This window comes from Oryctolagus cuniculus, chromosome 1, assembly GCF_051225735.1.
Source record: "Oryctolagus cuniculus isolate XC-2025 breed Fujian yellow rabbit chromosome 1, ASM5122573v1, whole genome shotgun sequence".
NCBI lineage: Eukaryota > Metazoa > Chordata > Mammalia > Lagomorpha > Leporidae > Oryctolagus > Oryctolagus cuniculus.
In genome coordinates, this window is record NC_142867.1 from 79,186,279 (window position 1) to 79,330,457 (window position 144,179).

The 144,179-nt window shown below is 39.7% G+C and overlaps 1 protein-coding gene across 1 annotated transcript; it reads right to left on the reverse strand.

The window, feature by feature from the left end:
* Positions 1 to 29,893: 29,893 nt before the first annotated feature.
* Positions 29,894 to 106,842, reverse strand: RAB38 (RAB38, member RAS oncogene family). Its single transcript, XM_002708645.6, has 3 exons — positions 106,376 to 106,842; positions 78,059 to 78,339; positions 29,894 to 31,499 (listed from the first exon to the last, which is right to left on the reverse strand). Exons 1-3 carry the CDS (start codon positions 106,575 to 106,577, stop codon positions 31,347 to 31,349), a joined length of 636 nt encoding a protein of 211 aa, XP_002708691.3. The 5' UTR covers positions 106,578 to 106,842; the 3' UTR covers positions 29,894 to 31,346.
* Positions 106,843 to 144,179: the final 37,337 nt, after the last annotated feature.

Genomic DNA, 144,179 nt, shown 5'->3' on the forward strand with positions numbered 1-144,179 from the left:
ACAATAGAGAGCCTTACAAACAGAATGGGTGAAGCAGAAGAGAGAATATCGGACTTAGAAGACAGAGAACAGGAAAGGATACAGTCAGACCAAAGAAAAGAAGAGGAAATTAGAAATCTGAAACATATTGTCGGGAATCTTCAGGATACTATTAAAAAACCCAACATTCGGGTTCTAGGAGTTCCTGAAGGCATGGAGAGGGAGAAAGGATTAGAAGGCCTTTTTAGTGAGATATTAGCAGAAAATTTCCCAGGTTTGGAGAAGGACAGAGAAATCCTAGTACAGGAAGCCCACAGAACCCCTAATAAACACGACCAAAAGAGATCCTCACCACGACACGTTGTAATTAAACTCTCCACAGTGAAACATAAAGAAAAGATCCTAAAATGTGCAAGAGAGAAACGTCAGATTACTCTCAGAGGATCTCCAATCAGACTCACAGCTGACTTCTCATCAGAAACTCTAAAAGCTAGGAGGGAATGGCGAGATATAGCCCAGGTACTAAGAGAGAACAACTGCCAGCCCAGAATATTATATCCTGCAAAGCTATCATTTGTGAATGAAGGTGAAATAAAGACTTTTCATTGCAAACAGAAATTGAAAGAATTTGTTGCCACTCGTCCAGCCCTGCAAAAGATGCTTAAAGATGTGTTACACACAGAAACACAGAAACACGGTCATCAATATGAAAGAAGGTAAAGGAAGGAAACCAAGGAAGGAAACCTCACAGCAAAAGATCACAGGGAATTCAAAGCATATATTAGAACTTATCTTTGGCAAATGGCAGGGCAAAGTTACCACTTATCATTAGTCACTTTGAACGTGAATGGCCTGAACTGTCCAGTTAAAAGACACCAATTGGCTAATTGGGTTAAGGAACAAAACCCATCTATTTGCTGCTTACAAGAAACACATCTTTCCAACAAAGGTCCATACAGACTGAAAGTGAAAGGCTGGAAAAAGATATACCATGCCAACAGAAATGAAAAAAGAGCGGGCGTAGCCATCTTAATATCGGACAACATAAACTTTACCACAAAAACTGTTAAGAGAGACAAAGAGGGACACTATATCATGATTAAGGGATCAATTCAACAGGAAGATATAACAATTATCAATGTATATGCACCTAACTACAGGGCACCAGTTTATCTAAAAGATTTATTAACGGACTTAAAGGGAGACTTAGACCCCAATACAGTAGTACTGGGGGACTTCAATACTCCACTCTCAGAAATAGACAGATCATCCGGTCAGAAGATCAACAAGGATACAGTAGATTTAAACGACACTATAGCCCAAATGGATCTAACAGATATATACAGAACTTTCAATCCTACAGCTAAAGATTTTACATTCTTCTCAGCAGTACATGGAAGCTTCTCTAGGATTGACCACATACTAGGCCATAAAGCAAGCCTCAGCAAATTCAAAAGAATTAGAATCATACCAAGCAGCTTCTCAGACCATAAAGGAATGAAGTTGGAAATTACCAACTCAGGAATCCCTAGAGCATACGCAAACACATGGAGATTGAACAACATGCTCCTGAATGAACAATGGGTCATAGAAGAAATCAAAAGAGAAATCAAAAACTTTCTGGAAGTAAATGAGGATAACAGCACAATATACCAAAACTTATGGGACACAGCAAAAGCAGTGTTAAGAGGGAAGTTTATATCAATAGGTGCCTACATCAAGAAATTGGAAAGACACCAAATAGATGAGCTTTCAATTCACCTCAAGGATCTAGAAAACCTACAGCAAATCAGACCCAAATCTAGTAGGAGAAGAGAAATAATTAAAATCAGAGAAGAAATCAACAGGATTGAATCAAGAAAAACATTACAAAAAATCAGCCAAACGAAGAGCTGGTTTTTTGAAAAAATAAACAAAATTGACACCCCATTGGCCCAACTAACTAAAAAAAGAAGAGAAAAGACCCAAATCAATAAAATCAGAGATGAAAAAGGAAATGTAACAACAGACACCACAGAAATAAAAAGAATCATCAGAAATTACTACAAGGACTTGTATGCCAGCAAACAGGGAAACCTATCAGAAATGGATAGATTCCTGGACACATGCAACCTACCTAAATTGAACCAGGAAGACATCGAAAACCTAAACAGACCCATAACTGAGACAGAAATTGAAACAGTAATAAAGGCCCTCCCAACAAAGAAAAGCCCAGGACCAGATGGATTCACTGCTGAATTCTACCAGACGTTTAAAGAAGAACTAACTCCAATTCTTCTCAAACTATTCAGAACAATCGAAGAAGAGGGAGTCCTCCCAAATTCTTTCTATGAAGCCAGCATCACCTTAATTCCTAAGCCGGAAAAAGATGCAGCACTGAAAGAGAATTACAGACCAATATCCCTGATGAACATAGATGCAAAAATCCTCAATAAAATTCTCGCCAATAGAATCCAACAACACATCAGAAAGATCATCCACCCAGACCAAGTGGGATTTATCCCTGGTATGCAGGGATGGTTTAATGTGCACAAGACAATCAATGTGATACACCACATTAACAGACTGCAGAAGAAAAACCATATGATTATCTCAATAGATGCCGAGAAAGCATTTGATAAAATACAACACCCGTTCATGATGAAAACTCTAAGGAAACTGGGTTTGGAAGGAACATTCCTCAATACAATCAAAGCAATCTATGAAAAACCCACAGCCAACATCCTATTGAATGGGGAAAAGTTGGAAGCATTTCCACTGAGATCTGGTACCAGATAGGGATGCCCACTCTCACCACTGCTATTCAATATAGTTCTGGAGGTTCTAGCCAGAGCTATTAGGCAAGAAAAAGAAATTAAAGGGATACAAATTGGGAAGGAAGAACTCAAACTATCCCTCTTTGCAGATGACATGATTCTGTATTTAGGGGACCCAAAGAACTCTACTAAGAGACTATTGGAACTCATAGAAGAGTTTGGCAAAGTAGCAGGGTATAAAATCAATGCACAAAAATCAACAGCCTTTGTATACACAGACAATGCCATGGCTGAGGAAGAACTTCTAAGATCAATCCCATTCACAATAGCTACAAAAACAATCAAATACCTTGGAATAAACTTAACCAAAGACGTTAAAGATCTCTACGATGAAAATTACAAAACCTTAAAGAAAGAAATAGAAGAGGATACCAAGAAATGGAAAAATCTTCCATGCTCATGGATTGGAAGAATCAATATCATCAAAATGTCCATTCTCCCAAAAGCAATTTACAGATTCAATGCAATACCAATCAAGATACCGAAGACCTTCTTCTCAGATCTGGAAAAAATGGTGCTGAAATTTATATGGAGGCACAAGAGACCTCGAATAGCTAAAGCAATCTTGTACAACAAAAACAAAGCCGGAGGCATCACAATACCAGATTTCAGGACATACTACAGGGCAGTTGTAATTAAAACAACATGGTACTGGTACAGAAACAGATGGATAGACCAATGGAACAGAATAGAAACACCAGAAATCAACCCAAACATCTACAGCCAACTTATATTTGATCAAGGATCTAAAACTAATTCCTGGAGCAAGGACAGTCTATTCAATAAATGGTGCTGGGAAAATTGGATTTCCACGTGCAGAATCATGAAGCAAGACCCCTACCTTACACCTTACACAAAAATCCACTCAACATGGATTAAAGACCTAAATCTACGACCTGACACCATCAAGTTACTAGAGAACATTGGAGAAACCCTTCAAGATATTGGCACAGGCAAAGAATTTCTGGAAAAGACCCGGGAGGCACAGGCAGTCAAAGCCAAAATCAACTATTGGGATTGCATCAAATTGAGAAGTTTCTGTACTGCAAAAGAAACAGTCAGGAGAGTGAAAAGACAACCGACAGAATGGGAAAAAATATTTGCAAACTATGCAACAGACAAAGGGTTAATAACCAGAATCTACAAAGAGATCAAGAAACTCCACAAAAACAAAACCAACAACCCACTTAAGAGATGGGCCAAGGACCTCAATAGACATTTTTCAAAAGAGGAAATCCAAATGGCCAACAGGCACATGAAAAAATGTTCAAGGTCATTGGCAATCAGGGAAATGCAAATCAAAAGCACAATGAGGTTTCACCTCACCCCGGTTAGAATGGCTCACATTCAGAAATCTACCAACAACAGATGCTGGCGAGGATGTGGGGAAAAAGGGACACTAACCCACTGTTGGTGGGAATGCAAACTGGTCAAGCCACTATGGAAGTCAGTCTGGAGATTCCTCAGAAACCTGAAGATAACCCTACCGTTCGACCCAGCCATCGCACTCCTTGGAATTTACCCAAAGGAATTTAAATTGGCAAACAAAAAAGAGGTCTGCACCCTAATGTTTATTGCAGCTCAATTCACAATAGCTAAGACCTGGAACCAACCTAAATGCCCATCAACGATAGACTGGATAAAGAAATTATGGGATATGTACTCTTTAGAATACTATACCGCAGTAAGAAACAACGAAATCCAGTCATTTGCAACAAAATGGAGGAATCTGGAACACATCATGCTGAGTGAAATAAGCCAGTCCCAAAGGGACAAATACCATATGTTCTCCCTGATCGGTGACGACAGACTGAACACCAAGAGGGAAACCTGTTGGAGTGAGGTGGACACTATGGGAAATGGTGGCTTGATCAGCATAGCCCTGACTGTTAATGAACAACTAAATACATTATCCCTCTTAGTAGTTTTTTTATCTGTTCTACTTAATATGACTGGTTTAGATCTGTAATTGATGCACAGTTATTCTTAAGTGTTGAAAATTAACTGAAATGTGATCCCTGTTGAACATGGTGGTGGGAATGGGAGAGGGAAGAGATGTATAATTTGGGACATGCTCAGGCTGACTTGCCCCAAGTGGTGGAGTTGGAAGCATACCAGGGGATTCCAATTCAATCCCATCGAGGTGGCATGTACCAATGCCATCTCACTGTTCCAGGTGATCAGTTTCAGTACACAGTTGGTCATGGTGAAGGGACTGGGAGTCAAAGGGAGCACATAGACAAGTCTAGTACCTGCTAACGCTAACTGATGGAGTAAATAAAGGGGAGAGTGATCCAACATGGGAAGTGAGATACTCAGCAGACTCATAGAATGGCAGATGTCCTAAATAGCACTCTGGCCTCAGAATCAGCCCTAAAGGCATTCGGAGCTGGCTGAAAAGCTCATGAGAGTATTTCAGGCATGGAAAGCCAAGACACTCTGGCAAAAGATCTCTGCGAGTGAGATCCCAGTGGAAAGAACAGGCCATCAAAGAAGGAGGTACCTTTCTCTGAAGCGAGGAGAGAACCTCCACTTTGACTATGAGCTTGTCTAAACAAGATAAGAGTTGGAGAACTCAGAGGGCTTCCATAGCCTTGGAAACTCATGACTGGAGCATAGGGAGATTACTGATGCCATAGACAGGAGTGTCAATTGGTAAAGTCAACAACAGGAGTCACTGTGCACTTACTCCTCATGTAGGATCTCTGTCCTTAATGTGCTGTACATTGAGATTTAATGCTATAACGAGTACTCAAACAATATATTTCACTTTGTGTTTCTATGGGGGTGCAAACTGTTGAAATCCTTACTTAATGCATACTAAACTGATCCTCTGTAAAAAAAAAAAAAAAAAAAAAGAAAGAAATTATCAATTCCCAACTTGACTCTCACTGGGATTAAACATGACAATAGGTCTGCTCTGATTTCATCATCACTTAAAAAAATCATCTATTATTTTTCACTTTATGTTTCTGTGTGGGAGCAAACTGTTGAAATCCATACTTAATGTATACTAAGCTGATCTGTATATTAAGATAATCGAAAATGAATCTTGATGTGAATGGAAGGGGAGAGGGAGTGGGAAAGGGGAGGGTTGTGGGTGGGAGGGACGGTATGGGGGGAAAGCCATTGTAATCCATAAGTCGTACTTTGGAAATTTATATGCATTAAATAAAAGTTTAAAAAATATAAAAAAAAAAGAAAGAAAACACTTATGGAATGACCTCTTATAGGAGCCTAGCATTCTTCTGCCAAGCCAATATATCAAAGAACCTGGGTCTCTCAGATTGAAAAAGAACAGTGAATATTTCTAGAGGAAATGGCATGTCTGTATTCATTTTTCATTAGAATTATAGGTTACACAAAGTTAAGATGCAAACAACTTCAATAGTTGGAGGAAGGACATTTTGTTTCTGTGGAATTAAAACAAAGATGATTCTATTAGCAATTCAAAATGATAATAAACTTTCATAGAATAAATGTTCTATGGCAGTATAAAACACAAATAATTGACTCATTAGTTTTAGTAATATTGTAAGCAAGCAGGATTTGCAGGGGCTTAATAATAACATCGTTCATGGAGACAAAATCATTCTTAAGAAGCTATATTTTGCCGGCACCGTGGCTCAATAGGCTAATCCTCCACCTTGCGGCGCCGGCACACCGGGTTCTAGTCCCGGTTGGGGCGCCGGATTCTGTCCCGGTTGCCCCTCTTCCAGGCCAGCTCTCTGCTATGGCCAGGGAGTGCAGTGGAGGATGGCCCAGGTGCTTGGGCCCTGCACCCCATGGGAGACCAGGAAAAGCACCTGTATCCTGGCTCCTGCCAGGATCAGCGTGGTGCGCCGGCTGCAGCGGCGGCCATTGGAGGGTGAACCAACGGCAAAGGAAGACCTTTCTCTCTCTGTCTCTCTCTCTCACTGTCCACTCTGCCTGTCAAAAAAAAAAAAAAAAAAAAAAAAAGCTATATTTTATTAAGGCTCCTTTTTTTTTTTTAAAGATTTTTATTTATTTATTTAACAGGTAGAGTTACAGATAGTGAGAGAAGGAGACAGAGAAAGGTCTTCCTTCTGTTGGTTCACTCCCCAAAATGGCCGCAACAGCCAGAACTGTGTTGATCCGAAGCCAGGAGCCAGGTGCCTCTTCCCGGTTTCCCATGCGGGTGCAGGGGCCCAAGCACCTGGGCCATCTTCCACTGCTATCCCAAGCCATCGCAGAGAGCTGGACTAGACCAGGAGTAGAACTGGTGCCCACATGGGATGCTGGTGCTGCAGGCGGAGGATTAATCTAGTGCGTCATGGTGCCATCCCCTAGGCTCCTTTTTAAAATTGACTTCAGTCACAATAGAGCAAAGTGACCTTTCTCAAGAGTGCTGAAAAGGGAGGAGGAGGACCAGAAAATCTATATTTAATGTGTTTTTCAGTTGAAAGTCACATTTCTGTAAGCTGATATCATGTTTTTGGTTGTCTACAAAGTTTTCCCTTCTGCTCATAAATTTACTATTCTCTTACAAACATGTTGAAAGGCTTACTGTGGGGATCTGCAATGGTTGAGTACATATAAGAAAAATGATTATAAATCACTATGCTCTTTGAGTGTTTTCAAACATCACTGATAGGAATGGTACAAGTTTTATGAAAGTAATTTTCAGATATCTTTTAAATTTTGCATAACTTTCAATTCGGAAATTTCACTTCTAGGAATTTATTATAAGGAATGAAATAATTAAAGGAAAATTATTGACAATGTAGAAATTAGCATTAGTGGCTTAATTGAATAAACCATGGTTTATATTAAAACAATTCAATTTCTATTCACTCTCAAAATTTGTGTCATATAAAAATATTTGATGAATTAGAAAAATGTTCATTATAAAGAGAAAAAAATAAATCCCAAATGATCTCTGCCACTAAGACAGAGAAAGGAGCTGGCTAATTTGGATAGTGGAATCACTCATGACTTTTCTATTAGTTTTGTTTATTTTGCATAATCTGCATTATTTATACTGTCATGAAGAGAAAGAGATGGTAAAGAGCTTGCTTTTTTTTTTTTAAGCTGCCTTTCCAGGCTGAGTGATCCTTTCTTAAAGATTTATTTATTTAATAATTTGAAAGGCAGAGTGGCAGAGAAAGAGAGAAGGAAAGACACATACACACAGAAGTATCTTCCATCCTTCAATTCATTCCCCAAACGTCCACAACATCCAGGGCTGGGCTAGGAAGAAGTCAGGAGCAAGAAACTCAATATTGGTCTACCACATGGATGGCAGGAAACCCAAATACTTAGACCATTGTCTGCTACTTCCCAGGTACATTAGCAGGAAGCTGGATTGGAAGCAGAGTAGCCAAGACTTGAACAAGCATTCCAATAAGAAACACAAGTGTCCCAAGTAGCAACTTAACCTTCTATGCCACAACACCAACCCCCTGCTGCTCTTTCACACTACAAAAAATATTGATTTGGATTTTCATTACCACAAAGCTTGCTAATAATATTTTCTTTTCTTTTTTAAAGATTATTATTTATTTATTTGAGAGGTAGAGTTACAGTGAGGAGAGACAGAGGTCTTCCATTACGCTGGTTCACTCCACAAATGACAACAACCAGAGTTGAGCTGATCCAAAGCCAGGAGCCAGGAGCTTCTTCCAGTCTCCCACATGGGTGCAGGGTCACAAGCACTTGAGCCATCTTCTACTGCTTTCCTAGGCCATAGCAGAGAGCCGGATTGGAAAAGGAGCAGCCAGCCGGGACTAGAACTGGCGCCCAAATGGGATGCCGGTGCTGCAGGCGGAGGATTAACCTACTGCACCACCGCGCGGGCCCAGCTAATAACATTTTCAACAGCTGTTTATCACATGACTAACAAAGAAATTTAATATACATAATTATGTTATTTAAATTTTATGGTATATTTCCATATTTATAATCGTTATATTTATATACTACCTACACAGTTATATGGATGTCCATATGGAAATGATTAGACACCATGAATATTGATATTCAAATTTCTATGGATTGCAAAGAAAATAGAGTGAAACATGAATTAGAGCAGCTATCCTGCAGATCATGGAGAAAGTAGGAGACTTGTGATAGCAAAGACCAATACTCACTCTGTGCTGGATGTATTTGTCTACAAAGTAAGTACACAGAACTGTGGCTAGCACCTAGTAGGTGCTGTGTAAACATCTGAAATTGCTCTTGTCAACCTTGTTGGTATTGTTGAATCTTTACAAAAACTGGGAAGTAAGGTGCTACAATAAACATCCCAATTTGCAAATTAAAAATCCAGAAGAGAGGCCAAGAGGGTGGCATAGCAGTTAAAGCTGTTTTTTTGATGCCTGCAACCCTTATCAGTGTACTTGTTTGAGTCCTGGTTGTTCTGATTCTGATCCAGCCCTAAAAATGCACCTAGGAAAGCAGTGGAAGATGGCCCAAGGACCTGGGTCCCTGCTAATCACATGTGAGACTTGGATGGAGTTCCAGTCTCTGGCTTCATCCTGGTCCAGTCCAGTCCACTACAGCCACTTGGGGAGTGAACAAGCAGATGAAAGTTCTCTTTCTCTCTGCCTCTCTCTATCTCTCTGTCTCTTTACCTTTCAAATACATAAACAAATCTGTTTTTTTTTAAATCCAGGGGATTAGAGTGATTTATAAAGAATGCTAGGCTGGCTGTATCAGGCATCTTGAATAGCTTCAGCAGAATAGAATGTTTTTTCCCTCCACCCTAAAAATACTCAAATAGGTGGTCCGTGATGGGAAAGACAATTTACCACTATCTTGGGCCCAAAATCTTTCTATCTTTCTATAATTTCATTATCTATATGAGGCTTCCATTTTGTAGTTCTGGATTTCTGCTCCAAATCACCACAGCACATTCCAAAGGGGGAAAGGGAGAACACATTGTTTTATTTGAAGGACTAAACTTGGAAGTTGCACACATAATTTCTGTTGATTTCATTTTGGCCAAAATTTAATCACATGGTCATACCCATCTGCAAGGTAGGCAGAGAACTCTACTATTTAGCCGGGTGTTCAAATACACCACTAAAACTTAGGTTCTCATGTAAAAAAATGAGATTGTCACTAGGTGCAACCAGCAGTCTCTGCTATATAGATGTTAAATAGATTGCTCAAGACCACAGAATATTAAGTAAAAATGTTAGGATTTGAATTGGATAGTGTCACTTCAGAACTAGAACACTCAATTTCCATGTTCTTAAACTTTCTGCTAAGTATGCAAGTTAAGTCTAATGGGCATGATGATACTAGCAGGCACAAGTGCCTCAGGCAAGTGCCTAGCAAGCATTTATGACAATGTTGCTCAATCCTCCTCAAACCATGTGTTCTTAAATAAATATTACATCATTTTCCTCTCTTTCTTTTCCTCTTTTACTCTCAAAAACATTAGCTACCAATTTGTTTTTCTACCTTGTGCCCTTTTGACTGCCTCCTTTGTTTTACTTCCATTTTCAAGACTTCTGAGATTTTTATTACCAAAATATTAGATATTTTAGTTTTTTGAACTTAAAGTTACATCTCAGATTGGAGTGGGCCTTTAGCCTAGTGGTTAATACACCCCTGGCCCAAGTTAGAGTGACTAGTTTCAATTCCTGGGTCGAGGTTCCTGACTACAGCTTTCTGCTAACACAGACAATGGATGACAGCAATGATGACTCAGTCCTTGGGTTATTGCCACCCACATTGGAGACATGAATTATGGTCCCAGCTCCCGCCTTTAGTCTCAGTCCAGCACAGGCTGTTGCAGACATTTGGTAAATGAGTCAGAGGATAGGAATACCCTCTGCCCCTTCTATCTGTCATTTGGTCTCTTTCCCACCCTCCCTTTCTCTCTCTGTGTATAGGTGTGTGTGTATGTGTCTGTATGTATATATAGTATGTGTGTATACATATGTGTAATTGGCTTCTCAATTAAATGAAAACTTTAAAAATTAGAGATTGAATATGTTCCCTAGTATCATCACTTCTTTGAGTTTTGTGTAGGTATCCTATTTCCTCTTGCAGCCTTGATAATTACTGATTTAGGGAATTAAATATTTAATGTCTCAGTATACAGAAGTTCTGTTGTTTAGTGCTTTGTACAAAATTTCTTTAAATTCTATAGCATTGTGTTTAAATTAATATTATTTTTAAACTATTCATGTTAATTAAGACTGACTTTCTTAAATGTACCAGTCAGAGAAAGCACTTGAAATCTAATGTGGCAGGGACAAGGGTACATGTTTACTGTCTATTTCATTTTTTTTCTAGTACATTTCCTAGTTTCTCATAAAACTAGACTTCTCATAAAACTTGCCCACTAAATTCTGGTCTGTTCACTGTGGGCAAGAGTTATAGGACTGGCTTTTAAGTATACCCTTTAATCTTGTGTATATTCAGAGACCAGTGATTCCATGGTGATGGAGCCTCATAAGGAAACAAAAAACCCTAAATGGTTGAATTTCTACTTGTAGGGGAATAACCTGAAAAGAACCAGGACATGATTTAAACACAAAGGAAATCTTCATTTTGTGAAGCCATTTTGGAGTTCTTTGTTTTCACAGTTGTCATGGTTTACCTTAAAACACTCTGCCAGTTAGCAATTCATTGCTTCTCCGCTCTGAATCCTGTCTCTATTTCCTGCATTTTGGTTTTGGAGCTGGACCTTATAAACAAGCTTCCTTTTCCAGCAGACACAATGGAAGGTCCTGTCAATAGAGGGCACTAAAGAGATACTGCAGAAGAAAGGATTCTCCTCCAGGACCCAGTGCTTTCCTTCCTGCTTCTGTTGCCACCAGAACATGGTTTCCTTACCAACAGATAGAATTTTAGTTTTGTTTTGTGTATTTGGTTTCGGTCAGAAGGAATTGGCAGTGAGGGCAAGGGATCTAGGCCACACCCTCCAGTGAATTTCAGTATTGCCCCAACTGGTGACTTCCCAGGGTGCTTTCCTGTTCTAATCTAATGAACTTCACCATCCAGTGGGCCTCAGCCACAACTTGTCCAACAATGTCTAAATATTTGCCTCAGGCAAGGGATGGGACGTGGGGAGGCTCTGCCAAGGAGTTTTCCTTCTTCATATGCTTTTACTCAGCTTTGCTTCCCCCTACATCTGTTCTTCCTGTATTCTTCAGAGTCTCTTGAACTAGCTCTTTGTTATTTGCCTATTTTATTATTATCATTGTTATCTTTGGCGTAAAGGCAGAAAGAGGGAGAGAGGGAATGAGAAACAAACAGGGAGGGAGAGACAGTTCTCACCCAATGATTCTTTCCCCAAATGTCTGCAATGACTGGGGCTCACCTATGCCAAAGCCAGAGGTAGAATCTCAGTCCAGGAACTGAGCCATCACCACGTTAAACAAAACTGGAGGCGTAGGTGCTGTGGTGTAGAGGGTTAAGCCTCCATCTGTAGTGCTGGCATCCCATACAGGAGCCAGTTCTAGTCCTGGCTGCTCCATTTCTGATCCAGCTCTCTGCTGATGCACCTGGGAAAGCACAGAAGATGGCCAGGTGCCTGGGCCCCTACCCCGACGTGGGAGACCCAGACGAAGCTCCTGGCTCCTGGCTTTGCCTGGCTCAGTCTCGCCCAGTTGCAGCCACTTGAGGAGAGAATCAGTGGATAAAAGATCTCTCTCTCTCTCTCTCTCCTTCTTTCTCTGTCTCTGCCTTTCAGATAAATAAATATTAAAAAAAAAAAAAACTGGAATTGAACCCAGATACCACTAGCCCAGACATTAACCCTAATGTCTTTTGACTGGTCAGCAATTCCTTATATTAATGTTCCTTACCCAGTTTATTGTGTACTGTCTGTCTCTTTATTGAGCCTTAACTGATAATATATAAAATAGATAATCTTTAAAACTGTTGCTAACTAAAGTATAGTCATAAAATATGGTCACATGGTCATAGTACAAGTATATTATTTTGAATTATAGTTTAAAAAGAGCTTTTAAGCCAGCCTGTCTTGTGTTTGAGCACTGGCTCAGTCACTTTCTAGCTCTATAATCTTGAAGAGTCTCTATAAATCTCTGTGCTTTAGTCTCTGCATCAATAAACTGGGTTAATAATGATTATGTCGTGGTATTTCTGTGAAGACAAAGTAGCTTACATGCAGTTGTTGGCACAAGGAGGTACTAAATGAATAGGATTTTGAAGACTAATTTGCTATGATGATTTTTCAGTACCTCTGATTGTGTGTTATTGCATTTACTTGTTGTGTTCAAATGACCATTTCCTCCCATGTACTTTTAGTTGTTCATTGTGTATTTAGGTCTAAACAAAGCATTTCTGAACATCCTTTGTCCATTCATTTTTGCTCCCTTTGGCAAACACAATAAATGAATAGCACTTTTCATTATTTTTTTAAATAGAAGCTATATGTTAATAGCATTTTATTTGATTTGTATCTTTTTCATTTTCCACAATAGTTATAGACATTTTCTTAATTACTTGTAATAGGTGTACATTGTATGGGACATAGTGTCAATATGACATTTTTTTTAAAAAATAAGCAGTATTTCAGGGGCCAGCATTGTGGTATAGTGGGTTAAGCCACCATTTCTAGTGCTGGCATCTCATATCAGAGTACCGATTTGAGTCTCATCTGCTCCACTTCTGATTCAGCTTCCTACTAATGCGCCTAGAAAACCAGTGGAAAATGCTCAAATACTTGGGCCCCTGTCACTCATCTAGGAAACCAGGATGGAGTTCCTGGCTCCAGGCTTTGACCTGGCCCAGAGCTGGTTGTTGAAGCCATTTGAGGTGAACCAGCAGATGGAAGACAGCTCTCTGTTTCTTCATTCTCGCCCCACCCTTCTCTCCATATCACTCTGCCTTTCATGCAAATAAATAAATCTTTTTTTAACTGTTATTTAATGAATATAAATTTCCAAAGTACAGCTTATGGATTACAATGGCTTCCCCCCATAATGTCCCTCCCACCCGCAACCCTCCCCTTTCCCACTCCCTCTCCCCTTCCATTCACATCAAGATTCATTTTCGATTCTCTTTATATACAGAAGATCAGTTTAGCATACATTAAGTAAAGATTTCAACAGTTTTCTCCCACACAGAAACACAGAGTGAAAAATACTGTTTGAGTACTAGGTATAGCATTAAATCACAATGTACAGCACATTAAGGACAAAGATCCTACATGAGGAGTAAGTGCACAGTGACTCCTGTTGTTGACTTAACAAATTGACACTCTTGTTTATGGCCTCAGTAATCACCCTAGGCTCTTGTCATGAGCTGCCAAGGCTATGGAAGCCCCCTGGGTTCACCGACTCTGATGGTATTTAGACAAGGCCATGGTCAAAGTGGAAGTTCTCTCCTCCCTTCAGAGAAAGGTACCTCCTTCTTTGATGACCCATTCTTTCCACTGGGATCTCACTCGCGGCAATCTTTCATTTAGGTTTTTTTGTTTTGTTTTGTTTTGTTTTGTTTTTCCCCAGAGTGTCTTGGCTTTCCATGCCTGAAATACTCTCATGGGTTTTTCAGCCGGATCAGCATGCCTTAAGGGCTGATTCTGAGGCCAGAGTGCTGTTTAGGACATGCGCCATTCTGTGGGTCTGCTGTGTATCTCACTTCCCATGTTGGATCGTTCTCTCCCTTTTTTATTCTATTAGCTAGTATTTGCAGACACTATTCTTGTTTATATGATCCCTTTGGTTCTTAGTCCTATCATTATGATCAATTGTGAACAGAAATTGATCACTGGGACTAGTGAGATGGCATTGGTACATGCCACCTTGATGGGATTGAATTGGAATCCCCTGGTATGTTGCTAACTCTACCGTTTGGGGCAAGTCAGCTTGAGCATGTCCCGAATTACACATCTCTTCCCTCTCTTATTCCCACTCTTATATTTAACACTGATCACTTTTCAGTTAAGTTTCAGCACTTAAGAAGAATTGTGTATTGATTACAGTATTCAACCAAAAGTATTAAGTAGAACAAACAAAAAAAATACTAAGAGGGATAACATATTAAGTTGCTCATCAACAGTCAGGGTGAGGGCTGATCAAGTCACCATTTCTCATAGTGTTCATTTCACTTTAACAGGTTTCCTTTTTGGTGCTCAGTTAGTTGTCACCTATCAGGGAGAACAAGTGGTATTTGTCCCTTTGGGATTGGCTTATTTCACTCAGCATAATGTTTTCCAAATTCCTAACAGGGACCACTTTTCAGTTAAAATATAAACACCTAAGAATAATTGTGTGTTAATTGCAGAGTTCAACCAATGGTACTAGAACAAAAAAAATAATAAAATGGATAAAGTATTACATTGTACATCAACTGTCAGGACAAGAGCTGATCAAGTCACTGTTTCTCATAGTGTCCATTTCACTTCAACAAATTTCCCCTTTGGTGCTCAGTTAGTTGTTGCCGATCAGGGAGAACATATGATATTTGTCCCTTTGGGACTGGCTTAATTCACTCAGCACGATGTTTTCCAAATTCCTCCATTTGTTGCAAAGGACCGGGTTTCGTTGTTTTTGACTTCTGTATAGTATTCTATAGAGTACATGTCCCATAATTTCTTTATCCAGTCTACTGTTCATGGGCATTTGGGTTGGTTCCAGGTCTTAGCTATTGTGAATTCAGCTGCAATAAACATTAATGTGCAGACAGCATGTTTGCTTGCCAATTTCATTTCCTTTGGGTAAATTCCAAGGAGTGTGATGGCTGGGTTGAATGGTAGGGTTATATTCAGGTTTCTGAGGAATCTCCAGACTGACTTCCATAGTGGCTTAACCAATTTGCATTCCCACCAACAGTGGGTTAGTGTCCCTTTTTCCCCACATCCTCGCCAGCATCTGTTGTTGGTAGATTTCTGAATGTGAGCCATTCTAACCGGGGTGAGGTGAAACCTCATTGTGGTTTTGATTTGCATTTCCCTGATTGCTAGTGATCTTCAACAGTTTTTCATGTGTCTGTTGGCCATTTGGATTTCTTCTTTTGAAAAATGTCTATTGAGGTCCTTGGCCCATCTCTTAAGTGGGTTGTTTGTTTTGATCTTGTGGAGTTTCTTGATTTCTTTGTAGATTCTGTTTATCAACCCTTTATCAGTTGCATAGTTTGCAAATATATTTTCCCATTCTGTTGGTTGCCTCTTCACTTTCCTGACTGTTTCTTTTGCAGTACAGAAACTTCTCAATTTGATGCAATCCCAAATGTTAATATTGGCTTTGACTGCCTGTGCTTCTGGGGTGTTTTCCAAGAAGTCATTTCCGGTACCTATATCTTGCAGGGTATTTCCAATGCTCTCTAATAATTTGATGGTGTCAGGTTGTAGATAAGTCTTTAATCCATGTTGAGTGAATTTTTGTGTAAGGTGAAAGGTAGGGGTCTTGCTTCATGCTTCTGCACGTGGAAATCCAATTTTCCCAGCACCATTTATTGAATAGACTGTCCTTACTCCAGGGATTGGTTTTGGATCCTTGATCAAATATGAGTTGGCTGTAGATGTTTGGATTGATTTCTGGTGTTTCTATTCTGTTCCATTGGTCTATCCATCTGTTTCTGTACCAGTACCATGCTTTTTGATTACAACTGCCCTGTAGTATGTCCTGAAATCTGGTATTGTGATGCCTCCAGCTTTGTTTTTGTTGTACAAGATTGCTTTAGCTATTCGAGGTCTCCTGTGTCTCCATATTAATTTCAGCATGATTTTTTCCAGATCTGAGAAGAAGGTCTTCGGTATCTTGATTGGTATTGCGTTGAATCTATAAATTGCTTTTGGGAGAATGGACATTTTGATGATATTGATTCTTCCAATCCATGAGCATGGAAGATTTTTCCATTTCTTGGTATCCTCTTCTATTTCTTTCTTTAAGGTTTTGTAATTTTCATCGTAGGGATCCTTAACGTCCTTACATTTAAAGAAGAACTGACTCCAATTCTTCTCAAACTATTCAGAACAATAGAAAAAGAGGGAGTCCTCCCAAATTCTTTCTATGAAGCCAGCATCACCTTAATTCCTAAGCCGGAAAAAGATGCAGCATTGAAAGAGAATTACAGACCAATATCGCTGATGAACATAGATGCAAAAATCCTCAATAAAATTCTCGCCAATAGAATGCAACAACACAACAGAGAAATCATCCACCCAGACCAAGTGGGATTTATCCCTGGTATGCAGGGATGGTTTAATGTTAGCAAAACAATCAATGTGATACACAACATTAACAGACTGCAGAAGAAAAACCATATGATTATCTCAATAGAGGCCGAGAAAGCATTTGATAAAATTCAACACCCTTTCATGATGAAAACTCTAAGCAAACTGGGTATGGAAGGAACATTCCTCAATACAATCAAAGCAATCTATGAAAAACCCATGGCCAACATCCTATTGAATGGGGAAAAGTTGGAAGCATTTCCACTGAGATCTGGTACCAGATAGGGATGCCCACTCTCACCACTGCTATTCAATATAGTTCTGGAAGTTCTAGCCAGAGCTATTAGGCAAGAAAAAGAAATTAAAGGGATACAAATTGGGAAGGAAGAACTCAAACGATCCCTCTTTGCAGATGATATGATTCTTTATTTAGGGGACCCAAATAACTCTACTAAGAGATTATTGGAACTCATAGAAGATTTTGGCAAACTAGCAGGATATAAAATCAATGCACAATAATCAACAGCCTTTGTATACACAGGCAATGCCACGGCTGAGGAAGAACTTCTAAGATCAATCCCATTCACAATAGCTACAAAAACAATCAAATACCTTGGAATAAACTTAACCAAGTATGTTAAATAAGTCTTTTTTAAAAAATAAGCAGTATTTCAGGAACTTATATCATGGTTCTTTTGGAAGACTCTGTTACCCCACATTATTTTGTACTTCCACAAAATTTATGCTTTCCACATTTTGTTAATTCCTCTCTATATGCTCTTTCTCTAAAATAGAAACTCCCAAAATTTGTTTTATGGCCTTTTAAGAATATCTATATTTTGGTTCTTATGGGCAAACACACTCTGATGAAAGCATTTATAAATAGACAGATATATGAATGCTTATTCTCTTTTGTTTTTTGAAAGAGAGGGAGAGAGAGAGATCCTCCATCTGCTGGTTCACTTCCTAAATGCCCATAACAGTCAAGAATAGACCAGGCTGAAGCCAGGAGCAAGGAACTCCATCCATGTCTCCCACATGTGTGGCAGGGGCTCAATCTTTGCTCCATCATTTGCTACCTCCCAGTATATATTATCAGGAAGATGGCTAGGAAGTAAGACTTGATCCTTGGCACTCCTATATGATATGTGCTCTTCCAAGCCACAACTATGACTTAATACCTGCCTCAAGCATTTTTGTATTGACTTTTAATTATTACTTTGTATTCAATAAGTAATATCACATATCTATTACACTATACTATATAGTTATCACTCAATGAAACATTCTCAAAACATACTTGTGTGTTTTGTTTTTATTCTACATGGTACATGTTACTGTTTTCCCATGTATTTGGAGATACTGACTGATGTTTAATTTGTATTAACATAAAAACCTGCTTTGCATACTTCCCTACTACCAAAAGTAAAGTCTTCTCCAATGCCATAAAAATCTCTCACTTAAGTGAAAGCTAATATTGTAAGTAAACACAATGTTCAAGAACATGGGTCTTGTGGACCATGTACACAGATAAACTAAGTACAAGTCTAATTCCACTTTTAATGGCTATGTGGCTCTATTAGTCAGAAGCATTTGAGTTAAAAGTGGCAGAAAATCAACTAACTGCCCTGAACAAAGAAACAGAAGAGGAAAATATTGCCTCCTGTAACAGGAAAGTTGAAGGCTAAATCATGATTCTTAGGCAGCTGGGCCAAGAGTCTCAGATGAGGTCTTCATTCTGTCTTGCCCTCTTCTCTCTTCTCGTCTACTCATCTCCCTGTTTATTGGAGAGTGTTCACTAACTGCCACATGAAGTGAGGAAATGATAGCTATTTTCCATAACCTCCTTTCTTAAATCTTTGGGAAAAGGCATAGGAGAAGACTGCACGGCAAAGCTTAGGTCACAAACACATCCCCTAGACTGCCATGTAGGCCAAAATAAAAGAAGTCATCTGATTAGCCCGTTGTGACCACACGAGCAGATGCACTGATGAAATCTAGCCAGAATCATGTGATACATGTAGGTAGTGTTTCCATTAGGCTATTTTCTTATCCATGAAATCTGCAACAGCCCCTATCCCATAGGGTACTACTCATGATTAAATGACATTAAGTTTGGAAGAGATATTATACAAGATCTGTATTATATATTTTCTGTACAGAGAAATCAATGATAGCTACCACTGCTTATTATACTGAAAAAAGGAACACTATTATGCTGTAGAAACAGTAAATTTTCTCTTCATTTTCAAGTGAATCTTTTGCCTGTCTTGTTAACTCACAGCTTCTCCCTCCAGAGCTGTTCCAAACTTAAAGAGCAGACACTCACGACTTTGTATCACTCATGTTTCCATAACAACTATCACCTAGAAAGGAAAGAAACTAACATATTAAACATTACACCTTTCGTTAGAGACCTTGACTTGTAGCCTATTTAATGCACCAAACACAGTAACTTGTGCAGAACAGCCACTTGATAGTTGTTTAAAGAGTTCAGCGAATACAAATTGATTGATGTTACACACCTGGCACAAGCTAATTTCTTAAAAGTTCAGCTCAAGACACAACAGGAAGCATTGTATTGTATTACAAGTAATAGCAACTCTTTGGTATTTGATATTTTAAAAACACATTCAGAGGTTTCTTTCAGCTCTTCTGAAAGAAAAAATTTTCTCTAATGAAAAGTATAATCTGGGCCATCTGGAGTTTTACATTCCAGAGTAGATGTCTACCATTACAGAGTTTCACTGAGTACATTATATTTAGAAACATACTGTTTCTCCCCAGGCATGAATATTCTGAAAATCAAATTAAAGAAAATAAATTGGTTTATTGAAATGAAGAAATTCATTCTCATCCAGGCAGTTAAAGTTTTGTACACACTTCCAAAGGCATTTTACACTCTTCTTGGAGACTCACTTTGGTTTAGCCTATCAGTACTTCTGACATTTTTTAAAGGGAAATTTCTCGGATTCTTTTCTCTTCGAATGTTGGGAAATTTTTGCAAGCTTGAGGAACCTAAAAAGTCAAGGACATTTAGACATAGAAACAGCTTAGATGCAGCTGAATTTAAATCCACGCTAGTTCCAGCTGAGAACAAGTCATGGGTACAGAGTGAAGACAGTAAAGGTAAAAAGGCACCTCCTAAGATGCCTTCCTGTGGAAAAACACCAGAACAGGACTCCATAGTTAGGCTCAACTAATGCACTGCGAGAGCAGTAATGCCATGCTGCTTTCTCCTGTGGCTCTACTTATTTTGTCACAGCTTCATCATTATTCATTTGCAAATAAAACATTTTACCCAACTAAAATAAAGCATCCCAGGGACTTTAGCATATTCACAAAGTTGGATAACATCATCAAAATCAATTTTAGAACATTTTCATCATCCCAAAAGAAAACCCATGCTCTTAGCTGCCACCACTAATCTTTCCAAGCCAGGGAAACCACTACTTTACTTTCTGTCTCCATAGACTCATCCTGAGACCTTATTTTTTAACACTATTATAAATATCTATAAATATTATCTGATGGCTTTGATTGCACTTCAGTATAATAATCAAATAAGCAGAAAAAAATAGTATCATAATAATAGTGTTTATTGGTTACTTACTATGTTTTAGGCATTTTGTTAAGTATTTTATATATATTAACTCATGACCATTCACAGTGTTTAGCAGTGTCAGGTATTAGATAAGTCGTGGTATCATTTCCTTGGCCTATTATCCTGTTCCAAATTCAGAATATCGTCCCCTCCAGAAGAAATCTAAGAAGAGATTGTGTAGTCTAATATTTGGGAGCATTGACAGTGGAATGACGCTGCCTTGGTTTGAATCCTTCCTTCGCTGTGCCAGATCGCTGTATGGGTAGGATTTCCAAGAGAAAGAATCAGAGAGAACTGAAAACACCAGGAAGTTCTAAAAACGAAACAACCTAGTATGACTAGATCCCAGCATTCTAAGAAGAGAATTGTAGGGACTTGGTTCTATTTTCTTAAGCATGGTTGAATCTGAATTCCCTGCATGTATGAAGAAAATATGTTTTCAGGAGAGGAATCTTGGTTTAGACATTTGATCTCCTTTTTTTAAAACAGGATGAACTGGGGCCCATGTTGTGGCACAATGTGTTAAGCCACTGCTTGTGACGTCCCTGTGTTGCACATCGGCACTGGTTTGAGTCCTGGATGCTCTATTTCCAATCCACTCCCTGCTAATATGCCTGGGAAAGCAGCAGAAGTTGGGGGCATTTGGAGAGTGAACCAGTTAATAGAAGATCATTATATCTGTCTCAACCTCTCTCTGTGTAATTCTGCCTTTCAAATAAATAAGTAAATCTTTAAAAAACAAGATGAACAGCTTATATGTTTGAGTCTCTTACCTAATCTCAATATCTTAAGACTTGGGACCACGACTTCATCATCTGTATCTTTACAAAGTATCTAGCCCAAATGTTGGAAATACAATAAATGTTTAATAAATATTGCTGGTGGGAATGAGGATACCAGTCATTCAATGAATATTTATTTTAAAGTCTTTATATAGAAAATGCTTCTATGATAGGAAAATGTTAGCAGGCTCTTATTCTGCTCTTACGATACAAATCTCAGACACCACAGTTCAGTGGATTTTTATAAAGAAAAGCAGTGAGCTGGAGAATTTGTGGTGTTGAAAATTATTGTCTGGGAGCTCTGATGTTTTAAGAGCTACTTGTTGCTAAAGTTCAATAAAGAATGAAAAAAAAGTCTTAATTGTGATATAATTCTTGGAAGCACTGGTAGGGGAACACAGAAGTGAAATGGGAAATGAAGGAAACTAAAAAGGTTGTGGTAATGACATTGCCAGTGTGTGAAACTTTTGCTTAATTCTACTAGGGATTTCTGCAGGAGTATATACAGCAAGGCTCAGATTATTCCCTCCTGAGGGGTGAGGCAGCCAGAGTCTTTACCAACTAATTAATTCCAATTTTGTATGAAGCTGCTCCAGAATGTTTTAACTCTATAGCACTGTGGCCTGGCCAGTATGTAAGACTAAAATGCGCCATGTATCCAGAGAAAGCTTTCTGGTAAAGTTGTGGGGATTATAACAGGAGGCTGTAATGCTGTGCATTTCCTCTGTTACTGTCTACTACTACCCACTCAGATTCACACCACTATAGGTTAAGTGCTATATGTCCTTTCATTGATTTTTTTCAAGTCACTGGTCATAATTCCAAAGACAGAGAATATTATGATTGGAGGGTTGGTAGGACAAGTTACATTCTTCACTGTTGTGGTCCATCTTGAAGACCATAATTGATACTGTCATTGATAATCATCACCATGTCTAGGTTCATTGCATGATGCAACAACTCAGACATTTAATGCCGAGTGCATAAATTCTTGGTAACTTGTCCTCAGTAAAATGCTGTTGATGCAACTGCTCTTTCCATTTTCACCAGAAATGGAAGCACAAAAAGGCAACTTAATGAATCCTGAGTTCCAGACCCACTCCTCCCTGCTGCATTACTTAGCATCCATCCTCCCTCCCCAAGATGATCAACATGAATCACCCGTGCCTTTACAGTAACTATCTTCTCTGACAGCTGTGCTATGAACATGAGGAGCCAAAAACAATCAAGCAGAAGATGACTATGTGGATTTAATGGGACCCTGACTGTGTTCCCTGATATTAATATCTAAACCTTTAATGCAGTATCTGAAATTGTGTCAAGGGGGAGTTTATTTTCTTAAGTAAATTATTAAAAGTGATAGTGAGAGGTTCCAACCCTACTTCCATCTTTAGACCCTAGCTATCTCAGACACAGGACCAAATATACTAGCATCATTTAATAGTACTATCATATCTTGAACCTTAATGCAAGGGGCCAATCCCATTAAAACACAACATCTATAATCTCAAATGGGCTCTATAGAACACAGCCACCACTGAGCTTCTCACAGATGTGGCGCCACTGTCTTGGAAGACTATTGCTTCAATGAAGGGAGTATATTACAGGCTGTCTTGGGAAACATCATCATCTGGAAGGTTCCCTGGCCTTTCAAAATAAATAAGAGTCTAAATCCCACTTCTGTGAGAAGTTGGATCTCTTTCAAGAGTTTGCAAGGGAGTTCTGATAACTCCATGTGGGGAGCAACTCGGACTAGACTAAGTTACTGGAATTAAGACTTATTCTATGCATCTGCTCTCCCACAATATGGCGCTGGGAGAGGAGTAAACAACTTTTACACAGCTGCCTCCAGTTCGACCAGTAACCTGCAGGAGCTGATCCTGCTCCTGATTGGAGGAGAGCAGCGTACTCAGCGTGTGGGTAGCAGAATTTGGATTGGTGGAAGAGGACTATAAAGGAGGAGAGAGACAACATGCACCAGGAACATCTAAGGGGAACATCTATCTGAAGGAACACCTGAGCAGCCCCCAAGAGAGCCGGCCGGCGGTGTGCCGCTCCCCCGCGGAAGTGGGGAAAGTGGCAGGGGGGCCTGCCCCTCCACGGAGGTGGAGGGACGGCAGCCAACCCGGGAAGAACCAGCAGCAAACCCGGGGAGGGCCGAGCAGACAAAAGAACAGTGCAGGGTCCTGTGTCGTTCCTCCGCGAAGAGGGGGAGCGACAACTCCACATCATTTAATTCAAGCCAACATCATTTGCAAGTTTCAAGGAGCTTTTCAGTAGCATATTAAGATCAACTTTGAGGCCGGCGCCATGGCTCACTAGGCTAATCCTCCGCCTTATGGTGCCAGCACACCGGGTTCTAGTCCCGGTCAGGGCTCTGGAATCTGTCTGGATTGCCCCTCTTCCAGGCCAGCTCTCTGTTGTGGTCAGGGAGTGCAGTGGAGGATGGCCCAAGTCCTTGGGCCCTGCACCCCATGGGAGACCAGGAGAAGTACCTGGCTCCTGCCATTGGATCAGCGCGGTGCGCTGGCTGTAGCGCGCTGGCCGCGGCGGCCATTGGAGGGTAAACCAATGGCAAAGGAAGACCTTTCTCTCTCTCTGTCTCTCTCTCTTTCACTGTCCACTCTGCCTGTCAAAAAAAAAAGATCAACTTTGAGGGGGACTTAGCATAATAGTAAAAAGTAGCTTATGAAGAATGCCCTCATATAAACAGATGATTTACTGTGTGATCTCACGTTCTGTCATGCCTGATCCAATAACTCAATATCTAGGGTCAAATTCTTTGGAATGTTTTCCCTATCACTACTAATACTCTTTAGCCAAATTCTGTAGTTCATTTAATGGGCAATGCATATCATTCTGCAACAGAGACCATCCATTTCCACTCAGGTCCTGTTGAAGATTGGTCTTAGTTGTTTATCTAGAAATAATGATGGAAAATTGGAGCAGAACCTGGGAAGAGGAAATATCATCTTAAAGTATCCTACAGATTGGGCAGGAGGCCGAGCAGTGCGGTGGGTAACTTTGGTCCAAAGGTGTGGCTGGGAAGGTGATCAGGTGACTGGAGGCTTTGGTGCCATCCAGGATTGTCTCGTGGTGGAACTGCCTGCAAGAGCTCATCCTCTTAGCATCCTGGGAGAGGAAGGCAGTGCAGATGGAGCACAGCAGAGCCCAGAGCCCCAGCTCAGGGTCTGGGAGTCCAGACCAGAGGTGCTGCTCAGCCACCAAAGCACACAGTGAGCGGTAGACTGTGTGATTGAAGCTGGCTGCTGGGCTTCCTCTGGTTCTGAGGGGGCTTCATGGCTGGAGCACTGGGAGGGGCTGAGGGCTGGATGCTGGTGAGCAGCGATGGGAACAGGGTCAGTGGAAGGGCAAGGAATAGGGAATGAGGACTCAGGTGATCAGGCAGGGGACCCTGCAGATGAGGCCAGGGCAGGAGAGAAGATGGTGTGAGGGGAAGAACTGAAACCACGAGGTAGGGGGATGGGATGAGGTGGTCTGGCAGTCCCCCCTGGGCCCTTCCCAGGAGCAGGCAGAGGCTCCGCTGTGCTCAGCACTGGGCTGGGGCTCAGCAGCCCAGATCACAAGGATGGCAGCCACACGGCAGGAGAGGCCCAGGAGCAGGGATGAGCCAGAGCTACTGCCTCAGGATTGGGCCTCAATGGGGTGAGGTTAGAGCCAGCAGAGCCCTCCTGGGACGGTAGAGGTCCCTGGGTCCCCAGCTGTGCCATTAATGTAGTGTCAGAGTTTGTGGCTGTCAGAGACAGAGAGGTGCCAGGTGGAAATTGCAATGGTCTTGGGTAGGGCTTGGCAGGAACCTGAGATAAGGTGGGGCTGACAGGGTACACATGCCCCTCTAGGTTCTCAGGTACTGTACTGTAAGGTGGGCATGGAGGGGTCTGTCTATGATCCTTGACCTAACCCCTCCCTCTTTTTGCCTCCCACTCACTTCTCCTTGATCATTTGTTCTCTCGAAGAGTGGACAAGGTTCTTGATCAAGTCAGTACATGGTGGGAAGCTTAGCATCTGCAGATCCCTTCTTTCCATGCCCCCAGCCTCCCAGCCTCCACTGGGTGACTAGAGCCTCTCAGGTCCTCTGTCCAGGCCCATCTTTTCTTGAGTGTTCTGCTGGGCTTAAGGAATCAGATCCCTTCTCCTCCATTTAGTCCTACCTGTCTGGCAGACTGGTTTCTGCCAACTTTGACACAGGTGCACCTCCAACCCTCCAGGTAACATGAATGTCCCGTCTGACACCCCTGCAGGCAAAGTGAGTATTCTGCATGTCACTTGCTCTAGTAAAACACGGCTCTCTCATCTGCCATTCTGCCCGGTAGCATGGGTTCCCTACTTGCTGTCCTCCCCACTAACATGGATACCTGATGATCTTGCATACTCTTTTCACTTAACACGTTCTGGAGACTATGCAATATTTTGTACCTGGAAAACCTCCTTTTTAAAAAATGGCTGCCTGGGGCCAGCGCTATGGTGTAGCAGTTAAAGCTGCTGCCTACAGTGCCGGCATCCCATTTGGGGGCCAGTTTGAGTCTCGACAGCTCCACGTCCGATCCAGCTCTCTAATGTGGCCTGGGAAAGCAGTGCAAGATGGCCCAAGTCCTTGGGCCCTTGCACCCATGTGGGAGACCTGGAGGAAGCTCCTGGCTCCTGGCTTCGGATTGGCACAGCTCTGGCCATTGCAGACAATCAGGGAGTAAACCAGTGGATGGAAGACCTCTCTCTCTCTCTCTCTGCCTCTGCTACTCTCTCTGTGTAACTCTTTCAAGTAAAATAAATATCTCTTAAAAATAAAAATAAATATATAAAAAATGCTGCCTAACATTTCATTATGTGGCAGTTCCATAGGTCATCCAGCTGTGCCCATATTGATGAACTTTATGGGTTTCCAATCTATTACAAACAGTGTTGCAGTCAATACTATCACACAAATATGAACTCCCAGAAGAACTGCTAGGTCAAAAGACCACTGAGTTGGTTATTTGAAAGTTAAAACAAAATTCCACACATTGGAGTTGTGACATTATCCACTTCCACCAACAACATGGCTTGAGCCTGTTCTGCATGGGGGTTTTTCTTTTTTTCTTTTTCTTTTTTTTTTTTTTTTTTTTTTTTTTTTTTTTTTTTTTTTTTGACAGGCAGAGTGGACAGTGAGAGAGAGAGACAGAGAGAGAAAGGTCTTCCTTTGCCGTTGGTTCACCCTCCAATGGCCGCCGCTGCAGCCGGCGCACCGCGCTGATCCTGGCAGGAGCCAGGAGCCAGGTGCTTTTCCTGGTCTCCCATGGGGTGCAGGGCCCAAGCACCTGGGCCATCCTCCACTGCACTCCCTGGCCATAGCAGAGAGCTGGCCTGGAAGAGGGGCAACCGGGACAGAATCCGGCGCCCCAACCGGGACTAGAACCCGGTGTGCCGGCGCCGCAAGGTGGAGGATTAGCCTATTGAGCCACGGCGCCGGCTCTCTTTTTCTTTTTTTTAAGATTTTATTTATTTGAAAGGCAGAGGCAGGGAGAAGTCTTCCATCCACTGGTGTACTCCCAAAGTGGCTGCAATGGCCAGAGCTAGGCTGATATAAAGCCAGGAGCCTGGAACTTCTTACAGGTTTCTCATGTGGGTGCAGGGGTGTGGGCACAAGGACTTGGGCCATCTTCTGCTGCTTTCTTAGGCACATCAGCAGGAAGCTGGATCAGAAGTGGAGCAGCTCAGACTTGAACTGGTGCCCATATGTGATGCTGGCACCACAGGCAGTGGCTTTACCCACTATGCCACAGTGCCGGCCCCTGAGTGGGGTTTTTCTAAACAAGGAGTCACTGTGCCCTTGAGCCAGCTCAGGAAGCCCTGACCAATGCATTAGTACAGTGTGAGAATGCCGGCCTTGAGAGGGCAGAGTCTTCATGATATTTGACCTAAAAGCTTTTTATTTTCCCAAAGGGGAGTTGGGTGTGGATGGAAGAGGACTCCTAGCAGCTGGAGCAGAGAGCACAATCACTATTCTCAATGTCTGCACAAGCCTAAAATAGGATACGGGACCGGTAACAGAGCTGACTGGCTGCTTCCAAACTCAGGGCCATGAGAGCCAGCCTCCAAGTGCCCTCACCGAGAAGAGTGGGGCTGGGTCCTCATCAATCTCAGCATCAGTTCTTTCCTCTGTGACTGGGTGTTGGGTGCTACTTCCCTGTAGACCTGAACAAAAACAGGATCACCTCCATGAACTTATTGCTGACATTTATTTCTACTCCCTCTCCATTCAGCAGGTATTTCAGGTTGTCAAGTCCATCAAGCTGTATAAAGGCTAGAAATGTGCCACCAACAAAACATGATCACACCTGCTCCAATGGCCTGTCTACCTGACATCATCCTAATCAGACTGAGAGCTGCACAGGGGCATGGATCCTTTAGGTGGTGTGTGATCAGTGCTTATCTAATACATAATTTGTATGAGAAGATAAAATGCAAACCAAAAATATTCTCTGCACTGTACTGTTTGATGTGTATCACTGCTGATATTAAATGATTTCTATTTATTAAATATTTCCTTATGACCTGTTTTATATGGATATTTGAATACACATAAAGCCATTTTACAACAAATAAAATTTACTTTTTTAAAACACTTATTTATTTGAAAGGCTGAGAATCAAAGAGAGGAAGGGAAAGAAGAGAGAGGAAGTTCATTCCACAAATAGCTGCAACAGCCAGCATTCAGCCAAGTTGAAGACAGGAGCCAGGAACTGTATCCAGATTTCCCATATGGGTGGTAGGGGTCCAAGTACTTGGACCATCACTTATTGCCTCCAATGTGCCTTAGCAAGACTTTGGATTGGAAGCAGAACAGCCAAGTCATTACACTCATGCTCTGATACGGGATGTCAGCATTGCATTCAGCAGCTTAACCCACTGTGACACACTGCTGGCCCTGAAATTTGTTGAAGAATAATATTGTGCATATGAGTTTAAAAAATCCTACTAAGGTGCAGCTTTTTCATAGCCATTGGCTTTTCCTCACTGTGAAGATGAAAGAACCTCACTGTGAAGATGAAAGAATCTTTTAGGCCAGAGTTTCAAAGCAAGACTCTTGACAGTATCTACTCAAACGTTTCCTCCTATGCTTCAGGATGCATTCCATTCCTAAAATGATCCTGACTTTAACAGAAGAGACTTGCTAGCTCTGAGAGTTCAGCCTCCTTTACAATTCACTCTCTCCTAAAATCAAAACTTGAGCCTGATTTTCAGCATAGTCTGCCCTGTAGAACAAACAAATAAAAATCATTTTGATTGTTACTTGTTGGTCTTCAGCTTTCATACCAGTCCTGAGTCAATTGTTGCCTGACCTGAGTCCATAATATTTTATTCCTTCAGGATTTCTATGGCAGTAGCTAATTCCATAATCTCAAGTCTTTGAAAGACAGAACAGCAGCCTCTTTCAAGTATATTCTGTCTACTTGATGAGAGTCTTTGTGATGTGGAGCTACAGCTTTCCAGAAATCATACACCCTGCATTCCCCACTAGCAAAGTGTGGTGACTATCACCTGCATGGCAAATGATTCTAAACAAGAAGTGGTACTCAGGATCAGCTTCCTAGAACCACCTCTGACTTAACTTAGGTTGGGTTCCCCATTTAAAAAAAAAAAAAAAAAAAAAAAAAAAAAAAAAAACACTTATAGAAAGAGTTGAGTAATTTATTTGAGAAATAAATATTTGAGAAATAAACCCAGGATGACCAGTAGAATGGTGGGGAAAGGAAGAAGGGAGGAAAGGTGGGAGGAATGAAGGAAGGATGGACGGAAGGAAGAAAGGAAGGCAGGCAGGCCAGTAAAGGCTGAATCAGATAATCACATGGGGAGATTATCGCTCTGGAAACCAGGGACTTAATCCCTCTGGGAATCTCTGAAAGACTGTAGAGAGTATGCCTCCAAATTGTACTTCCTGAGGGAAAAGGAAACTGGGCTATCCATCCTGCAATCCCTGCTAAGATTGGTTGAGAGCTGCTACTGAAGTCATTAACTCCCTGGCACTTCTGGCTTGCCTGCCTCATGGGCCAACTCCTCCAGCGTCCAGACAATGTCCTCAGGGTAAGGGTTTTAAATGCTTATAACAGGAAGCCATGTGACTGGTTCTTACGGAAACAATGAATGCCAAGAAAATATAAGTAGGACACTGAAAGACATCTGTGACAAAAAAGAAAGTTCTGATGAGTGTATTTATAAATATTGACAGAAAAGATTGTCATAAAAAAATAGGAGCTGCCGGCAGCACATCAGGACTACAGCCATGGTCCCAAGTAAAGTAGCACCAGGTATATTTCAATTTCATCTTTTTATGTTATTATCTGGGCACCTTTTTGATCAAAATATATATGAGGATATATTCATCAAATTACACACACACACACACACACATATCCTTCTTACTCTCTTGGTCTAAATGTCAATAGAATAGACTCAACCAAGTTTTAATAGTGTCTGATAGTCCCTTTAAGTGCATATTTCTCATTTCCTTCCTAAAACAAGATTTTAGAAACAGATCTTGAGAATAAAAGCTACACAGCAAAAAATAAATCCAAATAATAAGGAACTTGAAGCATTTCAGATATAGGGAAACAGCATCTTTTATTGTTTATTTTTCACTTGTGAAAATATATATAATATATATTACATGTACAGAAGAGTCCCGCAGCTTGAGGCTGAGAAAGCTAATCAAAAGGCACACATAAGGGGCAGGTCTATTCATAACAGTTTTCAGTTAAACTGACATTCAGGGCATGGCAAGTGACAATGAAGGCAATGAAAGAGCAGAAAGCCTGTGTACGTGACTGTGAAGAGCTATATCAGAGGCATCTCTTATGGAGGTCATTTGAGGAGAATATAACTCTTCTACGTAACAGGCATGTCAGACCATCAGAGATGGTATTGAAATCTGCACAAAGACACCAGGGACAACCCAACAGCCAATGATAAAATTGACAGCTTATTTGCTATTTTTTCCCCATCTCTTTTAGGCTTTAGACATACACTGATTTAAATAAGGTAATGACAGGGCTGACTCTGGTCCTGCAGAATTTTGGTTGGATACACAACAGAATTTTGCAACAGAATAAATACTTTTTTAAAAAGATTTATTTATTTATTTGAAAGGCAGAGATACAGAGAGAGCAGAAGAGAGAGAGAGAGAGAGAGAGAGAGAGAGGATATGAATCTGCTGGCTCACTCTCCAGATGTCTGCAACAGCTGGGGCTGGGCCTGGCTAAAGCCAGGAACCAGGAGCTTCTTCTGGGCTTCCCATGTGGGTGCAGGGACCCATGTTCTTGGGCTATCTTCCACTGCTTTTCCAGGTGTATGAGCAGGGAGCTGGATCCAATGCGGAGCAGCCAGGATTCCAACCAGTGCCCATATGGGATGCCAATACTGCAAGTGGAGGCTTAACCTTCTATGCCATAGCACCAGCCCCAAGATTAAATACCTTTTTAAAATTTTTTTTTATTTATTTGACAGGTAGAGTTATAGAGAGAGAGAGAGAGACAGACAGACAGAAAAGTCTTCCTTCCATTGGTTCACCCCACAAATGACTGCTACGGCCGGTGCTGTGCCGAGCAAAAGCCAGGAGCCAGGTGCTTCCTCCTGGTCTCCCATGCATGTGCAGGCGCCCAAGCACTTGGGCCATCCTCCACTGCCCTCCCGGGCCACAGCAGAGAGCTGGACTGGAAGAGGAGCAACTGGGACTAGAACCCGGTGCCCATATGGGATGCCGGCGCCACAGGCGGAAGATTAACCAAGTGAGCCACGGCACCAGTCCCAGAAGATTAAATATTTAAAAAGCTTGTAAACACTGTGCTGATAGTGGGAGAAACATAAAAACAGCACTTGTTGTTTCTTTCTTATAGGAAAGATAGAGGCATAAATCTTTGGCTTGCCACATGTGTTTCCCTATCCTGACATTTACTGAAAATGATAAAAAAAAAAAAAGGCACAATTCATGGGATGATGGGATTATTTCTATCATCTGCCAGCAAAAAAAAAAAAAAAAAAAAAAAAAGCTACTAGGATTTGGCACAGCTGGAGCAGCTGACAACCTTGGGCGATGTGAGATGGGGCTTCACGACGTCCGGCTCGATGGACTCCATGAGGTCACACTCGTTTGCAAGGATGTGCTTCACCAGGCATCTGGAGGCTTCATCAATGTTTATATTTTCCTAGGACAAAAAATAGTTTTCTTTATTTCACATTACTTTTAAAATTTGTATGCATTTGAAAGGCAGAGAGCCAGAGCCAGGGACAGCCAGACATCTTTCAACTGCTGGATCACTTTCCAATTGCCCTCCACAGCCCAGGTAGGCCAAGCCAAAACCAGGCCCAGAACTCAATTCAGGTCTCCCAAAGTGTGGCAGGGGCCCAGTTGCTTGATCCATCAGCAGCTGTGTACTGGGACTTACACTGGCAGGAAACTGGAATCAGAAGCAGAGTCAGGAATCAAACCCACACACTCCAATATGGGATGTGGACATCCCAACTGGTAGCTCAACCACTGTGCCAAGCACTTGCCCTTCTTTATTCAATATTCTAAAACAACACTGGGGTATGTTTGATGATTCACTTATATATCCCTTCCACTGCTTTATCCGTGCATCCCCTTCCAGTTCCCCTCATTCCTATGTATTCCTTGAAAATGTGAGTCCCTCACAGAAGTAAAAATATTTATTCATTGTGTCAAATAAGAGGAATAGGGTCTAGTGGGTTCACTTAGTGGGTTAAATTTAACTTAGAGGGAAATATTATTTTGACATTGTCTTATACAGAAGTGTAATATTTTAGAAGAAATATATCTTCAAAATAACTTAGATTGTAATTATCCTCTGCCATATACTACTTTTTTGTCTTTGATAGAAAATAGGAATAAAAGGACACCTTTTGCAGTGGTTATTAGTGGTTTAACAAATATTCCTGGTTCTCTGCCCGCCAATCAAATGGTAGGAGTATGCTGTTCTGATTTCTTTTAAAACAGGCATGGACATGTGACAATTGCATGTCAATGAAATGTGAAGGAATGTGATGTGCTTCCCTTTTCTAGAGAAGAAATATAAGCCAATGCGCATTTCCCGATGTTCTTTTCTCTCTGTTGTTATCATCATGGAGGCCCACAGATAGGAATTCTCTTGACCTATGTCCAGAGTGAGGATCAAATAGAGGCAACTATCCCAGTCATCCCAGGTGGTATTTACAGCATGTGTAAGAACTATGACTTGGGCCAGCACCATGGCTCACTTGGTTAATCCTCTGCCTGTGGCACCGGCATCCCATATGGGTACCGGGTTCTAGTCCCAGTTGCTCCTCTTCCAGTCCAGCTCTCTGCTGTGGCCTGGGAGGGCAGTGGAGGATGGCCCAGGTGCTTGGGCCCCTGCACCCACATGGGAGACCAGAAGGAAGCACCTGGCTCCTGGCTTTGGATCGGTGTAGCTCCAGCCATAGCGGTCATTTGGGGGGTGAACCAACAGAAAGAAAACCTTTCTCTCTCTCTCTCACTGTCTAACTCTATCTGTCAAATAAAAAAAAAGAACTATGACTTTATTGTTTTAAGCCAATGGTACTTGAGGTTGTTTAATACTGTGGTATTAATCTAGGAAATCCATGCTGGTGTAACTCCTCAAAGGAAAACATAAAATCAAGGATAGGGACCTAGTTTCAAAAATGAAATGTTTCAATTTTATTTTAAAAATGGAGCCATATTTTTGATCTAAAATATTTATCTTTTAACTATTGAATAAATTGATTTTTTTTTCTTCTTGCCTAGCTCTTTGAGAAAGACACAACTCAATTCTTTGCCCTTAATTGCAGCTACCTGTTTATATGATGGAATAAAAAAAAGTGTTTAATAGCACTCTACTCTGTTTAATAGCACATTCAGGAAGGGTAATTTGTGGCCTCACTTAGTCTTCCAGGTCTTGGACACATTTCTTTAAAGAAGATTTACATAGGAGTGGTTTTAAGGTACCTGCTCAGGCATTAACAAGCCAATCCTTTGATTCTCCTTTGGCTATGGCTTTTGTGTTAGGGAAGAAGGCAACAAAACATACCCCAAATATCAAACATGAGATGTCAGAAAGGTTATTTTTTAGAAAGCTTAAGAAACTTCCCCACAATCATGTAGCAAGTTCAGTGTTGGTCAGAGCTTATACCCAGGTCTTTATTTATTTTTTATTTGACAGGTAGAGTTACAGGCCGAGCCAAAGCCAGGAGCCAGGTGCTTCCTCCTGGTCTCCCATGCGGGTGCAGGGCCCAGGCACTTGGGCCATCCTCCACTGCCTTCCTGGGCCACAGCAGAGAGCTGGACTGGAAGAGGAGAAACAGGGACTAGAACCCGGCGCCCATATGGGATGCCAGTGCTGCAGATGGAGGATTAACCGAGTGAGCCACGGTGCCACCCCCACCAGGTCTTCATAAAATCAAAACCTGGCTTTCACAAAACTGCCTTCCTTTCCTAGATTGTTTTGAAGATCAAATGCAGTAATAGATAAATCTCTGTCCTTGGTGGTAGAGCTAGTAGGTGCTAAACAAATCTCAGTTCTTTATCATACATGAAAATACTTATCTGGCCGGCGCCGCAGCTCACTAGGCTAATCCTCCGCCTAGCGGCGCTGGCACACCGGGTTCTTGTCCCAGTTGGGGTGCCGGATTCTGTCCCGGTTGCCCCTCTTCCAGGCCAGCTCTCTGCTGTGGCCAGGGAGTGCAGTGGAGGATGGCCCAGGTGCTTGGGCCCTGCACCCCATGGGAGACCAGGAAAAGCACCTGGCTCCTGGCTCCTGCCATCGGATCAGCGCGGTGCGCCGGCCGCAGCGCGCCGGCCGTGGCGGCCATTGGAGGGTGAACAAACGGCAAAGGAAGACCTTTCTCTCTGTCTCTCTCTCTCACTGTCCACTCTGCCTGTCAAAAAAAAAAAAAAAAAAGAAAAAAGAAAAAAAAAAAGAAAATACTTATCTGCTGGGAAAAATAAGTGAAACATTAAAAATAATGTACCTTCAAATATGATGTTGGATTAGCCAGTAGTATTTTTAAACCTTCTTAAAATCTATTAACATACTAGTTAAATAGAGTTTACTTTCATTAGTTTGCAAATTGGCAAAATGTACTAATGAGAAGAATTAGATGCTAGTATATACTAATCAATGAAAATTCATCATCATTATGAGGAAAACAACAAAAACCTAAGTCTAATTATTGGCAGTCCAGGCCATCATTTTAATGAAAGAAAAGACGATGCTGGTGAACCGATGAAGTCTCCATGTAAAGGTTAGGTGAGCTAGGACAAAAGAGAATGTGCTCTAGAAAAAGGAAAAGACATCTGTGGAGGGGACATGTCTGTGCACTGACTGCATATACTACATGAAGTAGTAGATCATCATCACCAAGCCACATTTAACCTTTCTGCTATTATTTAGATTCCCATTCAGTGCCAAGTCTGCAAAGATAAAGACATTAAAATAAGTCCCATTCCTGACTGAGCTTATCCACCAGCAAGGTTTCTGTGAACAGCAGAGGCACAGAATTGTTGAATAGGGCATCTAGGGGCAAATCACTATAGAGCCCTGAAGACTTATTTGGCCAAGCAGAGTCACTAGGGATATTTTGCAGGTGAAGTGTCAATAAACAAACTACAATGCAAATGCATTCCTCAACAGACCTTGCCCATGTTTAGCACTCTGTGTTAACTAGTAATCTACCAGTAAGTATTTATTGACTACCTATCATGTGCACCAAAGTGCTGGTTGCCACAGCACACCTATCTGAGATGAGAACATTTGAGAGGAAGCCAGGGAGAAGAGTAAACACTGTAATTAAACTCTATATCTACCATATATGTTCTCTAAAAGGCAAGAGGTATAGGATTTACAGCAAAGGCTTAAAGCCAGCTGGTTATCTCAGTTCCCCTGCTCTCCAGTTGTATGACCTTGGGAAAGACACTGAAACCACTCCCTGCCTCAATTTCATCATCTGGAAAAGGAATATTTAAAAAACCTATCTCGAAGGAAGAAGGGTAGGAGGGAGGACGGGATTATCATCATGTTCTTAGATTAGTACCTACAAATTATACTGAATCTGTTAAAATTAATTACAATGAAGGTGAAAAAATAAAATTCCCAAGGTTTTTTAAAAAATATTTTTTAAGATTGGCGCTGCGGCTCACTAGGCTAATCCTCCACCTGCGGCGCCGGCACACCAGGTTCTAGTCCCAGTTGGGACACCGGATTCTGTCCCAGTTGCTCCTCTTCCAGTCCAGCTCTCTGCTGTGGCCCAGGAAGGCAGTGGAGGATGGCCCAAGTGCCTGGGCCCTGCACCCGCATGGGAGACCAGGAGGAAGCACCTGGCTCCTGGCTTCGGATCATAGCGGCCATTTAGGGGGTTAACCAACGGAAGGAAGACCTTTCTGTCTGTCTGTCTCTCTCTCACTGTATAACTCTGCCTGTCAAAAAAAATTTTTAAATAAGAAATCTGTATCTCACAGGTGATTGTAAATTAATCCATGTTAATACTTGGGACCTGTGAAAAACTTAGTGAAGCTTATGGAACACATGTTCAGTAATTTTTTCCTATGTTTTCTCTTCATAAATTACCTCATTTAATCATCAGAAGAATGTAGTGATATTGTACTCTATTTCTTCATTTTGCAACTGAGTAAACTGAAATCAAGAAAGGGTTGTTGACTGGCCTCAAGGGTAAGTGGTAGGCCCACGTGTGAGTTCAGGTAGAATAACTACTACATTGACCATGTACTTACCATAAAAAGGCAAGGCATATAGTGCTTAAAGCACAGGCTTGAAGCTAGACCCTTATGTCAACTCCCTCAACATATTTCCCCAAATAAATGAAGGAACAAAACGAGCGGAGCAGTTACTCCAGCCTAGGAAAGTCACGTCCTACAATCCGGTCTTTAGGAAGGGCTGGTTTGTGTTGCCAGCATATCTCCTAACATACTTAGTCTTTCTTTCTATACTTCACTGATCTCACAAAGCGCCTATACTAGGATGAACAAATAGCAATACAGAGAAAACTCTCCTCTCTGTCCCTGCCTGCTGCAACTGCAGATCCAGAACCTTTGCACAATTAAATTGCAATATAATTGATTGAGCTATTTGGCATAGAAGTAGACACAGTCAAGTCCGCATTTTCTGGGTAATTGTTCAGAAACCGCTTCTAGCTGAAGTGTGAAATACTTATAGCTGGGAACTTTTATTTGCATTTATTATAGAGAATAATAACAATAACCCCAGGAGCATCTTTTGCAGGAAAGAAAATTTATATATTCTCTAACTCCTTGGACACATGGATGGGATCTATTATTTATTTACAGATTTGCAATGTGACAGGGTGGTCTATTGTGCTCACTGCTTTAGGTTGATGCATGCTTATTTCTGTGCTTCTGCTCAGAATCATTTCATTTATATTGATAAGCAAGCCTTAGAAACGGGCTTATGTTCCTAACAGAGCCTTTTACTAAAAACAAACGGCAGTAACTGCCAGAGGTAAGCAGGTGCTTTCTTTATGAAATAATGGTCACATCCAATGCTCACAAAAATCTGTTAAATAGCAAATGACCATATCTTAGAGGCAAAGAAACTGGAGACAACAAGGTTAGGGAATTTACCCAAGTAGAACACTATCTGAGCCAATCTGTCTTTTCAATGGAGACTGGCCTAACTCAGGTTCCTATCCTGCTTCCCCATACATTGCATACAATCTGTTCCATGATTAGAACAGATTTTAAGGGCCAGCACTGTGGCACAGTGGGTTAACACCCTGGCCTGAAAAGCCAGCATTCCATATGGGCGCCATTTCAAGACCCGGCTGCTCCACTTCTGATCCAGCTCTCTGCTATGGCCTGGGATAGCAGTAGAAGATGGCCCAAGTCCTTGGTCCCCTGCACCCACTTGGGAGACCCGGAGGAAGCTCCTGGCTCCTGGCTTTGGATCGGCACAGCTCTGGCCATTCCAGCCAACTGGGGAGTGAACCATCGGGTGGAAGACCTCTCTGCCTCTCCTCTCTCTGTGTAACTCTGACCTTCAAATAAATAAATAAATCTTTTAAAAAAAAAACAGATTCTAAAATAGTTTTATTTCTAAGTCAGTAGTTCTCAACTCTGGCTGCATATTCATAACATTTTTTTAAAAAAAAAAAGTCTATCCTCAGGACTATCTTCCCCATCATTGTTCTATTTGATATGTAATGGGGGCCTACCATAGGCATTTAAAAAAATTTCCCCATCCATTTTAAATGGACAGTGAATTTTCAGACATGCTCATATAATTAGGAATGATTTTTATATAAACGCTCTTTATTATTTCAGTTGTGGGCTTCCTAGAAACACAGTTTCACACAGTAATGCAAGGGTCTGGTGATTCTGATGTTTCCACAGAGGGAGGTGTATAAATCTTACTGTCTGAGGTGTTGGGTACTTGTCAGTTTTTTAATTAGCTCTTCAGAACACCTGTTAGAAGGCAAATGATTTAACCTCTGACCCTCAACCCAAGCAGAAAACCTTCACATCTGCCTAGTTAGAAGCCAGCAAGGAATTCATCCTCCTGCAATCTTTCCAAACACATCAACCTCAAGCAAGACACCAAGTGTACGTGAGCCTCCAAGGTTAAGACACTAAATTCCTCAGCCCTGTGAAATTGGAATTAGACAAGATGGCCTGCAGGATAATAACATTGCTGGCAAAACCTCCTTCCACAGAATAGAGCTTCAAAACTCCTCTCAGCACTTGTTGACTGAGCACATAAGCACCAAACATTTTCTAGCTTTTTGATTGCCTTCACTAATACCTGATGTGGGCCCTCGTGTGCCTTGTGTTTGTCTGCAAAGCAGGTTTTTTTTTTTTATTTTAAAGATTTATTTATTTGAAAGGAAGTGTTATAGAGAGAGAAGGAGATGGAGGGAGAGAGAGAGACAGACAGACATAGAGAGAGAGAGAGAGAGAGAGAGAGAGAGACTCTTCTGTCTACTGGTTCACACCCCAAACATCCACAATGACCAGGGCTGGGCCAGGCAGAAGCCAGGAGACTGAAATTCCATCCAGGACTCTCACATAGGTGGCCAGGACCCAGAGGTGGGCCATTGGGCGCTGCTTTCCCAGGCTCATTAGCAGGGAGCTGCACTGGAAGCAGAGCAACTTAGATTCCAACTGGGGCTCACATGGGATGACAATGTCTCAAGCGGCAGCTTAACTCACTGTGTCAGAATGTTGAACCCTGAAAAACAATTTTATCTTCCTGATTCCCTAATTTCACCCCATCTCCTTTTCTAAATTGCTATCCTCAGAGCTCCTGCATTTTCTTTTTTTCTTCTCTTTGTGTCTTAGGTGTTGACAGCCAATATTGTATAGTGTTCAAGGTGCTAACCTCCTGAATCCAAAGCTCATGGTTCTGCCTCTTGCCACTTTCTCCAGGAGAGGGAAGCATGAGTAGAGAGTGTGATGCAAGGGAACCAGGTCCTAGGGATGCCTTTTTGTCTGACAAGTGCCAAACTTTAATATAACGTGTCCTGAGAATGACAGGTTGAGCCAAACTGGCACTGATTTGTTTATTTATTTATTTGACAGGCAGAGTGGACATTGAGAGAGAGAGACAGAGAGAAAGGTCTTCCTTTGCCGTTGGTTCACCCTCCAATGGCCACCGCGGGCAGCGCACCACGCTGATCCGATGGCAGGAGCCAAGTGCTTCTCCTGGTCTCCCATGGGGTGCAGGGCCCAAGCACTTGGGCCATCCTCCACTGCCTTCCTGACCACAACAGAGAGCTGGCCTGGAAGAGGGGCAACCGGGACAGAATCCGGCACCCCAACCGGGACTAGAACCCGGTGTGCCAGCGCCACAAGGCGGAGGATTAGCCTAGTGAGCCGCGGCACCGGCCCTGGCACTGATTTTAACATGGGTAAGTAACACTGTCAGCATGGGAAAAAGAAGTATAGAGAAGAAGAGAAAAGTTCACAGCTCCAAAAATTGTGTCTGACAGTATTCCCCAATCACTACCTGTCCTTCATTCAAACCTTCCTTCCCTCCTTGCTGCACCAACATGGTATCCTACCTTCTCTCTCTCTTCCCTTATTTGCCAAGGGATTCTCCTCCCATCACCAGACAGCCATGAACTACTCCCATGCTTACAGAGACTCACCAAATATTAAAGACTGCAGGAAAACAGACACCATTAATGTGCCCTTCTTTCTTACCCTCACCAGGAAATTAGACAAAAAAAGAAAGTGACTTGCCTGGCATCACACAAGCTACTTAATCTCACAGGGAACATCTAGAACACACTTAACCTCTAAGCTCTTGTTGCTTGCAGTATTGTGTAAATATTTTACTTGTGCTAACTAAAATAATCCTCACAAAAACCCAGGTGAGAATTCTAAGGCACGGAGTGATTGAATAACTTTCCCAGGGTCACACAGCCAGCAAGTCAAGCTGTCAGCATTTGGTTTTGTAGCCCATGCTCAGCCACTGCTCATTTGACCCCAGGATGCGCCAGTGCTGTCAGATGGAAGAACTAGACTCAGGCCCAGAGCCCCTTCACCTGTTTTTCATAACTGCTTCTTGAAGGAATGAGCAGTCAACTATCCTGACTTGTTGGCTGATACTTTCTAAGTTTCAAAATTCATGAATAAACAGTCCACACAAGGTGCCATTTTGGCATCAATTGCTAATTAAATTTTGATTTCCAATGTCTTTAAATGGCTTATGTGCACTCTCTAGTCCACACCATATCTTACTAATTTATTTTTTTAATGTTTTATTTCAGAATAGTTTTTGATTTACAAAACAAAAATATGAGGTAGTAATACAAAGAGTTCCCATAGACTCCTAACCACTCCCCCTATTACTAATATCTCATATTAATATATTTGTCACAATTCATGAAACATACACAGCTTTCCCTGTTTTTTTTATTCCAAATTCCTCTTATCTTTTCCACCCTTACCAGCTTCTGGGAGTCAATATTCTATGTCCTGATTGAGATTCTTGTTTTGTTTTAATTTCAGCTGCCATGTAAGAGAAAGAACATGCTATATTTGTTTTTCTGTATCTGGTTTATTTCACTCAGCATGATGTCCTCCAGTTTCATCCATTTCACTGTAAATGGCAGCATTTCATTCTCTTACTGCTAAATAGTATTCTGTTATCTATACATACCACATTTTAAAAAATCTATTCATCTGATGATGGACATAGTGGTTGATTACACATTTTAAAGAAATCTCTATACTGTTTTCCACAGTAGCTTTACCAATTTACATTCCCACCAACAATGTATAAAAGTTCACATTTTTACAGGTCTTCAGCACTACTTGTTAGTCTCTGTCAGATGGAAAATTGCCATTCTGACAAGGGTGAGCTGGCATCTCAATTGTGCTTTTGATTTGCATTTCCCTAATGGTTAGTGAGCACTTTTTTTCTTTTTCATGAATTTATTGTCCATTTGCATTTCTTCTTTCAAGACCTATCTATTTCCTTTGCCTATTTCTTAACTTGATTTTTTGTTGTTGTTGAGGTTTTTTTTAATTGCATATACATTCCAGATTTTAATCCTTTGTCATATAAGTAGATTACAAATATTTTCTCCGATTATGTTGGATGTTTCTTAAATTTTGTTTTGTTTTGTTTTGTTTTTTGACAGGCAGAGTTAGACAGTGAGAGAGAGAGACAGAGAGAAAGGTCTTCTTTCCGTTGGTTCACTCCCCAAATGGCTGCCACAATTGGCATACTGTGGCCGGCGCGCTGCACCGATCTGAAGCCAGGAGCCAGTTGCTTTCTCCTGGTCTCCCATGCGGGTGCAAGGCCCAAGCACTTGGGCCATCCTCCACTGCCTTCCCAGGCCACAGCAAAGAGCTGGACTGGAAGAGGAGCAACCAGGACAGAATCCTGCGCCCCAACTGGGTCTAGAACCAGGGGTGCCAGCGCCGCAGGTGGAGAATTTGCCAAGTGAGCCGTGGCCAATGTTGGATGTTTATTTATTGATTTTTCCTATGCTGTACAGAGCTTGTGAATTTGATATAATCTCATTTGTCTAGTTGTGTTTTTCTTGCCTGAGCTTTTGGTGTCTCTTATCCAAGAAATCATCACCTACACCAATGTTTTGAAATGTTCTCCCTATTTTTTCCTTCTAGCAATTTCATAGTTTCATGTCTTGATCCACCTTGAGTTGATTTTTGTATGTGGTGAGAAGTAGGGATCTAATTTCATTCTTTTACATATATACATGTAGTTTTACCCACACGATTTATTGAAAATACTATCTTTTCTCCAATATATTATTCTTGGCTCCTTTGTAAAACATCAGTTCTCTAAATGTATGAGGAATAATTTTGGGGCTCTCTGTTCTCTTCCATTGATCTATATATTGACATTTTATGCAGTATCATGCTGTTTTAATTACTGTAGCTTTGCAGAATGCTTTGAAATCAGGTATTGTGATGCCTACAGTCTGATATTTTTGCCAAGGATCCCTTTGATATTCTGGGTCTTTTGTGATTTCATATGAATTTTAAGATTGCCTTTTCTAATTTTGTAAAGAATGTCATTGGTATTTTGACAGGGATTATATTGAATCTATAAATTCATTTAGATATTTTAATGATATTTATTCCTTGAATTTATGAGCAAGGAGTATCTTTCCAGTTTTTGATGTGTCATTGATGATTTCTTTCATCCATGTTTTTTTATCTTTATTGTAGTGATCTTTTACTTCTTTGGTTAAATTTATTCCTAAATATATTATTTTTTGTAGCTATTGTGAATGAGATTTCATTCTTGATTTCTCTCTCTCTCGTTCTCTCTCTCTCTCTGTTTTTTAAAGATTAATTTATTTATTTGAAAGTCAGAGTAACAGTGAAAGGGAAAAAGAATCTTCTATCCTCTGTTTCACTCCCCAGATGCCATGAAAGCCAGCTCTGGGACAAACTGAAGCCAGGAGTCAGGAGCTTCATCCAATCTCCCACGTGGGTGGCAGAAGCCCAAGCACTTAGGCCATCTTCTACTGTTGTCCCAGGCCATTAGCGGGGAGCTTAATGGGAAGTAGAGCAGCAGGGACACAAACTGACACCATAAGGGATGCAGACATTGGCTTAACCCACTATACCACAACGCCTGCCCCCACCCCACCTCTGCTTAATTTCTCATTCAACAAAATCATTATTGGCACATAAAAATGCTACTGTTTGGGACTGGCGCTGTGGCACAGCAGGTAAAGCCACCACTTGCAGTGCTGGCATCTCACATGGGCACCAGTTTGAGTCCTCCTGCTCCACTTCCAATCCATATCTCTGCTATGGCTTGGGAAGGCAGTAGAAGATGGTCCAAGTCCTTGGCCTCTATGCCTACATGGGAGACGCAGAGGAAGCTCCTGGTTCCTGGCTTCAGATCAGCACAGCTCCAGCCATTGTGGCCATCTGGGGTGTGAACCAGCATATGGAAGACTTCTCTCCCTCTCTCTCACTGCCTCTGCCTCTTGTAACTCTGCCTTTCAAAAAAATAAATAAATCTTTAAAAAAGAAAAAAAAGCTACTTTTTTTGTATGTTGATTTTGTATCATGCAACTTTTGTATCCTGCAACTGTTCTAACAGTTTTGTGGTGGAGTGTTTAGCTTTTTCCATATAAAACATCATATCATTTTGCAAACATGGATATTTTGACTCCCTCGTTTCCAATTTTAATGCCCTTTATTTCTTTCTCTTCCTTAATTGCTCTTCTTAAATATATTACTCATTTCTGTTAAATTCATGGTCCCTGAAAAAAACTGAATTCATCATCCCTGCCTCTTCTCCCATGCGCAGTCCTACAACCCTGACACTAGGCAGAAACAGTTTTCCAGTCGTTGTTAGAGTTCACAACTCTTGAGATTCCTTTGTCAAACACAATATGTAGTGCATTACTAATCAGGACACTCATATATTATCTTTACTTTTGTTTTCAAATTGTTAATTTTTAAAGTTTCCTTGCCAGGAGCCTCTAAAGGAGATAGTGCTTCAGCACCCATAATCTGTCTTGAAAAGAGGATAAGCATAAGCATAAAAACTATCATGCAGCTGGACTTAATAAACCCCATTCATGAAGAATATCAGCTTTCAATTAAAATACTTCCTTATTCATCAGTTTAAGAAGATAGATGGCCCACCAGATACAAAATAAGAATAGTGATTTCTAACACTTTTTGACCACCTACTATCGATCACCTACTTTGCCACTAAGCTAAGTATGCTACATATATGATATTTAATCCTTAGCACATCTGAGAGGTGGGCACACATGGGGTCCTCTAGCACTTCATAGCAATGCATATTATGAAAATATTATACATGGATTTTAAAAATTTTGAAACAAAATATAATTATCTTTTAATTCTATTTTTCACAAATTTTTGAAGTATCCTCTAGGCATATTATCACTGGATAACATGCAATGGCTTTTGTGTGTCTGCTGCACTGGGGACTTCGCTGTTGTATCCCAGTCTCTAGCACAGTGCCTGCAAATTGTAAATGAATAGTTGACTGAATGAATGAACAAGGCCTCAGGAAGATGACAGTTTAGATTTCAACATGAACACAGTTTTAGGTGTGGGCAATTTCTGTTGAGATTGAAAACAATATGTTCATAACAGAATTTACTTCATAAGTCAAACTGCCTGTTTTTATTTTGTTTTCCAGTTACAATTTGATTCCATACCTTGAAATGAAAGGAAGACTGAATGAACCATTTATAAAAATTGACCAGAACTTCTGTAGGCTTAGATGACAAGCAAACTTAGGTTAGAGTCCCAATTCTGCTGCTTTGAAAATAATGTGTTTGGGCAGGCATTTGGCACAGTGGTTAAGATGCTGGGTAGGACACCTGCATCTGAACAGAGTACCTGGCTTCTATTCCTGGCTCTGGCTCCCGATTCCATCTTCCTGATAACAGAGATCCTGGAAAGCAGCAGTAATAGCTCAAGCAATGGGGTCCCTACCATCCAGGTAAGAGATCTGGAGTAAATTCCCAGTTGCCAGCTTCATGCCCTCTGTCCCCATAATCCCTGGCCATTGTGGATATTTGGGAAGTGAAACAATGGAAGAGAGCTTTCTCTCTCTCTCTCTCTCTCTCTCTCTCTCTGTCTGACTGCCTTTCAAATTGATAAATTTTAAAACGTCCTTTGAATAGAGTTCTACTTCTGTTTTTCCAAAAGCTATTTTAGGTAAAATGTGCTCTTTAATAACAAGAAGTATTCACCAAAATACTTAATTTGGGGGGTATTACCTGTAAGGTGGCAAGATAGAGATAATAATACACACCCACAGAATTATGAGGCTTATAAATATTATATTTAGAAGTTGTATAGTTTTATGTTTGTGACTATATATTTACATATATGCTTATTTTAATATCATATTCTTCTCTTAAGGACTTTTCTGTAACCAAGTGGACACTTCTAGCATTTAGTAATTTCTCTTGAGTCCCTTAGTCTTATATATATACATATACAAAAATATACACACAATTATATACACACATAAATATACACAATTATATTGTCTAGCCATCAACTAACTTCTTAACCCTAATGCTTTTCCAGACAGCATAAATGAAATTATTTCTTCTACCATTGTTGAAATAATGATAACTTTGGTGAAAACAAATAGGAAAAAGGGCTACGTGCAAAAATGGAAGTAATAAAACAAAAAAATTAATCTATCAGACCCTTTTTGGTATTTGGAACATAAGTGATACTAGCTAGTTACCAGAGCTCTGGTCTCAACACTAGGAGACAAGTTTAGCCTACCCTACCAAATCATTGATGTCTAAGCCCTAAATTCCACAGTCAGTTCACAAATACTTCTTAGCCTGGGCCTCCTAGAAGCAGCACTTAGCAAGTACTATATAATGTTCTTTCTGATATGGAATAACATGTTCTTTTTCTTTTTTCCACAAACCTGTAATTAAAAAAGTGGAAAGAGACACATCCATCTGGAGATCTTATACTGATCTGAAATGTCATGTAACTAAGTAACAAATTTATTGTTCAGCAAGTAATTGTTGAGCTCTTTGCCTGGACCAGGCTCTATTCACAAAGGCTTTATGCTCTGTTTTACTAGTCCAGGGTTCCTTTGCTTATGCTTAATGATGGACATGGGTGCTCTCTTCTTACAGGCATGTGGCATTTCACCCTTGCTCGTGTCCTCTGTACTCTCTTCTCTGATTACATGCTTTCAGAATCTTTCCACTGCACTCATCCTCCATACTACTGCTAAGTAATCTCCTGACTACTCTAATTAAAGTACAGTTACTCATCCTCAACTACAGTTCAAAAAAAGTTTGTTGGCTCACACTGACCACTCAGAATAAGTCCAGATCACTAAACTAGGGGCCTACCAACATGTCGACACCTTGACTTCGCTGTCTCATCTCCTCTGACTTCCCTTACTTAGCGAGGTTCCACGTAAACCAATTCATAGACCTTTCTCAATGCATGCTTTGCTTGAGCTCATTTTATTCCATCTTTTTCTGTAGAATTTCTGCCCAACCAGAACAAATATATCTTATTTGGGAGCATTTGGTATTTAGGCTTTCTGTTTTAAATTTCTGAATGGAATTCAAGTATATTCCCCAGCTTTAGAATTTTCTGGAATCTTGAATTTTTATTATCTATGTGTATTCATTTATTGTTAAGGGGAAAGGTGCAGTAGAAGGATCAGAACTATCCCAGCTCTATCACAAGCAGGGTAACATAAGAGAAGTCACCATAACCATTCTCTGAGCCTCATTTTCTTTATGCATAATCTGTGATAAAAAATAATGCCAACCTCACAAAGTTACTATGATATGTATATATAAAATCCATGAGATATGTGAAAGAGCTCAGCAATAGACACTGAAAACAGAACACTTTGGAAACAATACAGCTTTGTAAAAGTATTGTTATTGTTAACTCCTATATGCAAATGTCTAGAGGGCAAACCTACTTCTTTATTACAATAAGATATCTCAAAGTGAGTTCTGAAGTTTCATAGGAAAATATGGGAAGAAAAAGCATCTTATGCCTAAATTATCTTAGGAAATGTGAAGCTAAAACTTATTTGAAAATATTTTATAATCACAGGATTTCTCAGTCTTAGAATATCACAGAATGTGTGATTGAACTTTTTGCATGATAGAAAAGTGGCTTAGTATTCTGGCTGGAAGAATACGTGGGGAATTAAAGCAACATGGCAGACCTGGAGTATACAGATTTGCATCAATAATGCGTGAATTAGGAAAAGGCAGGTTCAGGTTGGGCAATAGGGTTACAGAAAAGCAAGCAGTCTCCTTGACCACTGCTGCCCCACCATCTCAATGCAGGGAAGAAGTGTGTAGCAGTCATAATCTCACATCACAGAACTCTTGTCTAATGCAATATCTTATAGCGATAGTGCTCCTCTTTACATAATTTGCCAATTGCTGATTTGGCATGGTAACTGGTATATGTGGGAGTGGTTGTGGGTAGAGGGCTGGGTAGATGGGAACATTATTAACTGATTTTGTATTACTCTAGTAAGCTTTTAACCTTACTTAAACAGTGCTACCACCATTTTTATCTTTCTCCATTTTTTGGAGACAAGCCCAAAATTAAACACATGGTTTTTATTTAAAAAATATGACTTTAACAGTGAGATACTGCAATGTTGGAAACAATGGGCCTGACTGGTAATGACAGACATTATTCAGTCTGGTGGACCAATGCTCCCCAACCCTTAATCCCAGCAAGGAAAGGTTAAATGGCTCTCCCAAGTACTTCCTAGCCATCTCCTAAAGTACTCATAGATATTCTCATAGATATTTGCAATTACTTTTAGAAATGTATTTTCTCACTAGATACAAAGGTCTTGAAAGTAGAAGTAGCACTTACTCACTTGGAATGTTATCAGCAACTAAACAAGGATCTGTTGGTATGAGGTGTTCAAAATATAATTTATGAGTGAACTGTCCTGTAAAGGGAGAAGGCAAATAAACTAATTCAAATTAAAACTCACACACACACACACAAAATATTGTGAGCTGCTCTATGTTGATATTCATTGTACTGAAGTTCCTTTAGACTCAAGATAGCTTAGGACGGGGAATTAGAGGGCTTGAGTTTTAGCCCTGATGTTGCTGCAAACTATCTTGGTCACTATGGGGAAATCCAGTTCTCTCTCTCCCATCAATTTCAAAAGCTGGGAATAGAGAGAATTTATACTCTGCCTTTTACCAAACAGGATTGAAGGTGACCCTTGAGACTATCTCTAGCTCTTGAGTAATGCAGTTAAACTTGCAGGAGATCTTAGAATAATGCTCCCTTAATGGGAAAGATTTCTCAAATTGAGAGTTTAAGTATAAGGCATTTGTTTAAGCGATCATTTACTACAGCAAATGCACTCTATCAACTTGATTAGCCATAAGTTTTTCATTGAAAAAATCAGAAACCCATTCAACTGCCTAAGCCATCTGGAGGATACTTCCCCGGAGTGACAGAATTGCTGAAAGATTCAGGCTATTCCAGGAACCTAGAAAATAAAATTAGATCCTCAAATACCATCAGGTCAACTTCATTTTCTCCATCTGCCAGGATTTTTCAGATAAAGAGACTTCCATCCTCTAAACCCAAATGCTGATAATTTTGAACTCAGAGAGAAACTGTTTCCTATGCTCAAATTTAAAGAGATCCGAGGAAGAACTCTATCAAATTTAGATTCAGTAACAAGTTCAAACTCAAGACTAGAACAAGTTCAGGAGCTACTGGTACCAGGAGAGCCTCCAGTTTAAGTCATGTGGACACTATGGGCCAACTGCGCTGACAAGTGACACAGTGTGTAGGAGTGGTAATTTCCTTCTGGACAATGGATGGAGGGAAAGAAAGAAAATGGTTGAGCATAGGAACATAAATTGAACATGACTGAATCATTTTGAACCTGTAAACTCTCATTTGTATTTATTATGTTACTTTATGGATATTTATATCATCTATATCAGTGTTCATGTATCTATCTATAATTTAGATAGACATAAATAGTGAACTCTGAAATAAATAGAAAAAATATTTTCCATAAAGTTGCTGTACATTATTAAACAGATACAAATCTAGTGACATCTGATAACTATAACATAAACAGAATGACTGGATAATCAGGGTTATTGCCTAAAACCCATACAAAAAATGAGAAAGTAAAGTTAAAGCATAAATGACCTGAATAAAAGTACTCTGATCAAAAAGGTATAAAGTTGCTACCCAGCAATTTTTCTGGAAAGTAAAGGAATGAGAAAGGTTTCTTTGTGCATAGAAACTAACCTCACTTTTAATTTCCCATTTATTTTTTACAAAATTTAACTAACCAAAATAGATGGAAAAATACAATACCTTCATTACCAGATAAATGATGATTCTGCACAACTGTAAACATTAAAAAAATTAACTTTATTTCTGAGAAACACTTAAACTACATTACATACTTCCTTACATATAAAACATTATTCAGAAGATGCACTTTTTCTCTCCCTGATCTAGTTTCTATTATTGTGCACGAGATCTATAGCTAATGAGCTCATTCTAGGGGCTTGACACATTAAGGACAAACATGTCTTATTAGGAATAGAATGTCATTCTTTTCAACACATACATATAAACATTATCTTTATTAGGAGGAAATGGAACAAAATGTTCATTTAAAACAATTAATTGTTTGACTACAATTAATTTTACTCTTTTAGGGCCAGCACTGTGGTGCAGCTGGTTAAAGCCCTGGCCTGAAGTGCCAGCATCCCATACGGGCACCAGTTCTCCTCTTCCAATCCAGTTCTCTGCTACAGCCTGGAATAGCAGTTGAGGATGGCCCAAGTCTTTGGGCCCCTGCACCTGCTTGGGAGACCCAGAGGAAGCTCCTGGCTCCTGGCTTTGGATAGGCACAGCTCCGGTCATTGCGGCCATCTAGGGGAGTGAATCAGTGTATGGAAGACCTCTCTCTCTGTCTCTACCTCTCTCTGTAACTCTTTCAAATAAATAAAATAAATCTTAAAAAAAAATTATGTTTTCATTTTTATAATTCTAGCTATGATCTAGGTTCTTTATGAGGTACATATACTATTTTAGTATTCACATTCAAAGCTGTACAACAAAGAAAATAAAAATGATAACATTTGAGACATGAATACATAAGGAGATACTAATATTTTTATTTTACTGCTTAAGCCCAGACAATAAAAAGGAAATAGCACATATATAAACATTACATGAATTGGAAAATAGAAATATATAAGGATACATGGGAAACTATGTAGGTTCTTCTCAAAGATGAAAAATAGGCCTTAGGATTGAGTCCACAGAAAAACAAGGACAGGAAGTTCAAAAACAGAAATTCTAACTATAAAATCATGAGTAATCCAATGAGGAAGAAAGAGGAAAGAGATCTAAAAGAAATCAGTTTGACTACAGGAACACCTCAGGTAACACCAGGTTCAAAAATAACATGTATAAAAGATAGAAGAAAGGAGATGAACTCCGGGCAGGCTCCAGGGCAGTCTGAATTCATCCAAATACAGGCAGGAATCAAGTGGAAGGGCAAGCTTATAGAAAACAGTCACTGCAGAAAGGATGATATTGGGGTTTATTTGGGGGAAAAGTGTGATCACTACAGGGATGGTCTACTAGTGCAAATTTAACAGATAACACAAAAGGGCAGACCTACACACAATAAATTAACTTCAATTAGTAAAAATTTCAGATTGCACAATCAGGAGACTACTTCATGCATCTGATCTTTAGTATAATGCCCCTCATTATACTAAATTTGGGGTTGGCTCCAAAGCAAAATGAATAGATTTCTATGAGTTCAAACTGTGCCTGAGGACTATGAATTATTTAATTATACTGAACAAGTCCAGAACTAACCTCATTTTTATCAGAAGATTGGATGAATTCATAATAAGCATACTTAGCCAATTTTGTTAGCAACAAAAGTAAGAAGCAGAACTGACATGATGGATGAAGTCAGGAATTTAGAATGTTCTGAGAGAAACGAACATTTCTGTTCCTTGTTGGTAAGTATAAGTTGATTTACCACTTTCAAAAATCTATATGAACATATGTGACAAGAATCATGAAAATGTTCATTCCTTCAAATACAGTCATTCCACAATGAATAAAGTTTAATGAAATAACTATAAATATATAAGTTATGCATAAAGGTACCCATGATGACACTATTTTATAATAATAAAATCTAAAAATTATCTCAAAAATTGTAAGAAAATAATGGTTTACTGATGTGGAATTTTTTGGTGGATCCTTATGATAGAATATTATTCAGTAATTACAAATTATATTTACAAAGAATTCACTGTGATAAATGAATCTTAAAAGTAGAATATAACATGTTTTCATTAAAATATGACAATATAATAATGACTAATCCTGGTAGGAGCTTACATGTAATTTTTTACATTATTAATTTCTTTTTTTACTAAGTGATACATCCATTGATTAGGCTACCTTAAATGAGACTCCTCAAAAGCAGACTAGAAAGAGTCTCCTTCCAACCCTGAAGAGGTAAGCTACCACACTGTGAAAATGTCACACAGTTAGGAACCCAGGTGAGCCTGCAGATGAGAGTAAGCCCTATGCAATAGCCAGTGAGAAAACAGGGACTTCAGTCTTGCAATGCAAGGAACTAAGATCTGCCAACAACCTGAATGGGGACTGATGTGGAAGCAAATTTTAGATCAGTACCTAGCTATGGCCAGCTTCTTGGTTATAGCTTTCTAAGTCCACGAAAAGAGGACACAGCCACCCTTTGCCATAACTACTGACTCATGAAAACTGTGAAATCAAAATTGTGTGTTGTTTTACACTGTTGTGTTTAAAGTGATTCGTTACACAGCAATAGAAAAAAATGCAAGCCCCTATCCTTTAAGCATGAGGAAGAAAGACATGCCAAGGTTGGTGAAGCAGGAAGTTGAACCCTTTGTGCTGTCCTTGGGCTGAGGCTCTAGTCCTGGACACACACCTCTAGAATGGTGGCATGATAACAATAAACTTCTCTCTGGTTAAATCCTTCCTTTGAGAATTTCTTTCAAATGTAGATGAACACAACCATAACTGAAATATATGTTTTTCTTTTAAAAGCAAAAGTAACAGATTAAAAATGAAACAGCGGGGCCAGCGCTGTGGTGAGGTAGCCTAAGACTCCGCCTGCAGTGCCTGCATCCCATATGAGCATTGGTTTGTGTCCCAGCTGTTCTTCTTTCAATCCAGCTCTCTGCTATGGTCTGGGAAAGCAGTGGAAGATGGCCCAAGTGCTTGGGCCCCTGCACCCATGTGGGAGACCAGGAAGAAGTCCCTGGCTCCTGGCTTCGGATCAGCCCATCTCTGGCCACTTCGAACATTTGGGGAGTGAATCAGTGGATGGAAGACTTTTCTCTCTGCCTCTCTCTTTCTGTAACTCTACCTCTCAAATAAATAAATAAAATATTTTTAAAAAAAATAAAACTGCAATAATAAACTGAGATAACGAATTAAATTACACAGGCACATAAAACAGTACAGATGAGTTTGCATCACCAATAGCTTCACTGAATAAACCCAGACTTGGCAGCATATACTTTGCAAAGATAAGAGGGCTTTCAGTTTACTGTAAGTGTGACATGTGTCAACAGCTTGATACAGCTGTTCAAAAGAAATTGATATAGTGTATTGTGTAAAATAGAAAGATCTGGACTCAGCCCAGGCAGGTTGGAACCTCATTATGCCATGCTCTACTCAGTGGGTACCTGGTATATCGTCAACAGGTCTGGCCACTCTACTATACATGTGATATAAACAGATTAGAGTACTTAAGTAAGACAGCCAGAAACATAAGTATTCTTAAAACCATTTCACGTGAACAACAGCAGAAAGTTTTAACACGAAGAAGTAACTCAAAAGAGTGAAAAAAGCATTCTATGCTGCAGATTTGTGAAAACCAAATAAGAAAATAGATGTTTTAAAATTTGAAAGTTTTAAACATTAGAGTGCAGACCGCTTTTGCAGCACAATTCACAATAGCCAAGACCTGGAACCAACCTAAATGCCCATCAACGGTAGACTGGATAAAGAAATTATGGGATATGTACTCTTTAGAATACTATACCGCAGTAAGAAACAACGAAATCCAGTCATTTGCACATGGAACACATCATGCTGAGTGAAATAAGCCAGTCCCAAAGGGACAAATACCATTTGTTCTCCCTGATCGGTGACAACTGACTGAACACCAAAAAGGAAACCTGTTGAAGTGATATGAACACTATGAGAAACGGTGACTTGATCAGCATAGCCCTGACTGTTAATGAACAACTTAATACATTATCCCTCTTAGTAGTTTTTTTTTGTTTGTTCTACTTAATATGACTGGTTTAATTCTGTAATTAATACACAGTTATTCTTAAGTGTTGAAATTTAACTGAAATGTGATCCCTGTTAAATATAAGAGTGGGAATAAGAGAGGGAAGAGATGTACAATTTGGGACATGCTCAAGCTGACTTGCCCCAAATGGTAGCGTTAGAAACATACCAGGGGATTCCAATTCAATCCCATCAAGGTGGCATGTACCAATGCCATCTCACTAGTCCAAGTGATCAATTTCAGTTCACAATTGATCATAATGAAAGGACTAAGAGTCAAAGGGATCACATAAACAAGTCTAGTACCTGCTAATACTAACCGATAGAATAAAGGGGAGGTTGATCCAACATGGGAAGCGAGATACTCAGCAGACTCATAGAATGGCGGATGTCCTAAACAGCACTATGGCCTCAGAATCAGCCCTAAAGGCATTCCGATCTGGATGAAAAGCCCATGAGAGTATTTCAGGCATGGAAAGCAAAGACACTCTGGAAAAAAAAAAAAAAAAAAAAAAACTAAATGAAAGATCTCCGTGAGTGAGATCCCAGTGGAAAGAACAGGTCTTCAAAGTAGGAGGTACTTTTCTCTGAAGGGAGGAGAGAACTTCCACTTTGACTATGACCTTGTCTAAACAAGAGAAGAGTCAGAGAACTCAAGGGGCTTCCATAGCCTTGGCAACTCATGACTGGTGCATAGGGAGATTACTGATGCCATAAACAGGAGTGTCAATTTGTAAAGTCAACAACAGGAGTCACTGTGCACTTACTCCTCATGTAGGATCTCTGTCCTTAATGTGCTGTACATTGAGACTTAATGCTATAACGAGTACTCAAACAGTATATTTCACTTTGTGTTTCTATGGGGGTGCAGACTGTTGAAATCTTTACTTAATGTATACTAAACTGATCGTCTGTTAAAAAAAAAAAAAAAAAGAAGAAGAAGAAGAAATTATCAATTCCCAACTTGACTCTCACTGGGATTAAACATGACAATAGGTCTGATCTGATTTCATCATCATTTAAAAAATCATCTATTATTTTTCACTTTATGTTTGTGTGGGAGCAAACTGTTAAAATCTTTACTTAATATATGCTAAACTGATCTTCTGTAGATAAAGAGAATCGAAAATGAAAAAAAAAATTTGAAAGTTTTATTTAAATGTTATACATCATTATTTTGAAAATTCTTAGCAGATAACACATACTTTCGATCTAGATAATAAAGTCATTTATAAATATCCTGAATATTTTGAAACTTTTGTAGACTATGCCCTTTGAATTGCATTTAAATATTTCTAACTATTAAAAAACCTGATCAAAATCTAGTTCCTAAGAAGAAAGGGGGAGGGGATATGGGGGCAGGTGTTTGGTGCAGTGGATGACATGTTGCTTGGGATGCCCACATCACATATTTGAGTGCCTAGGTTCTGGTCCTAGTTCTACTCTTGGATCCAACTTCCTGCTAATGTGCATCCTTTAAGGCAGCAATTGATAGCTGAAGTACTTGGGTTCATGCAACGCACATGGGAGACCTAGATTAAGTTCTGGGCTTCCAACTTCAGCCTGGCCTCAGCCCGATGTTATGTGCATTTGGGGAGTGAACAATAGGTGGGAGTTTTCTCTCCTCTGTATCTCTGTCTCTGCCTTTCAAAATAGATAAATAAATAAATATTTTAAAATTAATTAGAAGAAGAAAATCTTGCTCCTATGATACCCTAGACACCCCTTCCCTATGTTAGAACTCTCCATAACATAAAAGAAAGTGCACAGAGATAATAATTTATTCGCCAGCTTACTATCACTTTGATTTTTAGATCCACTAATTAGTAGAAATGCAGTAAATTGTTGTACATTTCAGTTTTAATGATTGGAAAGAGTCAATGCTGTGTAATCTGTATTTTTTTCTTGTCTAACAGCTTCATCATTGACTCTTCAGATGAACAGTACAGGAAAAGAAGGCAAAGATTCAGACAATTCAAAAATAAATTTTTTCACATTTTTATTTATTTATTTATTTATTTATTTTTGACAGGCAGAGTGGACAGTGAGAGAGAGAGAGACAGAGAGAAAGGTCTTCCTTTGCCGTTGGTTCACCCTCCAATGGCCACCGCGGCTGGCGCGCTGCGGCCGGCGCACCGCGCTGATCCGATGGCAGGAGCCAGGAGCCAGGTGCTTTTCCTGGTCTCCCATGGGGTGCAGGGCCCAAGCACCTGGGCCATCCTCCACTGCACTCCCTGGCCACAGCAGAGGGCTGGCCTGGAAGAGGGGCAACCGGGACAGAATCCGGCGCCCCGACCGGGACTAGAACCTGGTGTGCCGGCGCCGCTAGGCGGAGGATTAGCCTAGTGAGCCGCGGCGCCGGCCGATAATTTTTTCACATTTTTGTGTGTCTTCTTTTTTTTCATTTTTAACTTTTATTTAATGAATATAAATTTCCAAAGTACAGCTTATGGATTACAATGGCTAACCCCCACATAACTTCCCACCCACCCACAACCCTCTCCTTTCCCGCTCACTCTCCCAGTCCATTCACATCAAGATTCATTTTCAACTATCTTTTTATACAGAAGATCAATTTAGCATATATTAAGTAAAGATTTCAACAGTTTGCACCCACATAGAAACACAAAGTGAAAAATACTGTTTGAGTACTTGTTATAGCATTAAATCATGATGTACAGCACATTAAGGACAGAGATCCTACATGAGGAGTAAGTGCACAGTGACTCCTGTTGTTAACAAATTGACACTCTTGTTTATGGCATCAGTAATCTCCCTAGGCTCTTGTCATGAGTTGCCAAGGCTATGGAAGCCCCTTGAGTTCTCTGACTCTTCTCTTGTTTAGACAAGGTCATAGTCAAAGTGGAAGTTCTCTCCTCCCTTCAGAGAAAAGTACCTCCTACTTTGATGACCTGTTCTTTCCACTGGGATCTCACTCACGGAGATCTTTCATTTAGTTTTTTTTTTTTTTTTTTTTTTCCAGAGTGTCTTTGCTTTCCATGCCTGAAATACTCTCATGGGCTTTTCAGTGGGATCCACATGCCTTAAGGGCTGATTCTGAGGCCATAGTGCTGTTTAGGACATCTGCCATTCTATGAGTCTGCTGAGTATCTTGCTTCCCATGTTGGATCGTTCTTTCCCTTTTTTATTCTATCAGTTAGCATTTGCAGGTACTAGACTTGTTTATGTGATCCCTTTGACTCTTAGTCCTTTCATTATGATCAATTGTGAACTGAAATTGATCACTTGGACTAGTGAGATGGCATTGGTACATGCCACCTTGATGGGATTGTATTGGAATCCCCTGGTATGTTTCTAACTCTACCGTCTGGGGCAAGTCAGCTTGAGCATGTCCCGAATTGCATATCTCTTCCCTCTCTTATTCCCACTCTTATATTTAACAGCAATCACTTTTCAGCTAAATTTCAACACTTAAGAATAACTGTGTATTGATTACAGTATTCAACCAAAAGTATTAAGTAGAACAAACAAAAAAAAACTACTAAGAGGGATAATGTATTAAGTTGTTCATCAACAGTCAGGGCAAGGGCTGATCAAATCAGTTTCTCATAGTGTTCATTTCACTTTAACAGGTTTCCTTTTTGGTGCTCAGTTAGTTGTCACCGATCAGGGAGAACCTATGATATTTGTCCCTTTGGGACTGGCTTATTTCACTCAATATAATGTTTTCCAAATTCCTAACAGGGATCACTTTTCAGTTAAAATTTAAACACCTAAGAATAATTGTGGGTTAATTACAGAGTTCAACCAATAGTACTAGAACAAAAAAATACTAAAATGGATAAAGTACTTCATTGTACATCAACAGTCAGGAGAAGAGCTGATATTTTTTAGGGTTGTGCACTGAGGATAGACCACTGATTTCCATTCTGGGACCTTTTGTAAAATGATGCTGCCTCCCCTATGGTCTCAGTTTCCCATCTAAATGTGGGAGTGTCAAGAGATTAGTCCTCAGTCCTTTTGTCTTGTATATGTATACTCATTCCTAAGAATCTCAACAGGATCTTTCAATACCATCTATATGTTCACTTCACCCAAATGTAAATCTATTGCCTGAACTTATGTATCATTGACAACTTTTCCTGCTCAGGAAATTTCAAAGACATAACAGTCTTCGAGAGAGAATTTTTTTCCACTGGAACGTTTAAGAGGCAAAATTATTCTCAAAAAGTGACTCCATTTAGTTCAAGAAAACGTATTTACAACTCTTGATGGCTCTGTCATTGACTTCATACATTTTCCCTAGGACACTCTAATCACTTGAGAACTCTGGACACAGCAGTCTAGCCCAGCCTTTGAGCACTGCTCCAGCATGTTAGGTCAGTGAACAGGCTGCTGAGAAGCTGCTGCTACTCCTCACTTGTGTCTAATGGGATATTGATTTCTCCCAATCCCAGCAGCCTCTCCCAAGAAATCAATAGCACACCTGCAGTGAAACTGACGGAGATGAAATGGAAGGTCTACAGAGAGCAGGGCTGCGGCCCACAAATCTAAGGGTGCTCCAAAGATGGCAAATAAGACATATCAAAGGTGACAGGAGACCACAAAACAGGGCACAAGCAAAATCAACTGGAAGAAATGAAGTAACACAAAGAAAGAAAAGGCAGACTTGTCTTAGTAATGCAACCCCTCCTGAAATAAGAAAGTAACCCTTCCCAGGGTGAAAGAGAAGAGAAGCTGACATTGGTCTGACAGAGGAAAGAAGGCTTTTTCCTATCAGTCTGAATTTTAATGTAGAACACAAATAGAAAGTTTCAGTGGGGGGCAGCACTGTGGCATAGCAGGTAAAGTCACCACCAACAGTGCCGGCATCCCATTAAGTCACTGGTTCCACTCCTGGCTCCTCCACTTCTGATTCAGCTCTATGTTATGGCCTAAGAAAGCAATCAACACAAATGCCCATCAACAGTAGACTGCATAAAGAAATTATGGGACATGTCCTCTATAGAATACTATACAGCAGTCAAAAACAATGAAATCAGATCATTTGCAACAAAATGGAGGAATCTGGAACACATCATGCTGAGTGAAATAAGCCAGTCCCAGAGGGACAAATACCATATGTTCTCCCTGATCGGTGACAAATAACCAAGCACCAAAAAGGAAACCTGTTGAAGTGAAATGGACACTATGAAGAACAGTGACTTCATCTGCCCTTGTCCTGACTGTTGATGTACAACTTAATACTTTATCCCTTTTAGTATTTTTTTTGTTCTACTAATACTATTGGTTGAACTCTGTAATTAACACACAATTATTCTTAGATGTTTAAATTTAACTGAAAAGTGATCCCTGTTAAATATAAGAGTGGGAATAAGATAGGGAAGAGATGTGCAATTTGGGACATGCTCAAGCTGACTTGCCCCAAATGGTAGAGTTGGAAATGTGCCAGGGGGTTCCAATTCAATCCCATCAAGGTGGCATGTACCAATGCCATCTCACTAGTCCAAGTGATCAATTTCAGTTCACAATTGATCATAATGATAGGACTAAGAGTCAAAGGGATCACATAAACAAGACAAGTGTCTGCAAATACTAACTGATAGAATAAAAAAGGGAGAGAATGATCCAACATTGGAAGCAGGATACACAGCAGACTCATAGAATGGCAGATGTCCTAAACAGCACTATGGCCTCAGAATCAGCCCTTAAGGCATGCGGATCTGGGTGAAGAGCCCATGAGAGTATTTCAGGCATGGAAAGCCAAGAAACTCTGGGGGAAAAAAAGGACCTAAATGAAAGATCTCTGTGAGTGAGATCCCAGTGGAAAGAACAGGTCATCAAAGAAGGAGGTACCTTTCTCTGAAGGGAGGAGTGAACTTCCACTTTGACTATGAACTTGTCTAAATAAGATCAGAGTTGGCCAAATCAAAAGGCTTCCATAGCCTTGGCAACTCATGACTGGTGCATAGCGAGATTACTGATGCCATAAACAAGAGTGTCAATTTGTTAAGTCAGCAACAGTAGTCACTGTGCACTTACTCCTCATGTAGGATCTCTGTCCTTAATGTGCTGTACATTGAGATTTAATGCTATAACGAGTACTCAAACAGTATATTTCACTTTGTGTTTCTATGTGGGTGCAAACTGTTGAAATCTTTACTTAATATATGCTAAATTGATCTTCTGTATAAAAAGATAGTTGAAAATGAATCTTGATGTGAATGGAATGGGAGTGGGAGCGGGAGATGGGAGGGTTGTGGGTGGGAGGGAACTTATGGGGTGTTAGCCATTGTAATCCATAAGCTGTACTTTTGAAATTTATATTTACTAAATAGAAGTTAAAAAAAAAAAAAAAGAAAGCAGTATAAGATGGCCCAAGTCCTTGGGACCCTGCACCTGAATGGGAGACCAGGAAGAAACTCCTGGCTCCTGGCTTCAGATCGGCACAGCTCCAGCTGCTGTGGCCATTTGGGGGAGTGAACCATCGGATGAAAGATCTCTTTCTCTCTGTCTCTCTCTCTCTCTCTTTCTCTGTAACTCTGATTTTCAAATAAACAAATAAATCTTAAAAAAAGAAAGCATCAGGTATATACAAAATAAATCAAGTCTAAGTATCTCTGATATTCATTAACTGGGTTATTTGGGGTAAGTTACTTGAATTTTGCTGTACTTTAGTTCCTGCATTATAACTTTAAAAGAAACTTTAGGCCGGCGCCGCGGCTCACTAGGCTAATCCTCCGCCTAGCGGCGCCGGCACACCAGGTTCTAGTCCCTGTTGGGGCGCCGGATTCTATCCCGGTTGCCCCTCTTCCAGGCCAGCTCTCTGCTGTGGCCAGGGAGTGCAGTGGAGGATGGCCCAGGTGCTTGGGCCCTGCACCCCATGGGAGACCAGGAAAAGCACCTGGCTCCTGGCTCCTGCCATCGGATCAGCGCGGTGCGCCGGCCGCAGCGCACCGGCCGCGGCGGCCACTGGAGGGTGAACCAACGGCAAAAGGAAGACCTTTTTCTCTGTCTCTCTCTCTCACTGTCCACTCTGCCTGTCCAGAAAAAAAAAAAAGAAACTTTAATGAAGTAAATTATAAAATAACTGTAATTGGGCAAGAGATTAGGTAAACAATCAACAAAGGGCCATAGAGCATCTTTAGATGATGGAACAGGGAAAGGCTTGGATTTCCTTTCTTTACAACAACTCTGCAACGATGATTTTAAAGAAATAAAATATCAGAAAATCTCAAGGACTGAGAGAATGAGAAAATGTTCATCACCATTCGAGAGATTTCAACATATTTTTAGAAATCTGAAAGTTTTTGGCTCAAATTCAGATAAGTACTGTTTGTATACCAGGAGATGTGAGATGTAAATGTAGTGGGTCACTTTTCACCCTTGTAGCTATAAAATAAAAATTTTGTAGAGCAGAAATAGCTTGCACTACTGAATTAACAAAAGTTACACTAAAGTATCATTTTTTTAAAAAAAATATACAGACTTAAACTTGTTGCTGTTATCAGTCTGGATTTGAAAAGTGTATTGATTTTTATATGTGTGTGTGTGTTCGTGTGTGTGTGTGTCATACACACACATATTAAAAACACACATATATAAAACACACATCCACAGACATCCACATGGCCTATTTAAAAAAAAAAGAAATCTGAAAGTAACAGAGAAGTGCTGATGCATTTAGTAGGGTGTACACAACATGATCTAAAGGATGTACAGAGGGAGATAAAACAGTAAGAGAGCTAATTCCCCTCCACAAAAACCGTGAGTCCATGACTCACATACTGAGGGTAGCCGAAATCAGGGGGGCTGGCTGAGAGTCAGAATGGGGGCATAATCTCCATCCTTTTTCTGTACTTCCACATAGAGTATACCTTAAGTTAAATACTGGTTTATCCTCTGAAAGAACTAAGGAAAAGAGCCTTGAGGCTCAAGAGACACGAACTAGTACCCCTGCGAAGGCAGAGAGTGACTAAAAAGAGAATCAAGTCTGCCACCATCACTGCTGGACTACCCCTTTTCTTCACACAGAACTCTGAGATCCTCATCCCTATCAAGAGAGAAGTGTTCTCTGGAGAAAATACCTCCAGCAACTGACCCTTGGAGTCCTCAGTGACTATAAAACTAAAAGGAGGCCGGTGCCACAGCTCAATAGGCTAATCCTCTACCTATGGCACCGGCAACCCGGGTTCTAGTCCCAGTCGGGGCGCCAGATTCTGTCCCGGTTGCTCCTCTTCCAGTCCAGCTCTCTGCTGTGGCCTGGAGTGCAGTGGAGATTGTCCAAGTCCTTGGGCCCTGCACCCACATGGGAGACCAGCAGAAGCACCTGGCTCCTGGCTTTGAATCAGTACGGTATGCTGGCCGCAGCGGCCATTGTGTGGGTGAACCAATGGAAAAAGAAAGACCTTTCTCTCTGTCTCTCTCTTTCACTGTCCACTCTACCTGTCAAAAAAAAAAAAAAAAAATGAAGGCTGCAACCCTGGAACAGTGGGTTAATACACCACCTGCAGTGCTGGCATCCCATATGGACACCGGTTCTAGTCCCAACTGCTCCTCTTCCAATCCAGCTCTCTGCTGTGGCCTGGGAAACCAGTAGAAGACGACCCAAGTGCTTGGGCCCCTGCACCCACAGGGGAGACCAGGAAGAAGCACCTGGCTCCTGGCTTTGGATTGGCGCAGCTCTTGCCATTGTGGCCATTTGGGGAATTAACCAATGGAAGGAAGATCTCTCTCTCTGTCTCTCCCTCTCACTGTCTGTAACTCTACCTCTCAAATAAATAAATAAAAAATCTTAAAAAAAAAAAAACTAAAATGAAACCCATTAGTCAATAAATATCACAATTGATAATCAACAAGCCTATCTAAATTCACAGTACTTAATATCTGCTGTTGAAGGTCTCACTTGTAAATATGAATGTCCTGACAAGGACCATCAGGTGTTTAAGAAAGACTATCGGCTGCACCCCATGGGAGACCAGGAGAAGTACCTGGCTTCTGCCATCGGATTAGCACAGTGCACCGGCCGTGGCGGCCATTGGAGGGTGAACCAATGGCAAAAGGAAGAAAGACTATCGGGGCCGGCGCTGTGGCACAGTGAGTTACAGCCCTAGCCTGAAGCACCAGTATCCCATATGGGTGCTGGTTCTAGTCCTGGCTGCTCTTCTTCTGATCCAGCTCTCTGCTGTGGTCTGGGAAAGCAGTGGAGGATGGCCCAAATCCTTGGGCACCTGTACCCAAGTGGGAGACCTGGAAGAAGCTCCTGACTCCTGGCTTCGGATCGGTGCAGTTCCGGCCATTGCAGCCATCTGGGGAATGAACCAGTGGATGGGATACCTATCTCTCTGTCTCTACCTCTCTCTGTAACTGTATTTCAAATAGGTGAAATAGATTAAAAAAAAAAGAGTATCAACATAAAGTAGAAGAAAAATAGGTTGCAAAATGTTAACTCTAATGAAATAGACGATGTAAGAAGTAGAAAAAAATGAGAAAAATGAGTTAGTAACCTCACAAAAGCAAAAAAAATCATATTCTATTTAAAGAAAGATTTATTTATTTGAAAGGCAGAGTTAACAGGGAGAAAGAGACAGAGATCTTCCATGAACTGGATCATTCTCCAAATGCCCACAATGATGAAGGCTGGGCCATACTGAAGCCAGGAGCCAGGAGCTTCTTCTGGGTCTGCCACAAGAGTGCGGGGGGCCTAAGGACTTGGGACATCTATTGCTACTTTCCCAGGTGCACCAGCAAGAAAGCTGATTGGAAGTGGAGCAGATGGGACTCTAACTGGTGCCCATATGAGATGCTGGCATTGAAGCTGGTGGCTATTCCCACTACGCCACAGCACCAACCCCAACAAGTGTTCTCTTAACTAAGGATAGGATGCAATAAGAAAGAATAATAAGGGGCGGGCACTGTGGCATAGTGGGTAAAACTTCCGCCTACAGTGCCAGCATCCCATATGGGCACTGGTTTGAGACCTGGCTGCTCCACTACCGATCAGCTCTCTGCTATGGCCTGGGAAAGCAGTAGAGGATGGCCCAAGTCCTTGGGCCCCTGCACCCATTTGGGAGACCCAAAAGAAGCTCCGGGCTCCTGGCTTTGGATTGGCACAGCTCCAGCTATTGCAGCCAATTGGGAAGTGAAACAGCATAAGGAAGACTTCTCTCTCTCTCTCTGCTTCTCCTTCTCTGTGTATAACTCAGACTTTCAAATAAATAAGAAATCTTAAAAAAAAAAAAAGAACAAAGAATAAAAAAGAGCTCTTCAATTTCCAAACTATGATTAGTGAAATTAAAAATTATAATAAAAGACTGGAAAATTACATTTAACATTATACAGAATAAAACAAAAACTAGCAAGTATAGAAAATAATGCAAAAAAAAAAAAAAAAAAACAAAACCATAGATTCACAGACTTAGTTCAGAAGGTTACATCAAACCAGGAGATTCACAAAGACCAAAGAGAACGGAGGGTGGGAAACTATCACAGAAATAATGTGGGTTTTTTTGTTTTGTTTTTGTTTGTTTGTTTGTTTAGAATATGAGGTTCTATGTTGAAACGGCTCACAGAGGTCCTTTTCTTCAACAAAGGTTCATATAAAGAAAAGGATTATGGAATTTCAGTTTACCAGGGATAACAAGATTGTCCCCAAATCTGCCAGGCAAAACAAAATAGCTTATACACAAAGCTTTAACCAAAACTGGATGAGCCATTTAAAGAATAAAGCTACATGTTATGCTACAATGGAGAAATGCCTCTAAGACACAAGGTGAAATCATTCTAACCTTGAATTCTATACTCATCTAGAGAGTAAAAATTATGTCAGGCTACCAAACACATACTTGGAGACACCATGGCCTCAGAAATGCTCAAGGCCTCAGAAATGCTCATGCAGCTATCCCTACACAGTTGTGAGAGACTGTGTTCCAGCAAAAGAACAACATAAAATTGGGATCCAGGGAGTGATTCTACACAGAACGATGTCAAAGGAAAGTCCCAGGGCTGCAGTTATGTGCTGTGTCTACAGGACATTCAGAACAAATTAGATGAGGAAAATAGAAGATACTGCCACCAGGACAAAACCAGTCTCAATAGAACAAGTAATATGAGGGAAAACTTTTTAAAACAATATGGAATAGCCAGCGCCGAGGCTCAGTAGGCTAATCCTCTGCCTGTGGCGTGGGCACATTGGGTTCTAGTCCCGGTCGGGGCTCCGGATTCTGTCCTGGTCGCTCCTCTTCCTGTCCAACTCTCTGCTGTGGCCCGGGAGTGCAGTGGAGGATGGCCCAAGTCCTTGGGCCCTGCACCTGCATGGGAGACCAGGAGAAACACCTGGTTCCTGGCTTCCAATTGGTGTGGTGCGCCGGCCGCAGCGGCCATTGAGGGGTGAACCAACAGAAGGAAGACCTTTCTCTCTGTCTCTCTCTCACTATCCACTCTGCCTTTCAAAAAAAAAAAAAAAAAATGAAATAAAGATCCATTGAGGCAATTCATGAATGGCATATTATGTGAATGAATAATGCTTTCATATCTAATGATATAAGCATTATTTTTGTTATGATTCAACTCAAGTAGTGGTAAAACTCTACTGGCAGGGGCTGGCATTGTGGCATAGAGGGTTAAGCCACAGCCTGTGAAGCCAGCATCACCTGTGGACACTGGTTTGTATCCCAGCTGATCTTCCTTCCAATCTAGTTCCCTGTTAATGCCTTGGGAAAGCAGTGAAATATGGCCCAAGCAGTTAGGCCACTGCCACCCATGTGGGAGACCTGGAAGAAGCTCCTGACTCCTGGTTCAGCCCTGGTCAGTAGAATGAACCAAAGATAGAAGATCTTTCTCTCCTCACCCCCTCTCTTTCTTTCCCTCTTTGTAACTCTGCCTTTCAAATAAATAAGCAAATAAATCTTAAAAAAAAAAAAAAAAAAAAAACTACTGGCAGAATGAGGGAATAGGGAGAATAGTCAGGTAACAAAAGTAAACCCTCATCTAGTAGAGCAGTTATCAACAGGTATTTGTAAATCTACTAAATCAAGAAAAAGAAGTAATAATAAATAAATAATAAATAAGACTATTATTTAGACACATGGAATTGAAAAAATAAAGAAGGTTGAATAGAAGAACTGAATTGTATTTCTGGTTCTGTCACTTTTTAACTGTATGATAGTCAGTAAATCATTTAACTTTTCTAAGCTTCAACTATTTTATGTGTAAAATGTATATAATAATAGCATCTACAATGTCATAAGGTTTGTGAGAAATAACTAAGTAAAGCACTCACAACAAAGCCTGGTAATGAGTATGTATGCATTTTATAAGTATAATAGTTATTATTATTCATAATAGTAAGATTCTTTGTAGGTTTATATTGACAATTTTCTGATCACTGATAAAGCTAGGTAACTCTGCAACAGCCACACAAGAGGACTTTGAAAAGTTTGTGGAAATGTAATTAAAGATAAAGTTTTATTTTGGTACAAATAATTTTTGAAACACATGCATATAAGAGGTCTTGAAAAAGTTAATGAAAAATGCATATTATGAAAAAATTATGCATAGACTTCACCAAGATAGACTTCTTTGAATTCCATTTTCCCATGAATTTTTTGAAGTACCTTCACGTACTCTTATGTAGATAACTTAGGGTACAAAAGAAAACCTGTCTTAAAAAATAGGGGTTCCTGGGGCCGGCACTGTGGCATAGCGGTTAAAGACACTGCCTGCAGTGCCAGCATCCCATATGGGTGCCGATTTGAACCCCAGCTCTCTGCTATGGCCTGGGAGAGCAGTGGAAGATGGCCCAAGCCCTTGGGCCCCTGTACCCATATGGGAGACCCGGAAGAAGGCTCTTGGCTTTGGATCAGCACAGCTCTGGTCATTGCGGTCATTTGTGGAGTGAACCAGCGTAATGGGAGACCTCTCTGACTCGACCTCTATCTGTAACTCTGTCTTTCAAATAAATAAAATAAATCTTAAAAATAATAGGGGTTCCTAAAGCCTCACTCCACTGCATCCATTACAAAGGAGATACTCTCAGTAGCCCCCTGAGTCTTCCTCCTTCCATGTAGGACTTGTCCATGATGATGCACAGCAAGCAAAGGAAGCCATTTTACTCCCAGGTGGAGATAGGAGTTTTCTCCTTCAAGTGCTCTCACAGCTCCTATGGAAGTCATGCGTTTTTTGGAACCTCACATGCATTTTAGTTATTCATTCACATATGTTTCCTCCCAGGAACCTGAGAACTTCTTTATGAAAAGAAATTGACCTTTATCATCAGTGCCTCAGTGCTAAGCAAAGTGCATACCTGAATAAATGGTAGGCATTCAAAGAATACTTAGGTCATAAATGAATGCATGAATGAACGGTGTCTAACACAATGCATCTTAACCAGGGTGCAAAATCAAAATCACAAAAATCACAAAAGGAATATCTTCTAAAAACGTATATTCTAAGCCCTCCAATGTTTCTGAGAGTAGGAACCAGGTGTCAGCAATTTGAACAAATTCATCAGGTGATGCCAATGCAAAACTCTATCACTGTCATTTGATAAAATATTGGAATTAATATGAAGTCTGGGACTACTTTCTTCAATGAGAATCATCATAAAGCCTCCATGGAATTCTTTTCTTCATTGTAAAAAAAAAAAATGACAGCCATTATGTGTGGCTCAAATGATGGTACAGGAAAAACAAATAAGAAACAGAAGTGAAACAAGATTCTGAGAATTTCAGTAAGAGGAAAACTGCTATATTATGGTCCCAGGGTATGAGGGAGGACTATGTCGGATACTCAGATCCACAGGTAAATGATAGTGTTTTTTGAGATGCTATATGGCGTTTCCAAGCAAAGAATTTGCACTTCCCAGTCTTGGGCCAAAGACTACTTCCCACACCTTAATATTTCTTGTCTACTTCTCCATCCATGCTACAAGGCATGACAGTCTGTCTATCTGTTGTGCAAAATTGTCTAGAAAGCTTTCTGGATGAAAGGAGTTACATAATGTGGGGTCCTTCAGGGAAATTAATTTTTCTGCTTCTGCAGGGCCTCCTAAGGACAGAAATACCCCTACAAAGAGCAGGGCAAGGGATAATAGAGTAAAAGAACCTTCTAAAGAGGTCCCTGAAGGCAGTGCAGCAAAAAATTCTCACCTTCTCAGTGCAAGCTGTTGTGCTGGGTGCTCACTAGGACTCATAGTGCAGAGCAGGAGACAGGCCCACAATGAATAATTTCACCTAGTGTGATAAGGAAGAGGAGAGAGCAACAGCCGATGCTCAAGCTGAGCCCTGGAGGAAGAGAGACAGGTACATAAAGTGGGAACCATGCTCCTGGCAAGGGGAATTCTGAGGTGTGCAGGGGACTTGCGTAGTTCAGCCTCACCATGTGATAAACAGATGGATGAAACGGAGATAGCTTTAGAGCTTTAGAAAGAAATTATGGCTGGAGTTAAAGATCCAGGAGGAAATCTGATGCCAGAAGCAGAATCCAGGTGTATTTAATCATTATTTCAATGGAAATAATGGAAATGGAAGATGTGGGTTATTAGTGAAGGCCAGAGCCACAGTTCAGTCGTGGTCGGCACTCAGCTGTACCCAGCTTTGTTCATACAACCCTTTCATTACTACAGATCCCAGTACCCTACCTGCTTTTCTCACCTTCCATCACTCAACAATCCTACCACGGTTCTTCTGTGCATCAGGTAAAGCCCAAGATAAGTGGGAGCCTCAGGAGTATCCACACTCCTTGAAATTCCAAAATGCAGCACATAGGTCATTTTTCTTAAAAGACTTTTACAGAAGTAATTATGATGGAGATCTGGGAGAGGGTTAACACAGAACATACTACACAGATTTCATAGTGATTCTTCCTGGCTTATAGCTCCTAGCACCCCTGGGCACCAAGGAGTTCACAACACCCTTCTGAACTCTTTCGTCTTTTAGAATAGAATTCCACCTTCTTCCCTTCATTCGCTAACCTTTGCTCTAACAAAACTCATCATTTTCCAGATTTGAACTCCTACTTCGCACCATGCAGAGGTGCAGCACACTCCTGTGAGCACCATCTCCGAATGCACACATTGATTCTCAAAGGGGAAGAATGGGGAGTTAGTCACTGTCTCCACCAAGGCATTTTGCAAAACAATCTGAGGGGAGTGGTTTGTTTTACAAAATTTCCCACTTTCTCCTACCTGATTTGACATTCTAGCCCAACAAATAGCTCTTTACTTAGAAATTCCCTAATTCAAATATAATTTTCCAAATTCACCTTTGAAGAGGACTCAAGATACCATGGGTTAGCTGTAGAACAGAAGCCACATGTCAGCAAGCAAACCTATGAAGGAACTGTGAAATTGTGTGACCAATTTTTTCATGCATGTGTATATTTTTAGAGACACTGTCATTTATTGCATACTAACAACCATACAGGCATTTCATGCCTATTATCGCTGATTGTTAACAACAGCCCTATGAAATATTATCTCTGTTTTCCAAGGAGACAAAAACCCAAACATGATTAAGCGACTGCCCAAAGCTACACAGGCTTATGGCAGAGGCAAGATTCTGACCCATCTATGCCAGGACAAAGCCCATATTTTCCGCAGTCTGTATGAGGGTCCCTCTATATCTCACATTAGTCTTTCTCCGAATTCCATGGTGACCCCACAGCCTCAATCCAGCTGAGAAAAGGCTTATTTTGCTGAGGTCTGCAGGGATGTGGCCATGCAAGACAGACATCATTCTCAGTTTCCTGTGTCTCTAGGCAATGATCACCTATCAGAAGCGAATGTTGAGCAGGGCCATATTGGCCCTATAAATACATAACTCCTACCTGGTGCCAGGCACAAGGGTGGGACAGACGAAGCCCTGAAGAAAATCTGCAAAACCATATGATATGAGTAGGAGGAGAACACAAATTTGTAAAATCTATAGAATTTCCAAAGGCAGAGATAGAAGGGGAAAGTATTCTTGGCAGAAGGAACAGCATGTGAGAAGGCATGAAGTTGAGAAATAACAGAGTGCTGAAAATGCTAACGTCAACGAGACTGAAGCACGAAGTGGGTGAGGAACAGAGAAGGTAAATCTCTGCAGTGTGTCAAACCAAACCTCTTAGCATAAACCCTTTAGGTTGACAATCCTTAACAGAATACAGAAGTCTGAACCCAAAAACTGAATTAACTTCTTCATGAGTGAATGAAAATCAAAGGACAACCCCACGTGGTTAAAGGAAAAAAAAAAAAAACTTAGAACTATTCTTATTATGTCTGTGTCTTTTCCTTAGAGAAATTAAAAAATTCTGATATAAAACATGACAGCTGGGCTTCTGCAACCTCATAATTATTACATTTTTGGTGAACTAAGTCCTTGCTGGGAGTGGGATGTGCAATATAAGGTTTAGCAGTATTCTGGCCTCTACCATTTGAAGTCAGTAGCACCACACACTTCAATTAGTTGTGACAAGCACAATGTGTCTAGAAGTTACCAAATGTGGGAGGGGCAAAATCATCCCTCATTGAGCCCACAATTAAATAATACTGAAAATAATTATCAAAAAATTTATTCTGAGACCAGCACTGTGGCTCAGTGGGTTCAGCTGCTGCCTGCCATCTCCAGCATCCCATATGAGTACTGATTGAAGTCCTGGATGCTCCTCTTCCCATCCATCTCCCTGCTAATGCACCTGGGAATAAGCAGAGGATAAACAAGTATTTGGGCGCCTGGCTCTTGGCTTCAGCCTGATACAGCCCTAGTCATTGAGGCCATTTGGAGAGAGCAGTGGATGGGAGATCTCACTCTCACTTTGATTCTCCTTCTCTGTCTCTGTAGCTGGGCCTTTCAAATACAAATGTAAATCCTAGGTTTAAAAAAAATTAGTTCTGTGCCCTACTGAGCCTGGCCTTTCCTGGGAGGTGAGGTCTGTCTTGATACTCTTTGAAAACAGAGTCCTTGTAGACCTGTTCTCATGAGCCTTGGAGGGAGGCAACAACCAGGAGCTTATCTCTGAGTCCACGTACGCTTGATTTCTGAAGACTCCTTATTGTTAGAACTAGGATTCTTTCTACATTTCTTTTCTCATACACAGTGCTGGGCTTCATTGGATGTCAGTATAGACAAAGAACATGGACTACATTCCATATGAGGAGAAAATCATGGACAAAAGCACAGAACTAAAGACAAAACAAGTGTCTGGTGATGAATGGAGAAAAGTACACTAGAGAAAAGGTGCCTCTCTTTTCATTCCTCTCAACAAGTTCATTTGTATTACTCCATTTTGTAACTTTTTCTATGGACAAGACCTATTTACACATCTACTTCTGTCTCATTAGACTGTTCTAGAGACCAGAGATCACATTTTATTCATGTATTTATTTGTATTTACTCCTGTATTTATTTGAGTCCCTGGTCTCCTGTGTATCACTTGCTCAATAGTCATTTATTATATAAGATCAGATTGGGAAAAGATATGAGATAGTACAGTGAGATAGTTGGGCAGTGAAGTCATACTTTGGGATTACATTTGGCTTGGGATCTCAACTGTATCATATATCAACTATGAGATCCTGAGCTAGTCATTTCTACCCTTGGGTTTAAACTTTAACCCCTTACCTGTAAACAGGAAAACAATAGAATTTATCTTACAAGGTATGCAAAGTCACTAGTGCCACAGTTCCTAGTTAAAGAAAGCTGATCTGGGGCAGCACTGTGGCATAGTGGGTAAAGCCACTGCCTACAGTGCTGGCATCCCATATGGGCACCAGTTCAAGTCCCACCTGCTCCACTTCTGATCCAGCTCTCTGCTATTGCCTGAGGAAGCAGTAGAAGATGGCCTAAGTCCTTGGGTCCCTGCACCTGTGTGGGAGACCCGGAAGATCCTCCTGGCTCCTGGCTTCAGATTGGCTCAGCTCTGGCCATTGTGGCCATCTGGGGAGTGAACCAGCACATGGAAGACCTCTCTCTCTCTCTCTCTCTATGCCTGTCCTCTCTGTAAATCTTTCAAATAAAATAAATAAATCTTTTTTAAAAAAGGCATTACTGGCAAACTTTAAAGAGGAAAAAAGATGGCAAAGAACTAAGGCCTCTATTACAAGTACTCAATTCTTTTTTTTTTTTTTTTGACAGGCAGAGTTAGACAGTGAGAGAGAGAGAGACAGAGAGAAAGGTCTTCCTTCTGTTGGTTCACCCTCCAAATGGCTGCTATGGCAGGCACGCTGCGCTGATCCGAAGCCAGGAGCTAGGTGCTTCCTCCTGGTCTCCCATGCGGGTGCAGGGCCCAAGCACTTGGACCATCCTCCACTGCACTCCCAGGCCACAGCAGAGAGCTGGACAGGAAGAGGAGCAACTGGAACAGAACCAGCGCCCCGACGGGGACTAGAACCCGGACTGCCGGCACCGCAGTCAGAGGATTAGCCTAGTGAGCCGTGGTGCCAGCCACAAGAACTCAATTCTGTAGCTACAACAGGAAAGCAATCGTCAATAACATGGAAATCCATGAGCAATGCTCTATTCAAAAAAAACTTCATTTATAATATAAAGTACAGGCCGTAATTGGTTCACCATTCCAAGGTGTCCAAATTTGAATCATTAAAAAGTGGTGCCTATGGAACACTCTTGAACTACGCAGAGACTAAATGAAGTAATTCCTTGGGCAGGTTGAATATTTTGCAGCATGAAGCAGACTCCTATGGACAAAGTCAAGGGATGAGTTATCATGATTGTCCAAGCATAAGACAGAAAGTACTTGAGCACTAAGTCATGAAAATATGAATCATGCAGGATAGAATGACATATGTAACACCTGGCCTCCTACATACCATGCTATAGTTATATCCTCTGATGATTCATTTCTATTTTCCTATAACATTTCAATTATAGTTAGATCTCAGAATAGGAAATTATAAGCTTTGACCTAGAGAGCCTCTAGGGAATCAATTAGCTAAAGATAAAAATAAATATGTTATAATTTACTTATACTGAGCCTTATGATGAGTAGCTTGAGTGTGAGATTCTGGTACTTAAGCTATTTTCCACTTCTGGAAACGATTTCCATTTTTCATGCAGGGCATTAAGAACGTGTCAGAAGCAATGATTCAAACAGTTGTACTATAGACGGGTGGACATTATGTGAAATGATCATGACTATTAAACGTAGTCATAATTTCCTTTAAATTATGCCTTATAACTTCGCTCTGATTCTGGATTCCACATTTGGCCCTTATTTTAATGACTCCAAGTACAACTAGCAGTAATCAGATCAGCTAAAAATAAAGGGTTACATGTGCTACGGCTGCGTAAGTCAGTGCAGGCATGTCCTACAGTCCCATCTAAATTTTTGGTGTATATTTTCCACAACAATAGGCTAAGAAAAACAAACACCTTTCTTTGAACACAGAAGTGGATTAATACACATTATCCAAAGCACAGACGCAGAAACAAGTCACTCACTATAAATTGCGTTAACGAATCCGTTACAGACTGTCAAGAATTTTTTCATGGTTTGCCATTTGAAAAAAAGAAATGATCAGTGATGAGTGTAGTTTCCAAATTTTTAATGAATTTTAAAATAAAATAACATCATATATTCAATCCATTAAAAATTGAATTACAATAACTACCTACCCATACCCAAGGACAATTATCAATGCAGTTGCAGTTTGTGTAAATGCATTATCTTTTCTCACTATATATTTTCTAGAAGCCTATAAAAATAAATGATGTGTGATACTATCCTTCAAGCAGCTTCTTGAAAAATAACCACTTCTTAACTGTCATATACTTTAGCTTGCAGAACAATTTAAAGATAATAATAATAAAAAGATCTCACTAAATTCAACGAAAACGGATAATTTCCCCTTGGCAAAAGAATTCCAGGCCAGCATTTCCTAACTATTTTACACTGTTCTGCTAGTGTTTGACATGGCCAAACCATTTAGGAACTACTGCATGGTATAGTTTCCTGTAGGAGGAAATAGTTACAAAAAAAAGTAGGACATATAATCAATATAGAAATCCATACTTACTATAGGGCAAGTTGTCATTTTGAAACATTAATATATAAAGAATAAAAGGTGTATGTTAGAATCCAAGAAATAAGGTTATAACTCAACAATTTATGATAGACATCAAAATAACTAGAAAATAGGAAGCCAAAAGTTCCCAATACTGAGACATGACAAGTGTTTGAGGGCATAGAAATGCTAATAATTTCAATGTTGTACAAATATGTCAAATTTTTATACTGTTTCCCAAGAGATACTGCAGATTGTTTCTGATACTGCAGATTGTTTCTGTGATTGTGATTCTTGTCCCCATTATTGTAAAGACGGAATTTGTTCCATTAATTCCCACGCATACAGGCATTTTCTTAATGTCCTGTTTCAAAACAAGACTGTAACCGAACCTTTGCACTTGAATTACTTGAACAGCAAGATGTAGTAGAATGAAACAGAATAAGATATAGAAACAGACCCTTCCATTAAAATGCAGCTGGCGTGTGCATCAGAGCCAGAGAGAGTGAAGCCTAGATCAACACATGAGCTGTGGGTATAGACAAGAAGAAAGTGTGTGATTGTGTGTGTGTGTTGGGGCGGGGATGAGAACAGATTTAATGCATCTTAGAATCCTACATTCATTATTCCTGAACATTCACAACAACTCTAAAGGTGGGTAGGTATGATTAGATGGTATATCTCAAAAGAGCATCTGATGAAAGTTAAGGCAGTGGATACAAAGAAAGCAGCAGGTAAATTGGTCAGCAGGAAGCAAGGACCAGTTAACCTCTGATGGGCCCAGAGGATAGAACTACAAACTTCAGGGATGCATTAGCAAGAGTATGGCAGTGCCCACAACTTAAAGAGACAGATATACCAAAACATATTATAAATACTCTTAGAAACAGAAATATATAAAAGTTCATCAGGGGTGAGATTTTAGCCCAGCAGTAAAGGCACCACTTTGGACACCTGCATCCCTTGTTCCACCATCTGCACTTGAGTCTCAGCTCTGCTTCGAATTACAGCTTCCTGTTAATGTGCACCCTGTAAGGCAAGATGATGATTCAAATACTTAGGACCCTGCCACCCACTTGGACTATCCAGATTTAATTCCTGGCTCCAGGCTGTTGTGTGCATTTCAGGGACAGAACCAGTCGATAGAACTTTCTCTTTCTCACTCTCTTTCTCTGTCTCTCATTCCTTTCCTTTTTTTTTTAAACGATTTTTTGACTTTTTTTATTTTTAACTTTTATTTAATGAATATAAATTTCCAAAGTACAGCTTATGGATTACAATGGCTTCCCCTCCATAACGTCCCTCCCACCCGCAACCCTCCCCTTTCCCACTCCCTCTCCCCTTCCATTCACATCAAGATTCATTTTCATTTCTCTTTATATACAGAAGATCAGTTTAGCATACATTAAGTAAAGATTTCAACAGTTTGCTCCCACACAGAAACATAAAGTGAAAAATACTGTTTGAGTACTAGTTATAGCATTAAATCTCAATGTACAGCACATTAAGGACAGAGATCCTACATGAAGAGTAAGTGCACAGTGACTCCTGTTGTTGATTTAACAAATTGACACTCTTGTTTATGGCCTCAGTAATCACCCTAGGCTCTTGTCATGAGCTGCCAATGCTATGGAAGCCCCCTGAGTTCACCGACTCTGATCATATTTAGACAAGGCCATAGTCAAAGTGGAAGTTCTCTCCTCCCTTCAGAGAAAGGTACCTCCTTCTTTGATGACCGGTTCTTTTCACTGGGATTTCACTCGCGGAGATCTTTCATTTAGTTGTTTGTTTTTTTTTTTTTTTTTTTTTTCCAGAGTGTCTTGGCTTTCCATGCCTGAGATACTCTCATGGGCTTTTCAGCCAGATCCACATGCCTTAAGGGCTGATTCTGAGGCCAGAGTCTCACTTCCTTTCTAAGGAGATTTCCATCATTAAAATGTAGCTATGATTAGAATGTAAATGTATTTAGCTACTGACTAGAGATATATGATGGCCCTAGTTACACATTGCCTACAGAATTTACAGGTGAAATCCAAGGAAAAATAGCTGAGAAAGGAAAGTAATTCAAAGGTTGGAAACTTGATTTAGGAAATAATATTTTTATTTCCTTTCCTTTGGTTTTAATATTGGAAGGGAGGATCTGAAAAATCAGATACACCAGAATACATTTAATTTTTGCTTATTCTCTCTTAATTCACTAGCCAGACAAGGGCTACTATGATTGTCTCTACAATAGTAACAGGCATGAAAACCCACAGAAAGTTGTTATAGAAGATCAAAGAGTAAGAGGGAAAAGTCCGTCAACAGCAGCATCAACAGCAAGCTAGAGGCAGGTTTCAATGACAAACTCCTCTAATACCCTACCAGTTTCAGCTTGAGAGATGGCCAAGCTGATGATGATACCCAAAGGATTACACAGGATGTGTCAATAAGGACAAAGCCACAGGCTGTAGGTTTTGGCTCTTAAGAAGTTCTGGAGACTTAAAAAGAGAAAAGCAGATGTTTATCATCAGATTATGACGTCACTCAAGAAGACTCTAAATGTTAACAGATTCCTTTTATAAGAGAAAGATCTCTATGGGAAATTTTCCTGACCTGAAATGTGTCCAAAGAATGAATCAATCACCCACAAACGCTGCCATCTTAACTTCAGGCGGACAGTTTGATCTGGGTCTCAGTTTGTAAATGTTGTAACACTACACTCAGAAAGTTAGCAGAGCTTTATCAAGATCTTTACAAAAGACTTTGAACAGTTTGACACTCCAGTTTGTCAATGGTGCATTATTATTCCTGAGCTTTTAGATGCTGACTTGGAATACTAACCTGGCTCTGGCAAGCCCTTTTCATTAGGACACTCAGAAGGGCAACCTAACTAACAGTGTGTTTTTGAGGGAAAGGGGATGTTGACTGTGGGCTCCACCCTTTAAAAAGAAGTCTTGTCCTCTCAGTTATATTAGCTTGTCAAATTCCATTCTACCTCTCCCATACTGTAAAAAAACATCTCTTCAAAGTTCACACTTGTGGAGATTGGGAGGAATAGAAAGCCAATATCTACGGATGGGGGTTAGCCAGTTTTAAGTGAATGAACGTTGTGTCTCTAAGTAGACAGAGTTTGATACTTCAGTGGTTGAAGAAGGAAAAATGGCAAAAAAAATAAATAAATAGACATGTTCATAAGATCCTTTGTTCCACAGTATTTCGGTCCTCCCCACAATTCATAGACCACTTCCTTTCTTCCCTCTAGTTTCTTGTTAGCACTTAATCAGTATCTTACACACTATATATTTTACTTACTCTGTATCCACAAAAGCCAAGAGTCCATCTGTTTTGGAAGTTATGGTATTCCCAGTGCCTGGACGACTTGTCCAGCACATAATAGGTATTCAATAATATTTGCTGAATGAATGAATAACTAAAGATTTCCCTCCCCATATATTCAGCCTAGTTTGTCCTTAAGATTTAAATGAATCAACTGAGATAAGTTCTCCAAAACCCTACTCTTTCCCTCCCAGGGTTGAAAGCTTCTGGACTGGAGAGTGACTCCATTTGGAAGAAAGCAATTTGAAGGAATATGAAGGTGCTAAAGAGTGGGAACAGCATGTGGCTTAGAGAAAAGAGCAATAGGAGAATTCACTCATGTTTTGGAATTTTAAGAAGTCAAGTTAATATCCAAGAAAGAGTATCAGACCAAAAAAAATTAATTGTTACATTTCCATAACTTTATCATGCCTGTGAGTTCTTCTGTACCTATCTACTTTTAGTGCAATAAATCCTCAAACAGATGAACTAAAATGGTCAATGGCAGCTAAGAAATAGTAAATTGTGGAACTATGGCCTGAACACAAGGAAGAGTCTTAACAATGGAGAGAAATAAAGGACTTTTGAAAGGAAACAAGGAAGAAAAGCACACAAGTACACTGGAGCCTCAGAAGGAAGACAGTAGCAGCACCTGAGGAATAACAATTTCCCAGATGTGAACATAGATGATGACAGCACAGAGAGAGGGCAGGCATTCAGATTCTCTATGAAAGCGACAATAGAACATAGCAACTCTGACAAGAAAAGTGACACTACCACCGTCTCTTCTTTCTCCATCATCTCCCAGAACAAGAAGTTGCTTAATTCTGCTGAGTTTTGCACTTTAATGATGTTCTCAAGCACATTTTTTTTTCCTTAACCGTCTGGTCACCATACTAGGCAAGCCCTCATTGGCTTCCCACAGTAACAGATGTCAGTGTACCTCTCATATGAAAACAGGTTACCTCCATCCAATCTATCTTTCCGTAATCTCCAGGGCAAACTGGACCATTCTACTGTCCCTTGTAAAGCCCGTTAGAGGCTCCTCTTCAGCCCTCCTGAATGATGTTAATTCAAGTTATAATTGCAAAGCACCCTCTAATGATAAGCCTAAGAGTTAAAATGTGAATAAGGTTTAAATGTGAACACAACTATAGAGAGGGTATTTATCTTGTTCTTAGCTGACTCCTCCAAATAGCATAGTGCCTATCCATCACAAATACTTAATATTTCTGTTTCACAAGGAAATAAAAGTAGAAAAACTCATGATACAAAACTGTATGAATATTGCAATTCTAATAATATAAAACATTTATAGGCAAGTAGATAACATCAAGAAAACATGATAAAACTTATTTTATTTATCCTTTGTTATCTTCAAAATACCATGAGTATATTTTTCTCTGATACTAAGGTATAAAAATAGAAGCAAACAAAAAGAGGAGAAAAAAAAAAAAAAACATGCACCTAGCAAATAAGACAGTTGCACAAGGCTTAATGGAAACTTTGATTCCCTAATCTTGTTACATGGAATCCTTCATCTTCCAGCCCTGCCTCTGCCCCCATCTCCTTCTACTTTTCTGCTGTTCCACATCTGCACTACTCTCTCACCTCACTATTTCATTAATCCCAATTTGGTATTTCTATGTTCTGATCATGTATTATTTTAAAGGACAAAGCACAATGCATGATGTACAGGTCACTATATTAAATGTTAATGGTGTAAATTTATAAATAAAGCAATAACATTGAATGTGAGGCTTACTTCTTTCATATACTATAAAATCATCTTTAATAGGTTTGTTGTGAGTACTAAATGATGAAGTACCCCAAAAGTGAACAGTTATTAAGTATTATCAGTGTGACCAAGAGCAAATTGCTTTGCTTCCTTAGCCAGAATCATCTTAAATTGTGGACAATAATTCCTGCCTTGCACACTCATTGCTTTGAGATGAGAAAAAACCCAAAGCAGTTTGGAAACAATAAATCACAAGGCAAACACATATTATTATCATGATGTGGATGACAATGATTATGTGCCCTTTTCTTGTGAATCATCACTATAATAAGCTTACCCTTTAATGTCTTATTACCTTTGCTGATGTTTCAAACCATCCTACGAAACCATGCTCCTTGCAGAATTGGTCCATCTTGAGGCCATTGTTCATGAGCACATCCTTCGCCTGATCACATTTATTGGCCAACAAAACCACTGAAACTGGTTTGCCATTAGGGAGAGTTAACTTTGAGTCCAAATCATTTTTCCACTTTGCCACTGCTTCAAATGTGGCTGGTCTGGTGACATCAAAAACAATAAATGCACCCATAGCTTCTCGGTAGTAGACCCTGGTCATATTTCCAAATCTCTCTTGACCTGTTAATAAAAAGAAATAGAAATAAAAAAACTTAGCATAATTGTAGACTGATTCATATATTGGAACTTCATAATGTCTCCAGTATGAGCAGGTCATTCAGTAAAGTGTTTCGTTGGTAGTCTTTAAAGAATTAGTTAAGGGGAAGGACTTTTGGCATGGTAAGTTAAGCCTCTGCAACCCATTTTGGAGTGCTGATTGAAGTCCTGGCTCCTCTGCTTCCAATCAGTTTCCTGCTAGCGCATTCTGGGAGACAGCTGATGATGGCTCAGGTACTTGAGTTCCTGCCACCCACGTGGCCAGAAGAAACTGGGAATTCCTGGCTTTGGCTTGACCCAGCCCTAGCTGTTGCTGGCATCTGGGAAATGAACCAAAGGATGGAAGAACTCTCTTTCTCTCTCACTTTCTGTCACTGTACCTTTCAAGCAGATAAAAGTAAAATAAGAAACAAGCATTTAAAGGGTAAAAAATTGTAAAACATAAACAATCAGACAAATACATATCTTTGAGTACAGAAGGGAATTCATTTGTTTAAAAAACATGTATTGAGAACTTTCAGTGTTCCATGTAATGTTTTAGAACTGTGCTAAAACAATAGCCCACGAGCCATGTGCGTATATTTAAATTTAATTAAGTTCAACTAAATAAAATGTAGAATTCCTCCTTCATATTACTTAGCTATGCTTGAAATGTTCAGCAATCACATGTGAGTATTATATAAGGTGATACCAAAATAGAGCATTTCCATCATCACAAATGTTCTATTGGGCAACACTGATCCAAACACTTGAAGTTCAATCATTAAAACATGAAAATCTTTATCTCCATGGAGCTTCCATTTTAGCAGAAAAAGTGATTATAAATAATAAATATAATATCTAAATATACACTATGTTAAAAAGGCATCCACAGTCTTCTCCAGTGAAAGGCAATAATAGCTAGCATTCATTGTATATTTACCAACCATCAGAACTGTAATTTCTATAAATGATCATCAAGCTACAACTACAATCCCCATTTTAAAATGAGGAAATTGATACTTAGAGAGGCTAAGTAACTTCCTCAAATTATATATTGAAAAATCATACATCAAACCTGAACTATTTGAATCCAGAATCCACCATCATTTATCAATGTCAAATATTCTCAACTACTAAACTATAGTTTTGTACTATTTCTTTCCAGGTTTCTGTATCAAGAGCCTCCCATTCAATAAGGTTGAACAGATATTTCACATCTACTATATTGATTCCTGACTCTAGGCTACAGGCTTGGAATGCAGCAGGGGAGGCAGGCGTTTTGTTGAGGCAGGTTAAGCTGCCTCTTGGGTTGCCCACATCCCAAATCAGAGTGCCAATTTGAGTCCTTACTGCTACACTTCCGATCCTGCTTCTTGGAATGAAACGTGGGAGGCAGCGGATGATGGCCCATGTGCTTGCACACTGACTCCCACATGGAAGACCTGATGGAGTACTGAGCTCCTGGTTTCAGTCTGGTCCAGCACTGGCTAGTGTATGCACTTGGGGAATGAACCAGTGAATGGAAGATCTCTCTGTCTCTGTCTCTCTCTTTTCCTCTCTCTCTCAGTCTCTCTCTTGCTCTCATTCTTACTGCTACTTTGCCTTTCAAGTAGATAAAAATAAACTTCAAAAAAACCCCTCATTATCTAATCGATAAATATGTACTAAATTAGTCATCCAATGTCAAAGGAAACTTTTTAATAATAATATTTTTATTTTGGGGGCAGGTACTGTTGTGTAGTAGGTAAAGCCACAGTCTGCAGCACCAGCATCCCATATGGACACCAGTTCCAGTCTCCATTGCTCCACTTCCGATCCAGCTCCCTGCTAATGTGCCTGGGAAAGTGAACAGAGGATTGCCCAAGTCCTTGGGCTCCTGCACCCTCTTGGGAGAACCAAAAGAAGCTCCTAGTTCCTGGCTTTGGATCAGCCAGCTCTGGCCATTGCAGCCATTTGTGAAGTGAACCAGCAGATGGAAGATCGCTCTCTCTTTCTCTCTCTCTCTGCCACTCTCTCTCTCTCTGTAATTCTGACTTTCAAATAAATAAACAAATGGCTTATTAAAAATACTTTAATTTTTAATGATAAATCATCAGGTTTTTATACTTCCCCCTTTGTTCAGCAGTTCTTTTTAATTAATTAATTTTTTTGAAAGGCAGAGTTACAGAGAGAGGGAGACAGAGAGAAGTATCTTCCATCTGCTGATTCACTCCTCCCCAAATGGCCAAAACAACCATGGATGGGCCAGGCTAACGCCAGGAGCCAGGAGCTTCTTCTGGGCCTCCCATACAGGTACAGGGGCCCAAGCACTTGGGGCATCTTCCAGTGCTTTCCCTGGTGTTTCTTTGCCAGCAGAGGCTTAATACACTACATCACAATGTAAAAAGTGTTAAAAAATGAAAGAAAATATGATGTAGGTTATGAAATCTGACTTCAAGATAAGACTTTATGACAAACACACACACCAAATATAGTTCTTCCAGCTTAGCAACCAAAATGAAGAAAATCATACTACTTCTGCCTACCTGTAATTGCTTGAAGAAGGGAACTAGTGAGCACTGAGTTCACAGCTTCTGGACCCTACACCCAGAAGTATGTGACCAGACAAAGGCATTTATTCTGAGAAATTTTTTTCTGTAAAAAGTCTTATAAATTATGTAAATGAAAACAAACTTATGTGTGTGTTTAAAAGTTAGCTTCTCTGGGGCCCACGCTGTGGCGTAGTGAGTAAAGCCATCGCCTGCAGTGCCAGCATCCCATATGGGCGCTGGTTTGAGTTGTGGCTGCTCCACTTCCAATCCAGCTCTCTGCTATGGCCTGGGAAAGCAGAAGAAGATGGTCCAAGTCCTTGGGTCCCTGTACCCATGTGGGAGACCCAGAAGAAGCTCCTGGCTCCTGGATTAGGATTGGCCCAGCTCTGGCCATTGAGGCCAATTGGGAAGTGAACCAGCGGGTGGAAGACCTTTGTCTCTCTCTTTCTCTTTTTTTCTCTCTCTCTCTGCCTCTCCTTCTCTCTGTGTGTAACTCTGACTTTCAAATAAATAAATAAATCTTTAAAAAAAGTTAACTTCTCATAAAAACTACAATGCTAAAACTGAGGTGTATCTAAGAAAATATTCATCAACATACTTTACACTAAGAATACTTTACATTAGTTTTGATGATGCATTTTATTTCAAATTAACAAATTATTTGATAAATTAAGTTCACATTGCATTAGTATTGAGATTGGAAAGGAGAGGATTCCTAAGCACTTAATGAAAGTAGATGAAGGTCAATGACTTTGGTTCTCATGAGTGAGCCTGTGTGCTCAAGCAAGTACTAGTGGGGGAAAAAAAAGCATTTTTATCAGGGCTAGCACATGACAATCCTAAAATATTTCTTACAGGGGTTGTGTTATGGAGTATTTTTTTTTAATTTCCCACAGTCATTCAGTCAATGAAAGAAATGGGTAAAATACTCTTCATATGACACACAACCCACAGATGAACTTTCATATTTCCCAAATGAGTTTTTAATGTTCATTTCTCTTTCAATTCTTGATGCAAACAGTGACCTCCTTTGATGCTGCTCAGGGTGGCCATGACGCTTGAGGAAGATAGGGGAGAAAAGCTCTCTGTGATCATTAGGAACTCCAAAGGCCTCTAGGCTTTTTAAGGATGTCTTATGATTTCTTTCAGGGATCTAATCAGATGAAGAGTAAAGTCATGGGTTATTCAGTAATCTGCTTGTCCAGGGCTTTTAATCATAGAGTAAGGAAGCCCTCTAGAATAAAGATTTTGCATTTCAAAAATATGATAAAGGGTTACCTTAAGACTATGCAAAAAGGCCTACAGGGATACAAAAAATAAAATTGTGTGTGTGTGCGTGTGTGTGTGTGCGTGTGTGTGTTTGAGTCTGGGTGTGTCAGATCAGAGTCAAGAAGATAGCTTATTTCTAGAAAGAAAAGACTTTTGTATATTGAGGTCACTGGGCCAGCCCACTTGGAAAGTTTATCTTTTTGGCATTCCAGCAAGGGGTCACATTCAGATCAGGGCATTTCTAGCACTCACATTTTATCCTTCCTTTGTCAGATGACGGCCTCTCTGCTGTTTCTTATTAAAAGAATGAGAACCATGTGATTCCTGGTGAGTGCCTACTTAGGGGCATAGTAGAGACCTGATGAATTTCTCATTAAAAAAATTGAAATATTACTATTCAAAAACTTCCTTTGGCCTGGGAAGACTCATTCAACACACATTTGCTGAATAGCTAATGTGGTCCAGGATATGGGCCACGTGCAGCTCATGCATAGTTCCGTGGAGTGTTTTTTCGCCCATGAGGCACGTCTAAATTAAGGAGTGTTATAATGGAAGCTGACACTGAAAATGATCTAATTCATAATGTAGGCTCCCACTTCTCTTAATCTCTAAATACACACTTAATAGCAGTATAGATATGGCTCACGATTCATTTCCAGTTTTGAAAGGCATTAAAGATATCAACTCAGTCACAATGGTTAATACAATTGCTTCAGTAACAATTTGGATAGCCTCATGACAAAAAGGAATTGACTTGAGAGTGAGAAACATACAAGCCTTAGTTTTAATCAGCAGCTATCAGAACACACTTAGACACATGTATTTCTCTCCCTAAGACTTGGTTTTGTTATCTGTCAAGTGAAGTTTGTGTGGCAGATCTCTATGGCCCCTTCCTGCTGTTATGCCTTAGATGAAATCAAGCCATACTCCACCCCAGTCCCAATAGCCTGTAATGGCTCATTTGGTGTCATAGTCTTAGCTAAAAATACACACAAGCTTCACAGTCATAATGGGTATTTAAAGATATTTTCACTTTGTAATTAGTACCATATAGAGGCTCTCAGTAGGCATAATCAAGCAGTGAATCTTTTAGACAGAAATAAAACCAACAACAGGAAGAGTGATAGGTTTTCTATTAAGCTGAGCACACTCTTACTGCTTTGCTCCTAACCAACTGCCTCTGTGTCTTCAGGTGAGTCGTTTTACCACTCTGAGCCTCAGTTTCCTCATTGTTGAAATAAGGAAACTGGATTGTACATTCCAAATTAAATGTGTTAATTTTTCTAGGAAACCCGTCCCCCAACTCCTGCTGCATCCCCTACTGTGTTCCTAGGACAACTGTCAACACTGCTGCCCAGAGTTGTGCCTTCAGACATCTTCAAAGTCCTTCCTCACCCTCGTCCAGATGGGCTCCAACATTGCGCCAACATTGCGACTTCAGAAGAGGCTCATGATTCTGGACTCTGCCTCCACCAGCACTGCACCGCTCCAGCTCAGCCTCTCATTGTTCCTCACCTTGACCCCTGACAGCTCCCTAACCAGAACTGTCAGCCTCTAGGTTCTGTCATTCCCTCTCTTCTCAAAATGTGAAAAGTAAATGTAAATAATCCAGTAAATAACTTATAGATGTTCATTGGAGGGGAAAATTAACATTATTCTACCAGGGTTATGTGTTGCAATGAGTTTCAGACTGGAATGCTTTGCTTTCAGGATTGTTCTCGTATTCTTACGAAATTATCCTTTGGAATAAATTTACTGAGTTTCAAATAACACAAGTCTTCAGAAAGTTGCATAATAAATCATCTGAGACAGAATTTATAAAGTACTCTTTCTCCAAGATTAATATGATGTTGTTTTTATGTGGGACCCAGGAAACTGTGTTTTGAAGCATTCCCTAGACAATGTTAATGAATGACATTAACGCTGAATCCTTTAATAGCATAGAATCTTCTTTCACACAGTAAAGCTTGCTATTGTATGCTGCTGTTGTAACTAGTCAATAATTTTATATGCCTAAAAAAAAGACTCTCACAAACATTACATGTAAGATTGTGCATCTTTGACTGTCACAGTTTTTCCAAATTCTTTTCTGGTCACTTTCTTCAAAGTGTTCTGTGGCCAAGCCACACTGGGCTACAACTTGTTCTTCCTAAAACACATCCTTCAGTCCTTCCTGGATTTTCTTTCTTTTTTACATCTCTGTTCCCAAAGCCTGAATGCCCTCCCCATTTTCTCCTCCCACGCTGTTCAATGAAATCGTATGCGTCCTTCAGTTGTGCCCTGAAATCTCACCACCTTTGTGCAGCCTTCCTCTTCCTGACAGAAGAATCATTGATTGCCTACTGCATGACCCTGCAGCATTTTCTTTGTCCTACACCATTAAGGCACATCATGCTGTGTACTCATGCTTCACTTTCCACCAAGGCATTAAAATCCTGGAGAGCAGGTTGATCATGTTTTAATTTTGTAAACTGATGCCTATTTCATCACTTTTGCATATGGTAAGAACTCAAGGTACTTAGTGGAAATAAACTGAAAATATGATTTCTTCTTTCTCTAAATTATAGGATTATATATTTGTACACTAGTGTTGCATACTGATGTACTTACTCTATATTCAACTCTCGTTTTCAGTATATAATCAATAGATATTCACTGGAGGGGAAAATTAACATAACCAGGGTTATGTGCATATGTGTTGCAACAAGTCTCAGACTGCAATGTTTTGCTTTCATAATTGTTCTCATCTTCTTAAGAAATAATCCTTGAGAATCAATTTACTCTATTCCAAATAATCTAAATTTGGGGGTCACGGCACAATTAAAAGACACAAGTGTCACAAAGATGTTGTCTGTATTTCCAGAAGTGATCCTGTGAAATGCATGAAGTCAATATGAAACCAAAAGTAAATACGAATCTTATACGATAACCTGGAAGAAAATAAATCAAAGTATATAACTGCTGCAAAAGCTAAAAGGATACCGAACTTCTAATGGCCTAAGCTTGTTTTGAAGGCTCAGGAAAAACTGACATAGTAGGATCAGTCAGGCTGCCATCCTCATGAGCAAGGTCTCCCTAGTCTGAAAGCAGCCGTCTGACACTGGCAGTGATTTTGAAACTTTTTCATCTTTTCTCTTCACTACTTTGCCGTGCCAACTCAATGACAGAAATGTGTCAATTAATCATCATTTTCCCAAGTCACTATGGCATATATACTGGAACTAACCTTGTATAATATTTCCTGATAAAATTATATGCTGTCTAGTAGCCAAAACCAAGATTCTGTAGCCTCTGTGACAAGCACTGCACTCTCTACAGTAATCCCTAAATCCTTTTCCCCTTTCCAGTGGATACTTTCAGGCTTACCAAGTCTTTGAGAGTTGCCTGCCATGTCGCATTCATCACTTTCCCTCCTCTTCCACTGCAGTCATTCTATTTACAATTGTCTCATCTCATCTCATCTCACCTCATCTCATCTCATCTCATCTCATTTTGCCCCTTTAACAAAAAATTTTAAGATCCAGGAAATGTTCTAGCAACCAGAAAAAAAAAAAACCTTTGCCTTCATGATGATTACACTCTAGCGTAGACAGATAATAGTTAAAATATGTATATAAACAATACTGTATTAGCTGATGAAAATAATTATGGAGAAAAGTAAAGCAGGAAAGGAGAAAATGATATTCTGGGATTGCAGGCAGAGTTAAACAGATTGGCTAGCAAAAGTTTCAATGAGAAGATGTCATTTGAAAAAAACAGAAAGAGGTAAAGTAGTAAGCCCTCTGAATATTTTGGAGAAAAACATTTTAGACAGAAGAAGCAGCAAATACAAAGCAACAAATACAATCCTAATGCACAACTGAGGCACTAGCAGTGGAGAACAAAAAGGAGGCTGGGTGGGCTGGAGAAGAAGGACTGAATGAGAATCTGAGTCATGTGGGGGCCTCAAGGGTTCAGATTATAAACAGTTTCAGGCCATTATATGCATGTAGCCTTTAATTCTGAGTAAGGGAGGATAGCATGGAAGGTCTGTGAGCAGATTAGAGATACGACCTGACAGAAGTAAATAGATAACCATGGCTTATGCACTGAGTAAGAAATGACTTAAAGGAGTCAGAGTGGGAAGTAAGATGCCAAGGAAGAAGTTATTAAAATAACTGAGGCAAGAGATAATATGATTTAGACCAGAACACAAGTGGTGAGCATGGTGAATAGTGGTTGTCTCCTGAACATATCTGGAGACAGAGATGATAGACTGGATGTAGGGTATGAGATTATGGAGCACGATTAGCAGAGTCTGATTAGCTGAGATGGAGAAGACTTTTGGCAGTCACACGTTTGGGTACGGGAGTAGGTTGGGGATTCTGGCAAGTTGAGCTTCAGGTGTTTGTTAGGTAAAGAGGTGGCTTATGCCACTGGGTATAAGAATCTGAAATTCTAGGTGGTGGCCAAAGCTGAAAATAGAACTTGAACTTGTACTTTAGTTTCTGTACTTCTCTGCCTAATTGAACCAGCAAAGCCATGTTTTTCACTATCATTTCCCAAATGAACACTTTTGGTGTTCCACTACTGCCTACAGCATTTGCTCCAAACTCAAAGTTTGGCTGCTGACATGTTCTGTGATTCACAGAGGATTTAAACCAATTTGAACTTTCTAACAGGGACAGGCTTCTGGTCAAGTAATTAAGATGCTGGTTTAGACACTGAGATCCCATATTGGAGTTCAAGCCTTGGGCCTGCTCCTACTTTCAACATCCTGCTGATGCACATCCTGGGAGGCAGCAGATGAGGATTCAGACAGTCACATTCCTGCCACCTACATGAGAGAACTGAATTGACACCGTGGTTCCTACTGCCCAGCCTGGCCCAGTTCAAATGGTTGCATACATGTTGGGAGTAAACTAGCAGATGAGAGCTTTGTCCATATGTCTGTCTGCTTCTCTCTCTCTTTCTCTCTAATAAATAAAAATAAGATAAAAACAATTAGGCTCTCTCTTTCTGGAAGGGAATATTCTTAAAAGTAATCAGTGTCAGGGCCGGCACTGTGACATAGTGGGTAAAGCCACTTCCAATCCAGCTCTATGCCACGGCCTGGGAAAGCAGTAGAAGATGGCCCAAGTCCTTGGGCCCTTGTACCTGCCTGGGAGACCCAGAAGAAGCTCCTGGATTTTGGCTTCAGATTGGTGCAGCTCCAACTGTTACAGCCAATTGGGGATCGAACCAGCGGATGGAAGACCTCTCTCTCTCTCTCACTCTCTGCCTCTCCTCTCTCACTCTCTGCCTTTCCTCTCTCTGTTAGCTCTGAATTTCAAGTAAATAAATAAATATTAAAAAAATTAATCAGCGTAACAAAATATTCAGAAGTCAGTGAAACTTATGTGATTCTATTTTTGAGGAAATAATTGCTATTGATCCATCTTTTTAATTGAAAGGCTCTTGTTGCTGTGCATCTAAGATCCTGTGGTTATTGCTATGCCACAGAATAGTCTAGCATGTTTTGGCTTGTTCGAGTACACCCATCAAGTTGTACATGGAGTTTTGTGGAGGGAAAAAAATGGAGTCAGGATTGTTGGGGGAGTTTTGTTACCATTTTCTAGGGAAACAAGTGACAGTGGCTGGGTGGTCCAGAATCGGGAACACATTTTTCAGAGAGGCTCTTGAAGGACAAACAAATGTTTGCCAGGTAGAGAAAAAGAGCTCATTTGTCTTACCCCTTGGCCTCCCAAGAGATTTTTGAGATCAGACATCTTGATTTGAAGTTGAGGGCTAGAACCAGCCTTGCTGGATGCTGCTAAGTTCTATGACTTGCTTTGCCTCACCCTCACACCACAGCGACCCCACTCCCACTAGAACATAACTTCTCCATTCTCCTTCACCTAATCAAGTCCTACTCATTCTTCAAAACTAGACTCCACTTCATCTTCTCAGAGACTTTTTAGACTCAGTCCCACACTCCTCTCTTCCTCAGCACTGGCTGCATTGCTTGCTTGGTCATTTAATCAGGCCCTGGCTTGTACTACTTTTTGTACTACAAACCTCTATAGCCTGTGTCCCCAGTTACACTGCAGACTTCTTGAAGCCAGAGTTGAATTACTCAATCACTGTGCCTGTCTCCATGCACTCTGAGCAGCTTGATCTGTGCTCACAATGGACCTACAGAATAGAATGGTAATATAAGTACTCTTGACATAATGAAGTAACAATTAATAGCCATTCTTATTTGTGACAGAGAACCCCAGCAAGGAAAGCAGAGACTGAATAAAGTTCTCTGACCCAACTTGTTTATTTTGTATGCCCTTTACTAAGAGCCACTCTGAATCTTCCTACAATTAAAAACTATATGCTCTTCCCACAACTTCTTTAGCCCTCCCATAAACATATGGTTCTCCTTTCATCTTACTGCTGGTTGTCACCTCTTATAGGCAAACTTGTCTTCATTAAACAGCAGATGGGGAATATGTTGAATTAAATTAGAATAAAAGTTTTCTGGGAAAAAAATTAAACTGGAGTGTGTAAGAGAATAAGGTTGCATAAAAAATGAAATATTCTTTTTGTTAGGTATCCACAGGCAACAGTCATAGAAGTAAAGGAGTATGAATAAATTTCAAAAATATTCTCATTAAATTCTGAATTTATAGTTATACTTATGACAGGTATTATAAGTGTGGATGCAAAAATGAGTGCTACCACAATATCCCAGCAAATTCTTGCCAAACTATTTTTAGACTAGGCTTCAATGCTACCAGCTTAAGAGAAATACCTGGTTTGGATTGACATAAACTTCCATAGCAATCAAAGGTTCAATAATGGATAAAAAGAGGTAATGAAACTGAGTCAAAAGTCAGCATGAATCAAGATAGAAGGCTCAGTATACCATGGTTTAATTAAACAAAGAAGCTAAAAATACTTCCACTGAGTTTAAAGTACAAATGGAACAAACAAAAAGCTATCTCTGAATTTCTTAGAGTTTGAGACAACATTACTAAGTAGCCTTCAAGGATACTTTTTAAAATAACTCCTAAGAGACCCTGGACTCCAAAGGTTTGATTCTTAAAAAATTTCTAGATTTCTCTAGGGACATAAGTGCCAAAACGTGTACCAAAGTGGCCTTATATGACAGTAGGCACACAAATTACAGCCAGATTTTTAACCTGTCAAGGCAAACACAGGAACACTGAAGATCAGACCTCTAGCCAGGGTAGCTTTTAGTCAGGTTATTGCATTCCTGTGGATGTTCTCATGTCTTTGCAAAACTCAGACTGGGGAAGTTACTGTGATCAAAAGCAAGAATCATGTGAACAGGAAATGTGGGTGCCTTTGTCCATGGAACTTCTCAAATAACACTGACTCCAAGGTTTGAGAAGTTCCATGGACAAAGGCACACACATGCCTAGCAAATTGTAGTTATTAAAAATGAAATAAGGTGTGAGTGTTTGATGTAGCAGTTATTGCTTGCGCCACTCACAACCCACATCAGAGTGCCTGGATTCAAGTCACAGTTCCAGTCTCAATTCCAGCTTCTGGCTAAAGCACACCCTGGGAGGCAGCAGGTGAATGAATAAGCAACTGGGTCCCTGCCACCCATGTAAGTCCTGGATTCCCAAGTTACGCCTGGCCTATCCCTAGCTGGCTATTGTGGAAATCAATCTCTCTCTCTTCTTTCTCTCTCTCTCTCTCTCTCTCTCTCTCTCTCTCTCTCTGTCTCTCTGTCTCTCTCTTTCTTTCTCTCTCTCTTCTCTTTTCCTGCCTTTCAAATAAAAAAAAAGAAAAAAATTTAATGAAATAAAATAATTTTATTTTATTTTATAAGTTCATTTCTCCCCAGAAACATGTTATTTAAGGAATACAAATTTCATGTATTTCATAAATACAACTTTAGGAACATAGTTATTCTTCCCACTGCATTGACCCTCCCACCTATACTCCTACCCCTCTTCTTCCTCCCTTTCCTATTCTCATCCTTATTTTTTTACTAAGATCTATTTTCAATTAAATTTATATACATAAGATTAATTTTATACAAGTAAAGAGTTCAACAAATAGTATGAAAAAAAAAACAGTTCATCAACAGTCAAGATAAGGGCTCTTCAAATCATTGCATCTCAAAGTGTCAATTTCACTTCTATAGATTATCTTTTAGGTTTTTTATGTGTTTTCACAATTTTTCAGATAGCGATTAAGTTGTTGGAACATGATACTTAATTTGTTTGGTGCTTTTTAATGAATAAAATGGTTAGTAACTCTTTAGGCCTAGAGGTGTGATGAAAAGATCACTTTAATACTAAGGATTTGAGAAATGAGAAAGCTTAAGGATTTCTATAGCTTCTACAGTTTATTGCTTCCTTTATTTTTTTATTTTTATTTTTATTTATTTTTTTTTTTTGACAGGCAGAGTGGACAGTGAGAGAGAGAGACAGAGAGAAAGGTCTTCCTTTGCCGTTGGTTCACCCTCCAATGCAGACCCACAGGACAGCATGAGGCAATATTAGTTGTGACATCAAATACTGCTGCCATTCTTAGCTTTAATTCTCAAACTAGAGACTTGTGTCCCTGGGCTCTGTGATTTCCCTGTCTAAAAAGTCATATGTGAAGACAGATGCTATTAAGCCAAACCAACCATGTGGTCTCAGAAATGATGTGTGAAGAATTAACCTCATTCAATTATCAGCTCTATTCAGAAGTGTAAAGGTTTGAAAGTTAATAAATTACTCCTGTAAAATATATAATGTACATCTTTTAAATGCAATTTGAACAACCCATGAGATGCAAAACTATTGCATTGTTTATCACACGTTAGGAAATACTAGAGTAGAATGATTCAAAATAGATTTAGATGATCTGGCACTGTGGTGCAGCATGGTTAAAGAGCCAGCCTGCAATGCCAGCAACCCATACGGGCGCCACATCATATCCCAGATGCTCCACTTCTGATCCAGCTCCCTGCTAACATTCCTGGGAAAACAACAGAGGATGGCCCAAGTCCTTGAGCTCCTGCACCCACATGGGAGACCTGGAAAAAGCTGGAAAAAGCTCCTGACTTCAGATCAGCTCAGCTCCCACCATCTGGCCATTTGGGGAGTGAACCAGCAGATGGAAGACCTCTCTCTCTCTCAGTCTCTACCTCTCTCTGTAACTGGCTTTCAATAAATAAAATAAATGTTTTAAAAAAGACATAAATTTGTGAATATTGGTGTCCATAAGCTGTACTTTGGAAATTTATGTTCATTAAATAAAATAAAAATAAAAATAAAAATATGAACAATCAGGAACAAAGTTTAAACAAGTTATCAATGGAGCAGGCATTTAGCATAGAGGTTAAGACATCCACATCCCACATCAGAGTGGGTGAGTTTAATATGTGACTCTAGCTCCTGACTCCAGGTTCTTGCTAATGCAAACCCTGGGAGACAGTAGTGATGGCCCAAGTGACTGGGCCCATGTGGGTTACCTAGACTGACTTCACAGCTACTGGCTTCAGGCAAGCCCTAACTAATGCAGAAGTAAACCAGTTCACTTCTCAAAGTCTTCTCCCTTTTTCCTTCTCTCCCTCCCTCCTTCCTGCTCAATGACTACAATATTTTTTAAAACACATCAGTAAACAAATGGCAAAAATTACACACAGTGAAAAGTAATGACATTTGAAACTATTGAATATCTTACATTCTCCACATCTTGCTTCCAAAAGCCTGCTCTTACTTGATTCTCCTCCCACTTTAGAATTTCTCCTTCTCTACTTCATTGCTGACTCTACAAAATTCATTAAATTATTTAACTAATCGTGGTAGGGTCTGCTGAAAATCAGGAAGGCTATTTGGACAGGTATAAACTAATAAAAACCTTAATGGGAGAAGTAGCACAAGGGAAGTAAAAGAAAGTTGCATGGGAATAGACAGGAAGAAGCAGCTTCTGATGGGAGGGTGCATCAGGGCAATCTTTGTAGAGCAGTAGCCCTTTCAGATAGGACGTAGATGTGTGGAAACAAAGGAAGGACCACAAAAAAACAGAAAAGTCAGAAGCAAAGACACAGAGGCCACGAACATGGAGTAAACAAGGAAGAACAAGGAGTTGAAATGGCTGAAATATAAGCTTCATAATGGATGGAAATGCTGTTAGAAATGTTTTCTGGGGCCGGCGCCGCAGCTCACTAGGCTAATCCTCCGCCTAGCCGCACTGGCACACCGGGTTCTAGTCCCAGTCACGGCACCAGATTCTGTCCTGGTTGCCCCTCTTCCAGGCCAGCTCTCTGCTGTGGCCCAGGAGTACAGTGGAGGATGGTCCAAATGCTTGGGCCCTGCATCCCATGGGAGACCAGGATAAGCACCTGGCTCCTGGCTCCTGCCTTCGGATAGGCGCAGTGCACCGGCCGCAGCGCGCCGGCCGCAGCGGCCATTGGAGGGAGACCTTTCTCTCTCTTACTGTCCACTCTGCCTTTAAAAAAAAAAAAGAAGAAGAAGAAATGTTTTCTGGGGGCTGGCATTGTGGTGTACCAGGTATAGCTGCCAACTGTGACCAGCATCCCATATAGGGGCCAGATAGAGTCCTGGCTGCTCTACTTCCAATCCAGCTCCCTGCTAATGTGCCTGGGAAACCAGTAAAAGATGGTCTAAGTCCTTAGGCCCATATACCTACATGGGAGACCCAGAAGAAGCTCCTGGCTCTAATTGCTGAGGCCATTTGGGAAGTGAACCAGCAGATGGAAGACCTCTCTCTCTCTTTCCCTCCCTCCCTCCCTCCCTCTCTGTTAACTAGGCCTTTCAAATAAATAAAAATTAGTCTTTACAAATAAATGTTTTCTGGAACCAAACTGTGGGTGAGTTTGGGTGTTCCCAGTGCTAAGTCACAATTCGTTTTCTCTATTGCATGGACTTCTACAGAATTGTATGCTTACCCAATTCAATTATCTCTGTATCTCAATGCTTAAGGCAGCATCAAAACATCTGATGTCAAAAGTAAGTTTTTAATACACCAAGGAACTCTATGTTCTGGTTGTATTTGTATGATTAGCAAAGACTGCTTGCCAGAAAAGCTGATGCCACCTTCCTTCTGGATAACAGCTTCCTCCTCTGTGAAATGACTGATGTGGTTTTAATGCATCACCAAAGATTTAACTTTGTAAACTTATCTTTCAAGACGTTATTACCACAGCCCCTGTATCACGGCACAGAGGGTTAAGTGCTCCTTTAGATCTGGCAACACATATGAGAGTGCCAGTTTGTCAAGTCCCAGTTGTTCTGCTTCCGATCCAGCTCCCTGACAATGTACCTAGGATGACAGCAGATGATGGCCTAAGGATGAATGCCCTTACCATCAACATGAGAGACCTGGAAGGAATTCCAGAATCCTGTATTCAGCTTGACCCAGCCCCCTGGCTTCAGTCTGGTCCAGCCCCAACTGTAAAGGTCATTTGAGGAACAAACCAGCAGATGGGAAGATTCTCTTTCTCTCTCTTTCTCCCTCCCCTCCTCTCTTCAAATCAATAAATAAATATTTTAAGAAGAAATTATTACTCCATATAATTAATCTAAAAATCATAAATATGATAATTTTCTTGGATCCATAAATGAATATTTCACTACAAGTTAGGAAGACTGTTAAACGAAGAAGCACAGCTTTCAGATAAGCCCATCTTCCATTTTTATGATAAAGAAATAAAACAGAATGCATCTCACAAGAAAAATTACCTCATTTTTCAATTTGTAAAATTGTGAAGACTTTCAATAATGAATACAATTTTAAGGTTGTTAGATGTTGTTTCATTGACTTTTTAAGATCAATGATGCATCTTAGAATTACAACAATGATGGAACAGTTGATTAATAAACTTTGTTGAACAAATTCTCATTGAGTTCCTACTGCATGTTAAGTACAATGTTAGCACCTAGGGCAACAGATTGGAGGAAAATTACTTTCCAAATTCATTAATAAGGGATATCTAATCTAAGTATGGAATACTAAGAATTAGAGAAACAGTGTCTTCCCCAGTCACATGAAGTCAATAAAAACTTTGTGAAGGAGGTGACATGATAAACTGAAGAAGGATCCACAAGAGATATCTAAGGAAAGAAGAGGAAGACTCGTGTATCCAGAAGTAATTGCATGAACTGCAGCATGACCATGGAGATAGGTAAACTGAGGATATTGGAAGAGATTTGCAATAGTCAAGAACCATAATGTGAGAGATGAGACTGGCATGGGTGACATAGGCCTGATCATAAATGGACTTCAATTTCATGCTACAAAGTTTAGCCTTTACTTCTGAAAGTGATATTGATCTATGGAAGGACGTAAAACTGGATAGTATGAAAGCAGAGAGTGACACCACACTGAGGATTATCTATATGATGAATTATATATTGATATGAGGGAAATCTTGAGGAGGGGATGGGCCTGGAGAGACTGTTAGAATAGCTCAGATGAGCTGTAAAGAAGACATGGGTTTTGAAAACAGGAATAAAATAGTTATTTTATAAGATATAAGCTATAGCATTTCATTAGTTAAGAGTAGAAAATCAGAAGGAGAGGATGGTAAAAGTTAATAAAACCTGAGCTATTTTCAAAGATTAATTTCCAATCATGAGACTTCTTAACCAATTCCCAAAAAGCTGGAAAAATCACTGAAACTCAGTCATTTGGAATCCCTGTAGGACCTCAGATTTGGCCTTACTAAGCTGAAAGAGACTACTGCAGTACACCAACCTAGAAGACAAGAATCATCCCTTGTTGGAATAAACCCAATCTCACCCCCAAGTAAACAGAGCCACTCTATCCATCTGGGAATATTCATCCTAGAATTAAAGAAAGTGAAAGAAGTAAGTGAGTTTCTCAATGGTTTAAAATTTTTGGAGGATCCCCCAAAGTGAATTATCACAAGAGGTGAACCAAGGGCTCTAAGTCTACCTCAAAACAGCTAGTTTCAAAAATACATCAGGTGAGTGTGACTCTAGTATCAACCCCACAGACTACTGAACAGCAAGCCATCTTAATTGAGCAACCAGTTGCCATGCTCTATTTAAGCTTTGCCTAACTTTCTCACCTATAAAATTGAAAACAAGACCTATTTTCCAGGCTCAATATGGTGTTTAAATTGCAAATATTGCTTTGATAAATTGAGAAATGTAAGGAATTTTCACCACTACTACTCTTAATTGTTAGTTAACATATATGTCTTTCCCTAATTTATCTGCTGCTTCTCTGTTTCCACTTCCCTACTCACATGTAATCCCTGACTTTGCCAGATTACCTAAAATCCACACATGTCTTCTTACGCCCCTGTCCTGCTAAAGAAGGTCCTCTTGCTGCCTTTCTTTTTGCAACTGACACTTCTCCTCAGAGCACTTTTGAAAACAGTGATTAAATAATCTCCATGGTTATGTTCAAATATCATTATGCTCCACTGGACTCCAAGAGTCCAAAAGAGCAAAGAATGATCCAGTTCATTCAGCCCTAAATCCTTCTGCTTATCAAGTGAGTAAGTTTTCCCAGGCAAAATCTTATACCTCTCAAATTGTCAAACTTTAAAGCTACTCTTTACATAAAATGCAGTAAAATAAACTTGCTAGTACTTCAGCCTGCAATGAGAGTTTCTGTGTTCCTGACAAGAAAACCACAATGAGATAGAACCATTCCTACTGCCAGCATCAGGCCTCAAAGGACTTTAGTCGTTTCTTACTTGTATGGGCCCAATAGGTCCTCCCTCAATGGCTCTGACACGGAATCTGTCCTCTCTCCAGTCACCAGCCCATCTAACACCTCGCCCCAGCACTTTGACTATTCTCATCAGAATGTATAAAACCTATATGCTGGGACCAGTGCTGTGGTGCCTTGCCAGCATCCTATATGGGCGCTGGTTTGAGTCCCGGCTGCTCCACTTCCAATCCAGCTCTCTGCTATGGCCTGGGAAAGCAGTAGAAATGGCCCAGGTCCTTGGGCCCCTGCACCCACATGGGAGACCCGGAAGAAGCTCCTGGCTCCTGGCTTTGGATCAGCACAGCTCTGGCCGTTGCAGCCAATTGGGGAGTGAACCAGTGCATGGAAGACTTCTCTCTCTTTGCCTCTCCTTCTCTCTCTGTGTAACTCTGCCTTCCAAATAAGTAAATCTTTAAAAAAATCTATATGCAAGGGGAAGCCACCAGAGTGATGTTCTTAGCAGATAACTTGACCTTGGTATATGTGAAAGTTGGAGGAGGAAGATTAGAGTTAGCCAAGAGGCTAGGAGAGCAGACTGGGTAAATAAAATAGTGTTGTCCAGATGCTGTCGAGGATGTGGGGAAAAAGGGACACTAACCCACTGTTGGTGGGAATGCAAACTGGTTAAGCCACTATGGAAGTCAGTCTGGAGATTCCTCAGAAACCTGAATATAACCCTACCATTCAACCCAGCCATGCCACTCCTTGGAATTTACCCAAAGGAAATTAAACTGGCAAACAAAAAAGCGGTCTGCACCTTAATATTTATTGCTGCTCAATTCACAATAGCTAAGATCTGGAATCAACCTAAATGCCCATCAACAGTAGACTGGATAAAGAAATTGTGGGATATGTACTCTATAGAATACTATACAGCAGTCAAAAAAATGAAATCCAGTCATTTGCAACAAAATGGAGGAATCTGGAAAACATTATGCTGAGTGAAATAAGCCAGTCCCAGAGGGACAAATACCATAGGTTCTCCCTGATCAGTGACAACTAACCAAGCACCAAAAAGGAAACCTGTTAAAGTGAAATGGACACGATGAGAAATGGTGATTTGATCAGCCCTTGCCCTGACTGTTGATGAACAACTTAATATGTTATCCAATTAGTATTTTTTGTCTGTTCTACTTAATACTATTGGTTTAATTCTGTAATTAATACAGTTATTCTTAAGTGCTGAAACTTAACTGAAAAGTGATCACTGTTAAACATAAGAATGGGAATAAGAGAGGGAAGGGATGTACAATTTGGGACATGCTCAAGCTGACTTGCCCCAAACGGTAGAGTTAGAAACATACCAGGGGATTCCAATTCAATCCCATCAAGGTGGCATGTACCAATGCCATCTCACTAGTCCAAGTGATCAATTTCAGTTCATAATTGATCATAATGATAGGACTAAGAATCAAAGGGATCACATAAACAAGACTAGTGTCTGAAAATACTAACCGATAGAACAAAAAAGGGAGAGAACGATCCAACATGGGAAGCGAGATACACAGGAGACTCATCGAATGACAGATGTCCTAAACAGCACTCTGGCCTCAGAATCAGCCCTTAAGGCATGCGGATCCAGCTGAAAAGCCCATGAGAGTGTTTCAGGCATGGAAAGCCAAGACACTCTGGGGAAAAAAAAAAAATGACCTAAATGAAAGATCACCGCAAGTGAGATCCCAGTGGAAAGAACAGGTCATCAAAGAAGGAGGTACCTTTCTCTGAAGGAAGGAGAGAACTTCCACTTTGACCATGCCCTTGTCTAAATATGATCAGAATCAGTGAACTCAGGGGGCTTCTATAGCCTTGGCAGCTCATGACAAGAGCCTAGGGAGATTACTGATGCCATAAACAAGAGTGTCAATTTGTTACGTGAACAACAGGAGTCACTGTGCACTTACTCCTCATGTAGGATCTCTGTCCTTAATGTGCTGTACATCATGATTTAATGCTATAACTAGCACTCAAACAGTATTTTTCACTTTGTGTTTCTATGTGGGTGCAAACTGTTGAAATCTTTACTTAATATATACTAAACTGATCTTCTGTATATAAAGAGAAATGAAAATGAATCTTGAGGTGAATGCAAGGGGAGATGGAGCGGGAAAGGGGAGGGTTGCGGGTGGGAGGGAAGTTATGGGGAGGGGGCATTGTAATCCATAAGCTGTACTTTGGAAATTTATATTCATTAAATAAAAGTTAAAAAAAAATAAAATAGTGTTGTCCCTGGTCCAAGGAAGTTTGAAAAACCCTATAACCACCTGAGCTGGAGGTTGATGACATATTCAGGCTCAAAGCAGAAGGCGTAATGAGGATAAGATTTCAAGTCTAAATGCCTGGGTGTAAAGGCAGCACAGTAAATACAAAGTATGAAGAAATATGAAGATGAAGTACAGTGGGTAAGGAAAAATGTCCAGGTAAAGCTTACAAATAGTATAATATTCTACTCAGCATTAAGTGGGGATAGTTGTAAATATACAAGTAGTTCCCTTTATCTATTTGAGACACATTCTAACAATTCCATTGGGGGCTTAAAATTGCAGATACTATCATCCCCTATAATGTATTGCCTTTTCTATAGTCACTAAGCCGTTATCACACTATGTGACCATAATTTTGCAAGAGAAAAATTAGCATGAATTTCTTTTTCCTTCTTTATTGTTCTTACCATAGATCTTAACAACTCAATGGAGATCTTTAAAACTGCAGATACTATCAACCCCTTTAATGTATTGCCTTTTCTATCTTGACTGAGCCTTTAGCATACTCTGTGGCCATAATTTTGCAATAAGAAAATTAGCATGAATTTCTTTTTCCTCCTTTACAGTTTCATGGACAGATCATTTTTACCATAGATCTTAGCAACCTCAGTACACAAATTTTTTGTCTTTATTAAATCAAGAAATCTTCACTTTCCACTTAAAGGAAGCACTTTACAGCTTCTCATTGGAATGTCCGAATTGCCAGCATTACTACTTTTTATAAAAAAATATTTCTTTATGTATTTATTTTATTTGAAAAGGAGTGAGACACAAAGAAATAGAAAGATATATCTTCTATCTGCTGGTTCACTTCCTAAATGCCCAAAACAGCTGGGACTGGGCCAACAGCCTAGAATACAAAACAGGCCTCCCTTGTGGGTGGCAGGGATCCAACTGCTTGGGCTCTCACTTGCTGCTTCCCATGGTAACAGGAAACTGAGATCAGAAGCAGGCCCAGAACTTGAGCCCAGGCTTCAGTTTAGAATGCATGTGTCCTAAGCAACACCTAAAGCACTCACTACACCAAATGCACACCCTCAGCATCACCATTCTTGCACTTTGGAGCCATACGTAAGCGAATACTGCAATACCACAAAAGTGAATCTAATAATCAAGATGACTACAAGCACCAATGTATAGATATGCTGGACACAGAGGTGTCCAGGAAGTAGCAGGAAGATTTCATTACACTACTCAGAATAGCACACAATTTACAACTCCTGAATTATTTTTGGAATTTTCCACTTAATAATTTTAGGCCTCAGCTGACTGTGTAACTGGAACTGTGAAAAGCAAAACACAGATAACAGGGAACTACTGCATTCAGTTTGTATTTTTTTCTTGTTTTTATTTTGTATTTTTCAATTGTGGTACATTGAGCACACAATGCTTTATTAACAGAAAGCAAATAAATCTTGCTTTTTATATAAACCTTGCTATAGATATATTCATCTTTTACCTATGTGAGATATTGTAAAGGAGATGTCCAACAAGAAACTGGAATTTTAAGTATGAAGCTTATGAGAAGTCAAGGTTACAGGCATAGCTTTGGAGCTATCTGCATATAGTTTTAAACCATGAGTATGAACGAGATCCTGAAGAGAAGGAAATAGAAGTAATGAGAGTTAGGGGATGAAACTACCTCAAGTTGCTCAGCCCTGAAATCACTCACTTGGTACGAGCACAGGAAATAACACACTACCTCACAAACTTTGCCTAACCTGCAGAGTTTTGGTCTCAGGGTGGAAGGCTATGATGCAGACTGGATTCACTTAGCACCACAGGAGTATTGTGAATTTCCTTAATCTACACATTTTCCTCACTGTTGCAGTGATTTTCTTCCATGTGTGCATCTCCACTAAACTGTGAACTTCATAAAGAATCAAGTCTTATTCAATTCTTTTTTTTTTTTTTTTTGACAGGAAGAGTGGACAGTGAAAGAGAGAGAGAGAGAGAGAAAGGTCTTCCTTTGCCATTGGTTCACCCTCCAATGGCCGCCACGGCTGGTGCGCTGCAGCCGGCGCATCGCACTGATCCGAAGGCAGGAGCCAAGTGCTTCTCCTGGTCTCCCATGGGGTGCAGGGCCCAAGCACTTGGGCCATCCTCCACTGCACTCCCGGGCCACAGCAGAGAGCTGGCCTGGAAGAGGGGCAACCGGGACAGAATCCAGCGCCCCGACTGGGACTAGAACCTGGTGTGCTGGTGCCGCAAGGCGGAGGATTAGCCTATTGAGCCGCGGCGCCAGCCAAGTCTTATTCAATTCTTCACTCTCCTTTGTGCCCACTCACGTACACAATGCACAACAGATACCGGGCATCTAATAAATGTATTTGCTGGAGAAACCAACCACACATGTGAGGGCTACTCCTTTTATCCCCTTCCTCTAGCAAAAGACTTAGCTTTCCTTGGCCAAACTGCTACCTGCTTTCCTGTCAGAACTAGTCCTCTCAAGCCTAAAGGGTGCAGCACATCCCACGTGTCTATTGCCCATGTCTGTAAGAGCCATAGATTCTAACAACAGCCCTGCAGGAGGCCCTGCGCTTCTTGCCTCACACATTCCTCACCTGAATTCAAAAATTCACTACTTTTGCTCAATGCACACACTTATCTACGTGTAAGCATACAACATGTGATTCCACACAGCACTTAGGAAAATCTATAATTAGTCAGGCTAGAAACAAAAAACTGCCAAGGAGAGTGGCCCGGACTTGATATGCTTTTTCTTTTCTTTTTTCTGACTTGGCATACTGGTTGCCAAATTTAGTTCTTTCTGCTTTTCTAAATCCATTACCTTGCCCTTTAAGATTCTTCTTATAAAACTCCTTGGAGAATTGCAGTATTGGGAAACAGGTACGAAGGGGATGGTGGAGTTCAAATCTTTCCTTTAGCTGAATTTCATAGCCTAAGAGCACTTTACAAAGTCTATGACAACCTACCACTGTGACCCAAATAAGTGGCACGGCCCCTGGAGTGCAGTCAGTTAGCTGCCAAGGACTCCTGACTCTGGGCCCAAGCTGTCGTCACCTATCTGCCCATAGGATAGTTAATGGACCCCTGCGATTCCTTGTCAAATGCTTAGGTAGGAGGAAAGTTTGTGTAGATATGTTCTGCGTGGAAATGCTCCTCTTATGAGTTGTTTGAAGTCTTTTTTATTTAGTAGAGCCCTGTGGTGAAACTTTAATATGGTAAAGAAGCGCTATCTAAATGCTCTGCCAACCTAATTTATTTTCTACTGTATTTGTTAAATCTGGGGTTGGGTTTTCTGATGAGTAACAGACTTAATCATCTCTCTACGTATACGTGTACTGGAGTTGAACTGTTCCTGTTCTTCTCTGCCACTTGTGGCCTCTGGCAAGTGCATTACTTCTCTGATCTTAGATCTGCTCTAAAATAAAATGTGTTTAACACCATCTGTTTTGTTTATACTCTCAGCAATCCTGGGACGACCAAGCAAGCAAATATACATGAAAGTACATAATAACAATTACATAATAACTAAGATAATAACAGTTTTATAAGTAAATAATGACAATTACAGTAAAAATAATAATGGCTTTTTTCAAAAATGCTAATTTTTATTTCAAAGGCAGAGCAAAGGAGACATAGAGAGACTTTCCATCAACTGGTTCTTTCTCCAGAAACCCACTAAAGCATTGGCTGAGCCAGGCCAAAGCCAAGAGCCCAGAACCCCAGCCAGGTGTTCCATGTGGGTGGCAGGGAATCAAGTACTTGAGCCGTCACTGGCTGCCTCCCAGGTGTGCACCAGCAGGAAGCTGGATGGGTAGGAGAGCAAGGAGTGGAACCTCCAATATGGGATGGGTGTCCCAAGCCGTGTCTTAATTGCCATGACAAACATCCACTGCTATTTAGCATTTATTATGTCAGGCAGAGCTTTACAGGAATTACCTGATTAATTCTTACAACAACCCTAAGATGAAGGTTCTGTTATTATCTTTATCTATCAAACAGGAAATCGAGGCATAGATTTTAAGTAACTTGCACAAGTCACAAGGGTAGTAAGTAAGGAAGTTGAGATAAACTGCCACATACTGCCTACACACCAAGGCTTGGTAAAAATGATATAAAGTATGATAGAGACTGCAACAGATGACACAGTAGAACACATCACAGAAAAATAAAATAATCACCATTTTATAGATGGTATATGTGACCCAGCAAGGTTTCCCAGCTTAGCTAATGTCAAGTATTACAATTTCAGAATATTTTTAATTTAGATTACATTTAGAATACATATAAGGTACTCTATAGACATTTTAGTTACTGTTATTCAAAACATCCCATTTTCTGCAGCTGGGTCCCAAAGCACATCATGTGTTTTAGATAAAATTGCATAATTTTCTATGGAAAGTACTAATTGAGCACTTATAGTATCTGGATTTGAAGAGTAGCAAGAAATAAATAATCTCAAGTATGATTTTTTTTCTTTTTCCCTGATTATAAAAAGAAAAAAGAACCCTATAAATGCACATAATAACCAAAAATCAAAATTTCAGAAATAGATTTTCATTCATTTCTTTTACTATTTGCATAATGATACTGAGTAATATCCAAAAACCAGTTAAAATAAGGCAGAGACAAGCTTACTAAAAGAAGAGAGCAATGACTTTAAAAGGGACATGGGCATAATCCTTGTGGACCAACTGTGAGCCAGGCACTCACTACCTTCTGGGCACAAAGAGCATGGCTGCATTCCAAGGCAGACAGAACTGAGTCAAATCTGGTTCTTCCACTATGATCTGGGTGGCCTTGGGCAAATGTACTTACTTTGAGTCTATGAAGAGCTTCTAAACACAGAGCTCAGACAGCTGCTCCTCTATGGTCAAATGTCTGCAATCCAGGGCAACTGCTATTCCCTCTAAGGGCTTGTAAGACTCATCATCTTGCTTCAAAATCCACTTCACAAGCCTCTAAAGGTACATTTTGGAGTCTTTCAGGGTCAGACTGGCTTATCTAAGTAGCTACAAGGGATATATCATGTGAATGTTCTGGACAATGAGGGCTCTGTTTTTCAATGAACCAAATGGGTATGAAGAATTTAAGTGAGTAAAGATTTCCTTTGTAGTAGGCACATTAATGCAAAGCAGGCATGCTCTAGCTTTTTGGGCACCCCACCCTCTCAGATGGAGGCCCACTCACCTTCACTATATGTCCTTTCCAGACACACACCAGAGTTGAGACAAAAGAGGAAAAGGAGTTTTCGTATCTTTGGGAATATAGTCTGTGATTTGATGGTACCGCACAGTATACTTAGTTGACTGGAGTTTGAGTGGGCAGTTGAGGGTGAATCTCATATCAACTAGTAACCCACAGGATGACCTATGCAGCTCAAAATGTGCATACTCCAATCATCCTTTGGTTCCATGGCCTAGGTTCTGCTCAAGCAGATTTGCCTGCTGTCTGATATCTAACTCAGTCCATGGGATCTTTGGACTTGAGGTTGCCAAAGATGGGTCACCATGGAGCCTCAAAGCTCTGGAAAAAAAAATCTCCTTACTGAGATGCTGAACACCATAGTGTCTGCATAGCTGATTCTTTGGGTTCCTTATTTTTTATTTATTTGAAAGAATGATAGAGAACAGGAAAAGAGAGAACCTGATCTTCCATTCTTTGTTTTACCCCCCAAATAGCTGCAGTGGTTGGGGTTAGGCCAGGTCAAAGTCAGAAGCCAGGAACCCACGTGGGTGGCAGGGATAAACAGTTGGGCCATCTTCTGCTGACTGCAATGCACATTAGCAGGGAGCTAGATCAGAAGCAGAGCAGCCAGGACTCAAACTGGCACTCCAGTATGTGATGCTGATGTTGCTGTGTCTCAACTCTGGCTCTTTTGCTGGGTACTGTTAGGTCCCTGTACTCAGATTTCTGTGATTATAGTCCCCAGGATAACCTCAGTCTACAACCATGGCACAGGAAGCACTTTTACGCTCTGGAATTAAATTGCTCCTGAAAGAATGTTGAAAAATGGTAAAGCAGAAAAATAGTGCTGGGAGCTTGAGGACAGAATATATGTATATTATAGAACCACAGGTTATTAGGACTTAATCCGCACGTGAGTATCAAGTCCTTCTTGTGTACCATTTACATGTGCTTAAAAAATGGTAGCTGGTATTAATAGTAATTTGGCAAACTCAAGAGGCTTCCATAGCCTTGGCAGCTCATGACAAGAGCCTCAGGTGATTACTGACATCATAAATAAGAGTGTCAATCATTAAATCAACAACAGGAGTCACTGTGCACTTACTCCCCATGTAGGATCTCTGTCCTTAATGTGTTGTACTATGAGAATTAACAGCATAACTAGTACTCAAAAAGTACTTTATACTTTGTATTTCTGTGTGGGTGCAAACTGTTAAATCTTTACTTAGTATATACTAAATTGATCTTCTGTATATAAAGATAATTGAAAATAAGTCTTGGTGAAGAATGGGATGGGAGAGAAAGTGGGAGATGGGATGGTTGCGGGTGGGAGGGAGGTTATGGGGGAAAAAGCCACTATAATCCAAAAGTTGTACTTTGGAAATTTATATTTATTAAATAAAAGTTTAAAAAAATAGTAATCCCCAAAGAACTCCTGTGTAGTAGCACTGTCACTTTTGGTTAGTCCTGTTGGTTGTCCATCTTTGTTAATTACAGATAAGGAAATTGAAACAAAGAGCCTAGGGAGCTTGTCTAAGTTTGTTTATTATGTATGGAGTAAAATGGTGATTCAGAGGGTGGCAATTTGGGCTCTTGACCACTATGATCTTTAATCCCCCCTGTTTAGGTGTGGAAGCTGAGACCCACAGACATATGTGTTAATGCCTAAGGTCCTTCTTGTTTAACTTTGACACAAATCACAAATCCCAGTTACAATCCCTTTTAAAGGGTAAGTGACTTTTAACCTGAGTCTGGGACTCATTTATGCAGTCAAGAACTTTTCAGTCTCTAATGCAGACACCAACAAAGTACACAGACTCACAGCAGATTTTCAGACAACAAGGCCAGACAGTGCCCCATGACATCTTCAGGTCTCTGACAACCGCTATGCTGGTAGAGCTATGGAAGATCTCTGCAAATGCATGCCAAGGGCTTTATCATAAGACCTGGCAGCTCGTGATTAAAGAGGCACTAACTCCCCACATCCGAATGCCCTGTCAAACATTTTCCACATGTTGCTTCAAGCCATGATAAAGTGTTTCCAGTCAAACACATCAGCTGAAATGAATCTATTTTTTGCAAAAGGTCTGGCTAGTCCAGCACTTAGAAAGAAAGACTACCGGTTCCCCAGGTCTTTAAATGATCAGGGATGAAGTAGGGCTGTTCAGAGTGGTCCACGGAGAATCCTGAGAATCCTACAACTCCTCTGAGTAGGAAGATTCCTGAACTTTCTTTGTCCAGCCCCTTTCCACTCAACAGGGTTGCAGCTGAGTTGAAGGGACTTGTTCACAGTCATGCAGCAGGTTAGTGCAAGGCAGGACCAGGACCTGTAATAAGGGATTGCACATACCCAGGTTCAAACAGCATTAGCTCAAGGACTCACTCTGTGGACCTAACTCCTGGTACACAGTCTAATTATGTTTTAACCATTGTAAAAATGTTAATTTTCCAGATTATCCAAGGAAAACTTTAGGGTCAAAACCAGAAATCTTCTGGCTAAAAATAGCCTTCAAATATGTACAGAACCTTCTTTTGATAAATGACAGCCAGCCACAGAGCTAGAAAAATAGATATATGACAGAGAGAGAGAGAGAGGCAGAGAGAGAGAGAAAGGGAGGGAGAGAGAGAGACTTTGCCCTTGATATACACATAAAGGGTTGGAAACCGTAATGGACAAACACCATCTATCCTGGGACTACAGCGGTGTCCGCTGTGAACAAGCTAGGGGCTTTCCCTGAGCCTGCCTGGCACGGAAAGCCCTAAGGGACACTCTGGGCCGCGCCCAGAAAAGAGCTCCCGCGGAGAACTGAATGCAATTGTACAGTCTCCCTCTGGGTCACCTGGGACGCCTGCACTGGGCGGAGGGATCCCAGGGGAGAAAGTGGCGGAAGGGAGCTAAAGCAATAGTAACAATGCCGGCGGTATACCCGAACTTTCAGCTAGAGCGAGAAACTTTTTATTTGCTTTGAAACCAAGTTTCCAATCCATCAGTACAAGCCTCTCTCGGCGAGGGAGCGGTCGATTCGGAGCTCACCCTTGGGCCGGAAGCCGCGGCCCCTGGGCTCAGAGAGCAATTGCTAGGCGCTCGCACCCACCGTCCGCTTCCCGCGCGCTCACCTGCGATGTCCCAGAGCTGCAGGCGCACCACAGTCTCCGGGTCCCAGTGCAGCACCTTGAGCGCGAAGTCCACGCCGATGGTGGCCCGGTAGTGCGAGGAGAAGTTCTGGTGTACGTAGCGCTTAATGATGCTGGTCTTGCCCACGCCCAGGTCACCGATCACCAGCAGCTTGTACAGGTGCTCCTTGTGCGGGGCCTGCATCCTGGCTGCCGGCCCGCCTTGCCGTGCCTGGCGGGGGAAGCGCAGCCCGGGTTAGGCAGGAGAGAGACTCGGGGAGCGCGAGTGTGGGCGCAAGGGAGAGGCTGCGGCGGCGGGGCGGGGGCCGAGGGGCGGAACTCCTCCCCCAGGGGTTAATCCTCCTTCCTACTCCGCGGTCTTGGGAAGGGGTGGAGACAGGAGCAACTCCACAGGCTGCAAAACCGGAGGCTGGTGCGCTACTGCCTGTTGCACCACTTCTTCGTAACCTGCCTTACAGTTTCCAAGGAGCCCTCCTCCCCTTCGATCCTGGTCACAATCCTTTGAGGTGTGGCTTTAGTTTCCATGTTCTGCGTGAGAGAAAGCAGTGTCAAGAAGTTCTGTGCAGGAAATGACAGTCAGTAAAAGACCCCGTTGAACACAATACTCCTGAGGCCGCCGAGCGGGTCACCACCTCACACTGTAGAGAGAGCTTGGAGAAGCAATGGAGACTAGCCAATCAGAAAGCCCAGCAAGGGGCTTGGGTCCGGAATGCCTAAGGGTTGAATTGAGGGTCCTGGACTAGCCCTTTAAGCTCCCTGAGGCTCTGAGGCTCCCTCTTCCTCGTTGAAATGATAATACTGACTGCAAAGTAGCTTGGAGTAGGTGAAAGCAGCACTTTCACTGCTATTCAGTTGTTAATGGTCTAACCAGGACAGTTGGGCTGAATTTGCGGGAGGTATCCGAGTTTTTAGCCACCTCCCCCCTCCTAAAAGCTCTGAGCAGCAGTTTAAACATCTGGTCTGGCGATCGTCCGTTAATAGAAAGCATTTATCTAGCACTTACTGTATGACAAAGTTCTTATAGATTGCCTTACTCAATCATCCCCAGCAGTAACAAAACAGGTACCATCATTCTTCCCGTTTTATGGATGCAGAAGCTAAGTAGTAGGAATTTTAAGTAATGTACCCAGGGTCAAACGACCAGTAAGATACAAGCCAAATGACCAGTAAAATAAAAGTTCAAAACTAAGCAGGACTTTCAAGTGCCTCCCACGGGGGCAAGAGATGTGTCTCTCAGGGACAGTGGCCAATCAGGGTGAGCGAGCATTTTGGTGAGGCAGGATGTATGTCCAAATTGTTTCATTCATTTTTTTTTCATTCATTTATTTAATCAACATACATCAGGTGTCTACCATGTGCCCTGAATAGAATAATAATCAAAGAAGCAAAGGTTCCTGGCAGGGAAGGGGGGTATAAAAAGTTGGTATGGGTCGGCCTTTTGGAAAGGGTTGCAATTCAGCGAAGATCTGAAGGAAGTGTGACAGTGGATACACAGGTCTTGGGGACTCATGTTCTATGTCCAGTGAGTTATTTTATACCCAAGTGTGCTGGGAATGAAGTTCTGGCCGCACTATCTCATTTCATCTTTCCAGTTCCCTTGTGGAGTATTTTGTTCAATTTGTAAATGAAGAAACCAAGATTAAGAGCAGTTTTCCCAAGGCTAGACATGGCTACAAAATGTAAGAACTGGGATTTAAGCACAGGCCTGTGTGGAACTGGGAGTGGAAGCCTTGACATGTCCATGGTCTTCCGGCCCTTCTTCCTTGGACATGACACACGAGGTCTTCAGTCTCCAGAGCTTCTCCCGAGCAGTTGGCTGCCCTGTGCATGTGTGCCTGGACAAAATCTTGTGATCTGTCTGAGCTTTGGTTTCCACATCAAAAAAACAGGAATGATAGTAACATCCACATGATAGGGTTGTTGAAGTGTATAGATAAAATATGTAATAAAAATGCTGGGCTCATATTAGGTACTGAATAAATGATGGCTCTTAATGTTAAATGAGTGACAAGCTTTAAGCACTGTTGGCAAGTTTTGTCTAGTTCAGCTTTATGTCCCCTCAGGGAGTAATTCAGAAGCTTTGTTCATAATGGATACTAAGGGAAGGTATGTGGAATTATATTGATTTGTGTTTAGTTGAAGTGTTTAGAGAGGGAGGCCTCATTCGCTGGTTGCTGCCCATGCAGGTAAACACCAGGCGGGTTATATCTAATGTTTTCTACCAGCTTAGAGAATTAGCCAACACTGTGCCTCCACTTCACAGGGAGGGAAATTCAGGAACTAGAGTGTTTAAGTCATTTGTGGCACCTACATAATTAGTGATGATGACAAGGTAAGAACCTTGCCAGATGTAAAATCTATAGATCTCTAAGATAAGTTCGGTGTGGGTTAGGAATTGATGGTGCTAAAAACAAGGAGAGGGGTAGAAGTTCGAGACATGATGTAAGCCGGTCCTCAGTGTTATACCTGACCCAACTTCTTTGCAGGCCCCAGTCTGTTTTCCCAAGTGAGGTCCACACTGAGTCTTCTTTACCCTCTTGTGGTCTTCCCTTCTGATAGGGACCTATTAGAACTCAGACATCTAGATTAGTGATGTGGAACAGGCAGCATAAGATTCAGATGTTTCTGGAACACAACATTTATAAAATTGAGATAGAGATGTTTAAACAACAACAATAACAACAAAAATGCAGAATTAGATCCAGAACCTAGCTGGGGTCCTGAAAGGTTCAGTTCTTTGCCCCTGTGAGGGCAGGAGATAGTTCTCCAGGACAGTGGTCTACCACTGAGAGCAAGCTCCCTGACAAGGCAGGAAGTATGTACAATTTGTTTCCAGAGGCATTCATTTAGGTCTTGTGATAATTCTTCATAGTGGGAAGAAATTACTCTTGGTTTATATTTTTCAGTCTTTTAGACTGAAGTGACTTTGTGAGCACCCCAGGCTAGCAGTTCAGTGGAATCTTTGTAAAAAGGATTCTAGGTCTCTGAACCTGAAAGTCTTCTGGGTAAAATGAGAGTGTTGGGCTTTAAGCTCTCTGGAGAGTCCTTGTGACTGTAAAATATCAGAATTCTGGTCTTCTATACATTATCTGGTAGGAGTGAAATGCCAGCCAATTTAAGTCACCCCACAATGGCCCCAGTACCCAAGAGGTGGGGTTTTCTGTCCTGTACTCCCTTTCTACCTCTTTGAAATATTTGGTAGAAGGGTTGTAGAAGAACCATCTCAGAACAAGCCTTTCCTCAGTTACTGCACACCTGTCCCAAGAAAAGTCCTCTCCAAGCACATTTTTCAGAGAACAAACCTTTCTGTTCCTCCTGTCTTGCTTTGAGTTTATTTCTCTCAGAGCTAGGCTGTAGTCAGGGAACTGAATAGGTGGGAACAAGCTTTCTACTAGATATAGAGCAACAGTCTTCAGATGGCAGGGGCATTAGCAAGCAGGCAGCATTCCTTTCTCTATCACTCCCTTTACAATGACAATGCCACACAAGAATCCGTATGTTACAACTTGAGAATCCACCTGCCCAAGATGCCTTATGGCTGTTCAGAAGTATACACTAGCTTCTTCCTGACAGGAGCCCCCAAAGACCTGGTGATCCCTCCTCTGGGGAGAACGACTGGGCTTGTACCAGGCAGTTCCTCCACACTGCACAGGGAAACTGATTTTCCACAGTAACATTCGAAGCACCACTGGCAATGTTCTGACAATTTTACTACCCTCAAATTGTTAAACCATAGCATATCCATTCTTGAAGAAGAGAAAAGCAGGTGACTAAAGATTGTGAAAAGTGTATAAGACCAAAAAACACTCAAAATTAATGTCTGAAATAGTATCCCGGAAGGTATAGCATCATATTTCTCTAATCTACTTTCCCTTGCTGTCCAACATGGGTATGCATATTTGCATTTATTAAGAGGGAAAGCTAATTAAAATATTTGGAAATTGCTTTGCAAATATAAATGTGAAAGGACAAACCCTCAAGTTTCCCTCTCAGGGCTGCTGTATTAGGTAAACTCCTGTGAAGTTACTTTATTTGCTTTTGCCATTAAGAGAGCCATAGGGAGTTATTCATTAGCTTCTGTGAACTCTCAATTATTGCAACAAAGAGATACTTAAATGACTACAAGATAGGGTACCAAAGGCTTAGTAAGATAATCTTTCTTATATTAATTCAAGGAATATATATATATATATCATTACATTTTATTACTTATTCACTCATTTATTTTTGTTAGAGAGTGGGAGCAAAAGAGAGAGAGAGCTCTCACAACAGTCAAGGCTGGGCCAAGCCAAGACCAGGAGCCTAGAACTCAATAAAGTTATTCCACATGGGTGCCAGAGACCCAACTGCTTGAGCCATCAACTGTTGCCTGGCAGAGTATGCACTAGCTTGAATCAGTAGCACAGCCAGAACACAAACCCACTTCATTCAGGGATGGAGGCATCCCAGGCAGTGTCTTAACTGCTGTGCCAAATGCTGGCCCCAGGGAACATTATCTTTAAAAAGATGGACTGTACATTGGAAATGGCCTATGAGAGATGACTGTATGATTTGTCTTCCAAACTGGGACTCTTAAGACTGATGGTGAGTTATTAATAATTAAACTATACAATGAGAAAAAGTCATACCTGTTCTAAGGACTATTCGTTCCTAAAGCAGAGGGTTAGTTATCTCAAATTGGATCTGCATCTAACAGTTGCATTTGAAATATCTCCCAAATCACTATTTTAATAAATAGGCCTGCCAAGTTAAGACTGCAGCTCATTTCTCTGTTTTCTTCAAAGAATTTCCTTTTACCCACTAGGCTGGCTGAAATCTATGCTAACTTATGATAATAATAGGAGTTATGTCTAGTATTGATTCGGGATTTCAGCACTTGTCTGGAAGTGGGCAACAACTTTTATGTTATTTGGAGAGAGGACAAGATGAATTCAGATGGGAAGTGATTGAAACGGATACATTTCAGTCAATGAGAATTTATGGAAGCTTTTGTTTCTTTGTTTTTTGTTTTTTTTTTCCCCCACAAAGAAGGACTGTAGTAGGATCTTTACTGATTATCATCAGAAACTGATGAGCATTTGAACCCACTATTAGTGTGAATCAAGGAAACTAGATTATGCCCTAAACGATTTTCAGCAGATTTATTGCCAACTAAAATTAGGTTCCACTGCTGTACATATTAAACTTATATTAGGCAGACATGTCTGAGTTGGGGCTCATTTTCCTCCTAACCCCTCTGACATGGATGACTGGAAATGAGCTATGAAATGGGCAAAGGCAAGCATCTGAGAAGAACATAGAGCAAATGATTCTGTATGTACTACAATCCCAGCTTCACTGTGTGGGATACATACAATAAGCTAAAACTTTTACCTTGGTAAATGTACTTAATCATTCCAACCACTGTGTTTTATAATACACATAAGAGAACTCAAAGTATTTAAATAATAATCCCAAAGCCACAGATGCGAAGTGACAGAATGAGAATTATAATTCCTGATTCCTAAAGCCATGCTTTGTCTAATATATCATACTTCTTGATCATGTGATAAAATCTGGGTCCATACTTCTCTAGCTTTTTTTTTTTCTGCTACACTCCCTAATATTTAGGCTGTACATAAAAAGGTTTGGTTTTCTCCCTGTTTTTGCTGTGTCCTATGGTTCACTCACCAACTCAGGTGAAAAGTTGACCCAGGTAAAAATGGCATGTTATTTGTGACAGTGATCAGATCCAGAATTTGTAGCAAGCATATTCCAAGGAGTCTATTTATGTTGCTCACAGGGAAGGCAGTAGCATAATTCTAAGTTCCCCAGTGACCGAGCCCCTCGCCCATAATAAGTGATGACACAGGACTGGTATGATCTAGGGAAGCAAGGGAATGCAAGAAAATTACTGACAGACCATCAAAGTATTAATCAAGAAATATTTATGTGCAAAGCATGGTAATAAGATTTATTGAGGGTCAGAGTCAGAAGACAGGTTTCATGTTCTAGTAAAAGAATATATAAGATATGAACCTACACTCTGAGTGTTTCCATTCTGGTTAGAGCATCAACACAGATCCATGAGGCCCTTATCTACCCCATGATCTCTTACTCAGACTGCTTCACTGACAACTTCCTTTCTTTTGTGCTTTGCTATTCTCTATCCCTGGGACACTGACTGCCCCTGCTTATACTCAGTCATTCCTGTGACAACACAAAAATAGGGCTAGAGATTAAATTTAGGAATCAGAAGAATTTATCTAATTTCACATTCAAATTCCACTACAAACAAGTTGTAGGACTTAGTAAAGTAATATAACTTCTGTATGACTGTGCCTTCACATGTGAAATGAAAACAATTTCTACCTGCTAAAATTGTTAGGAAGGCTAAATGAACTAATGCAGTGAAGAGCACAGTGTAGGGCTTGACCCAAAATATACACTGTGACCAGAATGTTGTTAAGCTAACAAGTATCTGCTGATGATTTCTATAGCCATATTTCTTTTTTTTTCCCGAAAGAAACCTTTTATTTAATGAACACACATTTCGTAAGTACAATTTTAGGAATATAATGATTCTTCTCGCCATCCCACACCCACTGCCACCCCACCACCGCCTCTCTCTCTCATTCCCAGTCCCATTCTCCATTAAGATTCATTTTCTGGGGCCAGCGCCGTGGCTCACTTGGGTAATCCTCCACCTGGGGCGCCGGCATCCCATATGGGCACCAGTTCTAGTCCCAATTGCTCCTCTTCCAGTTCTGCTCTCTGCTGTGGCCCGGGAAGACAATGGAGGATGGCCTGGGTGCTTGGGCCCCTGCACCCACATGGGAGATCAGGAAGAAGCACCTGGCTCCTGGGTTCAGATCCTTCAGATCGGTGCAGCGCTGGCCATAGCGGCCATTTGGGGAGTGAACCAACAGAAGGAAGACCTTTCTCTCTGTCTCTCTCTCTATCTTTAACTCTGTCAAGTAAATTAAAAAAATTTTTAAAGATTCATTTTCCATTAACTTTAGACACAGAAGACCAACTCTATGCTAAGTAAAGATTTCAACAATTTGCACACACATGCACAAAAAAATAACTGTTTGAGAACAAGTTTTACGGTTAATTCTCATAATACACCTCGCTGAGGACAGAGGTCCTGCATGGGAAGTAATTGTGCAGTGACCCCTGTTGTTAATTTAACAATTAACACTCTTATTAAAACTCAGTGATCACTTGAAGCTCTTGACATGAGCTGCCCTGGCTGTAGAAACCTTTTGAATCCACAATCTCCATCAGTATTTAAACAAAGCCATAAACAAAGTGGGAGTTCCCTCCTCCCTTCAGAGAAAAGTATATCCTTCTTTGATGGCCACTTCTTTCCACTGGGGTTTCTCTCACAGAGGTCCATCATGTAGGACATTTTTTTCCCCCATGCTGTCTTGGCTTTCTATGCCTGAAATTATAGCCATGTTTCAAGCCCCTATCATATTCTTGCATTCCATACCCTTGTTGCAAATGCCTGTTGGGCATTTGAACCAGGTTTTCTGGCAGGCATTTCAACTGCAACATGTACAGAACTGAACTCATTATCTACCCTAGCACACTTGTTCCTTTTCCTGTATTCCTGGTTTTGATCGATGGTTCCACCCTCACCACAGTCTATCAAGCCTGAAAATTCAGTCACACTTAGCTCCTCCCTCTTAATTACACACACATATCAGCCAGAGTCCTCAGATTCTATCTCACAAAAACTTCTGGGTGCATTTCCTCTATTCCATAAAAGCACTATTAGAACAAAAAGATGAATAAGTATTCAGTATTATTGTGGGGGAAAGAATTTCCAAGATTACATGAAAGGCAGAAATGATAAAAGGAAAAATATCTTGTGTTTATATATATTTAAAATGACAATAAGCAAGGTAAATGGTAAATGAAAAATAGGAAAATTTTTGCAACATTTAAGATAAACCAAAAGGGAATATACTTTATATATAAAAAGCTCTTATAAATTATTTTAAAATACTCACATAGATAAAAGGAAAAGTATATGAATAAACAATTGGCTGCACAAGAGAGCAAAAAGGCCAATAATCATGTGTAAATATTTTGGTATAAAATATGAATATTAAGCAATATTGAGATGGATTTTTTCACTTTTTAGATTGAAAACATTTTAATACTAAGAATACACAAATTCACAAGGTTGAAAATAAATGCATGATATTGGTGGAGCTATGGTTTAAGAAAAAGTTACTGGAAGGGAAATTTGGTAACATAAATTAAAAATCCTGAAAAGATTGTTCTCTTTGGTCCAATCTTTTGTAAGAATTTATAATACTCAACCATGAGGAACATGTGTCAATATTTAGTTTCAAGAATGCCTACTGCAGTGATGCTTTTAATAGCAAAAATTCAGAATTCCTCAATAACATCAGATTAAATATTGTGGCAGTATAGTTATGTGAGGGGACATATATATATATAATCCTTACAAAATGATCTTAAAAAAGGTTGAAGTTGGAAAGATATTCACAATGATTTTTATAACATCTTAAAACTGAGAAGAAACAAAAAATATTCTAATCTCCAATTTGACAGAAAAACATTATTGATTTGTTATATACATATACATTGCTGACAGAAAAAAGTATAGAAAATTATACACCAATATGTTTCTGGTTTATCTCTGGATAATGATATTACCGCTTTGTTTATATTTCCCCTACTTTTCTGTATTTTCTATTTCATTTTAACAAGGAATATTATTTCTTCCAGAATAAGAAAACCAAGCCTTTTTTTTTTTTTTTTTAATTTGTGGCAAGTGAGTCATCGGCTTCTGCGGTCCATGTTTAACGACAACGATGTGTCCTAAGTCTCACCACCAGCTTCTCCGTCTGGGTTTTAGATTTTGAGTATTTGGGGGGCCAGCCTCTGTCATCCTGATTCCACTGATTTTATCCGGGCTGAGAAGTCTGCCTTCCCAAGGGAACCAGTGCACCATTTTATGGGTGGCATAATCAGGTCAACACTCCAGAGCCAGTCAGACAAGATCCTCACATTGTCCTGGAGTGACTCTGCTACTACAGCTCAGCTTACTTTACGAAGCACTGACAGAAGCCATCCCCACAAGCTCCCTTTGATCAAAGTTCCCACCAGGGTCCCCTATACCTAAACCTTGCTATCATCTTTACATCCTTCCTGCTTGGTTCTAACTTTCCACTTTGGCATTAATTTACTCATTCTTCTCTCTAATGTCTCTCCCATTCATTCTGTCCGTGTAATTTCAGTCCCTCTTAAAATCAGTAGCTGCTTCCTGACTTCTTCCTAACTCAGTATCCCCTGTTTTGACCTATACACTGCTACCCCCAGATTAAACTTAAAAAGAAAAAAAATTGTTTCAATTAGGCAATTCTCTACATCTGAGCTTATTGTGAGAGGAATATATTTATATTTTATTTAATCCTTTTTGACTTTTTTTCTGTTATATTCAGGCAAACCAAATCCTAAATGATAAACCGTCTTCAGTATAAAAGAATTCATCTCCCTCCTTAGCATGCCTGTATAATAGTAGCTTTTATATTTTTATATTCTGCCTCCTGCCAGCATTGTTTTTGTAGACTTCCTGTCTATTCTCATTGACACTGAGATCAGAAGCACATAGCCTCGCAGTGCCCAGTGTAGTACCTGCCATTATCATACCTATAAGCTCAAGACATGTTTCCTACTTGCCCAGACCAGTCTGCATTTAATGTTCTGACTTGCACAGACACTCAGTAAATGTTCTATTTACAGTGGAAAATATGAAGTGTGTAAGATCATGCCTTATGTTTTTACCAACTGCTTTGAGCCTTGAATATAATAAGCTAGCTACATATTTTACTTTGTTTTTCCTATAAGAAACTTGAACATTGTTGTTCAGATCTACAGGAAGCAGTGAGAACGTGGGAGCCCCTGAAATGGAAGTTATGGGCTGCATTTCCTTTCTGACTCTTCCACTAAGTCAAGGTTCAGCCCAATCTCATCTCACCCCTGAGCAACTTTATTTGCATAGTTTCTCTAAATCAATAATACCTCAATGGCCATCTGACCACATGCATTGATGGACTTAAAAATGTGCATAATTATCCAATAAATAATAAGTGCTTTTTAACTAGTTACATCCCAAAGAAATATTCAGTCTCAAAGATTTATTTGCAAAATATTTAATGTAGCACTATTTTTAGTAGCAACCTAAGTATATATCAATAAGAAATTTATTAAATAGACAATGTCATATCTACAAAATCTAAAAGTTTATAGCTGTTAAATAAAAATTTATGAAGAATATTTAGTGGAAGTAATGTTTAAGATATGAGTATTCACTGTCTATAACTCTCTCTTTGTCTCTCTCACTCACTGTCTAACTCTGCCTGTCAAAAAAAAAAGATATGAGTATTATATATTTGTGACAATTGATACACCTATAGCAAATATCACCCTGATTTTGTAAATATATGAATGAATGATTAACTTGAGTGAACTTTAATAAGTGTGGATGATAGACTGGTGATTTTTTTCTTCTTTTTCTTTCCTAAGTTTTCTACAATATATCACTAATTTAAAAATCAGTGAAATTAACATGTTTTGGAACATTAGGATTTATCACATCTTTATCCTTGATACTTTGAATTTTGAAAAAAGATTTATTTATTTATTTGAAAAGTAGAGTTAGAGAGAGAGATAAAAAGAGAGAGATCGGGGCCAGTGCTGTGGCGCAGCAGGTTAAAGACCTGGCCTGAAGCACTGGCATCCCATATGGATGCCGGCTCAAGTTCCAGCCCAATCCAGCTCTCTGCTATGGCCTGGGAAAGCAGCAGAAGACGGCCCAAGTCCTTGGGCCCCTGCACCTGCATGGGAGACCCAGAGGAAGGTCCTGTCTCCTGGCTTCGGATCAGCACAGCTCCGGCCATTGTAGCCATCTAGGGAGTGAACCAGTGGATGGAAGATCTCTCTCTATGTCTCTACCTTTCTCTGTAACTCTGTCTTTCAAATAAATAAATAAATCTTTAAAAAAAAATTTTAAAAAAGAGAGAGATCAGTCTTCCATCTGCTGGTTCATTCCCCGAATGGCCACACTGGCCCAGGCTGGGCCAGGCAGAAGCCAGGAGCTAGGAGGTTCATCCAGTTTTCTCATATGGGTGCAGGGGCCCAAAAGCCTGGACCATCTTCCAGTGCTTTCCCAGGAGCCTTAGCAAGGGACTGGGTCAGAAGTGGAGCAGTGGGGACTTCAACTGGCACTCATATGGGATGCATATGGGATGCAGGCATTGCAATCAGTGGTTTAACCTTCTGTACCACAGTGCCAGCCCCATTCTTTTGAATTTTTTTTTTTTTTTGAGAATTAAGGTTTTTTTTTTTTTTACTTTTATTTAATGAATATAAATTTCCAAAGTATGGCTTATGGATTACAATGGCTTCCCCCCCATAACATCTCTCCCACCCGCATCCCTCCCCTTTCCCACTCCCTCTCCCCTTCCATTCACATGAGGATTCATTTTCGATTCTCTTTATATACAGAAGATCAGTTTAGCACGCATTAAGTAAAGATTTCAACAGTTAGCTCCCACACAAACATAAAGTGAAAAATAATAGATGATTTTTTAAATGATGATGAAATCAGATCAGACCTATTGTCATGTTTAATCCCAGCAAGAGTCAAGTCGGGAATTAATAATTTCTTCTTTTTTTTACAGAAGATCAGTTTAGTATACATTAAGTAAAGATTTCAACAGTTTGCACCCCCATAGAAACACAAAGCGAAATATACTGTTTGAGTACTCATTATAGCATTAAGTCTCAATGTATAGCACATTAAGGACAGAGATCCTACATGAGGAGTAAGTGCACAGTGACTCCTGTTGTTGACTTTACAAATTGACACTCCTGTTTATGGCATCAGTAATCTCCCTATGCACCAGTCATGAGTTTCCAAGGCTATGGAAGCCTTTTGAGTTCACCGACTCTTTTCTTATTTAGACAAGGTCATAGTCAAAGTGGAGGTTCTCTCCTCCCTTCAGAGAAAGGTACCTCCTTCTTTGAAGACCTGTTCTTTCCACTGGGATCTCACTCACAGAGATCTTTCATTTAGGGTTTTTTTGTTTTGTGTGTGTGGTTTTTTTTTTTTTTTTTTTTTTTCCCCCAGAGTGTCTTGGCTTTCCATGCCTGAAAACTCTCATGGGCTTTTCAGCCAGATCGGAATGCCTTTAGGGCTGATTCTGAGGCCAGAGGGCTGTTTAGGACATCCGCCATTCTATGAGTCTGCTGAGTATCTCGCTTCCCATGTTGGATCACTCTCCCCTTTATTTATTCTATCGGTTAGTATTAGCAGGTACTAGACTTGTTTATGTGCTCCCTTTGACTCTTAGTCCTTTCATTATGATCAATTGTGAACTGAAATTGATCACTTGGACTGGTGAGATGGCATTGGTACATGCCACCTTGATGGGATTGAATTGGAGTGCCCTGGTATGTTTCTAACTCTACCATTTGGGGCAAGTCAATAGTAATGCACCTTGGTTTAAATACTGATAGTCTCTTACTTCTGGATCCTCATATCTTTCATTTTTCAGAAACATTTTTGCAGTATGTCTTTGATAATTTGCTCTGCCTTTTTTATGTATTTTTAACATCTCAAAACCTTAATCTAATTGTAGACCACAGTCAAGACTCTTAAATGTATTTTTTTGTTTCTTAATTCTACTTTCTGGAGGATTTGCTCAGTTTGCTTTTCCAAGTCTTTCACTGAACGCTTTTTCTAGCTGCTTGCTTTCCAAAATATGTTCAAATCTATTTGTCTGCCTATGTCAAATACAATATGTTCCTAAAACATAAATATAAAATTAATTATTTTTTCTTTGTCATTGTTTGAAAATAATTTCATAGAAATTTCCAGTAATATATTAGAAAATTTATTCTCCCAGACACCGTATTCCTACTTCATCACATGGGAGATGTCTATATAGCATTGGAATTGTAGGTTGCCCACAGATTTGTAAACCCTGACATACCCAGCTTCCACAGTAACCCAAGTGTTTTGTGAAAGATATCATGAATGATCTTTGGGAAACAGGAATTCTCTCTCTTTTTAAATATTTATTTATTTGTTTGTAAGGCGGAGTTCCAGAAAGAAAAAAAAAGGGAGAGAGAGAAAGAAAGATCTTCCATCTGTTGGCGGCTCACTTTCCAAATGGTCAGAATGGCCAGGCTTTCCTGTCTGATGATCATTGTGCAAGGGAGCTGCTTTGAAAAATCGCTCAAGAAGTTTCTATTACTATAAAATTTTTCCAAGTGGAGGAGATTAAAAGGCTGTGAAACCTTTTATTTTTTTTTTGAAAAAAAAAAATAGGGATAGGCCAGGCTGATGCCAAGAGCTTCACCTAGGATTCCCACATGGGTGGCAGGGCCCCAAGTATTTGGGTCATCTTTCACTGCTTTTTCAGTCCATCAACAGGAAACTTGATCCAAAGTGGAGCAGCTGGACACAAATTAAAGCCTATATGGGATGCTGGGGGTCCAAGACGGTCGCTTAACCAGCTATACCACAATGCCATTCTCCTGGAAACAGGAATTCTCAAACAAAGGTATGTTTCCCAGGTCTTTGAGGCAGTTAAATTTCTGAATCAGATATCATACTATCAATTGGTGCCAGTGTCTCTCAACTGGTTCACCTTGAAAAGAGATGCCTAACTAGACTGCAGGAGACTTCATCCCTTAAGATGGCAGATTGGTGCACAAATTGGCCTGTGCTATGGAGAATAGAAACATGTCTGTTGTACTTCATAACGTTGAGAATCCCAAAATAAATTCCAAAAAGAGATAGCAGGCCATCTAGTTTGTGTGGAACTGGAAGGCAAAGGAAGATCAGTGATTTAGGCACCCAAAATTCCAGGACCCATGAGCTAAGAGTTTGCAGCAGTTGTAGGTTAACAGGCCTCCTCCTCCACTGAAACAACCTTGTTTTGTGCATCTGATGACAGCCACTGCTGATTATTTTTTGCTGCTTCTTCCTCCATTTGATGAAACCTTTACTATTAGCACACAGAAGTTGAGGTCTTTCAAGGTATTCCAATCTGGGCATATGGTCTTGATGAATTCACGTTCCAACACTCTTAGCTGTTTTGGGACAAAGTCTGTGTGTCTTCAAAGATCACGCCTCAGGTATGCTGCACGAGAGCACTAGGGAGCACAACAGGTCAATCAGCTGGGTCACTCCTGAGTCCCTCTGTAGTACCTCAGTTTACCCCACATTATGCATGGTTTTTTTTTTTTTTTTTTCAAAAAAAAAAAAAATAAAAGGTTTCACAGCCTTTTAATCTCCTCCACTTGGAAAAATTTTATAGTAATAGAAACTTCTTGAGCGATTTTTCAAAGCAGCTCCCTTGCACAATGATCATCAGACAGGAAAGCTCCTGAAGCTCTCCCATCTCCACCCTCACTGGGGTCACGGCCTCTCAGATTCATGGCCCATTCTCCCAGCTCTTGGTATGCAAGGTTGGCATTCTTTTCTGCTGGGACAGACTCCTAAGGCTCAGCCTAAGGGATTAGACACCCCCTTGCCCTCCAGAGAAATGGGCCAAATAAATAATAACTGAAGATGAAAGAGATTTTCACAGTTTCAGCTAAGGCTAAGAAGATTACATCTATTCTAACCCTAATCACAGAGGTAGCTTTATTGCCACTTGGGTTCATAGTGAGGTCACAAGTCACTGGCAGTAAGTAGGTGCCTTGGAAGAGTAAGAGTTATGTATCAACATGCATTGTCTGTTGTTTGCTAATTAGCTAGTGCTGCCTGGCATTTATTATACAGAGAAGTTAGCAGAACCAGGAAAAATAAGATTTGAAACACTGGGCTGACAAGTATTACAGAAAAGGCTGTAATTATGGGTCTCAGCAAAGAAGTGATGATCATCTTGGCTGAAAGAAGAAAACACTGAAAGATCTCGGGACACACTATACTGGGAGGACAGATATTTGCGTTCATGACTTCAAATTCCACTGAAAAACACAAACTACTGGGTCTAGTATGAGTTCCATGATTCACTTGCAGTGTGAGCTCAGGAGGTTGTTGGAAGTCTCTGAGCTTTAGATTGCTTAGCAGTGATATGCGAATGCTGCTACCCACCCTCCCACATTGTTCAAATCAAATCAGGGAAATGACTGAGTAATCAGTTGGGAAATTGAAGAGACCACTATACAAAAGTAAGTTACAATTTCTCACTATTAGTACTATCCACTGTATAAGTTTAAAACAACCCTGCTATAAGACTAAAACCCTAGTGGTGATAATGGTTCCACTAAACTACTAAAGATTAAACGATCTATTATAAGATTAAAGAACTCTATATTTAATGCTATAAAACTAAAACACTAAAAGAATCATACTTCCTCTAAGAAAGCTTCACTGAACATTACCACCTAGAGATGATTCTTTATGCTTCTGAAATTCTGTAATACAGGCTACTTCGCATTATACAAATCCGAATTTGAGTTGTGACTGTACCACTCACTGTTTGTATGACCTTGAGGAAATCACTTAATGTGTCTTTGAGATTTTTTGCATTTGTAACCCATATGTAATTCAAACCTATTCTTTTTTTAATCAGTGAATAGTTACATTTTGCCATTTATGTAGCAACTCTGGCTTAGAGGTTCCTTTTCCAGAGACATACAACCAACAAATACTTCAACTGGAATTATTTCTTTATGTGACAAAATTATATGTATTTGTCATGTTCAACAAGTAGTTTTGAAATATGTGTACATTGTACAATGACTACATTGAGCTAATTAATATATGCATTAGCACACATACTTGTCTCCTTTTTTGTTGTGGACACCTAAAATCTAACTCTCAATAATTTTTAAGAATACAGGGCATTGTTATCAATTATAGTTACTATGCTGTCCAACAGATCTCTTGAACTTAATTAAATTGGAATTCAAACCTAGCATCATCTGGATCAAAGGTCATCAATCTTTCTTTTAAGCAATGACACATAATCAAAAGTACAAGGCACATAATAAGCATTTGGTAAGGACAGGCATAACGTGCTGGTTAAGACTGTGTGCCTTGCAGTCAATGTACCTGTATTCATTCTGGCTCTGCCATTAATCAGCTGTGTGCTGATGGGCAAGATACTTCATCTTGCTGTGCCTCAGTTTCTTTCCCTGTAACATGAAGATAAATGTAGCATTACTTTGTAAGGTTGTTCTGAGTGCTAAGTCAATATATGTAAAGTACTTAGTACATGTTTGATAGATATGATCCATTATTGCATAATAGCAAAAAATTTCTGAACTTCTCTTCACCAACATGTAATGTAAATATAATGTATAATATTATATATATATATATATAATTATACATTCCACTTCATGGCGAAGCTAAGAATAATCACTAAAAAATACTTTATGGAGTTACTCATAAATCAAAAATGCTGTTGCTAATACATATTAAAGATATCTCCATCTCTCCTTCTGTCTTTTGCTCTCTTTTTGTAACTTTGCCTTTCACATAAATAAATAATTAGAAAAGTAAGTAACTAAAATTATAAATACTGCAATTTTTATATGTAACTAAGAGACAAATGGACTTCTTCTTTTATCTTTGTATTACACACCTATACAGTTACCAAAAAATTCAAAAATACAAATAAAAATTTCATCTCATCATCATTTACAAACATGCCAACATTTTTATTTTATTTTATTATTTACTCCTATGCTTGTTTGTAATATATATGCATATGCACATATGTATAAATGTAAATGCACTTAAAACAATATTATACACATAACTCTGTTTAGTAACTCTACTTGTTTACATAATGGTTCCAAACATTATGAAGTACATTGTTTTCAGCAGTCACAGTCCACCATTCCTTAAAAGTGTATTTAGATAAAGCTCAGCAAATTATAAATTTTGAATCCAGTAAAGTCTTTTAAATATAACATCAATAGAGACTTAACGAGGTTTTTGTTTCTTATTTTTAACACGTTACATGTGAAGTGATATATCACAGGAAATAACATTTTAAGAAAATATCATTTCCTTTCTAAAAAGATAATAAAACATCTGCTTTTTAAAGAACCAAAATAGAGAGTTACAAAAATAGTCTTCTTGAGCAATGTAAGTCATCTTTCATATATTTTGGGAGTTCCTCTAAAGTGCGAATTTCACAAAAAAATCCATGTGGTCCATGAACATAATTTTTAGCATATGTAAATTATCTACGTCTAATTATACTTAGCACTTCTTCTCTTGAGTGTATCAAAGCATTTCACACATCTTAATAAAAACTCCAAGTCCTTGTTAATTAAAGATTTAGTTTGGGATGATATTAACAAAGAAATTCTAACAAAAAACCCTTTCTATACTACTACATGGAATAATATGATTACAAACTAATTTCTAAAGCACCAAAACGAAAGCTCTATATCAAGGCAAACATCCAGTGGATGAGAGGAAAATTCCTTTCAATTTTGTACTTACAATTACGCATTGAAATTAAATATATCTAAATAGTATTTTTTAAATATTTATTTATTTGAAAAAGATACACAGAGAGAGAAGGAGAGGCAGAGAGAGAGAGAGAGAGAGAGAGAGAGAGGTCTTCCATCCGATGGTTCACTCCCCAATTGGCCACAACTGCTGGAGCTGCGCCCATCCAAAGCCAGGAGTCAGGAGCTTCTTCCAGGTCTCCAACATGGGTGCAGGGTCCCAAAGACTTGGGCCATCTTATACTGCTTTCCCAGGCCACAGCAGAGAGCTGGATTGAAAGTGGAGCAGCCAGCACTGAAACCAGCGCCCATATGGGATGCTGGCACTGCAGGCAGTGGCTTAACCCGCTATGCCACAGCACTGGTCCCCAAATAGTATTTTTAAAAATCAATCATGTTTGGCCGGCACTGCGGCTCACTAGGCTAATCCTCCGCCTTGCGGCACCGGCACACGGGGTTCTAGTCCCAGTTGGGGCGCCGGATTCTGTCCCAGTTGCCCCTCTTCCAGGCCAGCTCTCTGCTGTGGCCAGGGAGTGCAGTGGAGGATGGCCCAAGTGCTTGGGCCCTGCACCCCATGGGAGACCAGGATAAGTACCTGGCTCCTGCCATCGGATCAGCGCGGTGTGCTGGCTGCAGCGCGCCGGCCGCGGCGGCCATTAGAGGGTGAACCAACGGCAAAGGAAGTCCTTTTTCTCTGTCTCTCTCTCTCACTGTCCACTCTGCCTGTCCAAAAAAAAAAAAAAAAAATCATGTTCAATTGGATAAATAAGTAGTTTTAAAGGCCTTACTGGAGGCTCTTCCTTCTGCCATCCATTTAAAATATTTCCTGCTATTGTTTTTTCTTCAGTTTTCATCCCTCTGTGACTAGTATTTTGAGTGTCTAACTGCTCTTCTCAGTTACACCTATAAAATATATCTGAGATGTGCCAATGGACATCATCCCAATTGGACATTGATGTGCTACTTTTACGGTCAGAAGAATAATCTGCCCTTGCAGCAGTCTAGGAATGGAACAAAGTATACCTATCATAAAGAATATGCTTATTTACATTCTTAACTAGATTATTCAAAAGGAACCAATCCAGAGCATGTCTGCTAAGGAATATTTGTGAGGATTTCAGTGTAATCTTGCAGGATGGGGATTTAACCAAGAGTATGTACATCAGGGAAAGGAAGTTAGGAAATTAGGGATTTGGAAATTAAATTAAAAAAAAAACAGAAAAAGAGTTAAGAAAGAAAGAAAGGTAAGAAGAGGAGCAAAGTGGGAAAGAAGAAAGACAGAAAAGAGGAAGGGGGTAGTATTCACTGCACTTTTACTTTGAGCATTTTTATCAGAATTGTATCATTTAGCTATTAGTCTAACCCTGAAATATGGATATTATCTCCACTTAGAGATGATATTGAAGCTCAGAGAAACACAGCTTAATTTCATAATTAATATATACTATAAGTAATTTGAGCTGGGGCTAAACTCAATAGTATTTGACTTAAAACCCTATCTTTTCCATAGTACCATACAGCTATTCCAGAAATTATCTGAATTTTCAATGAGCTTGTCTGCTAAGTGATTTATGAAAGTAGATCAAACTGGTTTTATTCTACCTCAGTGAAGAATGGAAACACGGAAGACTTTGAATAAATATTTGTTGACTGAATAATGAATGAATGAATAATTTTCAATAGCAGAAGAATCAAATAGCAACAGGAGCATTTGTGTTTATAAACGAAATGGAGAGAGGCAGACATTCAATGATAGAAACCGCATTCAGTCCTATTTTGCCTAGAAAGTGACATTGTTTGCATTTCCTTGAAGACGTGAGTTCATATTGAATATCACAAAGAAGTGTGGTTTGGGTTGAGATGTTCTTTGAACTGAAAAACAAAGGAGTAAAAACACAGGAGTCAAGTTTGAAGCAGGAACCAATCTGTAGATTCTCTTCTGCTCTAGGATAGTTCAAGGGTGGTCATAGATTGTGAGGCTTTAGTGGAGTATCATGGACCACATTGTACTATAATATATGATGTCAAATAAATATGAATTCTAGACTCCTTTAGACCTAGAGTTAGGCTGTTCCAAATTCCTATCTCGAGAATTTTAAAGCATTACCCCTTAGACTGAGCTGAATCTCCCAAGATATAAATTAGATTCTTTATTGGCAATCCAGGCATTAAACATTCAAAGTGGGATGTATACAGATATATACTAAGAAAAGAGCACAGGTTATTTAGCTTACTAGTTGATGCTAATGGAAAATTCATTTTGCAACTATTAACATCAATATTTGGCATAGCAAGTAGCAGAAAATCTAATAAATTACCTTCAACAGTAAGAGAAATAGTAGCTAGCATTCAGTCGTGCAATATGGTAAAACTTAATCCAGTAGCTCAAATATGTCAAGAGGGAGTCAGTATTTTTAGTCTTCCTGCTCTAATTCTACAGGATTGATTTCTGTGTAGAAACTGATTAATATTCACCAACGTTTTATCTCTTTTCCTGACAGCACAACTGGGCTATTTGTATTTCCCAGCCTGCCTTTCAGTTAAATATGGTCATGTGATTGAGTTCTGGCCAAGAAGCATAGGGGAAAATTTGGTCTTCTGTTTTCATGTTGTGTCTGTATGTGATCCTCTATACCATCTCATTCTACATGCTGATAGAAATAAGTATTGACAAACCTGGGTTCAAGCCAGTTAAAGGAGTGAAACTTCCAGTAAAGAATAAAGCCATTTTGAACTTCATGTGCAAAGCTGTACTGTTTGAAACATGATATAACTTTGTTGACCTATATTAAAATATTGATACCAGATGTGGAATGATTTCTCAAGAACAGTTTAAACTTTACGGGATTGGTTTCATCATTTAGCTGTAGTTGGTTTGGTTACAGAGCTGGTGTGCTGGAGAGCTGGTTGTCTGCATTATGTAATAGAAAGACAGTTGACAAAAACAAATGCTTCAGTGATTCTGAAGTTAACGTGATCCCTGAGAGATGGTACAAGTGAGCCAACCATCCCAACTTAACTGCATTGACAAAGTTTCCAAGACAGAGCTCAGGGAGGGGGAATGTAGGTAGATTGCAGTAGATTCTTTAAATTGGGAAGTCAGAGATGGAAATCTGGCATGGGGGGGGGGGTCAAGACAGCTAGAGTTCACAAGACAGTACTAGAAAGAAAGATCCACATAGAAGTTTGATAGATATGCAGTCTCCAGCTTGCAATAGATTACTGATTAACTAACATGTGGAAATTATCTGAGGCTGGAAAAAGAATTATCTAGAGACAACAACACCTGGAGCCCACCGAGCGCTAAATGTAATACATCTTCTTACTTCTTCCTGGGGTTTTGAGCTGAGTTTTCAGAACAGTTTGTCTCCATAGTGGGACAAACAGTTAACTAAATACTTCTCTCTTCATTTCTAATATTAAGAACAAGATCTGCAAGGATAAGGATAAGCCTATTTTTTTTTTTTTTTTTTGACAAGCAGAATAGACAGTGAGAGAGAGACAGAGAGAAAAGTCTTCCTTTTGCCATTGGTTCACCCTCTAATGGCCGCCACAGCCGGCGCGCTGCGGCCGGCGCACCGCGCTGATCCAATGGCAGGAGCCAGGTACTTATCCTGGTCTCCCATGGGGTGCAGGGCCCAAGCACTTGGGTCATCCTCCACTGCACTCCCTGGCCACAGCAGAGAGCTGGCCTGGAAGAGGGGCAACTGGGACAGAATCCGGCGCCCCAGCTGGGACTAGAACCCGGCGTGCCGGCGCCGCAAGGCGGAGGATTAGCCTAGTGAGCTGCGGCGCCAGCCAGATAAGCCTATTTTTAGCAACTACAGTTGCATCCAAAACAAATTTGAAGCATGTTTGTAAGGGTACAAAAATATCCATCATCCAACAAGGTAAAATCCACCATGGTTGGTATTTAATCAGAGTGGCCAGCATTGTGGGGTAGCAGGTTAACCTGTTGTGATGCCACCATCCCGTTTTGCAGTTTCAGTTTGTGTCTAGCCTATGCTGCTTCCAGTTCAACTTTGTGATAATGTGCCTGGGAAGGAAGAGGAAGATTGCCAAATTACTTAGGCACTTCCTACCCACATGAAAGACATAGATATTATTTCTTTCTTTCTCTGTCTGTGTGTGTGTGTGTGTGAGAGAGAGAGAGAGAGAGAATATCTATTTGCCTTTCAAATAAATACAATTTATTAAAAAGAAATTGCTAGCAACCCGCAAGGGAGAAGAAAATCAATAAATTGAAAAATGACCCCAAACTGAAACATAATAGAACTAATAGGAAATGTATTTAAACTGTAGTCTGTGTGCAGGAAGTTTTGAAAAGATATTAAGCAGAGCAAAGCTTCTAGATATAAGAACTATGGTGACCGAAACAAAAAATACACTGGATAATATCAACAGCTAATTTTGGGAGGAAACATTAATTTAGGTCACAGCAAAACAAAATGAAATACACAGAGAAGAATATTTTTTCAAGTGGCAATTTTACATACAGAAACCACTTTGGAAAACAGTTTGATAGTTTCTTATGGGTATTAAGCATATACTAACCATGTGATTCAAGTACTTTGCTCCTGGATGTTTACCCATAAGACATGAAACTTTATCTTTATACAAAGACTTGCACATAGATGTACATATAATCATTATTGTTAATAGTCTCAAACTGGAAACAACCCAGATAATTGCCTACCATTGTGTAGATACACTGTACCACATATAGTGCAATACAACTTAGTAACAAGAAGTAATTAGCTATGGATACATGCAATAACATGGATTCATCTCAAAATAATAGAAGAGAGTGTACACTTAAAATACTATGTATGTAATGAATTATATGAAATTATAGGAAATACAAACTAATGTAGAATAACAGAAAGCAGAATAGTGGTTTCCTGGGAACATGGTTAGAGAATGAGAAGAGCTTAGGGGAAGGATTACCAAAGAACACAAAGAATCTTTTAAGGATGAAGAATTTGTTAATTTTCTGGACTGTGTTGATAGCTTCACAAGTGTCAAAATTTCAAAAACAGAAATATACTTTATATATATATACATATATATATAGTTCATTGGCTGTGAGAAATATATCGATAAAACTGTTTTTAAAATGTTATCGATCCTTTATTCCCCAAAATAAGGGAAACAATAAAAAACCTTGGTCAGTATGTGAATTACTGATAAATTCATATTGGTTTAGAATCATGCATGTTTGTTTGCCATATCCTAACTAATACATCTTCCCATTAAGATTAGTCCCAAGACCTTATACCCCTATAATATAACCTATCATAACTATCTACTTTCCTATTCATAACAAGTGAGACAGAGTGTCTTTTTAGTAATTTCCATGTAAGAAAGATAATTTTTTATTTCTCAAAGCTTCCATTAATGTTTTCTTGTATTTGATTATTCTAAATTGGTTCATGTGACAATCTTTTGAATGAATCATGGCCAATGCCACTGTAGGCAAATCTGCAGGTTATTCCCTAAACAGGGACATACAAACAAGGAGGAAAATAGGAACTCAAAAATCATATGCCTATTAACCTAACCATGTAGTCTGATGCTGGGCTATACTCAACTGGAGAAAAGAAGCATTTATTCTAATTTTTACAGAATTGCCATACAATCATTTTTTTAAAGATTTATTTATTTATTTGAAAGTCAGAGTTACACAGAGAGAGGAGAGGCAGAGATAGAGAGGTCCCCCGTCTGCTGGTTCACTCCCCAATTGGCTGCAATGGCCAGAGTTATGCCCATCCGAAGCCAGGAGTCAGGAGCTTCCTCCTGGTCTCCCACAGGGCACAGGGGTCCAATGACCTGGGCCACCCTCCACTGCCTTCGCAGGCCACAGCAGAGAGCCAGACCGGAAGTGGAGCAGCCAGGTCTGAAACTGGCACCACCATGGGATGCCGGTATTGCAGGGGGCTGCTTCACCTGCTAAGCCGCAGGACCACCCCCTGTCATATAGTCTTATTTAGGTTTTGATCTTGACAGTCAAGCATATAATATTTAGTAGGAAAAGGGAAGGGGACTGAATACTATCTAGGTATAGGGGAGCTAGAAAGTCACTACTGGTCAGCATTTGTGATATGATTTGTAAAGCCATCATTCACTTACTATATTTCAATGTATCTCTTCAGATATCCTAGATGAAAAGAATCCCTCACTTATCTAAAGTCTTATACTTTCTCATTATGTTTAAATCTCTATTCCTTTGTTTATAATTAATTACTTGCATGTAATAATTCAGGAGTACAACATAGAAAGAGGCAAGAATTGGATGACCATATGAATGGATAATGCTTTGTAGGACCAAATGGAGACAAGGAATTCTTTTGGCCAATGTAAGAAAAGCTGGTATAGAGAAAAAGTTCCAGGAATCTCTTTTATTTTGAGTAGAGGGTACTTTGGTGGCAAATGCTACTATGCTATCTATCCTTTTCTCAAGAAAAAAAATAAAGTGAATTTCTGAGCATACTGTGTGTTACATCCAAAAATGACCAAGAATGATAAGATGTCTCGATGGGGGTACCACCAAAGCAGGTTCATGGAAACTGTCAAGATACAGCCAGAAAGTACTACTGAATCCGGGAGACTAAACACAGGACTAAAGGAGTCATCTGCAGAATCAAATGAAAAAATCAATCTGTCACTGATGTCTGTGTCCTGGTTTGCGTTGGGGCTTATAATCACTTTGGTACTTGTGATGAAAGTTACACTAGCACCATGCTAGTAGAGGCATGCTGCTCTCACACTGATCTCTGCCAAGACACTCAGCTTGGCAAGTAAACAAAGAGACTGAACAGTCATTTGAACTATCAAATTATACAAGTTTGGCAGTCTATAGAGTAGTAAATATAAAATGAAGGAATGTTTATTAAATTGTCTTTTAAATTTGCCAGTCCTGTACTTTTATGTTGTTATGCACTATTCACTTAATTGATCTTCTAAAAATAATGGTTTGGTAGATATAAACATGTTTCTATTAAAAATGAAATTAAATTGACAATGATAACTTAAAATCCAAAGAACAAAATTAATTACATAAAATAAAAACATAAAACAAAAAAATGCATATTTATACTACTGCTTAATGTTGGCATTTTAATTTCAAACAATGATGTTATCTATCTCATTTAATTAATACTTTAATTTTAGTTAAATTAATCCCAAATTTATGTCTTTAATCTACAGATGTGTTTTGGGGTTAGACCTAGTCCTATTATACTTAATTCAGTAACACTGAAATAGAAATAAATTAAGCCAAATCAAAAGTGTTTTTATTTTTAGGGAAATCCATATTTAACTAAAGTTTGAGAAGCAATCTTACATATAACTTTTCCTTAATTAAACATCTAATAAGAAAATTTGCTCTATATTTCCAAACTTCTCAAGTTTTAATGAGGAAATTAGCAGAAAAATGGGATCTGGGATACAGTGATAGAGGAGGAATAGAAAGATAGAAATGTACTACCTAGAAATTCTTCAGTTAACAATTAAATAATCCCTCATGAATGGAGAAACCTAAAATGCAGCAAAAGCCTTTTTTCAGCCCTTCGTTCAAAGTGTCTTAAGGACGTTTTCGTATCTATGAAAACTTAAGGAGGTTTTCATAATCACTATCTTGCACTCTACTTATTTAATAATAGGTACCAATTTAAGTAAATAAATTGCAAGCTTGGTCAAAGTTAAGGAAGTGGTAAATTAGCTCATTAGCCGCACATATTTCAATTTACAAAAGTTATTGAGCATGTTCTGAGAGTAGTTGCAGTGCTGTGGCTGTACAGATGAAAATATAATATGTTCTCATGAATAATCAGTAAGAGAGGCAGATAAGTAAACAAACAGCAAAATAACATGACAAAATAAAACATAATTTTATACTTATATTTACATAATTTCTAATTTTATATAAAAATCCAGAAATTGCTCAGAGGATGGAATGATCTATGTAAGAGTGACAGCAATGGAGGTGGAGGGTCAAGCAAACCTTTACAGAGGAGATGGCTGGATTCAGTTTTAGTGGCTGGAAGGACATTCCTAAAAAGTATGAAAAGGGAGATCATTGTAGACAGAAGGGAAGTACATATTCTAGGAAAACAAGGACTAAATTTTAAAAATCAAATAGCATAGGATTGTGAATTTTGTCACAGAATGAACTACCAACAAAAGTATTATTTGGGGGTCAGCATTGTGGAGTAGTGGGTTAAGCTGCCACCTGCCATGCCAGCATCCCAGTTCAAGTCCCTACTACTCCATTTCCAATTCAGCTCCCTGCTAATGTGCCTGGGAAAGCAAAAGAAGATGGCTCAGGTAGTTGGAATCCTAAATCCGCATAGAAGACCTAGATTGAGCTCCTTGCTCCCGGCTTCAGTCTGGCCACTTCTGGCTATTGCAGCCATCTGGAATGTGAACTAGTGAGTGGAAGATCTCTCTCTCTCTCTCTCTCTCTCTATTTGTGTTTGGGTGTGTGTCTTTCTCTCACTGTAACTCTGTCTTTCAAATAAATAAATTTTTTAAAAAAGTATTTTAAGTTCACTAGGACTAATTATTATATTGAAATTTATCTATTTGCATATAGTAAACATTTAATTAGACTCATCTTCTTCCTACAACCAAGGAAGAGAAAAACTATACAAAAGAAGTTCCTATATAGAATATGGAGTTAACATTAAGTTAACCTTAAGTTTTTATATGTCATGTGGTTATGTTTCTGATTTATACTTGATCATATTATGTCCTGCAATAATAGGGTGATAAAACAGGCTCATTGCAAGTTATGCCAAGATATAAATCTTTCTTTTTTAAAGATTTATTTATGGAGCTGGCGCTGTGGTGCAGCAGGTAAAGCCTGCAGTGCTGGTATCCTATATGGGCACTGTTTGAGTCCCTGAGTCCCACAGACTCCACTTCCCATTCAGCCCCCAATAAATCTTTTTAACATTTTTAAAAAACAATATTTATTTATTTGAAAGTCAGAGTTACAGGGAGAGGATGAGGTAGAGAGAGCTATCATCCATGTGCTGGTTCACTCCCCAGATGGCTGTAATAGCCAGGGCTGTGCAGGCCTAAGCTAGGATCCAGGAGCTTAGTCTAGGTCTCCCACATGGGTGGCAGGGGTCCAAGCATTTGGGTCATCTTTGGCTGCTCTTCCCAGGTCATTACCAGGGAGCTGGATCAGAAGTGGAGCAGCCAGAACTTGAAACAGTGCCTATTTGGGAAGCTGGCAGCTTTACCCTTTATGCCACACCACCAGCCCCCAAGATATGAATCTTAAAAGCACACTACTAGTGAATACAGTTAAATTGACTTTCTAATAATTGAGTCTTTGATTTAATTCCCTTGAAATTACTCAGTAGTCTAATTTGCTGCATTGAAACTGAGATGATTACATTTTAATAGACATATAGTAAAGAAAAAGAGGGTCTTACTAAAACGTAATACTCATAGCTGGGAAGTACTCTGCTTTATTAACCATATGTAGCCAATGATACTTGTTTAGCTCCAATAACTGCAACTACTAAGTAGAAAAATTGCAACATTTTACTAAATTTAAGTACTTGTAAATACTAGTTGATAGTTCTTGGCTGAAGGATTGAGGCAGCTCATCCAAGCTTCTTTGATGAGTTGACAGGAGTTTTTTGCTCTTTCATTGGGACTGTCTTCCCACCCTTATGTGACTCAGTTGTAATATTAAACACCGGTATCTTCTCCACAGGAGGACCCTGATTTTATTTAATTCCAGATCTCACCTATGGCCTGGCTCTCCCTCCATCCGACATTTACACCTCCACTTGTGCCATCTACCTTGAAGCTTCTCAGAACTAATTCTATCCACTATGTCCTTATTCCTGTTCCTATCAGTAACCTCCTCTTCCTATCAGTAACTTCAGGTAATCTGCTCTCTCCTCGATTTTCAACCGCTTATAGAGCTGTGTTTCCTAAACTGATCCCATTTCTCACCTTTCAACATTTGAAACCCTCCCACTTTGTGCTACCCCACATTTGACTTCCCAACATGATAGAGGCCAAGTAGGAGAAAAGGGATATTTTGGTTTGAAATGAATTCATGTCATGTGAAAAAAAATCTTCCTGGAGCTAAGTATTCAGAGCTCGGTAGTGTGGAGATACAAGATCTGGAGACGTAGAAATAAGAAATGAGGTAGAGGAAGTAGGTGCTTGCAAAACCAAATAAAGAATTAAATTTCAAGATTTAATTTTTCTCATTTATACCATGATATATAATTTTGATGTGCTGTTTTAACAAATATCACAAAACTTACATATCTTTTTTTGATTTGAAGTATTTTTACTTAGTCTTATTAAACATTATATAGCCACCGTAGAGTATATACAATTTTAGGATATCCTGTTATAATTTTCTATAATCATTCTACCATTTGAAGTATATCTTCTCAGGTGTAATCCTAAAGTTCATCCAAGTGTGAAGATGATATTGTTTCTCCTCAGTCTAATCTGTCACATACTGAGGAGACTGAAAAAGATTCCTTTCTTACAAATCCATTGACTACATGGATCTAACCTAATCAAGATGGAAGAACTAATTTAGTTACTAGCAGTTAATATGTGGTGATTATAGGATTTGCGAAAAAGATTTCTACCTGTTAAAGAAATTAAAGTTTTTTCAGATGACTAATACACAGGAGAAATAAACTAATTCTCAGTGATTTATATACAGAGTCAAGAGTATTACAGGTTTTTTGTTTGTTTGCTTGTTTTGTTTTGTTTTTAGGATTTGCTGCTAAGCAAATATACAGAGAGAAAATGTTCTACTATACATAACTTGCTAAATCCTAACTGAAGCTTCCTTCATAGAGTACTGACTTACTCATAATAGTTACCTTTTTGAGGAAAAATTAATGAAACCCATCTCTACCCTGCTTTATCTGATCACTGTTAATATTTTTAAGATAATATAATTATTTATAATTTTATAATTTCACAATACGCAGTATTCAAAAAAAGCAATTGTTATTAGATAAGAGATTCAGGTGGAAAGGGTGGTCTCTCTATGACACAGTTATATTTAAATAATAATGGAACTTATTGAATATGAATGCTGAATCATGTACTGAGATAAGCCGTTTCTCACGTGCCTCAAACTCATAGATGTCATGGTATGACAAATGGAGTTGATGCTTTACAGTCAGGTAGGTTGGCATTCAAAACTTGAATTTTGACCCCTAACTCTCTGGCTATTTGAACAAGTTGCATATCCTTTTCAGGTCTTCTCGTTTTTAAGAAAGAGACCAGGTATAACAACTTATGAATGTGAAACCATTTCCAAAGAACATAACATATAGCAAGTGTTTAACAAATTCACAAGGCTAACAGAATTTAAAAAATGTAATCATATCCTGTATAATAATACCCTGGTGTAAATTTTTCACCATATGGGCCTTACTTTCATTAATAAATGAAGTTAAACAGAGATTTGACTATAAATGAGTTTTAATATACAAAAAATTATATTTGGCTATATTTTGACCCTGAACTGAAAAATAGAAAGTGTTATTAATATATTGCCTTCTTTATAGCTGAAAAAACAGGCTGAGAGATCGGCTACTTATCTTTGGATTCTCATGGTAGCTTCTCATATATGAATTAATTTATCCCCACAACCCTTCCCGTTTTCCTGACTCCCCTAATGGGTAGCTTAAAAATCACCATGGTTTTTTTCAGCTCCTCTGATGTCCCAGACATTCACAAGACATACCACAACCTTTTCTGCCACACATGATCAAAGTTTTGAAGTCAATGAAGGTTTTCATAGAAGTTTGCTGACAGATATCCTATGATGAGCAGTTAATAGGTGTTTCTTTCTTATTGGGGTTTTTGTGTAATTAGTGCTAACATTTTATCAGTGTCCTTGAATACTTTTGCTTTTGATCTGGGTTCTATTTGAATACAGTTTAAGTTGCTCAGTAATGAGTTATATAACTCTGTGAACACAGAAACCTTGTACATCATTCATTAGATACAGAGTTTTCAAAAGATTACTAATTATTTTTGGCAAGCATATAAAGTGAAAATGATATTTGTGTACTGAATTTACTAACTTCACTTGTTAATTCTTATAGTTTATCTGGAAATTTGTTTGAATTTTCCACGTGTATAAACATGTTATACATGACAAATACTGAGCTATTTATTCTTTTCCAATTCTTGGGGAATTGGTTTCTAACTAGGGTCTCCATTTCAATTTTAAATACATGGGATGAGCATGAACATCCTATCTTATTCTTGATCTTATGATCTGAACATCAAAAATCTTACCATTAACCATGATACGTAAAATAAGGATTTTGTAGATGTTGTTCAACAGATTAATGAGGTTTACTTCTTGCAAGATCAGATGAAATCGGGTGCATTCAGGGTGGTATGGCCTTAGACAATGAGGCTTATTTCTATTTCTCATATGCTAATGTTCTGTGTCAATGGATGTTGAGTAATGTCTAATGGTTTTCTTCTGTAACAATTGAGATAATAATATTATTTTCTTAATGTAGAGGTTGATATTGATTTCTGAATGTCAAAACAATTTGAAATAAATGCACCTTGACTCACTTGATTCAATTAGCTAGTATTCAGGTATTCTGCATCCATGATTATGAAGGCTATTGACTTATAATATTTCTTTTTTATAATGTCCTTGTCCAGTTTTCTTATCAAGATTATTTTGGCCCAGTAAAATTGGGAGTATGCCTCTTTTGCTACTATCCAAAAGAGTTTAGGTAAGGTTGTTAATTTTGCTTAAATGTTTGGAATAATTCATCACTAAATTTGTCTGAGTCTAGTGTTTCCTTGCTGGAGAGATTTTATTTTCAGACACATTTACTTATTACATATACAACTAGTCAATCTGTATAATATTTCTTGCATATATTTATTAAATCAAAATTTATTTAGGTAATTGTGCATTTCATCAAAATTTTATAACTTAACATAGCACATTTTCATTATTTTATTTATTTATTAATTTATTTAATTTGAAAGGCAGAGAGACAGAGATATTTTATCTGTTAGTTCGCTCCCCAAATGTCTACTCCAACTAGGGCTGTCCTAGACTGAAACCAGGGATTGAATCCAGGTTTCTCACATAGTTGGCAGAGACACATGTACTTGAGCCATCACTTGCTGCTTTCCAGGATGTGCATAAGTAGGAAACTGGAATCAAGAGCAGAGCTATGACTAGAAGCCAGGTACTCTAACAGGACATAGACATCACAAGTAGTATCTTCACTGCTAAGCAAAATGCCTATCCTTTATTATTTCTGTTATTTTCATTTCTCCACAATTTGATAATAATGCCCCTGCTTTTATTCCTGTTGTTATTTGTGTTAACATTTAATGTTCCTAACATCCTATATAGTAGGTGATATTATTTTCCCCCTAACAGAGAAGTAAATGAGTCACAAATAGCTAAGTAGATATCTACATTTACTCAGCAAGCACAGAGCCAGGACTCAAAGCAATGTCTTTAACCCCAAATATATATGTTTTAATGGCAGAGTAACTGAGGGAGAGAGAAGGAGAGACAGAAGGACAAAGAGATATTCCATCTTTTGGTTCACTACCCAAATGGCCACAATACCCAGAGGTGGGCCAGGCAGAAGCCAGGAGCCTGGAACTCCATCTGGGTCTCTCACATGGATGGCATTGGCCCAAATATTTGAGCCTTCATCTGTTGCCTCCACAGGGGAATTAGCAGGATAAAGAGCAGAGCAGCCAGGACTTGAACCAGTGCAACAATATAGAATGCCAGCATCACAGGTGGTAGCTTAACCTATTGTACCACAATGCCAGACCCATCAGCCATATACTTTTTTATAATTCACTTCAAACTTATGTTGCACTCATGGCTATGCTGATTTTAGTCCTTTCGAGGAAAAATGCATATAGTAGCAGGGCTTTGGCCCATGAAAAAGAGGAACTAGAATAGAAAAATATAAATTTACATTCCTCAGTCTCTAAACACTTTTGACTTCAGTGCTGTTTGAGCCATCTCTATCCTATGCCTTTACATGCTTTTCAGTTTCTTTGAAGAGCTCATCCTCATGCTACTAGAAAAACTATTCTGTAAGAGCCCATTCTATAAACAATTCCTTCTATTTTATTTTTCTATGCTGTGTCTTCTATTCCTTAACTCTCCCAGCAAATATATGTATTTTATTACCACTGTAGTTACATAAAAAATTCATATAATTCATATTTGCATACAGCAGTATGAATATCTTTACAAATATCTCCCTCTGCTACTGAATTATCAACCTCTTGAGGACAATAGGAGCCCTGTCTCCAGTTATCATCCTAGCCCCAAGGACAAAGGGCGAACATAGTAAAATATAATCTTTTTTATATGGCTAATGTTTTGTATTATTTTCTTAACTTCCTTAAGAACTGTCCCTTCAAGAATCTGCCACAGCACCTAGAACTTTGCTTATGGAATTTCTCAGAAAAGAATGGTTCTTCCACTCTTTTTAGAAGCATCTTCCATTGCTTCTAATTAGTTTAAGCGACAGAATGCTGGCACTTAACTACAAAAATGAAAGTATAGGGATTGGCTTTGTGGCATAATCCGGTAAAGCAGCTGCCTGAAGTGCCGGCATCCCATATGGGCACCTATTTGAGTCCCAGCTGCTCCACTTCTGATCCAGCTCTCTACTGATGTGCTTGGGAAAGCAATAGAAGATAGTCCAAGTGCTTGGGCCCCTGCACCTATGTGAGACCCATAAGCTCCTGGCTCCTGACTTCGGATCAGTGCAGCTCTGGCTGTCGCAGCCATTTGGGGAGTGATCCAGCAGACAGAAGATCTCTTCTCTCTTTTCTCCGTGTAACTCTGCCTTTCAAATAAATAAATAAATCTTCTTTCAGAAAAGAAAGTATGCTTAAAGAGTTTTTGTTTAACTAGTTAATGCTTAAAACACAGCCACAGACTTAATAGCTGTATATGTTACTTCAATTTGATATAACATCAAAGTTTGAGTTTATCTAAATTTGAGGCTTTTACAAAGCATGAGGCTAAAAAAATTATTTGTTTTGCCCTCTATCCTCTCATCACTTCTCTGTCTCTCCTTCCCCTGCCCCACTCTTTTCATTACTAATTACTATTTGATGGAAAACCCAAAAACTCTCCCTTGCATCTCACTGACAACCCAAGAAAATCTTGTAGAATTCAGAGCTGTAATACAGAGCACAGCCACTAGGTGGAACCCATAAAATCTATGGTTGCCTGGGCCTAATATTAATGAGGCTGATGCTGAAAAGAACAAGGTAATAAAAGAACCAACATTTTTATTTTTGCAGAGGAGAAATCTGAGGACTAGCCAATGAAGGACTCAGCCTGGATCACACAGTGAATTAGTAGACCTGAAATCAGCATCCAGAGTTCGTATTGGCTGAATTCTTCTTGTCTGCCACAATAATTGTTTTGCCTCCAGGGTTATAAATGGAAAAGGTGTATAGCTTAAATGAAAACAGATGAAATGCCTGATCAGTCTCCTCTACGGTAAGACAAAGCTGTATTGGCAGAACATTAATTAGCTTGTATTCTGGAACTGTGCCTCTCATCTAGAGGAAGGTGAATGTGGTTGTAAAAGTGCACTCAATAATCAGATGGAGTCTTACATCAATCTGTCTGCTTCAACTACAGGCAGAAGTTTAGACAGGCTAGAATGGAAGGGCTATCTGTAGTTTTTCTACTGACAAATTGTGTTGTCAGGGGCAAGGTTCCTGTCCATCACTTCTATGGGTAGCATGGTCCAATCACCTGTGCCTGATGTGAGTGCAGTCAGAGCCAGGAGTTACGAGGATCTGAGATGAAATGATCACAGGACCAAATGGTTATGACCTTGTCATTGGTAACGTCTCTGCCCTTCACTTTTATCAGATCCCTTTTCCCACAGTGCTCTCATTTTGCCATGCCTCTGTCCCCCCCCCCCAAAAAAAACAATACACACAGTGATCTGAAAAAAACAGAAACAATAAACTATGTATGGATGATTGTGCAGTTAGCGGGTAATACATGTGAACTGTCTAACTCAATGTCTGGTATATACCTGTTTAAAAAATGGTTACTATTTTATTCTATATAATTTCTCTCAAATACAATTACATTTAAAGGAACACTAAAGTGAGACTATTTCTTTACCTCTACAGATGAATACATTTGGTCTACTGACTGAAAGCCTTTCTGTCAGTAAATATATTTGTGTTTAATATGTAGTAGGCATTCTAAATAGAAGTTCTCCTCATATAAGGGTTAATTAGACTTCTAGTATCTTCATTTATAAAATTGTAAAAATTCAGTGCTTTAAAAAGAAAAGTAATGAAACTTCTTATAATATTTATATAAAGGATAATATCCAACACAGCTTGGTACTCTCATACTTTGTTAGTGTTATACTAAATTGTCAGGAGCTTGAAATTATGGCATAGAAGGTTAAGCTTCCACCTGCAATACCAGCATCTCACATCAGAGCGCCAGTTTGAGTCCAGCTTTTCTGCTTCCAATCCAACCCCCAGCTAATGTACCTGGGGAAAGATTAGATGATGGTCCAATTAGGAGCATGCCACCCATGTGGGACAGCAGATGGAATTCCAGGGTCCTGGCTCCTGGCTCCTGGCTCCTGGCTCCTGGCTCTTGGCATTGGTTTCGTCCAGCCCTGGTTGTTAACACCATTTAGGAAGTGAACCAAGAGATGGAAGATACCTCTCTTTCTCTCTCACTCACTCTTGCTCTCTCTTGCACATGCTCTCTCTTGGTCTTTCAAATAAGTAAATATATAAATCTTTAAAAAGAACAGGTATGTTTGCTTAAAAAAAAGAAATTGTTAAAAACATTTGAGACTATCTAGTACATATGAAATGTAGACAATTACAAATCACTTACTTTTTCCAGGAATTATTTAAACTTCTCTATAAGAATTGATTTACATACTTAATTATTTATCAAAACCACATCTGTGAATTGGGTAATATTATCCCACTGTTTCAGAAGAAAATGTCAAGAACAGAAACAAAAATATATTGAGTCAAAGGTAAATGTCAGAGCTGCGATTTTGTATTTGGTCTGTTTGGCTGCAAAGCCTGTGCTGATAACACTACACACTTAAGCTCATTCTTAGCTAACTTGGACTCAAGGCTAAGGATAAAACATAAGCTATGGAAGACAATGTTTACATATAGAGGTTTATTTTTATTTTTATTTTTGAATTAATTTATTTTTAAAGATTTATTTATTATTTATTTTGAAAGTCAGAGTTACAGAGACAGAGCTCCAGAGAGACACAGAGATCTTTTATTCGCTAATTCACTCCCCAAAGGCTGCAATGGCCAGTGCTGGGCCAGGCCAGAGTCACGAGCCAGCAGTTTCATCTGGGTCTCCCTCTTGGGTGGCAGGGGCCCAGACACATGGGCTGTCTTCCACTGCCTTTACCAGGCCATTAGCAGAGAGCTGAATCAGAAGGAGAGCAGCTGGGTCTTGAACCCGTCCCCATACTAGATGTCAGTGTCACAAGTGGCAACTTTACCCACCATAACACAAGGCTGTCACAAGAGGTTTATTTTTAATGGTGAAAAACTGGAAGCCAAATAAAGTTCATAAAATTGAACTCGATAGAGTAAATTATGAAATAATTTATAACATTATAAAAGTGTGTACATATATACATACTTTGTTCACAGAGTTGTATAACTATTGTCACAATAAATTTTGAACATTTTCATCATCCCAGAAGAAAACCCCATAAACATTAGCAGTCATTCTCCATTTCTGTCCCCTACCTCCCTCCATCCAACCACTCCTTCATTTCCTGCAGCTTTGGAATCACTAATCTTACTTTATTACTTTATCTATTCTGGACATTTAAAAATACATTCCCCCTAACTAAGTGTGATTACATAGCTTCTACCACCACCTTCCCATTCCCTTCTACCCTTGCCACATACGTCTCGGTAAGCATCGCTCTTCTCTGCACTTCTGTAAGATCAACTATTTCAGATTCTATAATGAAGGAGATCATGTGGTATTTGCCTTTCTGTGTCTGGTTTCTTTTACTTAACAATGTTCTCTAGGTTCATCCATGTTGTCACAAATGACAGGATTTTGTTCTTTTCCATGACTGAATAGTGTTCCATGGTGTATATGTACATTTACTTTATCCATTCATCAGTTGATGGACACTTACATTGTTTCCATTTCTTGACTGTTGTGAATGATACTTCAATAAACATGGGAGTACAGAATTTCATTTCTGTTGGATATATACCCAGTAATGGGGTTGCTGAATCCCATGATACTTCTGATTTTGGTTGTTTGAGGAAACTCTATACTATTTTCCATAATATTATACTAATTCACATTCCCACCAAAGTATACAAGTTACCCTTTCTCCACATCGTCACCAGCATTTGTTTGTTTGTTTATCTTTTTAAGAATAGCCATTTTAACTGGAGTGAGATGATATCTCAATGTTGTCATTTTTAAAAGATTTATTTATTTATTTGAAAGTTATGGTTACAGAGAGAGAAAGAGATCTTCCTTCTGTTGGTTCCTTCCCAAAATGGGTGCAACAGATGGGGCTGGGCTAAATTGAAGCCAGAAGCCAAGAGCCTGGAAATCCATCTGAGTCTCCAATGTGAGTGGCAGGGGTCCATGTGCTCACACCATCTTCTACTGCTTTCCCAGGTGTGTTAGCAGGGAGCTGGATCATCAGAAGTGGATCAGCTGGGACTCGAACTAGTACTCATATGAGATGCCAGTATCGCAGGTGGCAACTTAACCTGCTGCACTACAAGGCTGCCACTTCAATGTTGTTTTGATTTACATTTTCCTAATTTGTGATGCTGAGCATTTCATATATATTGTCAGCCATTTGAATGCTTCATTTTTTTCCATTTTCTTAAACATTTGTGTCCTTTTGTTTAATTTTTTATTAACATGTAATAAGTACACATGCTTTCGTCACATCATGGCACTGCAATATATTTATGAGTGCACAATAGTTACTGACCAGCTTAAACCAATCAACACCTCCGTTTCCCACCACCTCATGTTCAGAGCATTTGGGCTCCTCCCTTCTAGCTATTCATAAAATATATGATAGGTCACTGTGAACTGTATAGTTCCCTGTACTGTCTACATAGTACCATAATTTGTTTCGTCTGTATAACTGTATTTTAGTATCAAAAATTTAACATCTCTCTACTCCCACACACCTTTCCCATTCTCTAGTAACCATTATATTCTACATTCAGATTCACTTTTGAAAAAAAAACCTTGCACATGTGAAAAAGAATATCTGGTATTTGTTTTTCTGCACTTGATTTAATTCACTTTATATTAATGTCTTCCAGTTTCATTTCTTTTGCTGAAAATGATTGATAGGATATCATTTTTACAGCTGAATAATATTCCATTGTGTTTATATGTCTAATTTTCTTTATACATTCATATTTTGATTCCATATCTAAGGTATTTAGGTTGATTTCATATTTTAGCTATCATTAATAGTACAACTAAGAAGAGACAACCTAAGGAATTAGGAGAGGATATTTGCAAACTGTATATCTGATAAGGGGTAATATCCCAAATGTTTAAGGAATACAAACAACTCAGTAGTAAGAAAACAAATAACCCGATTTAAAAATGGGCAAAAGACCTGAGTAGGCATTTCTCTAGAAAAGACTTAACAAATGCAAGTACTTCTTTGATGTGCTATTCCTTTGGAATCCGGGGAAGGAAGGAAAGATGGCTGGACTTAGAAAATGTTGCATTGCAAGCTTCTTCCTGCAAATGTGTGTATCCTTAAGTCTTGATCATAATTTTCTAAGTAACTGAATTTAAAACAGACACAAGAAGTAAAACAAGCCTGTGCCTTGAAATATTTAAAGTTTTAAAATTTATATTGCACAAAGAGTAAATTTTCGCTGCCTTGATATTTCAAATTTCTCTTGTATATTAGTATTAGATCAAACATGCAACTTGCAGAAACTTGGTATCTATTGGAATTTAATAAACTGAATTCATGCAGGATACAGATTTATCTTATATCTATGTGCACCTAAAGTCACAAACTTGCTGCGTTCATTTGGATATTAATTCATCTAATAATTAATTAAATGAAATGTTCTATTCCATCTGAGGAGTAGGATAATAGAGGCTTATACAAAGTGGCATGGGGCAACAGTAAAAGCATCCTACCCACCTGAAAAGGAGGAGATTTGGTAAGAGAGAAGAATC

Bases quoted from the DNA above. Each gene is read 5' to 3' on its own strand.
- RAB38 (XM_002708645.6), bottom strand. From the start codon at position 106,577: ATGCAGGCCCCGCACAAGGAGCACCTGTACAAGCTGCTGGTGATCGGT. The intron at 78,340-106,375 runs GTGAGCGCGCGG...TTTTATTAACAG, and splicing joins GCAGCTCTGGGACATCGCAG to GTCAAGAGAGATTTGGAAAT. The intron at 31,500-78,058 runs GTAATAAGACAT...TTTTTGTCCTAG, and splicing joins GGTTTGAAACATCAGCAAAG to GAAAATATAAACATTGATGA.